Below are 141,936 nucleotides of genomic sequence, written 5' to 3' on the forward strand. Positions count from 1 at the left end.
CTGATAATTACTGCTAAAAAGTGCTTTAATAAAGCATTGTGCGACAAAAATTGAAACTACAAACAATTTTTTCACTAGCTGTAATCTACCAAAAAAACAATAAGCAGGATTTTATAAACATGGCAAAACGAATCATGGACAAAGATGAAAAAAGCTTTATAAGAGCTAGAAGGCGTCTTAATTTATTTGAGATTATATTTGAAGCACTAACGCTCAAAGTTTTTTAAAAACACAGCTGTAGGCTCCACAGAACTTCTATAAATAATGTCAACTAGAAAGCAACGCTTTAATTTTCTTTGAAAATTGAAGTTTTGTACTACCAAAATACTTGCAGGCTACAGAATAGCAAGAACCTAGCTGTGCGTACACCAGACAAATAAAGCAAATTTAAAAATATTAATTCCAAAATTGAAAAACAAAACTGCTCAATTGTTTTTGTTTTTTGCTGAAATTGTCAAAGTTTGTACCAATACCAAGACATTTAAGATATTCTAATTATCATTGGACTTCTTTGAATTGCTAAACATTCATCTAGAATAACATGCTACAAAAATTCAGAGAACATTTGAAATCTTTGAAAAACAGCACTACTTTAAGTTTTTTTTCTTAAAAAAAATCAAAAAGTGACGGTTTCAAGCCACATCTAATCTTAAAAATCAAAAAGTGACGGTTTCAATCCAAATCTAAGATATTGCAGCACATTTACACCCTTCAGTTTTATTAAAAAGTATCGTAGAAACTCTAGTGTATTTTAATACTCCTGGTTTTACCTGGTTATCGTATCTCCAAAGCCTAAACACATATTTTAAAAGGACAACAGTATAAGTTGAATTTCTTGGGCTGTAGGAAGGCTATAATCTAAAGTCTTTGAATTGCGATAAAGTTGACGTTTGAAAATAGTAACTCCGGTAATGTAGTAACTTTGAAATTAGTAACTCCATTTTTCCCCCTGGTAATGTTTTTCAGAAAAAATCTGTTGAATACAAAATTGTTTCACTTCTGCAAAGATCTTTTCGAAAAAATTTAACTTTGGAGGAGAGGTTATACAGATTATTAATTTTTTAAGCGAATGTTGAACGCAAAAATAAAAGCTTTTTCTAATTCTAAATATTCTAATTATTCATTTAAGAAACGTAAAATGAGTTTTTTAATGCTCCTTATGCATATCTTGGAATTTTAAGGAAAATTTTAAGGAAAATTTTTGCCTCAATTTGTTTTTTCAACCAAGGATCTGTCCTGATAAGCGCTTTGTAATGAGGCTGTTAAAAAGCAACATGCAAAGAGTAAAAATTTCTGAAAATTTACTGTGCTCATTTTATTTGAAAGCATGTAAAAAATTGTCAAAAACCTCCATATACTTTAATTTATTTAAATATCAGACTTCATTTATTTAATATCATCATTTAATATCTTGTACTTGATGGATTGAATTGTTTCTGTTCTACTCCGTAATTTACAAAGCCAATTTTAATGTTCACAAACGCTGTTGTGAATGAAGCGGTTTTTGTAGCGTAATTTTTAGCCATTGATTTGTCCGCATGGAAAGGCCTGCTCTTAGCACATACATTGATGAAGTCAACTTGATCAAAATCAATATCTGATTTAAAAAATCTCCATTTCGATGAAACATGCATAGTCGTCAATGATTCCATTTCATGAAAAATATTAATACAGCTCAAATACCATACTGAAAGTGTACTCATATTGTTAGATCTTCTAAAATGTAGCGTTGACAAGTTTTTCAGCTGGTAGGACAGGCTTTTGACCTCTAATTGACAGACCAATGCCTCCTAGATTCAGAATTGGATTGGAAATTTAGAACGATCTTCTAAGAGGTGTAAGTTCCTTTGAAAAATTGGTTTTTTAATTTTTACGAGAATAGAAAATATAGCGTTAAATGTGCTCACGAGAACATAAATCCTTCGATCACTACCCAGGATGAGGTGCGAGGCCCAAGCCAGCCCTGGTCAGACAACGTTCGATCACGCAAAATGGCTACGGTATGGATAGTCTGATGAGGACCCCATCCAGATTCTAACTGGTCAGTAGTAAGATAATAGGGTACTAAGATAAGGGGGGGTTATCCTTCGAATTAATACGTGTGATAATAGGGGGTTATCCTTGGCGGCGCTACATGTAAAACAACGGCCGTGCGTGATACATGTAAACTAGCTTTCTTCCGCTTTTATTCCTTTCCCTTTGCGCCTTTCTCCGGTTTGTTAGATTTGTAAGAAAAGATTGAATTGAAACCAAACTAAACACTCCAAACAAATTAAATATTTACACTGTGTATTACTACACGCAGTTTCACCAAAATTGCATGCAATTAAATTGGCATTAGCGCCGTCTTATTTTGCGTGCTGGTTCTTCTTCGCTGCTGCTTGCTTCTTCAGGTTCAAAGTTCATGAAGGGGTTGTCAGGAGAGGAGCTTTCACTGGAACTGGCGTCAATATCTGCAATATCGTCAGTATCAATATCAGATTCAGTTATCTGCTCAGTTACTACTAATCCTGGGTCGGGAGTTTCCCAAGAGCTGGTGGTGGAGTCTGGCACTGAGAGAGCGGCTGTTGAGGAAGTTTGGGACACTACAAAGTCATTATCCCATTCTGGACTAGAGCTGAGAAGTAAGTTTGAGTAGCTGTCATTATCCCACTGAACATCATCACTACCCCAATCAATTTCATCCCCACCACAATAAACGGTCTCATAATGTCCAAAGGGTAGAGTTTTTGTTCCGCAGGGTAGAATAAACCTTTTGTTGTCGAACGCTGAAAGGCATATTTTGTTGGTAGTAACAGTTTCCAATACATGATGATCGGACATTATTCGTGTGTTTTCAGTGCGAAACACGTTCCCTGTCGTCAGTGTGCTCAAGAAATCATCATGCCGGAGACGTTGTTGAGCGGCCTTTGTTACTCCTTTAGCCGAAAGTTTTCGACAACCTAAAGAGAAAAAAAGCCTTTAATCAAGTCTTTATATGTTTACTAACCCCTATGTATATAATAATAAAACCAATACCATTCAGGAGCCTACTAACAACCTTTGTAATTTAAAGATAGAACTAACATGCATTAGAAAAGACGAAGAATACTTACTTTTTGAGAGTATTGAGTATAGTTTCGGCTTTAAACACACAAACTCCGTAATAAAATCTCCTGCAAATTCGTCCTTAAACTTGAGGACTACCCGTTTATTTTCCGTACTGTATAAATAGTGATCATTCGGATAATTGGAGAAATCGAATTCACTAACAACTGAAGCGGGCTTTCTAGCTAATTCCTCATAAAAGTCTGTACTCCGGATTTTATATAGTAAACTATCCGTGTCACTATATAACAAACGACAATCAAAATGAGCGCGCATTGTGAAGTAATGGAAACTGTACATTTGATAATTGGCCAGATCAAGTATAGTTGCTCCAATTATTGTTGGGGTATTCCAATAAATCTTTCTAGCGCGGAAGGACAATGCGGCAAGGTTATCTCCGAATATCATGAACCGATCAAATAGAAACTTTGAAATGGAACTCAGAACTTGATCAGCATCTCGTGCAATGGTAAGCTTACTTCGTCTGCGTTTCGATTCGCAATTCTTACCATATACTGCATTGTTCATGAGCTTATAAAAGTTCTCTTCGAATTTATTGCTGGCGGCTTGACGTTTATTACTGTTGAGTGTAATATAGGGTGCTAACCAATTCGCTTGTTTGAACTGTAGGACACAGTGTACTTTGGCAACAATTAATCCAAGACTAACGTATAATTTGAGCAGTTTGTAATGCAATACATAGTTCTTTTTGTCGAATAGCGTTTGAAGCAACTTTTTAACATTCGAGCTGGGTAATCTGTGTGGTTCTTTTAGCTCAAGTTGATATTCGCCCAACCAATCATCTTGAACAATTTCTTTGGTAGGGGCAAGGGGAAAGTCTCGGTGGTCATCGTGTAAGTGGACAGGGTAATTTAAGTCTACTTCAAGAAAATAACCAACTGAAGCGTCGTTAGGGGTATTGAGGATTTCGTTAAGGGTAATTTCTACGTTGAAGGCGAATTCCCCCACTGGTAGCATGTCCATTTGCATGACACCTCCATAGAGATTATTTGCGTCTACACAGAGCGCAAAAGTTGACTCCTCAGAGGGCCGGTAATCCGATAAATACTTATTATTTGCAACAAAATGACGCTCCTCATAAACAGATGTTACTCCTCCTCGTATTGCCGGTTCAATCATGTCCAAATGTTCTCGTTCTGTCATCAGCTCAATGTTTGCCCTGCATATCTTTAGTGACGCTTCTTTTGCCATATTGGGGAGAGTGTAGAAATGCATGCAGTCGAGTTTGTATGTTCGAAAGCTAAGTTCACGGTGAAACTCACATACACAAGCTAATAATGCGCAGTCAAGCTTAAGGTATGCGTCATGATAGTCTTGTAAAGTTTTGCACCCCAATAACGTCCACATTTGGTTAGCATGACCTAAATTTTTTTCACTAACAGCCAATTTTCCGCCTTCTAATGTATTGCGCCATTCTGAGAGGGGTGGAAGAGATTGCTCAGAAAACTTTGTACGATCACATACATAAGAATAAGGATAATATCCTTTTTGTTTGAGTAAGTGTGCGTTTGATTCGGAAACCGAGGGGAACATTGCTTTCATGATATCGAAATGTGTGTCAGGTAAAATTTCTACAAGTTTTTCCAGCGAACTGTTCATCATTTTGTACGAATCGATGAATCCTAAATACTCGTAAATTTTTTGTGTTCTTCCTTCTTGAGTTGTAATAGTATCAATCAGAACTCCGAATGTCATTGATATGTATTTCTCATCTGTTGACGAAATGATTTTTATTGTTGTGGTAGACTCACAGTTGTTCAGAGCAAGACAAATATGATGTAAGTCTTAGTTTTGTATGTTATGACCGACCACAGGCGTAAAATTGACATACCGTCTCGCTCGATTACACTTTTCGTGTGCCCAGCCTAAGAATTGGCCACTAAAATGACAATGGTCTAAATCTATGCTCTCTTCGGGGTCAAGCTCGCTGTCAAATGGTTCTTCGCATATCCAACAGTGTGTAGCGCTCTTTTTGTCCAAGCTTCTCCGACTTCCGTTGTAGAAAGGAAACTGTTTTTTGCGTTCATGTATGTCCCTTGCTAACGAATGCAGCATTCGAACAAAGTTGCCCATACAATCTTCTGAGCTGACCACATGATGAAAATAGGGAGCGTTCGAGTGATGATCAACAACTGCCAAAGCAAATCCACATGGCTCGTGCTTTTCAATCACGCGTGTTGATGATTGGTCAGTTGCTGCATCACATCCAGCGACGGGTAGGAGAAAAGATTCAAAGTCAAAATAAATGACCAGAGGAACAAACCACGTAGCTGAAAAATTTGAGAACTTGTATTCATTTTTATCTGGTGATGGCATTTGAATAACTGCAGGGGCATTTAGATAACAATTTTCAGTATGAATATTATAGCTTTCCAGTCCATCACGACACAACCAGAAACAATTACGACAAATGCGATAACCAAATCTGAATTTCAGGTCTCTAACTTTACAAACGACTTTCACAAGGTCAGTAATGAGAACATAGTGATAAATGTCGGCATCATAAAGAAGTAAAAGATCCATAACAAAATCTGATTCAAAAGAGGAGACTCGTAGAGGGTAAAGTTGTCCTTTATCGTAACCAAAGACGTTGATTGCCACATCATTGAGGGTTTCAAAGGCTTTCATTTGCTCAAATCCCATTGGCATTTCAAATTCGCCTACAGGTTGGTGAATGTTCTCTTGCTGATATGTTGCTGGGGATGTTTTGTCAATATGATAGTTCCTGTCATCTCTATCAAGACTGATTCCATGATGCGCATGATACGCTGCCACGAAGCAATAGTTGAAACAATTGGCATCGTCGTGGTTTCGAATGTTGAGTAATCCGCGACAGTTTGCGAGCTTTTGGGTTAAGGCAAGATAGGATGAGCCGCGAATTGGTCGGTAGCGGGCAAATTTGATGTCAAGTTTGATTATTTTTTCAACAACCCAACCACTTCCAGATGAAGCAAACGTAGACAAGATAGCCATCATTTTCTCCACCATGCTCCAGTACAACTCGTTTGTGAGACCCTCTACGTAAATGGGCGTCATGAGGGAGTTAGCATAAATTTCAATGCGCTCCTCCGTTTCGGTTGCGTTTTCATTTTGATGCAGCTTCAATAACTGTACTTTTACCGCAAATTGTACTTTCTGTGGTCCTTGGCTCAGCCTTTGCTCAATTAGCGTTGCAATCGCAGATCTTTGATTGAGCATGAAGCTCTCAAGATCTCTGTCAGCTGTGTTATTGACAATTTCATAAGTTTGTAACACACCGTTGAAGGCTGTCTCTGCTGTAGCTTCTTTCGGTTGGTATTCAGGGTAGCGAGTGAAGGGAGTTCATATGCTGCGCAAACAAGTGCGCATCATTGAATCCCATGAAGCACGATCGGCAGCAGTTTGTAAACTTCGAGTGGCAAGTTCGCATATGCTGTTCCAATTCAGACAGTTTCCGTGAATTGAACACACATAGGGAGCAGTTGTAAACAGGAAGGCCAACATCGTCTGGATGGAATTTATGTTGATGTCTTGAACGGTTCCCACGAGTGCTAAACGTAGCGTAACAGAAGTTGCATGAATAGACCAATTCTAATAGTTTTGATGAATTTCAAATTCTAACAGAACTTTGATAACAAGTAAATAACTCGGAAATGACTAAGCTCACCAAAACTGAAACACGAATGTAATTTCTGTGCGCGAAATTCAAAATTTCAAAATGCTGCAATCTGATTGGTCGGTTTTGGCGGTTACCTTTATTTCGAAATTTTGTTAGTTATGAGAGAAAAAAGATGTGTTTTCAACTCTCCATTGCAATCCTATGCCAAAATATATCACCATAAGGAACCCTACAGAGTATTGCTGGTCAGTTTTTTTTTCAAAAAACGTTTTTGGAGAAGCTGGAAAAACATGATAATTTTTAAAATTGTAATAAAATGCGCTATTTTATGCATTTTCAATTACGGGTGGTTAGAGTTGTCCTACATTCTTAAGTGTGATGAGCAAAAATGCTCCCCGTGCCCAAAAACATAGGACCCATATAAAAAATTGCTCAAAAATAAACAGAAAAAAAGTTTATTTTTCTGTCAATCAAGTCATTAATTAACAATTACATGACAATTACATGACATAAACATGTGTCTTTTTCTGAGGCCTTTTTTGATGACAGCTGTTATGAGATAAATTTGCACTGAGGACCCATCAAGTCCAAAAATGTGAAGAAAGCCGATCTAACATCTTTCCTTAGGGTACTTCATACGCTAATTAATGCCAGATGTTAATGTGACATTGATTGCCAGATGTTTTGAAAATCGGTGAAGGAGCCATTTTTTGATGATGATGCTTATGAGCAATAATGTCACGCATCAAGCAGTGATTACAAAACCGTTGCAAAAATTTCAAATTTTTTTTCTAGTAATTAGTAATTAGGTTAATTAACCCTTAATTAGTCGCTAATTAGGGGTTAATTATCTACATAACGGATGAGTAAAATTTGACAAGTGTGATGAGATGTTTTGTACTTCAGAGTATGCTGAGGCTTACTGAGCAATCAGTTTCATCCCAAGTATTTTTTGGAGCCCTCTTTTTTAGGGTCAGAGGTCAGAGGTCATGTGTCAAAAAAAAATTTTTTCATTGACTTATTTTTTGATTTTTTTTAACAAAGTGCTCTTTTTCTTTCACTTGATCCACAAGTAACAAATGGGAGGTGATTCTAGTGTAAGCTGAAGAGCGCATCTTTTGAGATAAGTGTCAAAAATTGACGTTTGAAAGGTATTTTTTCGAAAATTTTCTTTGATTGTTTTTCTTTTTTTTCAACATTTCTTCAATTTGTGAATTGAATTTGGAATTCAGTCCATGCTACAACTGTGGTATGAAGTTAGCATGTCATTAGCGTCAATACCGCTTACTCTAACCTATGGCTATATCTCTTAAATTTCATTTTTAATATAATGCCAACAAAAATTTCGTAGATTGAGAAAAGTATTTATGGCTATAATTCTCACACCACGTCACAGTAGTTGCAATAATTGAGGGTTTGTTAGGAAACGAATGTTTACGTCATAATTAAAACCCCTTCTGAACATGTTCGAACTTGATCAGTAGAGAAATTATAATTTCTTTGGCTCAGCAGATTTAAATCTACAAAAACAGATATTAAAAGTTAAATTCAAAAAGTTGACATCACACTTTATTGAAACAAAATCAAGTTAGCGTCTCACAATATAAAATGGTGGTGATTCATCAAAATTTTTCAAGTCAATCAAATAAGTCCATTAAAGAATTCTCAGGTAGCCGTTTCTTTGGTGCATTGCAAATCTTTGGAGTGTCTGTAACGCCAAAAACACGTGCTGGTTCTGGTGTTTGAAATTGTGTAGCTGAAAGTAACGCTGTATCAAACTGGTTTTCACTGAACAGAGTCGTAGAATTATTCTTTTGAATTCCAGCAAAGAGAGATGGACTAGATGTCGGTGTGATACTGGGACTCGGATCAACTGCTGGTGTTACTGGCAAGCTGACTGAATCCAATTGCGACTGGTTCTCTGGGGAGCAAGGTGATGACTTTATGCCCCACATGTCAGCTAAGTTTTCGCAAGCTTGATAAGCCCCTAGCTGGTTTTCAAACAGAGGCACACAGTCGCAATCGTAACGAAACAAAACTCGTTTAACGTCGTCTTGTAATGACTCCATCTCAAGATGTTGAAATTTTGGCAACGCTTTTGGAGGTAAATGTCCCCCTGATGTAATAACACTGCATTCTGCTGGTTCTGTCTTCTCTGGTAAAGAAGCAATTGCGTTAATAAAAAGCTAAGGTATCAAACAGTGCTGGTAAGTTTGCCAAACATCACCTTGTCTCTTCTGTTGAATCAGCACAACAAAATTTTCGAACACTGTCTGATAAACCAATGTTCGCTCCAAAGAAATTACAGATTCAGCAAGTATTTGAACGGACATAGTTTTTGTACAAACTTTGAGAAAGAAATAAAAACCAATTTGATAAAAGACGGTCGAAAAATAGTGTTTGTCTAGTAACGAACTCTTGAAAGAAAGCAAAGTGAATTGAACGCAAGGTTTAAAGAAAATGAATAGCTATTTTTAAAGTTGTATTATACAACGTGTAATTCGACAATTTATGTGTGGGGTCAAATTTGGTTTTGTTTTTGCTGGTGTATATGCTCTGTTATATGCTCTAAGTTATTATACATGGGTTGATACAGTCTATAGTGTGTACTAACTCAATTCTTATCTAGAACGCATTTTATTATCAGCATTTCATTGTACCTTGGTACATGTTTAATCTTATCAAAATTTTCCTACTGCTGTAGGTTCACATGTGTTTCCAATTTTAATACACACCTAGGGTCACATGTGTTCTAAGTTATAAACATATGGACAATTCCAATAAACAGTGTACACTGCACTGTTGGTCCAAGTACACACCTAGGGTCACATGTGTTCCAAGTTATAAACATATGGACAATTCCAATAAACAGTGTACACTGCACCGTTGGTCCAAGTAAACACCTAGGGTCACATGTGTTCCAAGTTATAAACATATGGACAATTCCAATAAACAGTGTACACTGCACCGTTGGTCCAAGTACACACCTAGGGTCACATGTGTTCCAAGTTATAAACATATGGACAATTCCAATAAACAGTGTACACTGCACCGTTGGTCCAAGTAAACACCTAGGGTCACATGTGTTCCAAATTATAAACATATGGTCCACATATAATAAACAGTGTACACTGCACTGCTGGTTCAAGTACACACCTAGCGTCACATATGTTTTTTGTCTTATCTAAGGTCACAGCTGAAGTTAATTATACAATACTTGAACAACAGACAGACTCAAGTACGCCATAGGCGTACTTGAGACTGTATTCACAAATCATTTGGATTTAATTAGGCAGTTTGACGACACTTATTTAATCCCAACTTGCCCCTCCCATTGAATTGTACTTTTACACATTATAACACTTGAAAGTAATAAAACAAGTTGCACACTATGCCTTTCACTTCCACTAAAGACACTGAGTTTGGAGACTGTTATTTCGATATTTCCAAAACTGATAAGCGCTTAATCAGGGCAACGCTGAAAACCTATGAAAAGACAGGGACATATATATTTCTGAAATTGTTCAAAAAAGCAACAGACGATTACGAGTTTGAACAGAGAATTTCCTTAACTCTTGGAGAGTTTGAAAATTTGGTCAGTTCAGCTAGCAAAATACAGAACTCAGTGGCTGATCAGCAGTCATCGCCAAAACCACCACCAGCGAAGAAACCAAAAATTCAAAAAGAAGTTGTCAACAACGATGGTTGAAGCGATGTTTGAGCGTTCTCCAAATTACTTTAAACAATTTCAGAAACAGTTCAAATTTCTCATTGTGGAAGAGAAACCTACCTTTTCCATTGGAAATTGTGATGCAGTGTGTGCACATTTTGATTCCGAATTTTGCAATTTAGTAAGTAGCCATTATCACGTTCTGATTGGTACAACTACTTTTGAAAACGAAACATTGAAACGATTTCAAAGCTTTCCTGTGCCTTGTGTTTATACAGCTTTCAAGTTCTTGTTTTGGACTGCACCAAATTTGGAGACTAATGGAGATGTGTTTTCAAAGCTTAAATTAGCAATCGATTTCAACAGTTCTGCAGAAAAAACTGATTCACAGTCAGTGCGCAAACGACTACCAGCTTTTGCTAACAACAACAACAACAACACTCTATCGAAAAGCAGCTCTGCAAAACAAACAAATCTCAAACCCAAAACGAGTGCAAAGATGCCAGTAGTTGCCCAAAAGACTATCTACAATTGTCGGCCTCCATCAAAACAAATTCAAACTGATTTTGTTAATAGTGAAACTTTACGCAGAGTTGAAACAATTTTGTATGGTCCTCATTCTGGTGCTTTTTGTCAAATTATGGATATTTTTTTGAGTGGATATGGAAAATTGATTATTGATTCTGATTTAGTGAGTGTTCGCTTTGTGTATGAAGAAAAAGTAAAGTTTTGAAAAAAAAAATAAATTTTTCAAGTTAGTACGGTTAGAACATCATATGAAAAGCAAAACGAATCAATTCATTATCGCTAATATTTACAAGTTTTTGAGTATTGAAAACAAAATGAGCAATATAAATACCAAACAGTCCACAAAGTTTAGAGTTTGCATTTTGAATTGGTTGATTCCCCAAGAGTTGATAGATATTGTGATTGTCGCCAACAGAAATTATTCTTTGATATAGGTGTTTGTACGATGAAATGGGCCGACAAAGGGGATCGGCAAACAGAAGTTGATTGTTCTTTCTGCATAAAAGTAACCAGTGGGTGCCAATATTTTCAGCAGTTGCTGCATTAACAATAAGGAAGCTGTTTCTGTTCATTTTTTCCGGAAAGTTGTTGGCCGCAAACACGCCATGAAATTTGTATTTAAGAGTTTTGCAGCCTTGGATTAAATCATTAATATCATCTTCATCCATCATTAATTTGTCAGAATGTGATTCTTTGATACTCTTCTTGCACTATCAACAAAAATTGTGCTCGCTTTTTCACCAATAATGAAAATCTCTATATTGTTCGGTAGGGCGGCAGAAAAATTCAACTCAATAGAAATTGACGAATTTGTAAGCTCGGGATGAATAAAATCATGGGATGCTTGTTGGGTGCTGGTCAAATCAAAAACCATTATGAAATGGTTCGGGTATTCTGTCAAACTTAATCCATGACCATTGTCGATGTAAGCTAAATCCGATATTGTATTAAAGTAGAGACGTTTGTCATCACTTGTTGATGTTGGACTGTCTGCCACAGGTAAACCGTTTCGGTAAATATAAATCTGCTCAAGGTCGAATTTGCGGAAATTAAATGGATTTTGTCTGTTGTTTCCAAGAAACGCTTCGTTAGTGTTCAGACAAATTGCTAGTCTACGAATCGGTTCTCTGGCAAAAATATCTTCCTGTTTCCAACTGTGGAGACCCGTTGATGCTAGAAATGTTTTTGTTAGAGTCTCCAAGTATGCATACGAAGCTGGACTTGTTAACAAAGTTTTTTCTATAGCCGATACGACATCATCGTTCAATGTCATCTTGCGCACATACAAATTAGCTTCGACAATTTTTACTTTGTAGTGCTTGGCTGCATCGTCAGACATTATAGCAAAATCATCTATTGACCGTCTAAATGCAATGCGAAGTGTGAAACCACTTAGCAAGTGTTTGTCACTTGTGAAAAAGTCAACTGCAACTTTACCCTAAAATGTGCACTCAGCCGATTGCCTCACTAAGGCTTTCCTTCTGTTCACTTCTCCAGTTGACAGCGCTCCTGGATTTTCTTCTTAGGAATAGCCCTGACATGCCAACCAGGTGTTTTTTGCATCTTTGTTATGTGAAAATTCTGTTTCAATAAAACTTTTATGAGCATAGTTTCCGTTAGCGTTTGAAATTTTTAGTCCATTAGCAGACACTGTACAGTCAGAGAAGAGTGAATGTAAAACATTATTGCAAAAATAGGGAGCATCTGTCTTCTTAACATCTGTTGCTGCTCCTGCGTCATATCTCAAATAAGCTTCTGATAACTGGACAATTTTACTTTTCACTTCCAAGAAAATTTTCTGTAAGTCAATAAAATTATTTCGGTCACCGGCGACTTCAAATTCTAACATGGGTCCATTTGGACTATAGACTGGGCCCAACTTTTGACAAAAACTACCATCGAAAGTTACTAAGAGAGAAGGTTTTTCGAACAAATCCAAAGAACTGTGAGTTGCCTCTGATGGTAACAAATTAGCGATCATCGTTCACTCTGGAAAAAAATCTGACCGACTTCTTTTTGGAGCTCTGTGCGTTGAAATGGTTTTTTTGCGTTTGTTGATTAATTTCTGTGGCTTGACTCGTATTGAATTCCTCCGACGTGAAGTATTTCGGCGAGATCCTCCTGTCTGTTTTTTGACAGTTTTTGAGATTGTATTTTTAAACGCCTGTTTAGGAGATTTTTTGCTTCCAACTACATCCAAAATCTCTGGAACACTTTGTTTCAATAGCTCTTTCCCGATACGCTTTGCTGTAGGCAAAATGAAACGACGTGCTAAAGGTAGCGCAACACGTCCAATGCCTGCAGCTAGAGCTCCAAAACCACTTCCTCTTTGACGATAATATCCAGAGAAGTGAGGCAAAGACGTTGCTTGATTGGCATAATAAGAATCCATTTAAGGGGAAAATTTTTTGAATTGTAGTATTAGAAAAACTTTTCCAGTTCCCGAAAAGGGAACTAATAGTCCTGTTTCCGTTCTCAGTTCAATTGAAATCGATTGAATTGTGTTGGTTAGGAGCTTCTTATAGTCTAAGTTTGTAAAAACTATCCGATGAGTGGGTTCAAGCTCACAAACACTACCGTTTTTCAGACGTTGTTTTGAATCAATGACTCGCAAAAGAGGAGCCTTAGTGTCACCGACGTATTGGTTTTCAATTATGTTGGTGTAGATGAAAATTAGATGTTTTCCAGCACAAAGGTCAGCTGGGAACTCCCCATAATAAGCTTTCGTATCATCACTTTTCATAAACCTGTTCGCATTGGGAATCATTTTGTACCCAATGTGTATTCCATTACCGTCAGGAATACCCTTAAATCCAATAATGCTTGGAATTTCTTCGCTGGGAAACGTAATTCCCTCATACTTGCCAAAAAAATTTCATATTTCCCAGAGCTCTTCAACTCTCTGAATGAAAAATGGCGCAGGCCAATTGTGCGCTTAATTGTAGCAAGAAGTTGAGCCACTGTATCAAAGGTTCCTGGCATAAAACTAAATTGCTGTCCACTATACGGTCTAGAAATAACATTGGCTCCCAAAGAAATCTTTTGGGAATCTTCAAATTCTTTTAAGTTGTACGCAATTAGATTTCCGTTTACTATGTTTTCTATTTTTGTTGGGAATATGATTTCACTTAGCGCCACTCTCCAATCACCTGCAAGTTGAATTTCGTCATTGAAAAAATTCCGAAATGATGCAAGTGTATTTGAATCAAATATTTCCATTGAAGCTGACTATAAGAAGCTCCAACGTGAACTGTAAACTCGTCTTCAAACCGGTTGTTGGACATTTTAAACAAGAGGGAGCCTGACAAGTTGTAATTTTGGTTGGTAAAATTTTCCTTGAATTGGTTCCTTGTCTGCGTCGGCTAAGGTGTATGTTGGTGGGCTTAATGTTGGTATTCCCGTAATTTCAAAGACTTCGTCTGTGAATGATTGCATATAACTTTTCCTGAATGCTTTATCTTTTTTAACTACTCTCACAAAGTCTCCAATGTAAAACTTGGGCTTCTGAGTTGAGCTTGTTTGTGCTGCCAATGACACTAGTCGTGGCACATCCGTTTTTGTAACTTTGTTAGGAGCAGTTTTTGTTATTCGATTGACTCTTGAATTGATATTTTCACAAATTGGTCTAATTGGTCAATGTAGCTATAGGTCCACTTCTCTTCAAGATACCGATGAATTATCTTTTTGAGAGATCTAATGTTCCTCTCTGCAAAAGCTGACTTTTTTTCGCTAAAGGTACTATATAAATGAATTCCACGTTTGGTACACAATTGTTTGAATGCTCCAAGAAACTCTGTACCATCGTCAACCCATACTTTTTCGGGCTGTTTGTTTTTGATCATCTTTTTGAATGCTTGAGCTGCTTCGGTTGCATACTTTGTTTTCATTGGTTCCACTCGTAAATATCTTGACAAACAATCAACCGCTACTAGAAGATACTTTATATTGCGGTTATACTTTGCCAGTTTATCAACGTGTGCCAAATCCAGAGACCAAATTTCGTTGATGTCTTTTACAAAAACTTTAAGCCTGGGAAATTTTAATCGAATTGAACGGTACTTTGCGAAAGACGGCTTTGTCTCCAAATAGGACTGAATTTTACCTAGAGGGAGCTTGCTTTGCGTCTGTAACCGCTTTATGCTTCCATACGATGCTGGTCCTTTTAAAAAAAACTGATCCAATTTTTTTTACTTCAAGAAAAGAAAGACCACATCTTCTGACTGGTCTCTTCTTTGTCTGTCGTTTGGTCCGGTTCTTCTTTATATCTTTTTTGGGTTGGTTTCGAGCCACTGTGTTGTTCTCTACTAGAGAAGAGCTCTTGCCGACTGGGTTGTTCTCTACTTGGGAAAAACTCTTGTTCACTTTCAGACGAGGCTTCCAAGATTTGCTTGGCATGTGTATTTGCAACAAGATGAGGTGAGATATTAAGAGCAATTAAAATTTTGGAGTATTTTTCAATGTCAATTTTTTTGGTTGGTTGCTGCAGATTGTACAGAAATGTTGAAGCTTTAATGCCCAGTCTTTCTTTATTTACGTGAAGAACGTCGTTCGACTCTACAGTTACTGTTTCAGATTGGTTAATCAAGTCAAGTATGATTTTTGATCTTTTGATTTGGTTTTTATTCATAAAATCTAGCTCTAAGAATATGGAGTCGAAATCTTCGCTTTTTCTTTGTTTTTTCACTACTGGTTCAATCTCGCTGTCTTCGCTCATGGGCTCTGTTTTTTCCTCTTCTGCTGTTTCAATCATTTTGTCTGCAGTCTCAACTGGTTCAACTGCTCTCTCTGGTTTTTCCATTGAATTCGACTGGTTTCTTTGCAAAAGAGACAGCTGTGCAGCTTTCTGTTTGTAAAGGGGATTGTCCAAAACTTCTTTTTTTTACCGGTTGATGTGAAGCAAACATTCGTTTTGGAATTAAAATGAATTCTTCGGTGTGCATTACGATTTTGTCAAATAACTATAACAAGCGAAACCAACAGTTTTGACCAAATCTTTTTCTCTAGCAAAAAGTTGCCTCTTTTCTTTCAAACTTGTTTGTCTAGACAATAGTTTTCTGAATGATTTTTCATAGCCTTAGACAAAACTTTTTCGTATTGGAACATTACCATTGACAATGTTGAGCAAACATTCGCAAAGGAATTTAATGAAATGATTTGGAGCTCTCTCTATCTTCTCTTTTAGTTTTGTGTCCGATATGTTTAGCAGCCGCCCCAGCATACAAACTTCTTTCTCTCTCATCGCTTAAACTTGTAATAACGGCTTTAGCTGATGGCAGATAAAAAATTGATGGTCCTGGAGGAACAATATTTGAACAGTAGCGCAAGACGTCTGATGTTTTGGGATCCAAATCAATTAATAAATGACCAAACGGTTCTTTAGTTGCCAGCTCATAGCTTTCTTTTAAAAATTGAGAGTTATTCAACTGTCTACCAATAAAAGTAATCTGTTGTGTGTCACGTGGTGATTTAAACAATATGATATGTGTTGTATTTAGATCAATTTTTCTGGACCATCTGCTTTGCTGGAACAAATTGTGTTTAACATAAATTACACTGATGTTTCTGTGTCACCCTGCGGTTGCTAATTTTGAAAATTCTTTGTCATTAAAAATTTCTTCACATGAGTCATCGAACACAAGGAGGCAGTTGTCTAACTCTGAAATGAGTTCAAAATTAGAGAATTTTTTAAAATGTATGTTCAGTTTCTTCTCTAACGATTGGAATTTGGGCTGATCGTGCTGATAAAAATAATAAATTGTTTGAAATTCTGGGAAAAAAGTGCCAACTAATAACATTTTGAAAATGAGCTCAGTTTTCCCGCAACAAGATGGCCCGCAAACAGCCATGAACAACCGGTCAGAGGTGGAAATAATTTTATTCATAACTGGAAGAGCGTATCCAACTGTACAAGAGAGAAGTGAAAACCAAAATGTGGATTCTTCACAGCCGAGACTGAAAAAAACCAACTTGGCGAGAGACACAGTTATAAGAAAAATTATTATTAAGATTTGTGAAAAGTATACAACCTCTGATCGAGGCAATCTCGAATTGCAAAACCTCCAAGATCGTCTTTCTTGGTGGTCAGCGTCAAAAACCATGTCAGTTATTCTTCCGCCCGAATCTAGTTGATCTTCGGTTTGACTCATTTTGAAACAAAATTATTCAAAAAATGAATTGCTTTTCAAGAATGTTACATAAATATTCAACAATAAAAAATTCATACAAAACATATCCAGAGTCGTTGTCTCCTTGTTTGTAAGTGATTGTATAGTTTGCATTCATCGAATCTTGTTTATCTCTAAAAACAATTGACTCTACATTGTTCTCTTTAATCAGCTGCTTGATTTCATCGGGAAGAGTCCCATCGTCCAGAGACATCAGAATTGGCACTGCACGCTTGGGCGTAGATAAAGGGGTTAGTTTCAACCTTTTCATTTTCTCTTGTAAAGACATGGTACAATTGAAAGTACTCCAGTAGAGAAAGATACTTCTTGAAAGCTTCTATTTCAGCACCAGCACACACGATCTGCTGTTTTCTCAAAACTGTTTGCCCTCTTGTGTCAATTTTTTCTTCCTTGATAAGAGTAACCGTTAACTGATTTTCAGGCGTTATGCAACTGTAAACTGTCAAATTTGGAGACAAATTCACTTGAAGTAGAGACGGAGCTGGTTTCTCCAACCGACGATTCATTCGTCAGCCACTGCTAAAAGAGTTTTGCCTTCTTATTGGCACAATGCTTGCTTCTTTGTCGTTTTGGGCAACTCAATGCATGTAATTTACAAACTGGTGTCTCCCGATATAATTTCAAGTGTTCAATTTTTGGGCAAAACAAAGTTTCCAAGTTGATAACGTTCCTCTGTAACAGCTGCGGTAAAGTTTCCGTTTTTTCTAATCCTTTTGCGTAAAAATCAGAAAAGGGAAATCGAAGAACTATACTTTGAAAAATCTGTTGCAAATAATGATAAGGGTACTCTCCTGTCTCCCACGAGAGACCATGAAGAAATTTAGATACCCACAGGAAAGATCTTTGCTCACTCGAAGAAAGTATGTTAAATGAGTTTGGAGGTAAAAACGAAATTGTATCGTTGTAATTTTTGGTAGATACCGCAAGTTCTTTTATTATAAATCCAGATTTTTTACTTCTAAAGCCTTCAAAATCAAGAACAACTGCTCCAGATTTCAACATTCCAGCAAATTGAATAAACTATTTTTGAAGGATTTTACGTATAAACAAAAAGCAATTCCAGTCACATGACCAAGGTACTCATTTGTGACTGAACAAGGTAATACGTAGAAATAGCCTGAACCCTTTTCACTATATTCATATACAAAACCGGAAGCGTCGTGAAGTATCGCTTGCAGTCTCAAAATTTTGAACGATTTAAAATATTTGTCGAGGGCTGAATTGTCGATGCCAATCAAACCACCATAGGGTCGTAGTTTCAAAGCTATATCTAAATCAATTTCAGGATCCAAATGAAGACAAGTAGCTAAAAAGTATAAAAACCGTTCACCGTATTGTGAATATTCTTTTTCGTTTTCCTTATAAGTTTCGTGAATACTCTTCAAATCAACTGTAGCAATTGTAGCCATATGATTTTATGAACGCTCACTCAAAAATGACTCTAGCCAGGCTTTTCCGCACAACCTACATGCCAATTTACATGTATCACGCACGGCCGTTGTTTTACATGTAGCGCCGCCAAGGATAACCCCCTATTATCACACGTATTAATTCGAAGGATAACCCCCCCTATCTTAGTACCCTATTATCTTACTACTCTGGTCTGATCAGGCCAGTAGATACAGTCTGTCTCTACAGTTCCACCAAGTGTGTGAATAGTCTAATTATAACGTGGTCTCAGGTCTGAATAGTTTTGTGATAAGATCTGAATGGTCTGTACAGAGCCTTTTGCCCTATCCAGAGTCTGTACGGTCTGATCAGAAATTTTTGCAGAGTCTAGAGAGTCTCCCAGGTTGAGGTCCAGACCAAAATGGCTTCTGATCAGACCGTCCCAGACAAACGCGACCTCTGATCAGACCAACCCAGACTGAACCGTCCTCTGATCAGACTATTGTGCGCTCGAAAATCATCCTCTGATCAGACTAGTGTGCGCTCGAATCCACCTCTGATCAGACCGAAGTGCGCTTGAAATAGCCTCTGATCAGACTGAAGTGCGCTCGAAACTTCCTCTGATCAGAATAAAGTGCGCTCGAAATCACCTCTGATCAGTCAAAAGTGCGCTCGAAGTTGCCTCTGTTTAGACTAAAGTGCGCTCAAAATATTCTGAACAGAGAAGGATTTTGAACATGAACAAATCTCTCAATATCGTTATAATATATTCATTTCATGCATGAAAATTGAGGTTATCAAACTTATTTTCAACTAATGAAAAACTAATTCTAAAAGTATTGCTAATAAAACTAAAACAAAGGAAGTGCCGAAAAATTTATTGGGTATGCCATTAATTTATATTTTTAACTGAATAAATGAACTTAGACAGCTTTGCATAAAAACATCTTGATCTACTTTGATTCAAAATATTTTCTTCAGGGGACCAGCAGTTGCTATCAGCTGGACCCCTTGGTTCTGATCGACCCCATCAAATTTTCAGACGGAGTTCTGATCCGAATGCTGCTTTGTTGTTGAGTCTCACCCGAGACAACAATTGTCAGTAAAAAAATATGAACAAAAATTCGCTCAACTAGGCCACTGGTCAGACTAGTGTGCGCTTCAAAGCGACCTCTGAGACCGAAGTGATCTCTGATCGGGCAAGTTCCAGACCACTGTTCAGGCAAAAGTGCGCTTGAATCCTTTTCCAGACCATGTAATTCGAGCGCACCGAGAACATGCGTGCGCTCGAAGATGGTCTGATCAGAGCTCAATTCGGTCTGTCCACCACGAGTTGGGCTGCACAGAACCAAGGCTGGTCCCCCCAATAAAGAAGAGATATCATATCCCCCAGGGGACTGTTTATTGAAAAGCACTTCACAATTTGATTAAAGGAAAAGTTTAAAGTAAAAAACCACGCTAAAGACGAAGTTTTGGTATTTAACCTTGAGCTGACACTTTTTTCTTTTTTGGCATCTAATATTTTTTCATTGAAGAACCCTAAATCGACGTACATGAAGTGACGTCTATTTTTCGGAAAATTATATTAAACCAATGATTACTGCAACTTTAACAGTTAAAATTGTCAGTCGGGGAACCCTAAGTGCGCAATTGAAGTGGGTCTGGTACCCTAGTGTTCGACTCAAGTTGGTCTGTCACCCCCAGTGTGCGACTCAAATCGGCCTGTCACCCCCAGTGCGCGACTCAAGTCTGTCTGATCAGAGACTATTTTAGTCTGGATGGTCTGATCAGAGCTGGTTTCGGTGGCGCACCTAACCTTTGGTACCCTAAGCAGTCATACTAGTTTAAAATCGATAGCAGAAATGTAAGTTTAATTGTGAGAACTATCAAAATTATTATTTGGTACATATTTATGCGTCATTGAAGCTAAAGGATAAATTGCACTGCATCATAAAGAGTTTCAATTTTTGATCGAAAAATTACGCGATAATAAAAATATATCGGCTCTGCCGTCATTTCAACTCAGTTTTTTCAGTTTTGTTCAATCTAGTTATTTCATTCAGGCACTTTTTGAAGAGTTTGAATTTGAGTCAAGGCACTTGAGTAAGGCTCGCAGAATTACCGCCATTATTTGCATTGTTATTGTTTGTTGTTGACGAAATAGATGAAACGCTACTTTGAGGTGAAACTTGTTGCAGATTTGTGGAAGAAGAGTTTTGGGAATCTTTTGAGGAAGTGCTGGAAACGGATCTCAATTTCAAGGCTGCTGCGGCTGCTTTGCTGTGTTTTCTAATTTCGGCCGCATCTTTCTTCTGCTTTCTCCATTTAGCTCGTCTGTTCTTGAACCAAACCTAAAAAAACAAAACAGTTATTAGTAAATCAAGCAGTTTTAAAACTTATTTATTGACTTTCATGGTTTATTTACAAACTCAGTATTTCAATCATTGAATTGCTGTCAAACATGAATATATCTCAGACAAAAATGTACTGTTGCGACATAACATGCGTCTCAAAGCGTGTGTTTTATTGTCAAAATATTTTATAAGCCATTTGTTAAAAATAAATAGATTATTACTTTTGAAAAAAAATGGCTTCACCGTTAGTCATTTAAACTCCGCTCAATTCTTAATAATGGATTTTTTCATTATTTGGCAAATCTTTTAGTACTAAAGTTTAGCTCATTTTTGCGGATTTGAGATAAGAAATTACGTCGTTGGAATAGTAAATTTTGAGTTTTTAACTGCAATTTGAAAGCATGCTGAAGATTATATTATTGAGAATTTTGGAACCATTATGTGTTATTTTCCTGGCCGGCTGTTAAAATCAATCAGATTACAATAATTCAACTGCAAGTAGACAATTGACACAATTAATGGAGTTCCCTTTGATCAATTTGATAGCTGTTTATCCGGAACAGGTGATTTTTACCTGCTGATTAACCCTCCCCCCGCTTTGTTTACTTGTTTACTTTAGGATTTCCGACACTAGACTTTTGATTGCCCAATCACTTTATGCGCCCGTTACTAATAACACAACACGTAGACAATTTGAAACCTGTTCATGTGGTCGGGGGGGGGGGGGGGGGTGAGTTTAAATGGGTAGAATATTTGATTGGGTGAAATTTGAGGTAAGTAATGAGATAATGGGTTTTTGAAGCGTGTCGAATCGTAAAGTAATCGTCTTCCGCCCATTTGGGCAAATGTGATAGAGGGAAATGGGAGCGACTGTTTGTTCACAAGTTGTGATCAGATTATATCTTCAAATTGCTTCCTCTTATGCCCTAGCTACTATCTCTCTTTGTTCACACTTGAACAAGTTTGTTTTCCCACCGCATTGAGTGAGTGAGCGGTAGAGCCGATTTATGTTTGTATTCTCAGTGGAAATTTTTCATTATAGAGGAGTTTATTAGATCTTTACAAAGTTATGTTCAAGGCCAGTAGGAAATTCTGAAATCAAAACGAGCGAATCAGCAACGCCACGAGCGAAAATGTCATTCGTATGTGCTACAAATTATTAAGGAACATCTTTCCTTTACCCTCATCAAGAATCTTTAGATAACAATGTGTGAATAAACTTTTTGGCACTAATAATAGGGATAACTAATATTAAATGGTTCTAAATTTAGTTAGTTAAGGCTACTGCTTTGTGTTTCAAACATATGGATCCTTTATTGCGTAAAAAAGCGACGGATTTGTGTTCAGTGAAAGATTTCATTTTATGTAAAGGCTTTTTTTTATTTTAGAGCATGCTAAGCTTCACCGATCATCTTGCTGTTTACATATATGAACATTGTAAACACTAAGGAACAATTTTGTAGCAATTTGAGTTGTAATGATTAAGAAGACAAAAAAAACATATATGAACTCGGGTTTAGAACTCAACCAAAAAATGGTATGAAAAGACTTTTGCTCGACTTTAGTTATGAAGCTTGATTGTGTAATTTTGTCGATAAAGGCCCTCCTCCATTATACTTTTTGATTCTATTCAGAAGTCGAGGCCTATACATGGGAACATCACTTAACAATGAACCTAGTGTCTTCGTAGTTCTGATTCAACGCTCAATTCAAATCTAAATTTAAAAGGATACCAACCTCAACTCTTTCCTCCTTCAGGGACAATTTGTGTGCAACCGCTTCCCTGGTCACAACATCCGGATAGTGACACTTCAGAAATGCTTGTTCCAATTCCTTCAATTGCTCCTCAGTGAAGATAGTCCGATGTCTTCTTTTCCTCCGGGCTAAACTTGCCCTCATAAGGGCACCCTGCCACAAGGCCACGTTCTGCAAATGTACCGGAGACGTCATCAAATGACCCAATTCCATCATACCAAGACCTCCAGGGCCACCAGCGCCTGGACCAACGATTCCAACTCCAAGTCCGGATCCTGGGACGCCGGAACCCCCGGCCAACATTGCGGCGGTGAGTCCGGCGGGGTGGTTTGGTGCCGGATGTCCAGGTAGTTGTTGGTTTAGCTGAGGGAGAGGGATTTGAGGAGCAGCCCCGTTGGCAGTGTTGATTGATCGGAATAAGTCGGGTCTGCTGTTGACAAGTTGCTGCATGGTCTAAAGAGATTTTTTCAAATCTAGTCACTGAATAACGACTATCCTTGAGGAAATAATGGAGATAAAAAATCGGGGTTAAATTTTAGGGGGTTAAAAGAATAGAGTATGAAAAAAACTCGACACCCGTCATGGCTCATGGTGAACTTTCTTAGAGAGCCTTAAAGCTGCTAACAAAAATTGATCAAAGTTTTCGGCCAAGCAATAATATCAGAGCATATACAAAGAAAAAGATGTGAGGTTTCAAAGTATAATTCGAAGCACGAGACCTCTCCCAATTTTTCCCTTTTTGACCCGTTTACCCAAAAAAGAGTGATTGTTCGTTCTCACCTGTTGGTGTTGATGTTGTTGTTGTTGTGCTTCTGTAAGTGCTGCCTCTTGCATCAACGCAACAGCGGCTGCTTGTTGTTGTTGTTGCTGTTGTTGTTGATGATGATGGTGTTGGTGCTGCTGGTGGTGCAGTGAAAGAGCCGCTGCAGCCGCAGCCGAAGTCTGAAGAAGATTGCTGTTATTATTGTTGTTGTTATTGTTGTTGCTGTTTGCTCCATGCTGAATTGCTGTTTGTTGGTGTTGGCTAGTTGGGGAGGTTGAATAGTGGCTCTGTTGTTGTTGTTTATTAGGAAGCTGACCTGAAATGGTCATTGTTAAGGTATACACTATCAATCTAAAGAGTTCGATATAATTTCAGAATCTTTGTTAATTACACTCCGGCGCGATATTTTTTGATTTTATGAATATTTAGTGGTGAACAAAATTTGTTTTCAATGTAATGTGTGACAAAACTGTTTAATTAAAAGTCAGTCAAATTTCAGACAACACAGCTTGCCTCTATATAAAGATAAATTAGGACACACATTCTGCGCGGTTTCGGGAGAACCAACAAATTTCAGATAAGAAAAAAATCCCCAGGGAAATAAACCACGCGACTGGTGAAACTGTTAAAAAGCTGTGCATTTAGCTCATTTGACCATATGTCCATGCCTCAGCGGCCCACGGGTCTTGACATGAAACTATCGAAACCGAACAAGTTATCACGACCAAAATTGTTCAATGAAAACATGATTTATTTCTGTGGGGGTTCATTTCCGCGGGGGTTTATTTTTTTCCTATCGGAATTGGGGTTTTATTTCCTAGATCCCATTTTGCGAAACAAGCCCTTTAGTGCTGATGTAATAATACTCTGGAAAAGTTTAACTAAAAATATACAGGTTGAGATAGACTCAGAACTTCGTGTAAAAATCTACCTTCGACTAAGCCGTGTTGTTGTTGTTGTTGCTGCTGCTGGTGGTGGTGTTGAGTGAGTGACTGAGCGATCAGCTGGAGTAGTCTGGCTGCGTGGTTCTCCTCCTCTGCCCCGGGGGTGCTGGAGGGGGGTGATCCGTTCGAGGGATGTCTGAGATGGGATGAACTTCTCAATGCCGCCACTGACTGGCTTTCTGTCTCTTCTCGTTTTACTGGAATTTAAAAAATGAAATTCCATAACAAACTTTTCAAATCCATCAAAAAAACGCCATTTAAGATATTGACGGAGTTCTGATATGGTTGGAACTTCGATATCGTTTCAGATACTTGATTTTAACATTCGATGCTGATATGCACTAATGGTAATTTTAGTTTTTGGAGCTTCCCTGTGACGCAAAACTCAAAATACCTTCTCAAGTTGTTGATGAAGTTCTGGGAAACGTTGACATATGTCCAAATTTGTAAGATCTTTGCACGTGTTTCAAGAAATGGGGCAATTTACGACAACCTTATCAAAGTGTCATCATTTATTGTAAATATTCAGCTTAACTATATGTTGTAGAAGCATTTCATTCCAAGTTCTGTTTAGAGAATCAGAGAGTCAACATTTTGAATGTTTAGGCAAAATGCATGGTGATCATATCTTCACTCGAAATTTCCATTATAAATTCCGTATTGACTCAACTTTATTTAGAATAATTTTTAAGCTAATGATATCTGATCAAAATTAAGTCAAACTTTTGATATGAAGATTGGAACCTTACATCAAAGGCAAGATACTCTTCAAAATTGTTTACAGAGTTTAAGCTTATTGGGTACAAGTTTATTTAGTTTGGGTGTTTTGGCACATAGGGTAATTTTTCTGGACACACTACAAGCACAGCATTTCATGTTGCTCAGAAACTAATTCGGTTTCCTAATTTAGGTACTTAATCCCAACACCCATTTCTTCTATTCAGAAGTTTTTCTTTTAATAAATTCATCACAAATCCGGAGAAATTAGAACTTAAACTTACTTAAAGTAGGACTGCTGTTTGGGTGATTTCCCTCAGCCGATTGGCTGGTGTGAATTTTGTGATGATCAAAGTCAACTCTGCTTGAATCGGCCGATTTGATTGGTCGGCTTCTGCTCTGCAACTCAGCCAATAGGAGTTGAGATCGAATGTCGGCCTCGCCCGCCGAGCTCAAAAGCGAAACTGCATTCGCTGAATTTGAATTCAATGCATTAAGACTCGCATTGTTCAACTGTTGGTGAAAATGATGCTGTAACTGACTCGAGTTTATAGGCGAAGTATTTTTCAGACCCGCGGATTCCATCAAAAGTTGTTGCAAATTTGGAGCCCCAGTTCCGAACTTGCCCCCCAAAACGGGGGAAATTTCGGCTTCGCTACTGCTGGTGGGTGAAACTTGAAGAAGGCTCAGAGGTGACGTGTGATCCGGGTTCTCATTTTTGATCACACCAACAGCCCCGAAAAGACCCGACAAGGATTGAGCGACGGCGTGGCTCGGGGGCGATAAAATGTTATCAATTTTAAACGAAGAGGACATTTTAATTCATGCAAAACTGTAATTCGTTTTTGTAAAAAAAGTTATTATAATTTAGTTATAAAAGGAGAAAATACAAAGTTATAAACCGATGCTGGTTTGGTGTGTTAAACGCGCGAAGTTACTTTTCAATTGTTTATAAATCAAAGCGAGGTAAGTTAGAAATTAACAAGTTAATCAAGTTTTTGTTGGTGCGATTTTGGACACTTGTTTTGCAAGTTGTAATTGAGTTAAGTTGAACACGAATCGATGTTAGTTATTACTGATTAATTTTTACACTTTTTTCGCAAATTAACAAACAACTATTGGTTAGTCAACTTTGCTCAATACTGGCTAGTCAGTATTTGTGGTGCGCTGGTTATGACGAATGAAAAATGATTACTAACATAAGACAGACCGGTTTTTAATTGAGAAAAATGGAAAATAAGTGTTTGCTTGGTTAAAATTATTGTGATAAATCTAGTCGCTAGTTTACAAAAGAGCAATGTGTTGAGGCGGGCGAGTGTTGTATTTTACATTAGAGTATTTCCTGCAAAAGGTGATTAAGAATTTTGCTCAAAGGAGGGAATTTCGGGGGAGGGGGCTTCGAAAAAGTTTAAACACCTGTCAACGAGTAAATCGTTTTCTTTGTTTTGAGGCGTCAGGATTAAAGATTATCCTCATCAATAACTATTAATAACGAGTTATAACTAGAAGTAGAGGTATTGGGGCTCATCCCCTAACTGTTATACACGCAATGGTTTAATGCTTGTCAACGCCCTTTGTTTACTACTCAAAATAATCTCACCATCTGAGCACCTTTCGCCCGGCTTAGCTTCCTGACCAATTTACTAATTCAAAAAACCGTAAAAACACTCGTTAGATTAAGCAAAAAGTAATAATTGTAATACCCTAAAACAACAATGCACCCCCAGTTACTATTGCTTAACTCAAAACATAATGGCCCGTGTTATAATCTGTTATTATTAATAACAAAAGGTTGCAGAGTATTTGTTGTTTATTGAGTTGAGGGGGATTGTACTAAGAGCGAAAGATTGATAAAAAGTGAGAGTTTCCCAATTAAGGCATTGTGTGTTATGGATATTTTATGAAAAGGGGCTTAAAAAGGGGGAATAAATCAGCATTATGAATGACACTGTCTTAGGTTTGCAAAATTTGCTCACACTTACTTGCAATGACCGACCACCCACTCTGTTGAAAAGTCTTATTCCAATCTAGAACAACTAATTTCACCGATCAGCTAAAATAAATAAGGGATTTTTATAAGGAAAAAAACAACAACCTTTTGATAATTTAACGATCTGAACAGTAATTTTTTTTAGAACCCAAGCTGAAAAGATTCTCTTCGTTAACTCGCTTGGTTGTTTGTCAACCCCTCAGTCAAAATAGTTTAAAGTTATCATCAAAAGGCTAGGAATAGATAGATCTTTCCACAAGTTGAGGTTTCAATTAGACCGGTGATAACACTGTTACATGCTCCGTATGCAGGCCAAAGAGACCTGTGATCAGACTGAAAAGTCCAGGCCAAAATGATCTACCTTCAGTAATCCGATTATACATTACTAAGCACCATTACAAGCATGTTTTTTATCATGCTTAAGCGGGTAATTTAGTCTCATGGTCGGTTATGATAGTTTCATATCAAGTCCCACGGGCTACTGAGGCGTGGCCATGGCCTGCGAGGCATGGCCAAATGCACTATCGGCTCGAGATTTGAGCGGTTGTAAGCAAAAAATTTTGTAGGAAGTGTACTGAATGTGATGAATTTTTAATTTTAGAATCCCAGATTTAGCATTTTCAGCACATTTCTTACATAATTTCAGCGCTTGCCTTACAAAAGCTCAGAACATTTCAATACATTCTTTGCAAAAACTCGACACTTCAAATTTTTAGCACAGTTTGGGCATGATTTCAGCACACCAGAAAAAGGAATTTAATAGCTTTCAGCAAATTCCATGCTCGAAATTTCATTGCTCACAATTGCTTATAATTTAGTCAGCATGTGCGTTCCTTCATCTTTTGCAATTCTGAAGAGCCGCTAACCAAAATCTGCATTGTTTTTTTTTGAAATACTAACTCACATCTTAGGAAAAGAGAAAAGTGAAAAGCGTCACACTCTCATCATGGCTAACGAGAGGAAGACAATACCACTTCACTTACCTGGTGCCATTCAATCAAATAATCTTGCAATACACTCCAGCTGCGATAATGTTTTATCTTAGGAGTTGACAAAACTAAAAATCGAGATCTTTTGGTAGTTTTCCAAATGTCTTTGAAGTTGGATTGCTCTGGTGCAATGCTGTTTAATCTTACTCCGTTGCTTTGCAAGTCTTTGCAAGTCAGCTTCTGAAAAGATCCTCGCTTGATCCGTGAGAATACCATGCTTGACAGATAATGACAGGTGGCGCTGAAAAAAAATAAACAAAAATTTTTACTGAAGTAACCGGTTGATGTGTTGACAAGTTCTGAAATTCAGTAAGAATTGTTTTGAAAATTCAGTACATTAAGTGGAAAACTAAGTAAGAATTTGTCCGCTGATAATTTTTTTTCAGCGGCTGTCACTGCAGTTCTTAAACCATTTTCATTAGAAATCTTGACCCGTGTAGGTATGTACGCCTAATATTCGTTCTGGTAGTTTGAACATTGAGGTAAAATATTGTGTCACATTGGGTATTCTGACATTAGGTATTTTGCGCTAACACAAAGAAAGCCTAGACAAAACTAACTTGTTAACATGAGAAATTGGCTAATGTACTTACACTGTTCACAGCGTCTGCGTTATGATAAAGTTACAGCCATTGAATACAAAGCAATTTACACATGAAAAACTTGTCAAAATTTAAGCACATGTTAAGTTCATTTTTACTTAAAATTTTTCTCCAAATAAAAATACATTTTGCAGATTAACTGCATTGTCAGCATAATAAATCCAAAAGCAGGAAACGGGTTTATCTTACAGTGTATTTAAGTATTGTAACATTACCAAAAAACCTAATAAAATTCTATGAAATATCTCAAATAAAAGTTTTAGTGAAGAGACATTTCATGACAAAAAAGCATAGCTTTAATTATACCAACAGCATTAATTCGCTGGACTAAAACTCAACGGTCTCAATTATTTTCGATTTCAGCTGTGTCAAGTTTTCAGTGGTAGAATTATGCTAAGGACTCAACGATTCTTATAAAGATCTTTCCTCTCTCTTTGAAAGGATCATCAAGGATATTCGTGTTCCGCAATCTTTCAATAATTTTTTCCTCAGCAATGTTGTTAAAAAATAGCTTTTCCATATTTATTTTTTTCCTATATTTAGGCTTAAAAAATAAACAATTCCCCGTGCAAAAACGAGATAAAACTTTGAGAAAAGTTTTTTGGCATAATTACGTTCTCATAGCCTTCTGCTATCAAACACTTATTCTTCTGTGATACGTTTTATATGTCTGATCCCATCTTTGTGTGATTTTTGTAACAAAATTACTAATATTCATCTACAGCCAGAACTGTGCGTTTGAAGCCTTCTTTATCAGAGACTATTCCTGTCTGCATTCAAATTGATTCTCTGGTTCAGAAAAAAGTTAAGGATAACTGAAAAAGAACGTTGCATATTTTCATATTAATATATAAAGATATTCCATTCTTCATGACATTGACCAACAAACAATCCGAAGTAATTTCATAAAATCAATCAAAATGTTTTGACGCTTTAATGACTAGTTATTTGATTAGTGTGAAGACCTTTTAATGACCATTTATACATGATTTAAGGTGAGCAAAATAGCTCGAACTTCAAAATCAATAAATTGAAGGCTTTCATCATTTTTGAGCGATAGCTTTTTGTTTCCTTCGCTCTGCAATTTTCATGAGATAATTTTTTGATGAACTAATAATTAAAATCCTGAAAACCAACGTTGCCTTGAAGTTATAGGTAATTTTGTTTTATTACAGGTAATTTTGTTAAATTATTACCTCAAATTGATATTATTAAATTTCAATTTGGCAAGACTTCATGAAAAACTCAACAATTTTCAGAAGCTGCGACAATATTTTCAACATTTTTGCGAGAAATTGGTCACAAATTTTGTTCAAGACAGACTTTTATCACGTTTGAAGCAATTAATCTAATTCTTGACGCCACAAAATAATCCTGAATTATTATTATGGAAAGTTGCTGCACAAACAAAAAATATATCAATTTTAGGATCTAAGATCAATCGTTTCTTGGTTAATATTTGCCGAAACTTTACTTTGATAGTTTTAAGCTTCTTTTATTTGTATACTGAATTGAAAAATCTTTTGTGCCATCAGAATTTTTTTGTAAAGAAAATCTATCTCATTTTGCTGGTTATAAATTTTTGCGAAGCAGTTAAAATTATATTATTTCAAGAACAATTAGAAAGTTTGGACTACATACTTATCACATGAATTGAGCATAACGTGAGCTTAGTTATGCGTTACTCTAGTCTTGCTCGGATTTTTCATTCCACGATTTTCATTAGAACTGCAAATTGATACTATATCAGCACGCAAACTTGCGACAAAATTTAGCCGCACTACGAATTTCTCAGGAAGATAAATTCAATTGTCTGCACAGGAAAGGGTATCTTTTGGTCCATATGTGTCTATTGTTTAGCGGTCAGAAACAAAATTGTTTCAGTTTCTTTCAATTTTTTTCAATTAAAGATTCGTTTTAAATTAGAGTCCGATACTTTAGTGTAATTAAAACTCGTACCTTTATTCAATATAATGCACTATTAGGTTAACTGGATGTATTTTCTTGAACTTAACCAACAAAAAAAGTTACACCGAAAAAACAGAAATTGCCCCTCATTTTTGAGGTATAAAAAAGTGATCAAAAACAGTTCAACAAACAAATGAAAGTTGAGCCAATTGATCAAAAACTAATGTCGGCATATTGAGTTTTTTAATTTTTGGAGGAAATTTTTTAGGCGAATAATATCAAATGAGGGAAAAGTAAAACGGAAATATTTCTGAAAAGAGATCTAGATATTGTTTTATTCCACCCAACTACACAGAGAAATACTGCTATAAAACTCTGTATATCATCAATTGATTGTATAATATGCAGAAATAGTTTTTCTGAAGATTTCCTAATGATTCTCTTGAAATGTTTGGTAACCATAAATTTAAATCAGAATAAATTATTCTTATGTGTAAAAACAATAAGCTAATTACGTTAAACAAAAGTGAAAATTTCTTTCTCGTTGTATTTTTGGAAGAAATAATTCCTTTAACGAATGCTTGAAACGTAAATATGATTGAATACAATCCGCATAAGTGAGTTTCACTCTCTATTTGTTTTTACGCAAAAAACAATATTCTGAATTGCCATTTTTTGTCACCTACATTTTGATGCATATACTACTATACAATTTTTTTTCACCCTTATATTGTGGCATAACGTCGTACATTACAAAACTTCAATTGACCTACATTTGAGATAAAACATAGTTTGAGAAAAAAATAAATATCTCAAAGTTGACCTTGTTAGCCACGCGAAAGCTTAAAGGTACGGAGATTTAAGTTTGGGAAAAACTACAAGCAAACTTTTTTTTCTGTTTTGGATTAATATGCCTCTTTGTCACAAATTTTTTCTTTAAACATCACTGATTCCGTTACTGTGAATAAAATTGCATTAGCATTGATATAAATTTTGCGTCCACGTTTTGTTTTATGTTCACTTAAAGCCCAAAAAATAAGTCCTGATTTCAAATATATAAAATTTTACCGGAAGATTTGAGCCAAGAAACTTTGTTAATGATGACCAATATCATCAAAAGATATTAAGCAAAAGAAGAAGCTTGATCTTAAAAAAATTATTTGCCAATGAAAAGATGGCATCTAGTTTTTAAGAATTTCCTAAATACTAAAATCAAAATTAGTCGTCTAAGGCGAGACAATTGATATATTATAATTTTGAAAAACCCTGGTCATCGGTCATACAACTTTCATTGATTTCGTACTAGGTCAAAAATAATTCTTAGTAATTAAACTAGGTCATATGTGACTTTATGAAATTTTAGTAGTCATACAAGGATCATATTTGATTTCCTAAAAATCATACACGGATCATACAAAAACTTCAGAGCCTAAAAACTATTCGTTTCATATTTCCTTGAAGTTGAAAAAAGTTTCTGGAAATCAGACATGGTCATATATGACACATGAAACATTGACTGATGGCACAAATTCTCGCATTATGTAGTCAGGGCTCATATTAAATTATATTGCATTGGCAATCCACATTTGATTTTTTGTGTGCGCTAAAAGAATAATATTGCAATTTAAACATTCAGAAAACGATTTGGAGCTCCAATGCAAAAAAAAAAAACAATTTTTTATTGTTGCTTATAAAGGAGCACTAAACAGGTACAAACAGGCTTCAGAAAAAATTAAAACTTTATTTATCTTTTTTTAGATTGGACTTATTCTTTTATTTAATGCCAAACTTTGCAAATAATATTGTACATTAGGGTCTTTTGTCGAATTTCAAAGTGATGCTTGAGAATCACATAGGTGATACCTTACCGAAAAGGAAAAAAAACCGTAAATGGTAAGAGATTTATGAAAAATAGATTTACGACTCTTGGTAATCATACAAGGATCATATATTATTTCTTGGTAATCATACAAGGATCATATATGATTTCTTTGGTTCCATACAAGGCTCGTACTGAGAAATCAAGTATGGACAGCATGAAATCATTTAAGATTCTTGTATGAAATCAAAGCAACATCAACCCGGGAAAATTACTAAAAAAACCAAAACCAACACTAAAAAGATCCAAACAATATGATCCGTTTTACTGCCATCTCAACAAAAAATTGACAAACATTTTAAATGAACTTGTCAGAGCCGGTAGTTATCTCAACTGCAATCAGCTCTTACATCACAAGTCCTCTAGAATTTTATCTCAGCAAACAAGTACAGAAGAGGGATGGAGGAGGGGCGGAATTGGTAATAAGGCAATTGCTCCATCTACCAAATCATAGGGAAAAACCAATCTACCAAACAGCGCCACACATAACCAGTGTTTACCTTAAAAAGGCTGCAGAATTTTTGTCTCATATTTTTTTACTAATTTTTTTCCATTTACGCTAACTTCTTTTGAAAAAATAGAAAAATAAACAAATTCTAAAATTAACTAATATTTTGGACGCCAAGGACGATCAAAATATTAGTCCGAAATATTACCTAAACTTTTTCTCCTTTTTAGGAGGTTTGCCCGTACTTTTGAACGAGCCAATAGAAATTCAACAAATTTATAAGCCGAATGGACTAAAGAGAGAAGTTATAAGAAGTTCTAACTTGTACAATCTAGCAAGATTTATTATCTCATCACCCGATTAGTATTGTTTTTATCATATTAATTATAAACACGTTTGGTGCTTTGAACTGACTCGCTTGTTTTTATTGTAGCTCCCAACACCTCTTTTAGCTGAGCGCTTAAGAACCGCAAAGTGCAAATCAATATTCGCCATAAGTGTCTTCTACCTTGTCATAATTAGAAGTCGTTTCGTAGATTTAAAGCCGCTACTTATTAACCTTTACTGCACACTCACGAGTACTTATGCCCATAGGGGAATTCGACAATAGTAATTTGGGACCTTTTTGGCCTTGTTTTCACCTTGTTGTTGTGTCGAGTCAATGGTCCTTGTTCGACTAAATCAAGTCTGTTCGTAGGCTAAGCGCGAAAACAATGTGTATTGTGTGTTTTTATCTTTTCATAATCTTGTGGCTTGTAAGTATTGTCGTGTAAGTTTGTTTTTTTGTTTGCCGTCGTGTGTATAAGCGCTGAATAGAATGTTGAAGATGCGGCTACGGCCGCGGTGGTGTTTTGTTTACGGTGTTGTTTGTTCAATAAAAAGTCACTTTAATCCGTGATTACTTTTATCTCGCAATGTCACCTCTCTGACAAGTTTCATTTTTGCCAAAGCCGGCAGAGGATTATTAAGAGAGCTAATAATTTATCTTTATATATTTTCTAACCACCCCCCTCGTTTTCTTTCATTAGAACAAGCGTAGTAATAACTATATAACTAAATTTATCTCGCGCATTTTGATTAGACAGAGAAAGATTATAATTTTCGCTCTGCTGCACTGCAGATCAAGTTAATTTTAATTGTTTTTCGCGACTACTTGGTGTAAATTTTGTTGTATTTTTTGGTGAGGCAAAACAATTAAACATTCTTGAGTAAGCAATTAAGCTGCTTTTGCTTGTTCCTTTCTCTCATTGTGTGTTCACCAAATTGTCAAATAAATCTCGCCACTTAACCATCTTAACAGGTGCTTTGCAGCCCGCAATCAAAGCTCACCCCAATTAAGACTTTTGATTAATCAACGCTCAAGTCCAACTACGCCGCTAGCTATTTCTATCTCTCTTTCTCTCTCTCTTGTGAGATAGTAAATGCCATCACCACTAGTATGACACCACCACCAAAACCATCATCACCACCACAACCATAAGCCGGCGCGCATATTCATAAAATAGCTGAAAAGCGCGTGCAAAGATGGCCCTTCAAAGTGGTTCTAACGACTTCTCACGCTCTAATTTTATGGCATTATATGAGCAATTGAGAACATTTAATGAAACTGTTGAGTGGCTGCGGTAATAATTTATAATTGGATCTGTATGCCTTATTACCCAACACACAGGGGGACCTCGTTGTTTGTATTATTTTCAGTCAATAGGGGAGGGGTGTAGGGGTGGGGCGGAGTGGGGGGGGGGGGGGGGGGTCTGGAGTGCAGGTAATATGAACAAAAAAACGGTAGATTTTTTATTGACAAAATAACCACCTACTAAAATAAACAATTGATTTCGCCTTATTTTTAACTTAAGTAACTCTCTTTATAACATGTCGAGTATGATATCACGAGAATTTGTCTAGACTAGGCACGACTAGTTTTGAAGAAGATACTTTCAGTCAAGTTTAAGAGTTCGCGTTGTCAGTTTCAAAACACTCCCTCTGCTATTAAGAAGAGTCCAAATTATGATAGAAAATGCAAGATTCAATCTAGATCGGTTTAGATTGTGATCAAAGTACAATCTAATTCAATTTTTGGTGAATTACTCTGGTTTACATTTACAGCCTGTTCAATTGACTGAAGTTTGCACTGATCAAATTTTCAGATGTATTTCCAGATCTTCGAAAAAAACGATTTCTGTTCAAAAAAGATGTCGGATCACATTAGAGTAAAAGCGCGGATTGTCAAGAATTTCTTCGCATTTGCATGAAATGATAGCTATTTTTTTGATAAACTATTCACTTTTTGTTCTGGACAGAATTTTAAGTCGAAAAAATAACTATCGAAAAAACTAACAAAAAGGAGACCAAATGGATTATTAAAAATTAAACAAAGCGTTCCTTATTATCTTGTCTTCTCTGACTCTGAGGCATTAGCGTGTTGCTAAAAACCAATTTAAATGCGCTAAAAGTTGAAAATTAACTTTAACGATGTTTCGGTGATGCAGCTATTAATAACAAGCAATTTCTTTCAAAGTATACAGTAAAACTTTGAAGAAAAATGGATTCGAAGGCGCATACTCCATACAAAGGAAGGCAAAACTTTGCGATCAAATTTTAAAGTAGTTGAAAAAACAGTACATGTTTGAAAAGAAGTACTAATTAATACAAATTATTAAATATTTAAATCTAGGAGCAGAACATCGGTTTCAACTGCTGCCGGGTTGCTCATCACACAAAATTCGTAGTAGTCCTACTAGGTCCTATGTGATTTGTTTGAACTCTTGGTAGCCATACAACGATCATATATGATTTCCTAGAAATCATACAGGGAATTTTCAAAGCCTAAAAACTGTATAACTTTCATATTATATCAAAGTTTAAAAAATTTCTTGGAAACCATACAACGTCATATATGACCCATAAAAATCGACTGGTGCCACAAATGCTCGTATAATCTAATCAGAGGACATATCAAATTTTTGTATCGCATTTGCAAACCACAATTGATTTCTGTGTGCGCTAAAAGAATAACAAGCTGAACATATTCACAAAAAAAATTTTAAAGTAAGTTATACGAAAATTTTCAAAAAATGTTTTTTTTTATATAAATGAGCGTTTATAGGTATTAACTGACTTAAGAGAACATCAAAACATTATTTTTATGCCTGGACTTACTCTTTCATTTGGTGCCCATATTTGCAAATAATATTGTACTCTAGGGTCTTTTGGCGGGTCACAAAATGATGCCAGCGTATCACACGGGTGATGCCTTTCCGAATAAAATTATTCAAAAAACATGAATGGCTTGAAGATTTATGAAAAATAGAAGTATGATTCTTGGTAATCATACTATGGTAATCATACTATTCTTGGTAATCATACTATGGTTCTTGGTAATCACTCTTGGATCATATATATATATATATATTATATATATATATATATATATATATATATATATATATATATACATATATAACACAAAAATGTATACAAAATAATTATTAAGACATATATATATATATATATATATATATATATGTAAAATAAATACAAATTAATTATTAAGACATATATATATATATATATATATATATATATATGTATGTATGTATGTATGTATGTATGTATGCATATACATGTATATATATATATATATATATATATATATATATATATATATATGTATATACATATATATATATATACATATATATATATATATATATATATATATATATATATGTATATATATATATATATAATATATATATATATATATATATAGATTTTATATATATATATATATATATATATATATATATATATGTTTCGATGTTGTTTTATTGCATAAAACCGGGGAGTAAACAGAGTGTACTTTGTCTACATTAGTAAATTAGTTTTTATTCGAATGCGGAACAAGTTACCTTAGATCGTTTTCATCTTACATACATATATAACATCTTTTTTACATATATATCACAAAAATGTATACAAAATAATTATTAAGACATATATATATATATATATATATATATATATATATACATATATATATATATATATGTAAAATAAATACAAATTAAATATTAAGACATATATATATATATATATATATAAATATAAATATAAGTATATATATATATATATATATATATATATATATATATATATATATGTATATATATATATATATATATATATATATATATACATATATATATATATATATATATATATATGTATATATATATATATATATATATATATATATATATATATTTATAGATTTTATATATATATATATATATATATATATATATATATATTTGTTTCGATGTTGTTTTATTGCATAAAACCGGGGAGTAAACAGAGTGTACTTTGTCTAAAATAGTAAAATAGTTTTTATTCGAATGCGGAACAAGTTACCTTAGATCGTTTTCATCTTAGTCTCCAAATAAAAGTTGTTGCTTGCATTTTGCTGAAAACATTAACACTTAAAATCAAAAACCAGTTACAAATTTATTTACTAAAATCAAAGGAAGTATGCACATAGTGCTAGATATTAAATTTTAGTTGCATTTAAATTACAAAGCAAATCCGCAGCTCATCAACTGACCGGTTTTTGAGTAATTAACGACCTGGAAAAGCGTGAGTGGACAACATTGACAGTAAGAGAAACTAGTTTTTAGAGATACTAGAGAAAAACGAATTCTCATAACAAGAACTTTAGTTTTCCCCTAAATATGTTAGGTACACGATTCTGAAAAAAAGATTGTTAATCATATCTACAGCTGAGACACACTGGAAGATGATATGATGTATTGAAATTGATTAAAAAAGTTTAAACAAAATAATTAGGTAAATTCACGAATTGTCCCAATAGTGCATAAATGCAATACTTCAAAACCTGGTGATCAACAACATTTTATTAAATAAATGCGAGGAATTAATATACTGTCCGGCATTTTTTGTTGGAAATTATGAACGAATTTCCGGTAATATTGTGTACTAGAAAGATATACTGGATTCCACAATCTTTCGAGATATCTTGAATTATATTGTGAAGAACGATAAGGAGAAAAAATAATCTAATTTAGACGAGGGTTTCAGGGAGACGCAAATATAGTTTAATCATTTGATATTTGTTTTCTCTTGAACGATTCTATGTTTTGAATGGACTTGAGCCTACTCATAAGTGAGGCAAGCATTCGCACATTACTCATGGCCTCGAGTAATGGGTTGTCATTCTCGGCTTTAGCTCTGCCCTGATCAAGCCAATAAACTGAATTGTATGTATTCTCTGAGGTTCCACTGACTAATCATTGTTCTGTTGAGACGAGAATTTCTCCCGAACGCCTCAATTTTGGGATCGTGTCCCCTATCAACACAGATCATTAGATATATTAGTGAAACAAACATAATCATTACCGTGTTAAAAGCCTGGCAAGTCGTCCTTCCAATTAATATTCTTATTTGAACGTCCTTCCAATCGATGTTTCCGTCCGCAATTGGCCAATGAGTGCATTTTTTTAGAACCGAAAAACTACAACGAAGCAACGTTGATATCAATATCTAAATACCAAATTCACTTTGAGCCAAAATTTGATTTACCGTGAAGCAAAAAACGTGCTCAATATTTTGGACTTTAAATTTTTTGCTCATGAGCATTGCTTATGTTGGATGCCTACAGTTGGAGCTGGTTTTTGCAACTCGTGTCCTAAATTTACTGTCTCATTTATTTAAAATTCCGGTTTTAGAAAAGACGGGATAAAAGAGAAAGGAGAATCTCACAAAAGTCCGCAGATAGAGCGCGATTCAATCATTCCTCAGAACAAGAAGTTTAGTTTTCCCCTAGAAATAATAGTTAAACGATTCTGAAAAAGAGATTGTTAATCATATCGACATCTGAGACACCCTGGACGATGATATAATGTATTTAAATTGGATAAAAAAATTAAACAAAGGAGTTAGGTAAATTCACGAAATGTTCCAAAAGTCCATTAATGCAATTCTTCAATACCTGGTGATCATTAACAATTTATTAAATAACGGCGAGGATTGATATATCTGTCCGCATTTGATGTTGGAAATTATTAACAAATTTCCGGTAATATTGTGTACTAGAAGGATATCTCGGATTCCACAACCTTGCGAGATATCTTGAATTATATCGTGAGGAACAATAAGGAGAAAAAATAATTTAATTTAGACGAGGGTTTGAGGGACAAGCAAATATAGTTTAATCATTTGAAATTTGTTTTCTCTTGAACGATTCTTTTTTTTAATGGACTTGTGCCGACTCATAGGTGAGGCAAGTATTCTCATATTACTCATAGCCTCGAGTAATGGGTTGTCATTCTCAGCCTTAGCTCTGCCCTGATCAAACTGATCAACTGAATTGTCAGTATTCGTTGAGGTTCTACTGACTATTCATTGCTCAGTTGAAACAAGAATTTCTCCCGAATGCCTCAAATTTGGGATCGTGCCCCCTATCAGAACAGAAAATTGGATGGTTTAGTGGAGCAAAGATAATCAGCACCGAAAGATTTTTAGGAGTTAAAAGCCTAGCAATTCTTCTATCAAATTAAGATTCTCATTTGATCCTCCTTCCATCCAATCGATGCTTCCGTCCACAATTGGCCAATGAATGCAATTTTTTTAAAACCGAAAAACTACAACAAAGCATTGTTGATATAAATATCTAAATACCAAATTCACTTCGAGCAAAAATTTTGCTTACCGTGGAGCAAAAATTGTGCTCAATAATTTGGACTTTAAGTTTTTGCTCGTGAGCATTGCTTAAGTTGGATGCGTACAATTGGAGTGGATTTTTGTAACTGGTGTCCAAAATTTACTGTCTTATTTATTTACATTTCCGGTTTTAGAAAAGACGGGATAAAAGAGACAAGAGAATTTCACAAAAGTACGCAGATAGAACGCAATTCAATCATTTCTCATAACAAGAACTTTAGTTTTCCCCTAAATATGTTAGATACACGATTCTGAAAAAAGATTGCTAATCACATCTACAGCTGAGACACCCTGGACGATGAAATGATGTATTGAAACTGATTTAAAAAGTTTAAACAAAAGAATTATGTAAATTCATGAATTGTCCCAATAGTCCATTAATGCAATACTTCAATACCTGGTGATCAACAACATTTTATTAAATAACGGCGAGGATTTAATACATATGTCCGGCTTTTTTTGTTGGAAATTAGGAACAAATTTCCGGTAAAATTGTGCACTAGAAAGATATCCTGGATTCCACAACCTTGCGAGATATCTTTATTTATATTGTGATGAACGACAAGGAGAAAAAATAATTTAATTTAGACGAGGATTTGAGGGAGAGGCAAATATAGTTTAATCATTTGATATTTGTTTTCTCTTGAACAACTTTTTTTTTGAATGGACTTGTGCCCACTTGTAGGTGAGGCAAGTATTCTCACATTACTCATAGCCTCGAGTAAAGTGTTGTCATTCTCAGCCTTAGCTCTGCCCCGATCAAACGGATCAACTGAATTGTCAGTTTTCGTGGAAGGTTCCACTGACTATTCATTTCTCCGTTGAAACAAGAATTTCTCCCGAATGTCCTCAATATTGGGATCGTGACCCCTATCAGAACAGAGGTTTGGATAGATTAGTGAAACAAAGATAATCAGCACCGAAAGATTTTTAGGAGTTAAAAGCATAGCAAGTCGTCCATCAAACTATAATTCTTATTTGAACCTCCTTCCATCCAATCGATGCTTCCGCCGCAATTGGCCAATGAGTGCACATTTTTTAAAACTGATAAACTACAACAAAGCATTGTTGATATAAATATCTTAATACGAAATTCACTTCGAGCCAAAATTTGGTTTACCGTGGAGCAAAAATCGTGCTCAGTAATTTGGTCTTTAAATTTTTGCTCGTGATCGTTGCTTAAGTTGGATGCGTACAATTGGAGTGGATTTTTGTAACTCGTGTCCAAAATTTACTGACTCATTCATTTACAATTCCAATTTTAGAAAAGACGGGGATATATGAGACGAGAGAATGTCACGAAAGTCCACAAATAGCAAAAGTTTGAAAACTGTGGCTCAAAAGAAAATTTGAACCTTTTACGTTTCTGTCGCCCTACTACGTTATGTAACACTCTAGTTACAGAACACGTGGCATTACATAGTAAATCATTATATAAAAATGTATTACGTGCGCCTTTAAAATCTATATAAAAATGTATTACGTGGTCAAAGATCCGAAAATATTTTATCTTAGATTAATATAGCTTAGTTTTTGAGTATAACGCAATATTGAAGAATTCAGTATCGTTCCATTGCTTACCAAATCGAAATGGAATTTAGTTGCACACCTGGTCAAAACCGTTATTTATAGAATTAGATATTTTGTAAGATGTTACAGTGTAAAAACTCCTTTGAGAGCCCTGTAATTGTTTTATTAATTTCTAGAACATCTGATTGCTTCCATTAAGTTTCATTACCTGGTGATCAACAACATTTTATTAAATAACGGCGAGGATTTGATATTTCTATCCTGCATTTTCGTTGGAAATTATGAACAAACTTTTGGTAATATTGATTGCTAGAAAGATATCTTGGATGCCACAACCTTGCGAGACATCTTGGATTATATTGTGAAGAACGATTAGGAGAAAAAGTAATTTAATTTAAACGGGGTTTTGAGGGAGAAGCAAATATAGTTTAATCATTTGATGTTTGTTTTCTCTTGAACAATTCTTTTTTTTGAATGGACTTGTGCCCAATCATAGTTGAGGCAAGTATTCTCACATTACTCATAGCCTCGAGAAATGGGTTGTAATTCTCAGCCTTAGCTCTGCCCTGATCAAACAGATCAACTGAATTGTCAGTATTCGTTGAGGTTCTACTGACTATTCATTGCTCCGTTGAAACAAGAATTTCTCCTGAATGCCTCAATTTTTGAATCGTGCCCCCTATCAGAACAGAAGATTGGATAGTTTAGTGGAACAAAGATAATCAGCACCAAAAAATTTTTAGGAGTTGAAAACCTAGCAAGTGGTCCATCAAACTAAAATTCTTATTTGAACCTCCTTCCATCCAATCGATGATTCCGCTGCAATTGGCCAATGAGTGCAATTTTTTTAAAACCGAAAAACTACAACAAAGCATTGTTGATATAAATATCTAAATACCAAATTCACTTCGAGCCAAAATTTGGTTTACCGTGGAGCAAAAATCGTGCTCAATAATTTGGACTTGAGGTTTTTGCTCGTGAGCATTGCCTAAGTTGGATGCTTACAATTGAAATGGATTTTTGTAACTCGTGTCCAAAATTTACTGTCTCATTTATTTAAAATTCCAATTTCAGAAAAGACGGGGCTATGTGAGACGAGAGAATGTCACAAAAGTCCACAAATAGCAATAGTTTGGAAACTGTGACTCAAAAAGAAATTTGAACCTTTTACGTTTGTGTCGCCTTACTACGTTATGTAACACTCTAGTTACAGACCACGTGGCATTACATAGTAAATCATTATATAAAAATGTATTACGTGCGCCTTTAAAATCTATATAAAAACGTATTACGTCGTCAAAGATCCGAAAATATTTTATCATAAATTAGTATAGCTTAGTTTTTGAGTATAACGCAACATTGAAGAATTCAGTATCGTGCCATTGCTTACCAAATCGAAATGGAATCTAGTTGCACACCTGCTCAAAAATGTTATCTATAAAATTAGAAATTTTGTAAGATGTTACAGTGTAAAAACTCCTTTGAGAGCCCTGTTATTGTTTTATTAATTTCTAGAACATCTGATTGCTTCCATTAACTTTCATTACCTGGTGATCAACAGCATTTTATTAAATAACGGCGAGGATTTGATATATCTATCCGGCATTTTTGTTGAAAATTATGAACAAATTATTGGTAATATTGTGTACTAGAAAGATATCTTGGATTCCACAACCTTGCGAGATATCTTGGGTTATATTGTGAAGAACGATTAGGAGAAAAAATAATTTAATTTAAACGAGGTTTTGAGGGAGACGCAAATATAGTTTAATCGTTTGATGTTTTTTTTCTCTTGAAACATTCTGTGTTTTGAATGGACTTGTGCCCAATCATAGGTGAGGCAAGTATTCTCACATTACTCATAGCCTCGAGTAATGGCTTGTCATTCTCGCCCTTAGCTCTGCTCTGATCAAACCGATCAACTGAATTGTCAGTATTCTTTGTGGTTCCACTGACTATTCATTACTCCGTTGAAACGAGAATTTCTCCCGAATGCCTCAATTTTGAGATCGTGTCGTCTATCAAACAGAAGATTTGATAGATTAGTGAAACAAAGATAATCAGCACCGAAAGAATTTTCGGAGTTAAAAGCCTAGCAAGTTGTCCATCCGAATAAAATTCTTATTTGAACGTCCTTCCAATCGATGTTTCCGTCCTCAAATGGCCAAGGAGTGCATTTTTTCTAGAACCGAAAAACTACAACAAAGCAACGTTTATATCAATATCTAAATACCAAATTCTCTTTGAGCCAAAATTTGATTTACCGTGAAGCAAAAACTGTTCTCAATTTTTCGGATTTTAGATTTTTGCTCGTGAGCATTGCTTATGTTGTATGACTACAATTGGAGTGGATTTTTGTAACCCGTGTCCAAAATTTACTGTTCCATTTATTTACAATTCAAGATTTAGAAAAGACGGGGAGATATGAGACGACAGAATGTCACGAAAGTCCGCAAATAGCAAAAATTTGAATACTGTGGCTCAAAAGAAAATTTGAACCTTTTTCGTTTGTGTCGCCCCACTGCGTTATGCACACTCTAGTTACAGAACAAGTGGCATTACAAAGTAAATCAATATATAAAAATGTATTATGTGCGTCTATAAAATGTATATAAAAATGTATTACTTGGGCAAAATCCCAATATACTTTATCATAAATTAATATGGCTTATTTTTTGAGTACAACGGAACATTGTAGAATTCAGGCTCGTGCCATTGCTTACCAAATCGAAATTGAATTTAGTTGCACACCTGGTCAAAACTTTTATCTACAGAATTAGATATTTTGTAAGATGTTACAGGATAAAAATTCTTCTGACAGCCATGTAATTGTCTTGCTAATTTCTAGAACATCTGATTGTTTCCAATAAGTATCTCATTTGTTTGTATCAGGCATTAAAACAACAAGCAAAGTTTGCATTGTCCAAAAACAGTAATTTTGCAATATTTGTCACGATACGTTTTTGAACAATATTGGGGACTGTTCTGGAAAACGCTACTGCAAACTTCAAAGCTTCCGCATTGGGAAAAATGATTTAACGAGCTTTTTTTTCTTATCAGATTTCTCCGATATTGCTACACTTTTCGCAGCAAGGTTTATAGCAGCCCGGATCATAAGTATCAGAGCAACTCAGTACTGAATCATGAACTTTGAATTCTGGATTTTGACTATAGCCATATTCTGATCATGTCGCTTTTAACACTGTCAAGAGAAAAAATCAGAGAAAAAAAAATCGGATTCCTGAATACTCTTTGGTCAGTCACAAATTCAATTCTGAAAACCTTATGCCCAGTCATAAATTTCATCAAGAAAAATTTCTTGGCAGGGACATTCACAGAGATTTTTTTTAAAAAGGATAAATTTAATAATGAATTTTGAAAAATATTGCGAACACAAGACAATGTTGCAATGAATGAATGAACAAAAGGATGAATAAATAATAAATACGAATATCATCTTATATCAAATTTATTAAAATATCAAATTCTATTATAATCTGAAACGGAAACCAAAAAAATCTGCCATTTTGGTTCAATTTTGTCAGTTTCCAGGCTCTCGGCTTGTATGTTGTGGTTTCGGGGTGTATTTAGTGGCTTTGGGTGGTTTTTTGGTAATCTTAATACTTTTCTTGCAGCGTTTTAAGATTGTAAGTCATCGTCATGCTCAAAAGATTTATCATCCAAAATTTCATTTTTTTTTGAAATTTTCACAACTTTGAATGATTTTACTGTGAACATCATGGGAATCAAAACCGAGAATGCTCAGTCTGTTTTCAGAAATAAATTATCTATGCGAATAGACTGCACATAATGAAATTGACCATATACTCTTAGGATACACTGATACAGTGTTTGGCCGACGATATACAATTGGAGTACTGACATACTATGGGACTGGGGTCCGGGAGGACAGTTCTAAAATCGTTTTAAATCGTTTTTTCATGTAAAGAGAAATGATCTTTGAAAGATATCTGTTCTCTGAAGGAATTAAAATTGATTTCAAACGTTGCTACATTTTTGGGCGTGTTGCTCCTTTTTTGTACTCAAAGTACTCAAGGCATGACCGCACTTCTCCGGCGCACTTAATATCACGATAGATTGCAGATGTTTGGTTACGGTAACACCCAACGCTGTTGACGTCTTTGTGATATGACAGATGCGTCGTTTTGGTATTATAGATGATTTTAATAGTAATTTTCTTTGAAATTAAGTGGGAAATCTTAATTGCGCAGTAGTTAGACATTTTTCCCCTATAGATCAGTTAGACCGTGAGAAAAATAATGAGAGGCGCGTCATTGTAACGAAAATTGACATTCATTTATTTTAAATCTTTTTTAAGAAGAAATTTTAAAACATTTTCTGTTATTTTAAATTTATAGAACACAGCTCATCAAAAACGGTCTCGGTTGAAATTTAATTCAGATTATTTGTCAAATTTAATTCTGAAAACCTTATGCCCAGTCATAAATTTCATCAAGAAAAATTTCTTGGCAGGGACATTCACAGAGATTTTTTTTAAAAAGGATAAATTTAATAATGAATTTTGAAAAATATTGCGAACACAAGACAATGTTGCAATGAATGAATGAACAAAAGGATGACTAAATAATAAATACGAATATCATCTTATATCATATTTTTTAAAATATCAAATTTTATTATAATCTGAAACGAAAACCAAAAAAATCTGCAATTTTGGTTCAATTTTGTCAGTTTCCAGGCTCTCGGCTTGTATGTTGTGGTTTCGGGGTGTATTTAGTGGCTTTGGGTGGTTTTTTTGGTAATCTTAATACTTTTCTTGCAGCGTTTTAAGATTGTAAGTCATCGTCATGCTCAAAAGATTTATCATCCAAAATTTCATTTTTTTTGAAATTTTCACAACCTTGAATGATTTTGCTGTGAACATCATGGGAATCAAAACCGAGAATGCTCAGTCTGCTTTCAGAAATAAATTATCTATGCGAATAGACTGCACATAATGAAATTGACCATATACTCTTAGGATACACTGATACAGTGTTTGGCCGACGATATACAATTGGAGTACTGACATACTATGGGACTGGGGTCCGGGAGGACAGTTCTAAAATCGTTTTAAATCGTTTTTTCATGTAAAGAGAAATGATCTTTGAAAGATATCTGTTCTCTGAAGGAATTAAAATTGATTTCAAACGTTGCTACATTTTTGGGCGTGTTGCTCCTTTTTTGTACTCAAAGTACTCAAGGCATGACCGCACTTCTCCGGCGCACTTAATATCACGATAGATTGCAGATGTTTGGTTACGGTAACACCCAACGCTGTTGACGTCTTTGTGATATGACAGATGCGTCGTTTTGGTATTATAGATGATTTTAATAGTAATTTTCTTTGAAATTAAGTGGGAAATCTTAATTGCGCAGTAGTTAGACATTTTTCCCCTATAGATCAGTTAGACCGTGAGAAAAATAATGAGAGGCGCGTCATTGTAACGAAAATTGACATTCATTTATTTTAAATCTTTTTTAAGAAGAAATTTTAAAACATTTTCTGTTATTTTAAATTTATAGAACACAGCTCATCAAAAACGGTCTCGGTTGAAATTTAATTCAGATTATTTGTCATTGCCCAGGTCGAGGTAATAATTTGTCCTCGTTTATGACGCAGACCGTTTTTTAACGCACACAGGGGGTATGGTGCGTTCAAACATACACAGGCGAGGAATTTTTTTGAACGAGCAACATAAACGCACTAAGTACTTACGGTCGAGCCAAAGTCTGCCCCATAGACGAGCCAAAAACTGCCCCATAGACGCACCAACTCTGCAACATAGACGAGCCAAAAACTGTATCATAGACGCACCACTTCTGCAACATAGACGAGCTAGAAACTTTATCATAGGCGAGCTAAAGTCTGCACCATACACTTTTTAAACATCTTTTTATAGCAGTACTGTCGGAAAATTGTCTCAAGTTGATTGAAAAAATCAACTTTTTGATATTTTCCAGTATGTTCTGGGTGTTTTCCCCTCCTCCTTCTCTCAACCGGGCTGGGGACCGGCTACGGCGGAGTTACAAACAAACAACTTTAGGAGAATTGAGCAGAGCACTAGAAAAAAACTAGGCTCGAAAAGCTCTCTCCAAAACAGATTGAAATACTAACTTTTTTCTAGGAAAGTTAGGCGGACCAATCTTTTTGCATTACAACCTAAATAGTATTGGTAGTCTGGGATATCAATTTGGTTCAATTTGAACAATCTATGACCCAATCAAAAAGACCTATTTTTAAAATTAATTGTTCGAATTAATCGGAAAATAACGTACGAAAAACTAACTTTTTTTCCTAGGCAAGCTATAGCAAAAATTGTTTTTGATGTAGACTCTATATACACATAGGATACTGGATACTCCTTACCGAGTTTGGTTCACTTTGGACAACTCTATGACCTAATCAAAAAGACCTGTTTTTAAAATTAGTTATTTGAAATAATAGCAAATTTCCGTATGAAAAACTATTTTTTTTCTAGGCAAGCTATAGCAAAAATTCTTTTTGTTGAAGACTCTATATACACATAGGATACTCCATACTGAGTTAGGTTCACTTTGGACAACTCTATGACCTAATCAAAAAGACCTATTTTAAAAATTATTTATTTGAAATAATAGCAAATTTCCGTATGAAAAACTAACTTTTTTCCTAGGCAAGCTAAGGCAAAAACTCTTTTTGTTGAAGACTCTATATACACATAGAATACTCCATACCGAGTTTGGTTCACTTTGGACAACTCTATGACCTAATCAAAAAGACCTATTTTTAAAATTATTTATTTGAAATAATAGCAAATTTCCGTATGAAAGACTAACTTTTTTCCTAGGCAAGCTAAGGCAAAAACTCTTTTTGTTGAAGACTCTATATACACATAGGATACTCCATACCGAGTTTGGTTCACTTTGGACAACTCTATGACCTAATCAAAAAGACCTATTTTTAAAATTATTTATTTGAAATAATAGAAAATTTCCGTATGAAAAAGTAACTTTTTTCCTAGGCAAGCTATAGCAAAAACTCTTTTTGTTGAAGACTCTATATACTTATAGGATACTCCATACCGGGTTTGGTTCACTTTGGACAACTCTATGACCTAATCAAAAAGACCTATTTTTAAAATTATTTATTTGAAATAATAGAAAATTTCCGTATGAAAAAGTAACTTTTTTCCTAGGCAAGCTATAGCAAAAACTCTTTTTGTTGAAGACTCTATATACTTATAGGATACTCCATACCGAGTTTGGTTCACTTTGGACAACTCTATGACCTATTCAAAAAGACCTATTTTTAAAAATTATTTAAAAATAATTATTCGAATTAATCGGAAATTAACGTACGAAAAACTAACTTTTTTCCTAAGCAAGCTATAGCAAAATCTTTTTGCTGTAGACTCTATATACACAGTGAATAGCCCATACCAAGTTTCGTTCAATTTGAACAACTCTATGACCCAATCAAAAAGACCTATTTTTAGAATTATTTATTTGAAATAATAGCAAATTTCCGTATGAGAAACTAACTTTTTTCCTAGGCAAGCTATAGCAAAAACTCTTTTTGGTTTACACTCTACGTACACATAGGATACTCCATACCGAGTTTGGTTCACTTTGGACAACTCTATGACCTAATCAAAAAGACCTATTTTTAAAAATTATTTAAAAATAATTATTCGAATTAATCGGAAATTAACGTACGAAAAACTAACTTTTTTCCTAGGCAAGCTATAGCAAAATCTTTTTGTTGTAGACTTTATATACACAGGGAATAGCCCATACCAAGTTTTGTTCAATTTGAACAACTCTATGACCCAATCAAAAAGACCTATTTTTAGAATTATTTATTTGAAATAATAGCAAATTTCCGTATGAGAAACTAACTTTTTTCCTAGGCAAGCTATAGCAAAAATTTTTTTTGTTGTAGACTCTATATACACTAGGGATACCCCATACCAAGTCTGGTTCCCTTTGGTCAACTCTAAGACCTGATCAAAAAGACCTATTTTTATAATTACTTGAAATAATAGCAAATTTTCGTATGAAAAACTAACTTTTTTCCTAGGCAAGCTATAGCAAAAACTCTTTTTGTTGAAGACTCTATATACAAATAGGATACTCCATACCGAGTTTGGTTCACTTTGGACAACTCTATGACCTAATCAAAAAGACCTATTTTTAAAATTAGTTATTTGAAATAATAGCAAATTTCCGTAAGAAAAACTAATTTTTTCCTAGGAAAGCTATAGAAGGAATTCTTTTTTTGTAGGCTCTATATACACAGGGGATATCCCATGCCGAGTTTGGTTCACTTTGGACAACTCTATGACCTAATCAAAAAGACCTATTTTTAAAATTGGTTATTTGAAATAATAGCAAATTTCCGTATGAAAAAGTAACCTTTTCCTAAGCAAGCTATAGCAAAAACTCTTTTTGTTGAAGACTCTATATACACATAGGATACTCCATACTGAGTTTGGTTCACTTTGGACAACTCTATGACCTAATCAAAAAGACCTATTTTTTGAAATTATTTATTCGAAATAATAGCAAATTTCCGTATGAAAAACAAACTTTTTTCCTAGGCAAGCTATAGCAAAAACTTTTTTTGTTGAAGACTCTATATACACATAGAAAACTCCATACCGAGTTTGGTTCACTTTGGACAACTCTGTGACCTAATCAAAAAGACCTATTTTTAAAATTGGTTATTTGAAATAATAGCAAATTTCCGTATGAAAAACTAATTTTTTTCCTAGGCAAGCTAAGGCAAAAACTCTTTTTGTTGAAGACTCTATATACACATAGGATACTCCATACCGAGTTTGGTTCACTTTGGACAACTCTATGACCTAATCAAAAAGACCTGTTTTTAAAATTATTCATTTGAAATAATAGCAAATTTCCGTATGAAAAACTAACTTTTTTCCTAGGCAAGCTATAGCAGAAATTCTTTTTCTGTAGGCCCTATATACAAAGAGGATAGCCCATACCGAGTTTGGTTCACTTTGGACAACTCTATAACCTAATCAAAAAGACCTATTTTTAGAATTATTTATTTGAAATAATAGCAAATTTCCGTATGAAAAACTTTTTTTTTCCTAGGCAAGCTAATGCAAAAACTCTTTTTGTTGAAGACTCTATATACACATAGGATACTCCATACCGAGTTTGGTTCACTTTGGACAACTCTATGACCTAATCAAAAAGACCTATTTTTAAAATTATTTATTTGAAATAATAGAAAATTTCCGTATGAAAAACTAACTTTTTTCCTTGGCAAGCTATAATCTCATGGTAAATTACATTTCGTTAAAATTTTCTAACACCAAATATTTTAACGTCAAATTTATCGAGACAAACATTAAATTGCTGAAGAAAAGATGACAATGATAGCCTATTTTTTTCCATAGAAATTAAACTCCACATGTTCAAATTGTCACTAGTTTGTAAAGATCTAAAAATTATGTATCTATGGTACTTGCTTATTGTTCGTCTATGGCAAAAATTGCGATTAGGAGCATGGTTAATTTGATGATATGCGGAATTTCTAGTCCTGTTAAAAGTGTTGAAGGATCCACAAACGCTCTGAGAGAAATCTATTAAGAAAAGAAAGGTAGCAATAATCAAATTAATCTGATGGATGGATACCAGTCTGTTAACAGGTGCCAAAAATTGCAACTGATTGAACTCAGCACCACTGTTAGTATACACAATTGCACCACTACTATCAACCTCAATTACAAACAAATCACAGCTAATTCTGAAGCACCTCTTCTACAATTGACTGTATCTGAGTTTGACATATGATTACAGTGACAACCGAATACGTCAACAGAAGCAGAGCTTGAAATTGTTGGTCACAAAACACATTCAAATAATTGGACCACTTATGGACATTTTGGTCGGTAAAACACGTCCAGTTCGCACATTTCAGAGAACTATCGCTTCCAGAATCAGCAATAACACTCCCATAATTCAGAGACAAAATGAAGTGAGCCACACAACGAGTTGGTAGTTGCTAATCAATCTTATTTCGGAGAGAGATGTATTTTCATTGTTTCGGTCGCTGCCGTTGACATCTATCAGCTTAGTAATTTGTGGAACTGTATAATTGGTTAGAACTGTCTCAGTTGCAAGAACGACTAGAGGCTGCAACCCTCCGTATTTTTGTCTGAAGGCCGTCACAAAACCATCAACCGTATAATGGTAAGTCAATTCATTTTCAACTCTCACCACAAAATTGAGCAAAAAAAACATGATCTCGACTCAAGTGATCCCTCTCCGCGTGACCCACGAACACGTTGATCGGTTCCTCAATGTGGTTTAGCATTAGTCGCAAATTAGAAACAGAAAATTGTAATCAGAGCTTTTCTGTTCTAGGCTAAACCCAACAGACAAATTCAAGCTATAGTCAAGTTCAAATCGACGGATGTAAGTTTGGAAGACCGAGTTAGATTTGGTCGCCCGTAAGACTGCTCTGGAGTGTTTCACACTCAGATTGTCATAATTTCCAGTTCTGACCAAGTGCAGAACCCACATAATCTCAAGAATTAAAAAAGATGCAACTAATTGGCACATCAGACGCAGTTTGCACGAATCCATCTTGAAATATTCAACAATTGAAATCAACAAGGAGAGGATTGAGTGCTTCGAATTGATAAATTTAATTGGATAGGAAAACCGGTTTTGTGTTTGTAGAGTGTTGCTATTTATATATTAGGTTGAAGAGCAAACATTGATCGTTTCCTCACTGTATCTACGTCTTTGTTTAGTGTCTTATTTGCAGTGAATAAACATAAACCAACTAATGTCGGAAGAATTGCTCTCGAACGACAGGTGGGTACAAAAATCTTTGGCCCTCCGGGATCCGAATCACTGACCTCCCAAGCCACAACCAGATTCACTGACCACTCGTCTATCGAACCCGTTCTTTTGCTATGCTGTAACCGACTTATTGTTAGCAAAAAGCTTTACTTCGGAGACAGCAAAAGAAATCACTCAAAAATGACGAAAAAAAGCGTAAAGAAGTCATTTGAAAAGTCAAGGAACGTTCTCCAAGGCATGCGCAAAATGGTCCGGCGAAAAATTTGCATAAAAAACATAGCCGGAAAATTCCGAAAACTACTCGAATATTCGTTTTCGTGAAAAGAGTACATTTTAAGTTGACTGGTTCCTATTGAAATGGCTACTAAAAACAAAAAAAAATCAGTCAAAAATGAAGCCCATAAAACCAATTAACTAAAAAAAACATTACTCCTACATATAAAACAAGCCAAAATTATTGTATGCAATCATAAACATCGTAGTAAGCGAGCAGCCAAAAAAGAAGCCAGGTTAGGCTCTCCAAACTTTATTTTGGCAGAAAAATTTAAATACTGCATGAAATGGCAATACATTGTTACAAAATTTATCATTTTCCTTAAGTTCTCTCAATCGAAACACTATTTTACAATATAAAAACAGTAATGAATTGGTAGCTAAATTAACTTTTTCTCTTTAGCTATACACATAAGCTGTCCCTTTAAATCACAATGAACGCGATAAAACTAAACAATGACCAAAAAATCAATCAAATCGAGATTAACCATGAAAAAGAAAAAGATACAGAACAATATTCAAACGCAAACGCAAAAATTCGAATGTTACCAAAACCAAGCCCTAGGAATGTTCGCAGAAAAAGATTGTTGTTCAAAATGAGTTAAAGCGACGCTAGCAAAACCGCAGTGTCATATGTTGAATAAAGTCAATTGGAATAAAAAAACTTCAAAAATTCGAAGGCGAAAGACAAAAATTATTAGTAAAAATCAGTTCTCAATTCAATAAAGGCAGGGCGAAAAAACCAATAGGTCTTAGGAGAATATTGGAAAGAAACATGCTAGAAATTGTAGAAAACATACATCGTGAAAGGATTTTATAAATCCAATTCGCATTTTCTGAAAAAAAAAATAAAAAAAAACTAAATTGGAATCTCTAATTAAAAACCAAAATGGATTAAAAATGAGGTAAAAAAACATGAATTTTTTTTGTTCCTGAGCAATCGAGGTTTCGGAACATTACACAGCCATTTTACTGTCTCAGTAAGAAGTGAAAACAGCTCAACTGTGAAACAGTGAACAATTTGAAGAAAAAAATGTTCAAAATATGCCAAAATTTTCAAACAAAAAGCACGGAAAAGAGTGACAAAAACCGCCAAGATCGGATTATGTATACAATTTTATGAAAACAAAAACGCCTCACGTCAAAAAGAGGCGTCCAATTCGGGAATTATAAAAAACGTTGATATATTTACTAATTTGGTGTAAAAAATTCCGCTCAAACATCCAGAAATGAAGAAATTAAAGAACAAATCCACAAAATATGCCAAAAAAGAGAAATATGGGCTAATTTTCCACTTCAAACGCATTATTAAGCTCTCAGAAATTCTGGTATGCTTTCAGATTGTTGCATATTCAAGCTGCAACGATCAAAATTTATTTCTACAAAAAACCAGTTTACATTAAAATTAGGGCCCAATGGACGAAAACACGGCTAGAAACTCATTTGCGCCAATCCTGCCAAAGACTCTTTTCAAAGTCAAAAAGTCATTCAATGAACGCATTACATGAAAAAAAATCTCTCGCAGAGATAAAATAACTCATACCGCAATTCTACTCACCTTCACTATTGGTTCAAATCGCCGCCTGAACAAATAGTACTTCCAATAAAAAACCTTTGCAAAACCAATACTCCACTCTTCGAGTCGTAAAAAAGATCAACAATTTTAAAATAATTGCTATGAATTTCGTTAAAGAGCAATAAAACACAAAACATAAACAGAGATACCATGGCAATAAATACAAAGAGCCTTACTAGGATAAATGAATACAATAAAAACAATTATAGCTCTATTATATCCCCATCACACCAATATCATTTGCGTTCTCAGCTCCAATTTGGCACTTTGGACTCAAATTGCACGCAGAAAATAGTGCCAAGAAACCAATTAAAATTTTGGTAGAGGCAAAATAAAACACTAAAATTTAGCTAGGAGTATGCTAACCACACGGAAGAAGTTGTCGAATAATGCCTAGCGAACGACGCAAATCCGCTCAGTTCTTGACTTTTTGTTGTTCACTTGAGTAGACTATTGGATCGGGCAATGCTGAGCAAGCCACAATAAAACAAAGTCGAAATAAAAGCCAACCGTAAACTTCAACAACTATCTTTCTGAGATAATATACTTGTAATTCCAACAGCCTAGATATCAAATAGCAACTGAATTGCAAACCACAAGGAAGTTCCGCAAGAAAATGCAATAAATTAATGAATCTCACGATCAAGAGACCTTGTCATGGGACACTTGTCCATGGCCATGCTTTTTTTCAACCGTCACAAATAGTCGAGACATTTTCCCAGTGTTCAGATTGTAATGTCAACCTCAACAGTCAGTCTTTCATATTTTCAAAGAACAGAGACTGTAATTTTGTCTTGTTTGTCTGACAGATCCCACGGGCACCTGTTGTCCGGCATGTCCCTTATCACTCCTACCACTGATAGATTGAGGAACGGAATATCCAGAGTACTTTGTGCGCCACATGGATACAAGCGGAATGTAAAGCGTCCTGCATATGGGGTGAGACTGCTCTGGGTCCACAATTCCTTTTGCACAAAATGTCTTCCACTTATCCAACACTGACTTCAAGCACACTGACTTCTCTGGTTGGAATCTATTAGTCGGCAAGATAGTCGCATTGGGAGACGGCCGTATAGCAACTTGTCTCTTCAAGGTTGACGTTGTTGAAATGCGAATGAAGAATTGATGTCGCTGATTCGACGGCCTTTTTAAAACGAGCCGGCAACTGTCCTGAAATGAGTAACTATTATTCAAAGTGATAGTATATTCACTGATCTCGGGATCAAATTCAAACATTACATAAGCATTAGCTGGATTTGTGCATTGTCATAATTAATTTGCTAGATTCACAATTTCGAAATCGAAAGAATTAACTAAAACTACTTGAACATAGCCGGCAGATTGCCGGAAGAGCTGCGAAAGAATAGACCTGCGTGCCATATAATAGAGATAGAAACAGATACAGATCTAAATTGAAAAAAAAATCGACGCCTCTCAAAAAACTAGGTAAAAAACATTCAGCGATAAATTTATAAAGCTTGTTAAAATTCATTCCGCAGAAGCCTGTTATTAGGGACCTTTACTGCGGATATGAGTTCCTTTGACCTTGAACAAATTCAAACTTAAGTTTTAAAGTGCAAAAGTCATTTTATTGAGTGAGGTAAGTCACGTATAATCAAAATCTAATCACGCAAATAACCTAAAAATTTTGCTAAAGCGAACGAGAAATGACGTCACTCGCGCAAATGCCGTTAGTGAGAGGAAGAAGTCATTCAGAAAATTTGATTTTTTCAGCTTTGCTGGGTGAACAAATGTAAAACGAAAAAAGAGCGTCAGACGACGAAACAAAAAAACCAAGAGCACCGCAAAATAGCTTCGCTCAGCTTACAGCTTTGCAGCTATAAAAAGAAAATGTTAAATTTTCAACAGTAGGGGCATCTACATTAAAAAAGTACAAGTAAAAAAGTATAACATAGCTGGCAGATTGCCAGAAAATAGCCGCAATAGATTCGTAGATCGGCAGTCTAAAAAAACAGTAAAAAATACAGACCAAAAAATTCGTCTTTTCATTGAAGGCTGATCTGTTATATTTTGACTAAAAATCTGTATAGGTTATTGCTGCCTGCTGATCTCAAATAACCTTCATTTAGAGTGGCACACACCCATTTGACCTTATCTCTTTGAATTAAAATAAATTAAAGTCAATTTCAAATTGAGGAAGTCATTTTTGAGAGTGAGGTAAGTCAAGTGTGACCAAAAATTTAATCACGCGCAAGAACAAAAAAACTCGCTCCATTATGAGCGAAAAATGACGTCACACATGTAATTCAGTTGAAATTGCATGAACGAATGAACAAAAAGTGACTGTGACGTCATATGGTCGTAACAAAAATCATGACGACGAAATAAAAAAACATAGCAGGACAAGTCTTGACGTACAATTCAAAGAATTTCCATTGACTAAACAGAAAAACTAGACCTAGAATGGACTATGAGTGATTTTGAGAACACCATTTTTAAAAAAATCAGAACAAAAAAAAATAAGAAATAAACAAAAAATCAATGTCAAAATGACTCATTTGAACAAAAAACCACTAGCGAGAAATGAAAATTTAATTCAAAAAATTAGGCCTAGAATGAGCTGTGAATTGATTGGAAAAACCATTTAGAAAAAATCCTATCCAAAAAATCAAAAAAAAGAGTAAAAATCAGAGTGAAATTGCCGCATGTGAACAAAACACCACTACCGAGAAACCGAATTTTTGTTCAAACACCGTCTTCTCACTCTACTTTAAAATTAGAGCGAAAAAAATTCACGCCGCAAAACCACTCGCTTTTTCGCTCCATTTCCTGTTTCGGCCTGACCAAAATCACTGCTCCAATTTGACTTCAAAAATCATGAAAATGTGTGAACAGATCTTAAAAAAAAGACAGCGCCCCCAATACAATTAAAATTCTTTGAATTGTAAAAAAACCAAGAGAAGGCCAATATTAGCCCCAGAAATCGCTGTGCGGCTATTAAAAATAGGAAAAAATAAAAAATAAAAGGTTTTAATATGAATTACAGGAATACAAAAAATGCACATTCACTCCTAATTTTAATGTCATGGATGATTAAAAACGGAAATTTGTATTGACCAAAAATAGTACACCGGAAAGTCTACGATTGGACTTTGAAAATAATGTGCAAAAACCGTACCGGAAGAAAAACAAAAACCGGGATAACATGTCAGGTTGCCAAAAGTTTTCTTACTCTACATAGCTTTAGAAAAATAGTGGACGTGGGAAAATAATCCTTTTTTTCGTTTACTTTACTGCATCGGCGTGACTAAATCCATTGGTCAAAGTTGAACTTTAATTGACTTCAAAAATCAAAATTTTCAACATATGGAAAGAAAACAGCTCCAGATACAGTTTAAATCTTTGAATTCATAAACATAGCCGGCAGATTGCCGGCAAAGATCCGCTGTTGACGCAGGTTGCGATTGAAACAGAAAAAGGAGAGAAGTTGACAGAAAGAAAGTTTCAAAAATTGTTCTAATTCTGTGTGCATTTTCAGTTAGATTCTAAAAGTATACTTAATTCAGCTATTAAATTTAATAAAAATATCAGCTAGCAATCGCTCTAATGAACTTTGATAACCTAATGCACTATGACTTAATGAGCGTGCTTGATCGGTTTATCCCGTTTCATTTGATTATGCTCTTTTGATTTTGCCCGTATTCGCTACATTGCGTAATTCAATGCGTGAAAGAATTTCGAATCAATTCAGTTGAAAAAGTGAGCAAAGTAAGTCAAGCGTGAAAATCGTGAATTATGTAAAACATAGCCTGCAGATTGCCGGAATAGCTGCGAAATAATAGGCTTGCGCGCCGTATAATATAGAAAGAACCGCTCAAAACTTATTGGCACCGCTCAAAACGCTATGTACAAACACTTAGCGATAATTTGATAAAAACTTGTTAAAATTCATATCGTAGAAGCCGTGTTATTAGGGACCTTAAATTAATTAAAATTGAACTTAAGTTTAAAGTGTAAAAGTCGTTTTATTTGGAAAGGTAAGTCACGTATGATCAAAAACTAATCACCCAAATGAGTTCAAAAGTTTGCTAGAGAGAATGAGAAATGACGACACGCGCGCAAACGCCGATAGTAGAAAAAGAAGACCCATCTATAAAAAAAACAATCTCTACAGATCTAAATTGAAAAAAAAACGACGCCGCTCAAAAAGCTAGGTAAAAACTCTCAGCGATAACCTAATCAAGCTTGTTGAAATTCTTTACGCAGAAACCTTTTCATTAGGGACCTTTATTACACATATGAGGTCCTTTGAAATTAAAGCTAAAGGGAGTTTTAAAGAGAGTCATTTTATTGACTTAGGTAGGTCACGTATGATCAAAATTTAATCACCCAAATTATCTAAAAACGTTGGCTAAAGAGAGTGAGAAATGACGTCACGTACGCAAATGCCGTCAGTGAGACTTTTTTTTCAGCTTGATTTTTTCAGCTTTACTGTATGAACAAATGCAAAACAAAAAAGCCGACAGACGAAACAAAAAAACATAGCAGGACAAGTCCTGACGTACAATTCAAAGAATTTTCATTGACTAAACAAAAAACTAGACCTAAAAGGACTATGAATGGATTGGGAAAAACATTTAGAAAACAATCCGGTCAAAAAATTGAAAAAACAGAAAAAATCAAAGCGAAATTGCCGCATGTGAACAAAAAACCACTAGCGAGAAAGCGAATTTTTGTTCAAACACCGTTTTCTCACTCTACTTTATATTTAGAGCGAAAAAATTTCACTCCGCAAAACCACTCGCTTTTTCGCTCCACTTCCTGTTTCGGCGTGACCAAAATCACTACTCCAATTTGAATTCAAAAATCATGAAAATGTGTGAACAGATCTTAAAAAAAAAGACAGCGCCCCAATACAATTCAAATTCTTCGAATTGTAAAAAACCAAGAGCACCGCAATATATCTCCACTCAGCTTGCAACTTTAATTAGAAAACGTGATCAAAGGTAAAGCGAATTTAAAAAAAAAAGGAAAAGCGCCTAAATAGTAGCCATTGAGAGGCTGACGACGGCTATTAATTATCTTATCTTTCGAAGCAACCTTTAAAAATCGCGCCGAGATTTCTTTCGGAGTGAGAGCAATTGAGATCACCCAAAAATGAAGACAAGTTACTTAAGAAGTTACTTCACAATAATATCTTCGAACATCGTTCAAGAGCAATTAAACAGCTTACAGAACAAAAAAAAATTAACAAAAATTTAGGTCTCAGCTTTTTACTCAGCGACACAAGAAAACTCATGGCAAGTTGAAACAAAAATTTATGTACCAAAATAATAAGTCTAACAGAAAAGGATATTTTCTCGCTCTTGGTGTAAAAACGAAAGTGTGATGATAAGAGTTCAAGGAAAAAGAAAATACATTGAAACTGAGTAGCAAAAAAAACACTTGTGAAATCCTTGCAGGAAAATAAAAACATTCGAATTTTTCCGTCTGTAATCGAAATTTTTACCAAATACTTAAAACTGGATTATCATTAGTAAAATCAACGGCAAACAGAAACAATCAAATATACACGGAATCAAGCTTGAAATCTTCTTTCAAAAACACATAAATTAACTTCCCGTTTCCGCGTGGAAAGAAGTATTTTAATGATCCAGAAAAAACTTCCAAAAAAACTCTTAAAATGATAAAGCAGCAGAAATCGGATTATTATATTTACAATTTTGGTTTAAAAAGCCGGCAATATGTCAGACACGATCCGCGAAAAAGACTTGCGACAACATCCGAAATTATAAAGCAAGAAAAAGAAGAACAAGCAAGAGGGTAAAGTTAAGACTATTTTTCTGTGATAAGATATTCGATAAAAACTTTCAAGTCCATGAAACAATAAAACCTCAGAAAAGCCGCAGAGATTTTTGAAAAAAGATAAAAGAAATGGTCACAAGAACCATTGATGGAAATGAGGAAATAAAATAAACTAATATGAGCTCAATAATAGCCGCTACCATTTCGCAGCTATTGCAAAATTTTAAAACTAGCCAACTAACGCAGCTAAATTGTTATCAAACAACAGTCGAGCGGTTGGCTTTGTCAGTAGCTAGCTACGTTTCAGTGAAACTAGCTTTAGCTTAATTATTGGTAGCGAGGTGAGCGCCCCGGGGGGGGGGGGGGGGGGTACACCGGGGAGGTTGATTGAGTGGGGGAGAGGGGTCTTTGGCTGGCGAGAGGGGTCTTCGATGTGCAGGCGAGAGGATTGGGGGGTCAAGTCTGGGGAGGGGGCTGATATGGGAGAGGTGTGAAGTGAGATGAAAAGACAACAGTACTAAAATAATTGCTGCAGACTTTGTTTGAGAGCAATTAAAAAGGGTCGCTACCATGTACAGAAGTTACAAAAAGTCGCTTTTGATATTCAGAGATATAAATTATTGAGAAATGCCAAAAAACAACCAAAAAATTGAACCCTGGGCTAATTTTGTCCTCTTATCACATTCTTATTACATATTTACAATTTACATATTACTGCAGTTGAAACCGAAAAAAAAACATTGCCGATAGCCGGCAGATTGCCGGAAAATAGCCCCGATAGACGCTAATGGCCTTCTGTGAATTGAGACAACTTAAGAAACAAGATAGGCAGATTGAGTCCATGAGATAGGCAGATTGAGGAAGATAGTCCTTTCGTAGACCACTAGAAATTTTAGGTTAGATAAGTACTGTCATTTTTATGATACATATACGGTCTATAAGGAAAAAGCCCTAAAAGAGCTTTTTCAAAATTGATTTTCGGAAAAAACTCAAGACCAATACTCAATAATTAGGGCATATAATTTTGGCACTACTTCGATGCACACTATTGATCTTTAACTAAAATGTTTATATAGTTCCATAAGTGAGTTCAGTAGTCATTTTTTTGAGTGAGGTAAGTCACGCAATTGATCTAAAAGCAGAAGTGACTTCACGCACAAAATTTTAACTGCAAAACAATAGAAGTCACTGAAGTCAATTCCAAGAAGTCAGGTCGTAAGAATCATCGATGGAGACGACGAATTAAAAAACATAGCAGGACAAGTCCTGACGTACAATTCCAAGAATTTTCATTGATTAGAAAAATAGACCTAGAACGGACTATGAAAGGATTGGGAAAACCACTAAGAAAAAAATTCAATCCAAAACTCGAAAACATAGCTGGTAGATTGCCAGAAAATAGCCGCAATAGATTCGTAGATCGGTGGTCTAAAAAAAACAGTAAAAAAGACAGACAAAAAAATTTTTTCATTGAAGGCTGATCTGTTATATTTTGATTAAAAATCTGTATAAGTTATTGCTGCCTCTATTAGCTGATCTCAAATAACCTTCATTTAGAGTGATACACACCCATTTGACCTTATCTCTTTGAATTAAAGTAAATAAAAGTCAATTTCAAAGTGAGGAAGTCACTTTTGAGAGTGAGGTAAGTCAAGTGTGACCAAAAATTTAATCACGCGCATGAACAAAAAAACTCGCTCCACTAAGAGCGAAAAATGACGTCACACATGCAATTCAATTGAAATTGCATGAACGAATGATCAAAAAATGGCTGTGACGTCATATGGTCGTAACAAAAATCATGACGACGAAATAAAAAACATAGCCGGAAGAATTCCTGAAGCAACTCGAAGCGTTAGAACTTCACTAACAAAACCGTAATTGCAACGGAAGCCACTACTTTTTGTATTAAATCATTAACTCACTACAACCCAAGGTCTGCTCTAAAAATTGGTGAAACTTTAACAACTGTCAACAAGAGAAACAAAATGCAGCAAACTTTTATATTATTGAAAACGTTCAGTAACGTTGAAAAATCCAAAATATTTAAAGTGGTCAAAAACCTGATAGTCTGAAAAAGCTTACAAGGTTATCAAGAGCCCTCAAATAATTCATGAGTCTAATCTGAAAAAGATCGCGAAAGCAAACGGCAGATAATAATCTTATTTATTAAATTTAAGAATAAGAAAACACCTATAATTACACTTTTAATCACTGCGATGAAGACACAAAACAACACACACCTAATCCTTCTTGTACATAAGTTAGACAACATGATTTCATACTAAATCAAAAATAAAATTGATCATAGAAAAGACATAAGCAGCAGAATATTCAAAGGCAAAAAATCGTTTTAATTAATACCAAGACCGGAAGAAAGCTGTAGTAATTAGTTATAAGTAGAAATTTTGGAAAAAGCTTGCTATCAAACTCTCAGTACTGCCTTGTGTTGAATGAAATCAATTGCAAACCAAAGAAATGACGAAAATCTAAGAAAAAGCTCATCATTCATTTTTTACAACTGAAAAATCAATATACCGAAAATAAATGTAGGTACCAGGACAAAACTAGAATGATACAAACTAGAATGTAAGTATGGGAACAATGTAAGGAGCACCGTAACAAAAAGACATTGTTGATTTTTGAAAGTTGAAAATCAATTTAAAAAATTCAAGAAAAATGAATACCTTTCATTGTTCAGCATTCAAGACATAGAAAAGATAACTAGTCATCCGATACAAAGATCTATCCTCCCGAAGAAAACAAAAAATAGGAAAAAGCAGAATTCATAAATACGAAACATTGAAACATTTTGCAAAAAAAAAATATTCAAAGAACTTTTGGGTTAAGACTGCATTTATGAAAAAGTTTTAACTGTTTTCTCAAAACTTAACGACAACAATGATTGAATTTTTATTGAAACGAAATTAAACTCCCTCATGTTGCACAAAAAACTATTTCTAGCAATTACAACCAAAATACAAACGAAAAACTGACGAAAATCGGAAAAAAAACTACCAGAATCGGATTAGCATATGTACAATTTTATGAAACAAAATTAAATCGAGGTAGCAAAAGGGGTTGAGTATAGGAAATATCAAAGAGAAGTTCCCTTTTAATTGATTTTTGAGAAAAAGACGGTTAAAAGATCCAAAAATGAAGAAATTAATATTAAAAAAGCCAAAAATTAAATAAAAATCAAGAATTATGTGCCAATTTTCAACTTGAAACGCATTTTCAGGCTCTGCAAAACACTGTGGTATCAATTTCCGAGGTTGACGTTTCCATATAGTATCGAATAAATTTTATTTCTACAGGAAACCAAATTAAAAGCAAAAAAATTGGGCCACTTAGACGAAAAAACGGCTAAAAACGGTCATCTATATGTGCAATTCAGTCAAAAACTACTTTTCAAAGTCAAAAAGTCATTCACTAAACGCAGTGCATGATCAAAAAACTTCTCTCGCTTAGCGAAAATCTGTTCACCAAGACAGCTTTTCTCACTTTCGCTTTTAGGTCAAAATGCCGCGTGAACAAATCTACTTCCTGTAAAAAAAAAAACCGAGAGAAAACCAATACTCCTCTTCGAGTCGTAAAAAAAACCAAGAGAAGGCCAATAATAGCCTCAGCTATCGCTGTGCGGCTATTAAAAACGATAAAAACGTTTATCTGTATCTTTGGAACTCAAAATGTCATTCACTAATCGAAGCGCATGATCAATGAAATTTTTCTCGGGAAGAATTAATTCACATGGCATTTTTACTCGTTCGCTTTTAGGTCAAAACAGCGTCTGAACGAATAGTACTTCCAGTTAAAAGAAACCTTAAGAAAACCAAAACTCCCCTTCGAATCGTAAAAAAAGCCACAATGTCCTCAATAATAGCCGCTATTGCTTCGCGACTATCAAAAAAGTACCCTTAAACTCTGATTGTATGAATTGAAGTCTGACATTATCAGGGAGGAAGGGGAACGATGGCATCTGTGTCATTCTCTTCCTACACACAGAAACGCTTTCTTCTCTGCTTCATTCTCCTTGATGCCCCATTTAGACACGAAGTAATTTTGTTCGCACCGCAAGTGGAAGTCTCCATAAATGCCCACACGAGCATGATATCACACAAACTCAGAACCAATTCTGGTCAGTCCCAGAGCTATGTGACTAGTCACAACTACAAATGCGAAAACCATATTCTAATACAATGCTTGTCAGTAGACTTAAAGTGCAGGCCGCTGAGAGAGCAATTAGAGGATACAGAGGGTACAAGAAGCGTTCTTTTTATGAGGCTGAATGAAAAAGACAACAGCGTACCAAATATAAAGTACCGCCATCGGCAGCCATTTGCGCGAATAACTCAGAGCTACTTCTCTATTTCCAGGTAAAATATTCACTATAAGCAATGGAATCAAAAGGAATGATAATGGGAAAGCAACTGGCATCTTTAGGAGACCATTTTTGAAATAGTAACTCAAAGGGTCCACCCCCTAAAGACCAGGCCCATGAAGTGTGAACAGGTTGTAATTGATAATATTCAAGGGAGTAATGGCATGACTAGCCTTGATTAGACCAGAAAACGTGACATTAATCAGCCAAACATAGAGCCAAAAGAAAGCATACCATTGCAGAGTAAATTCAGTCGAATATTCCCAAGTCCAGAACCCTGAACCATATAATATAAAATGAAGTGGTTCCCTGTACGTTTCATTACGATCATTTATATTGGACATCATAGCAGAACAGAATCGGCAAACCATGAAAGGCTTGACAGCTATGGAGTTCAAAGCAGTGTAGGCATGGTCACTATCTGACCCACTCTCAAATGGCTTGACATTTCCAAAGACATAGGAGAACGACAAATTGAAATACTCTCGTAGCTTGGCTGTTTTCGCTGTCTCCCGTTGATCTGCGGTGCCACCTTTTAATGAATTGATTTTGCTGGCGAAGCGTTTATTCCTCGCATCTCTTCTTCTCAAATGTACCATAACTTAGCATCTGAAAAGAGTGAAAGGGTTTGTCAGTCTCATCAACATTTAAAAAGAAGAAATCATGAAAGCCTGAGGGCTCTTGGCCGTTGATCACATTTTCGAAAACCCAGAGATGCAACACAATGGCCACGAACAGTGATCACATGATAACAATGAAATGACCTGTTGTAAAAACAATGGTATCGGGAATGGGTGATTGTCGACGGAAGTTATTGTTCTGATAAACTTATTAAATTGTCTCCATTTTGCACCCGGTAGGCTATTTACAGTGTTTCAGCCCTTGATTGTTTTTATTTACTGAGTGAACCTGACATTGTTTAGGTAGCCCCAATTACTGGAATTTTCAAATTCCGGCGGAAGAATTTGTATCTGGGACAAACATCTTGATTTAAATTTTTCTAGTTTTTGGCGTGAGGTTTCTCCGCATCTGCTTGATTTAATCACTTAGCTTAGCTATTCGAAGATATTATTCCCTGAACGTTCTTTTCTCAGTCATTATTTGGCGCAAAAGTTCTCCGCATTTGTTCGACTGCTTTATTTGTCTTAAAAAAACATTAACAAAAATAATAAAAACACATAGGAATGAAAGTAAAAATCCCTTTTCAGGAATAGAAAGCATTATACCCAGGATTTTCAAAAACCCGGAATAACCATTGAATTGATTTTAGCTTAGTAAGTGTAAATGAATTGTTGTAAATGTGTAAAAGAAACCAATTTGTCAAATTAAAATTACTTCCAATATTTAAAACAAACGTTTTCGAACTTTACGTTCATCGTCAGGTTAAAACTGTTTTACAAATTGTTAAAAGATAAAATGAATATGTATTTACATTTGTCTGAGACGACAATTAAAACAATTCTAGGAACCATTCTAAAAAATCGATCGAAATTTTTTCCTTCTATACAATATTTAGCCTATTTACAACTCACATTTACATCTGTTATCAATTTATTTAAAATCATTCCTATTCCGGATTTTTCAATTTTGGCCATGTTCTTGTATTTTTAGGGTTATTCTGAATTTGCACTAACCATAAGTATCCCTCTTGTGGAGGTTTTGCAAATTTCGTTTTGTCATGCACAAAATGTTTTTTGCCCTATGTAATTTCATCTAGTCAAAATTATGATTTGAACTAATATTTTAGCGTGAGTTCCATCCCCCTATATTAAACGCGTGTGTTTAGTGCCGGCTTCAGCTTGCTGATATATATAGCTTCGATAATCATTAGTTTTTCTACTGTCCGACAGGCGTCCAGAATTTTCCATTCAATGTCATTCGTGGCACCACGACATTCAACTAGATGTTGACCCACCTGTGAATCCTTCTTTTGATGTTCTGTTATCCTTGTGGTAACATGCCGGCTTGTTGGCCCAACATAGATGGATCCGCATCCATTACATTTAATCTCACATACCAAGTGGGATTTCAGGTCTCTATCGAAAGATGATTTCAGGGTGGTGAGGCACGATCTTAACTTCCGCGTTGTAAAAACTACTTGCAATTCGCATAGTTTCTTCAATTTGCTTGCAAAGTTTTGAGTAAGGTTGCCTCTGTATTGTAGAAAAATAGTTGGCTTATCAATAGATTTAGTCTTGGTTTTTTGATGCTCTTTTGGTGTTGTTCTTAATTGCTCTTTACCGCCATTTATTATCTAGAGTCTGACTCACTATTTTTGAAGACCATTCCTCTGGATATTGATTTTTGGTCCAGCAAGTTTCGTTCTTTTCAAGAGCCTGATCGAAGGCCAACCAATTAGAGGTTGCATTAAAAACCCTGTGGACCGTCCCTTGAATCACATTTTTTTTATGTTGAAGCGGTGCACAGCTGCGAAAATTCAGTATTATTCCAGCGTCAGTTGGTTTTTGATACCAATGACTGGCTACTCACAATTACGTTAATGTTAAGAAAAGCCAAATACCCATGCATGTTCGCTTTTTCTAAGGTAAATTGCAGGTTGTTGTGTAATGAATTTGCAAATTTTATATACTCATCCGGGTCACCACGAACCGTGCAGATAACATCTTCCACATAACTTTTAAACGATTTCATCTCCTTATCATGCCCCACTGTCTGTTGGTTGCTGCAATAAGTACAAATCCAAACAAATTCTGCATGTTGGCCTATTCCTCATTCGACATTTCTTGGCATCTTGCACGAAACCAGTTTCTGCATGACTCACATTCTACTCCTTTTCCCCGGTAAGTCACTCTCCGGTTACAGTCTTTGCACTTCCCCTTTTGGTCGGATCTGAGAAATTTTTCACTGAGCTCTGGCTTTTGCAGTGATGCCTCAAACGATTTCATCCACAAGTTTGCTAGTATTACAGCCAGTGATGCACCCATAGCCAGACCATCTGATTGCACATACCAGTCCCCATTAAATTTGAAATGAACATTCGTCACCGCAAGCTTTAGCAAACTTTTCATGGCGGACCTTGGGATATCTGGAGCTAGGTTGCTCGAATAGAGTTCTCTTAGAGCTCCTTCTATAGCCTCTCCAACTGGAACGTTGGTGTACAAATCTTTCTATGTCAAGAGGTACTATCTGCTCGTCATCTTCAAGAGTGAGAGACTCTAAGGCTTTTCTAGCATCTTGCGTGTTGGTTTCAATGTTTGCGCCCGGTAGTTTAAACTTAATTGTAAATAATTTTAACTGTAAATAATTTCTAAATTTCGATGTTTTTTAACTCCTTTGTTAAAATTATAGTCAAAGACAAGTTTATATACTTTGTAAATGATTTCATTTAGTTTTGAAACCTGACGATGAACTCAATGATCAAAAACGCTCGTTGCTATATTTAATCAATTTAAGTTTTAATTGACAATTACTTCTTCTCTACATTTCTTCTCATAGTTTTTTTTATTTAGATTAATTTCTTTTCATACCCAATATCTGTCTAGGACAGTCTTTTCAGACCCTAATTTTGTCGAGGACGGTCTTTTAATAATTCCAGATCTCGACCAGCGTAGGTACCTTATTTTGAAAGATTTTTGTCTGTTCATAGTCGCACAACTTTGCATAGTCACACCTTCGAAGTATAGTCCCCAAATTTTGCTTGGTTCGGCCTAGTCGAGAAATAAACTCGCTCTTTCAAAATATTTCGCATTAATTCGCAGTAATTCGCAAAAATTCGAATCATTGCCAAACTTTTGTCTGGATCGTCTGATCATGGCCAATTTTTGACTGGATCACGCGGTTTATATTTCCACCACCTAACCCCGGAGGCGATGCTTTCTACAAGCAAAACCGATGAAACCGACAAATACCGACGTTTCGTACCCCATTTCTGTCGGTATTTCTTAGCTCGAATCTTTTCATAAATTGAACGAGCCAAAGTCTGGATCATAAACTTTTTGGTCTTTCTGGTTCTTTTCATAAATCGAACGAGCCAAAGTCTGTATCATATTGCATTTCGGTCTGCACGTGTCTTTTCATAAGAATTTTTTAACGAGCACATGAACGCACCGAAATTTTGAACGAGGCAAAGTCTGGATCATAGGCATTTCTGGTCTGCCTGGGTATTTTCATAAGCAAAAATAGTCTGGATGAGTATTTTCATAAAGATTTTTGAACGAGGACCTCAACTAGGGTGAGATCATAACAAAATTTATTAAATATGAAAAGGGTTTGATTAAAATTGACGATAATATGATAATGCTCAGCTCTGGTCCACGCGGCTTTGGATATCTTGGAGTCATTGGCAAGTCTGTTGTGTCGTTTGTTTTCCGTTCGTCATCGTAGTCAATCGATCTATTAGCAAGTAATTGTTACACATCTTCATTAGATATTCAATCTTAACAACTATACAAACAAAATTCACATTTTTTAAAATCCCGTACTTTTACCAAGGATTTAAGTATTCGCAATCAAGTGCGATGGACTCTGAGAGTTTGGTGCGATATGAAATATAGAGTCTAATAAATCAAACATCGTACGCAAAAAAGAGCTAAGACTCTCCCAGGTCGAAGTGTCACCGCCATTCAACGCAAAACTATGTAAGATAAGCGAAGTGAAGATAAGCGAATATGGAAAAATTTGTAATATAAGCGGTGAATGCGGTGAAATTGCATAAATCAGGTGGTGAATGCGGTGAAAAAAACTTTATCGCCTTGTAGCGGTGAAATTACATAATTTCACCGCTGAATTTAGTGTTGAAAATAAGTAAATTCACCGCTTAGAAAAAAAGTATCCAAAATATGTGAGATAAGCGGTGAATGAGGTAAAATTATATAAACTCACCGCTTAGTTATTGGTGAAATTACGCAAATTCACCGCTTAGAAAAAATAGTGGAAATCGTGTGAGATCAACAGTGAATGCGGTGAAACTCATAAATAATCCACGAAAAGTTATAGAACTTTTTAAAACCTTTTAAGCGGCGATCAGGAGTTTTTCATGCAGGAGTTGAGAGGTCCTGAATCCGTGTAAGGACGGTTTGTTGTAGTAAGCGGTGAAATGTGGTGCATTTTGGATGTTCACCGCTTATTCTAGCGGTGAAATTACATGATTTCACCGCATATCACGGCAAAAGTGTGTACAAAAATCGCGATGAGAAAAACAATTTTTCACCGCTTTTCTTACATATTTTTCCAGTTTTTCCTCGACCCCGGGGATTGAGATACTTTAAAGTGAGATTATCATACAGGTGTTTCATCATACTTATGTTTCTTTTATGAGCTGCGCAATTTGATTGGAATGATAATGCAGTTGTGCCAATCATTAGAAAAGGTTCCAATGATTTATAAAATGGTCTGCCAAAATTTAAAAAAAATATTTAAAGTTGCCATCGCCGAGTGAGTAATTGTTTGATGTTAAGCTATTTTCAATTTTCTTTCTTTTATTTTTCGCCAATAACACAAAACTTAAATATTTGATGGTGCAAAGAAAGGATTATTTCAAGAAACCCAACCAAAATTAAAAAAAAAACAAAAAATTAAGAGAAAAACTTACACAACACAGGAGAAACAGCTTTTTTTGTGCAATACTAAAATTGAGAAAAAACATCAGAAGTCAAAAATTGAGAAACACTGGACTTGATTTAAGTTGCGGGAAATATCATATAGACGGAATACAAAATTTGGAAATTGAACAGGACAACAAATAAAATTGATTAGCCAAGTTAACAAAAAACGTCTAGCACAGCTGATTTGAAAGTCATATGGGTCAGACAGAAAATCGCCGAAGCTAAAAATCGCATAAAAGACCACATCACTATTATAATTTCTACAAACTTTTGGGATCTTTTCCGTTTGTGCCCCAACACTAAGTTATGCTCCCCCAGTTACAGAGCACGTTCCATTACACAGTAAGTCATTATGTAAAAATATGACACGTGCATGGGGGGTGCAAATAATATGCGCCCACTAAACTTGTGGGGGGGGGGGGGGGGTGTCAAAAACGGAAAAGATCCACCCGGGCCGAGGATTTTGCCCAAAAATAACGGGGAAAAGAGTGTAAAGAGTGTAAAAATAATATTTTTACACCGTTAGTGCCCCCCTTATTAAGGGTGAAATTTCCTGTTAGAGTGTAATTTTAGCGGTGTAATTTTAAGATTTAACGGTGGAAAAAGAGTGGAATAACTTATTTTTACACTCTTTTGATTACACTGTTGAAACTTATATTTACACTCTTTATTACACCGTTAAAACTTAATTTTACACTCTTTATTACACCGTTAAAACTTATTGTTACACTCTTTGTTATACCGTTAAAACTTATTGTTACACTCTTTTTTACACTCTTTTTCTATAATTTACACCCGTAAATTACACTTTAATATGTAATTCCACCCTTAATAAGTGGGGCACTAACGGTGTAAAAATATTATTTTTACACTCTTTACACTCTTTTCCCCGTTATTAAACCCTTAGTTAGGGGGGCTCTAACGGTGTAAAAATATTATTTTTACACTCTTTACACTCTTTTCCCCCTTATTTTGGGCAAAATCCTGGGCCCTTAAACCGTCTCGAAAGCACGCGGTAGTCTGATCAGATGCACTAAATGAGTCTATAAATTTAGCTACAGTAGTGTCGGAAATATCTCAATTTGATTTTAAAAAATCAACTTATGTGATTTTTCCATTATGATTTGGGTGTGTTTCCCTCCTCCTTATCTCAACCGGGCTGGGGACCGGCTACGGCGGAGTTATGAACATTCAACTATAGGAGATTTTTGAGCAAAGCACTGGCCAAAAAACCAGGTCTAAACTCCAAAAAAAAGCAAACAATAAATAAAACAATTATATAAACAATTATATAAAATTCAATAATTGCAATTTAAACGAAATAATAGCAAATTTCCGTATGAAAAACTAACTTTTTTTCTAGGAAGGTTAGGCGGACCATTCTTTTTGCATTACAACCTAAATATTACTGGTAGTTTGGGATATCAATTTGGTTCACTTTGAACAACTCCTTGACCCGATGAAAAAGACCTATTTTTAAAATTATTTATTTGAAATAATAGCAAATTTCCGTATAAAAAAATAAATTTTTTCTAGGAAGGTTAGGCGGACCATTCTGTTTGCATTACAACCTAAATAGTGCTGGTAGTCTGGGATATCAATTTGGTTCACTTTGAACAACTCCTTGACCCGATGAAAAAGACCTGTTTTTAAAATTATTTATTTGAAATAATAGCAAATTTCCGTATGAAAAACTAATTTTTTTCTAGGAAAGTTAGGCGAACCATTCTTTTTGCATAACAAGCTAAATAGTACTGGTAGTCTGGGATATCAATTTGGTTCGATTTGGACAACTCCTTGACTCGACGAAAAAGACCTATTTTTAAAATTCAATAATCGCAATTTAAACGAAATAATAGCAAATTTCCGTATGAAAAACTAACTTTTTTCTAGGAAGGTTAGGCGGACCAATTATTTTGCATTACAATCTAAATATTACTGGTAGTCTGGGATATCAATTTGGTTCACTTTGAACAACTCCTTGACCCGATGAAAAAGACCTATTTTTAAAATTATTTATTTGAAATAATAGCAAATTTCCGTATGAAAAACTAACTTTTTTCTAGGAAGGTTAGGCGGACTATTCTTTTTGCATTACAAACTAAATAGTACTGGTAGTCTGGGATATCAATTTGGTTCACTTTGAACAACTCCTTGACCCGATGAAAAAGACCTATTTTTAAAATTATTTATTTGAAATAATAGCAATTTTCCGTATGAAAAACTAATTTTTTTCTAGGAAAGTTAGGCGAACCATTCTTTTTGCATAACAACTTAAATAGTAGTGGTAGTCTGGGATATCAATTTGGTTCACTTTGAACAACTCCTTGACCCGATGAAAATTCTATATTTTTGAAAATAGAATAAGCGAATAAGTCAAAATTTCCGTATGAAAAACTAACTTTTTTCCTAGGCAAGCTATAGCAAAACTTCTTTTTGTTTTAGACTCTATATATACAGGGGATACTCCATACCAAAATTGGTTCAATTTGGACAACTCCTTGACCCGACGAAATAGACCTATTTTTAAAATTCAATAGTTGCAATTTAAACGAAATAATAGCAAATTTCCGTATGAACAACTAACTTTTTTTCTAGGAAGGTTAGGCGGACCATTCTTTTTGCATTACAACCTAAATATTACTGGTAGTCTGGGATATCAAATTGGTTCACTTTGAACAACTACTTGACCCGATGAAAAAGACCTATTTTTAAAATTATTTATTTGAAATAATAGCAAATTTCCGTATGAAAAACTAATTTTTTTCTAGGAAAGTTAGGCGAACGATTCTTTTTGCATAACAACTTAAATAGTAGTGGTAGTCTGGGATATCAATTTGGTTCACTTCGAACAACTCCTTGACCCGATGAAAATTCTATATTTTTGAAAATAGAATAAGCGAATAAGTCAAAATTTCCGTATGAAAAACTAATTTTTTTCTAGGAAAGTTAGGCGAACGATTCTTTTTGCATAACAACTTAAATAGTAGTGGTAGTCTGGGATATCAATTTGGTTCACTTCGAACAACTCCTTGACCCGATGAAAATTCTATATTTTTGAAAATAGAATAAGCGAATAAGTCAAAATTTCCGTATGAAAAACTAACTTTTTTCCTAGGCAAGCTATAGCAAAACTTCTTTTTGTTTTAGACTCTATATATACAGGGGATACTCCATACCAAAATTGGTTCAATTTGGACAACTCCTTGACCCGACGAAATAGACCTATTTTTAAAATTCAATAGTTGCAATTTAAACGAAATAATAGCAAATTTCCGTATGAACAACTAACTTTTTTTCTAGGAAGGTTAGGCGGACCATTCTTTTTGCATTACAACCTAAATATTACTGGTAGTCTGGGATATCAAATTGGTTCACTTTGAACAACTACTTGACCCGATGAAAAAGACCTATTTTTAAAATTATTTATTTGAAATAAGAGCAAATTTCCGTATGAAAAACTAATTTTTTTTCTAGGAAAGTTAGGCAAACCATTCTTTTTGCATAACAATCTAAATAGTACTGGTAGTCTGGGATATCAATATCAATTTGGTTCACTTTGAACATCTCCTTGGCCCGATCAAAATTCTATATTTTTGAAAATAGAATAAGCGAATAAGTCAAAATTTCCGTATGAAAAACTAACTTTTTCCTAGGCAAGCTATAGCAAAATTTCTTTTTGTTTTAGACTCTATATATACAGGGGATACTCAATACCAAAATTGGTTCAATTTGGACAACTCCTTGACCCGACGAAATAGACCAATTTTTAAAATTCAATAGTTGCAATTTAAACGAAATAATAGCAAATTTCCGTATGAACAACTAACTTTTTTTCTAGGAAGGTTAGGCGGACCATTCTTTTTGCATTACAACCTAAATATTACTGGTAGTCTGGGATATCAAATTGGTTCACTTTGAACAACTACTTGACCCGATGAAAAAGACCTATTTTTAAAATTATTTATTTGAAATAATAGCAAATTTCCGTATGAAAAACTAATTTTTTTCTAGGAAAGTTAGGCGAACGATTCTTTTTGCATAACAACTTAAATAGTAGTGGTAGTCTGGGATATCAATTTGGTTCACTTCGAACAACTCCTTGACCCGATGAAAATTCTATATTTTTGAAAATAGAATAAGCGAATAAGTCAAAATTTCCGTATGAAAAACTAACTTTTTTCCTAGGCAAGCTATAGCAAAACTTCTTTTTGTTTTAGACTCTATATATACAGGAGATAATCAATTCCAAAATTGGTTCAATTTGGACAACTCCTTGACCCGACGAAATAGACCTATTTTTAAAATTCAATAGTTGCAATTTAAACGAAATAATAGCAAATTTCCGTATGAACAACTAACTTTTTTTCTAGGAAGGTTAGGCGGACCATTCTTTTTGCATTACAACCTAAATATTACTGGTAGTCTGGGATATCAAATTGGTTCACTTTGAACAACTACTTGACCCGATGAAAAAGACCTATTTTTAAAATTATTTATTTGAAATAATAGCAAATTTCCGTATGAAAAACTAATTTTTTTCTAGGAAAGTTAGGCGAACGATTCTTTTTGCATAACAACTTAAATAGTAGTGGTAGTCTGGGATATCAATTTGGTTCACTTCGAACAACTCCTTGACCCGATGAAAATTCTATATTTTTGAAAATAGAATAAGCGAATAAGTCAAAATTTCCGTATGAAAAACTAACTTTTTTCCTAGGCAAGCTATAGCAAAACTTCTTTTTGTTTTAGACTCTATATATACAGGGGATTCTCCATACCAAAATTGGTTCAATTTGGACAACTCCTTGACCCGACGAAATAGACCTATTTTTAAAATTCAATAGTTGCAATTTAAACGAAATAATAGCAAATTTCCGTATGAACAACTAACTTTTTTTCTAGGAAGGTTAGGCGGACCATTCTTTTTGCATTACAACCTAAATATTACTGGTAGTCTGGGATATCAAATTGGTTCACTTTGAACAACTACTTGACCCGATGAAAAAGACCTATTTTTAAAATTATTTATTTGAAATAAGAGCAAATTTCCGTATGAAAAACTAATTTTTTTTCTAGGAAAGTTAGGCAAACCATTCTTTTTGCATAACAATCTAAATAGTACTGGTAGTCTGGGATATCAATATCAATTTGGTTCACTTTGAACATCTCCTTGGCCCGATCAAAATTCTATATTTTTGAAAATAGAATAAGCGAATAAGTCAAAATTTCCGTATGAAAAACTAACTTTTTCCTAGGCAAGCTATAGCAAAATTTCTTTTTGTTTTAGACTCTATATATACAGGGGATACTCAATACCAAAATTGGTTCAATTTGGACAACTCCTTGACCCGACGAAATAGACCTATTTTTAAAATTCAATAGTTGCAATTTAAACGAAATAATAGCAAATTTCCGTATGAACAACTAACTTTTTTTCTAGGGAGGTTAGGCGGACCATTCTTTTTGCATTACAACCTAAATATTACTGGTAGTCTGGGATATCAAATTGGTTCACTTTGAACAACTCCTTGACCCGATGAAATTTCTATAATTTTGAAAATAGAATAAGCGAATAAGTCAAAATTTCCGTATGAAAAACTAACTTTTTTCCTAGGCAAGCTATAGCAAATTTCTTTTTGTTTTAGACTCTATTTATACAGGGGATACTCCATACCAAAATTGGTTCGTTTTGGACAACTCCTTGACCCGACGAAAAAGACCTATTTTTAAAATTCAATAATTGCAATTTAAACGAAATAATTGCAAATTTCCGTATGAAAAACTAACTTTTTTCTAGGAAGGTTAGGCGGACCATTCTTTTTGCATTACAATCTAAATATTACTGGTAGTCTGGGATATCAATTTGGTTCACTTTGAACAACTCCTTGACATGATGAAATTTCTATATTTTTGAAAATAGAATAAGCGAATAAGTCAAAATTTCCGTATGAAAAACTAACTTTTTTCCTAGGCAAGCTATAGTAAAAATTATTTTTGTTTTAGACTTTATATAAACAGGGGATACTCCATACCAAAATTGGTTCGATTTGGACAACTCCTTGACCCGATGAAAAAGACCTATTTTTAAAATTATTTATTTGAAATAATAGCAAATTTCCGTATGAAAAACTAATTTTTTTTCTAGGAAAGTTAGGCAAACCATTCTTTTTGCATAACAACCTAAATAGTACTGGTAGTCTGGGATATCAGTTTGGTTCACTTTGAACAACTCCTTGACCCGATGAAAATTCTATATTTTTGAAAATAGAATAAGCGAATAAGTCAAAATTTCCGTATGAAAAACTAACCTTTTTCCTAGGCAAGCTATAGCAAAATTTCTTTTCGTTTTAGACTCTATGTATACAGGGGATACTCCAGACCAAAATTGGTTCGATTTGGACAACTCCTTGACCCGACGAAAAAGACCTATTTTTAAAATTCAATAATTGCAATTTAAACGAAATAATAGCAAATTTCCGTATGAAAAACTAACCTTTTTCTAGGAAGGTTAGGCGGACCATTCTTTTTGTATTACAACCTAAATATTACTGGTAGTCTGGGATATCAATTTGGTTCACTTTGAACAACTCCTTGACCCAATGAAATTTCTATATTTTTGAAAATAGAATAAGCGAATAAGTCAAAATTTCCGTATGAAAAACTAACTTTTTTCCTAGGCAAGCTATAGCAAAACTTCTTTTTGTTTTAGACTCTAAGTAGCTATGGGATTCTCCATACCGAGTTTGGTTCGATTTGAACAACTCCTTGACCCGATGAAATTTATTTATTTTTGAAAATAGAATAAGCGAATAAGTCAAAATTTCCGTATGAAAAAATAACTTTTTTTCTAGGAAAGTTAGGCGGACCATTCTTTTTGCATAACAACCTAAATAGTACTGGTTGTCTGGGATATCAATTTGGTTCACTTTGAACAACTCCTTGATCCGATGAAATTTTTTTTTTTGAAAATAGAATAAGCGAATAAGTCAAAGTTTCCGTATGAAAAACTAACTTTTTTCCTAGGCAAGCTATAGCGAAAAATCTTTTTGTTTTACTCTCTAGGTACCTATGGGATTCTCCATACCGAGTTTAAATCGATTTGAACAACTCCTTGACCCGATGAAATTTCTATATTTTTGAAAATAGAATAAGCGAATAAGTCAAAATTTCCGTATGAAAAACTAACTTTTTTTCTAGGAAAATTAGGCGGACCATTCTTTTTGCATTACAATCTAAACAGCACTGGTAGTCTGGGATATCAAATTGGTTCACTTTGAACAACTCCTTGACCCTATGAAATTTCTATATTTTTGAAATTAGAATAAGCGAAAAAGTCAAAATTTCCGTATGAAAAACTAACTTTTTTCCTAGGCAAGCTATAGCAAATTTCTTTTTGTTTTGGACTCTAGATACACAAGAGATACTACATGCCAAGTTTGGTTCGATTTGGACAACTCCTTGACCCGACGAAATAGACCTATTTTTAAAATTCAATAATGGCAAATTAACCGAAATAATTGCAACTTTCCGTATGAAAAACTAACTTTTTTCCTAGGCAAGCTATAGCGAAAATTCTTTTTGTTTTACACTCTAGGTACCTATGGGATTCTCCATACCGAGTTTAAAACGATTTGAACAACTCCTTGACCCGATGAAATTTCTATATTTTTGAAAATAGAATAAGCGAATAAGTCAAAATTTCCGTATGAAAAACTAACTTTTTTCCTAGGCAAGCTATAGCAAATTTCTTTTTGTTTTAGACTCTAGGTACACAAGAGATACTACATGCCAAGTTTGGTTCGATTTGGACAACTCCTTGACCCGACGAAATAGACCTATTTTTAAAATTCAATAATTGCAAATTAACCGAAATAATTGCAACTTTCCGTATGAAAAACTAACTTTTTTCCTAGGCAAGCTATAGCGAAAATTCTTTTTGTTTTACACTCTAGGTACCTATGGGATTCTCCATACCGAGTTTAAAACGATTTGAACAACTCCTTGACCCGATGAAATTTCTATATTTTTGAAAATAGAATAAGCGAATATGTCAAAATTTCCGTATGAAAAACTAACTTTTTTCCTAGGCAAGCTATAGCAAATTTCTTTTTGTTTTAGACTCTAGGTACACAAGAGATACTACATGCCAAGTTTGGTTCGATTTGGACAACTCCTTGACCCGACGAAATAGACCTATTTTTAAAATTCAATAATTGCAAATTAACCGAAATAATTGCAACTTTCCGTATGAAAAACTAACTTTTTTCCTAGGCAAGCTATAGCGAAAATTCTTTTTGTTTTACACTCTAGGTACCTATGGGATTCTCCATACCGAGTTTAAAACGATCTGAACAACTCCTTGACCCGATGAAATTTCTATATTTTTGAAAATAGAATAAGCGAATAAGTCAAAATTTCCGTATGAAAAACTAACTTTTTTCCTAGGCAAGCTATAGCAAATTTCTTTTTGTTTTAGACTCTAGGTACACAAGAGATACTACATGCCAAGTTTGGTTCGATTTGGACAACTCCTTGACCCGACGAAATAGACCTATTTTTAAAATTCAATAATTGCAAATTAACCGAAATAATTGCAACTTTCCGTATGAAAAACTAACTTTTTTCCTAGGCAAGCTATAGCGAAAATTCTTTTTGTTTTACACTCTAGGTACCTATGGGATTCTCCATACCGAGTTTAAATCGATTTGAACAACTCCTTGACCCGATGAAATTTCTATATTTTTGAAAATAGAATAAGCGAATAAGTCAAAATTTCCGTATGAAAAACTAACTTTTTTCTTAGGCAAGCTATAGCAGAAATTCTTTTTGTTTTACACTCTAGATACCTATGGGATTCTCCATACCGAGTTTGGTTCGATTTGGACAACTCCTCGACCCCACGAAATAGACCTATTTTTAAAATAATAATCGCAAAATTATTCGAAATAATAGCAAATTTCCGTAAGAAAACCCAACTTTTTTCCTAGGCAAGCTATAGCAGAAATTCTTTTTGTTTTACACTCTAGATACCTATGGGATTCTCCATACCGAGTTTGGTTTGATTTGGACAACTCCTCGACCCGACAAAATTGACCTATTTTTAAAATTATTTATTTGAAATAATAGCAAATTTCCATATGAAAACCCAACTTTTTTCCTAGGCAAGCTATAGCAGAAATTCTTTTTGTTTTAAACTCTAGATACCTATGGGATTCTCCATACCGAGTTTAGTTCGATTTGGACAACTCCTCGACCCCACGAAATAGACCTATTTTTAAAATTATTTATTTGAAATAATAGCAAATTTCCGTATGAAAACCCAACCTTTTTCCTAGGCAAGCTATAGCAGAAATTCTTTTTGTTTTACACTCTAGATACCTATGGGATTCTCCATACCGAGTTTGGTTTGATTTGGACAACTCCTCGACCCGACCAAGCTGACCTGTTTTTAAAATTATTTATTTGAAATAACAGCAAATTTCCGTATGAAAAACTAACTTTTTTCTAGGAAAGTTAGGCGGACCGTTCTTTTTGCATAACAACCTAAATAGTACTGGTAGTCTGGGATATCAATATGGTTCACTTTGAACAACTCCTTGACCCGATGAAATTTCTTTATTTTTGAAAATAGAATAAGCGAATAAGTCAAAATTTCCGTATGAAAAACTAACTTTTTTCCTAGGCAAGCTATAGCAAAATCTTTTTGTTTCAGACTCTATATTGACAGGAGATACTCCATACCAAGTTTGGTTCGATTTGGACAACTCCTTGACCCGATAAAAATGACCTATTTTTAAAAATTATTTAAAATTAATTATTCGAATTAATCGGAAATTTACGTATGAAGCAATATATATCAAGCAATATGAACATATTTGATTTATGAAAATAAGTTTGAAGCAATATTATATTGAATCAATATAAAAATTGTCGGAAAAAGTCTCTATAGTTGAATTTATAATCAACTTTTCGAATTCTTTCCAGTATGCTCTGTTCATGTTACCCTCCTCCTTTTTCATTCCGGACTTGGGACCGGCAGTGGTGGAGTTACAAAAAGATATAGGAGAATTGAGCACAGCACCAGGTACACAACCAGGCTCAAGGAACTCTCTCCAAATGTAAACAAACAAACAGATATTTCTTTTGATTGAAGGTTATAGGAGAGATAAGCATAGCACTAGATACAAAACCAAGCTCCAAAACTCTCCAAATCTAAACAAATAGATACTATTTTTTTGTTTAGAGGTTACAGGAGAAATGAGGAGAGCACTAGATACAAATCAGGGCTCAAAGAGCACTCTCCAAACTTAACATAAAATTATCTATTATCTAATTAAACTTCGAAGCGTGCAGAAACACCCGCTAAAGTCCCGGAGTTTCAAATTTAAAGACTTAAATCCGCGGTCGAAGCGGGCAGAAACACCCGCTAACGTTTATTGCGTACTTCAACATTATTAAAATTTTAAAGTAATATTAAAATTAACTTAAACAAGTAACAAAGTTAAAAGCAGAACTAGTAATAAAATTTCGAAGCGGACAGAAACACCCGCTAACGTCCCGGAATTTCAAATTTAAAGTTTTAAATAAGCGGTCGAAGCGGGCAGAAACACCCGCTAACGTTTATTGCGTACTTCAACATTATTAAAGTTTTTAAGTAATTTTAAAATTAACTTAAACAAGTAACAAAGTTAAAAGCAGCACTAGTAATAAAAATTTGAAGCGGACAGAAACACCCGCTTAAGTCCCGGAATTTCAAATTTAAAGTTTTAAATCCGCGGTCGAAGCGGGCAGAAACACCCGCTAACGTTTATTGCGTATTTAAACATTATTAAAGTTTTTAAGTAATATTAAAATTTGTATGTATGTATGTGTAATGAATGTATATATGTACTCTTGAGAAAATAAATTTAAGAAACCAGTAAATTCACTCAGAAGCTCCACTTAAACAAAGTATTGATTTAGTTCCCTTGCTATCAGAAACCTACGCAAGTAAGCAAATCTCGACTAAACTTTCAGAACAAGTAAAAATTAAATTTTAAGAACTAAACGGTCGTTCAAATCTAATCGTGCTCGAAATGTTTTAGCACGTTGATAAAGTAAAGATCGCCCAGGAAGAAAAACTTGATAAGCTTATTTTGAACTGAATCCACTCTCGGAAGCTGAATGTCAGGCAATTCTGTAACACGATATGCAAGAGGCTCAAGGACACCTGATTCCTTTTCAAATTCTGTCGACCTGAGATCAATAACGACTGTTTCAATTATCTCGTACAGCTGTACTAAACAGAAGATCGCTGAACTTCGATCTACGAACAGTAGAATCTGACCCACCTTAAACTCACCATCCTCACGAATTGCGACAAAACTGTTAGCGTTTGATCTCGTATAACTCTGGCTGTCAAGATGGAACAGCCCTCGAAATCTGCCGAATAAACGAGCTTCTGGAAACTTAGCTTGGGTCTTATTGAAAACGTCATTCCTTTCTACGCGCAAGTCCTCTTTGAAATCGCTAGGTTTGTTTTTCAGTTTTTTAATAAAACATGTCAGATTGTCTTCTTTCGTTTCAAAGCTGCCAAGTTGTCGATTACGAATATAGCGACTGACAATCAGACTGCAAGTATTTACCGTTCCAGTCAGAGTTCTTATAAAGTGGTTGTTTGCGTTCTCAAACATCGTAGCCGAAGTAGTCCACAATGGCCCAAAGGTAGTGCACTGCCATGCTAGATGTCTTAATAAATGATAATTGATAGAATCAAATTTTTTCAGCGGATAGCGAAACGACATATTATAGCAAAAGGCTTCTAAAATATGTCCGCATAGGCTTGCTTGTGATACACTCTCGTACATGGATCGTAGTGAAAATGCTAGGTAATCAAGATTTTGAATGTTAGTCTCATGGGCGACAGAACTTTCGAAAAACTTACAAAAAACTATGGGTGAAAAATAAAGAAGAAAAGTTTTCAATTCATTTGCTTTGAAATGATCAAGTGAGCGCAGTGATCTGATCGACCGCTTGAACTCGCTTGGTAAACGTACTTTTTCAGTTGCATTGTCAATTTCGGCTATTTCAATCGAGCTGAGTTGTTCAGCGAAAAATTTGATGACATCGTGAGCAACACCCTTAAGGCATTGGTGCATGGTGTCTATAGGGCAGGTCAATGGCAGGTTCGGAACAATGTCGAAAATTTTCGAGCGTCCTTTGACACCCAAGGTGTCAACTTCTGGATCCTTCTCTTTTCTTCCCTTTCTTTCGTCAACGACTCCGCTCTCAAATAGTCTAACCAAGTGCTCATGCTATGCAGGATTCCTCATTGTGAAGGTGCGATCATTCGGGTACCAATGACTACCTGGAAATCTCTGAATTCCCCTCATTGTACACAGTCTACAGCCATAATAACCGTTGAATTTTTTCATTTTCAGAACATCATGTTTGCAGACGAGGTCGACAATCAAGAAAATTGTAGTGAAGCGGATTTGGTACGAACGTTCATTGTATTTAATATTCTCTACTTCTGAAATCTCAGAAGCATAGTGATCAAAAATGGGATCCCACGAAATTTCTCCTTTGCCGTACCACAAAGAACAGAGAAAAATATTATCGAATGATGATCTGAGTTTTGGTGGCAGGTCAGCCAAAGCAACCCAGAGAGGGTAAGCGGAGCAATCACTAGATTCTCGAACCTGAACTCCGTCAACGTTAATTATAAGTTTCAAATGGATTGTACCTTCCTCAAAAAGACTCGAGAGTTTTAGATCTGTTTTTGTTTCTGGGTCTGCGTATTTCACTATTTCATTAATGTACTTTTGAACATTCTGCACCAGTTTGTCGAAAAAATTGAGATAGATAACTTCCCCATTGCCATTGTTCTCTCTGTGCTTTATGTATTGCTCTGTCAGTTTCTTTGTCTCTTGTTTCAAAAAATTTGGAGCAGGTAGACGGTCATTTGGATGAATAATCTTTTGAAATTTTAAAAGGTCATACAGCGCTTCGTCGGGTAAACAATAACGGGCAGAAATTGCAAATAAACCAAGTGCAGCATTATGGACAGTGACGTTTGAATTACACAATAGAGGCTGAGAAGAAAATTGAAAGCCATCTTTGCTATGGTCGTAACAGTCTTTTTCCGTGTCGACTACGTCTTCACTGTCGTGGTCTGAGATGATATCTAGCCGATTCGATGAAGATTCACCTATAGAAGCAACTTCACAAGATGGATCGGACATTATGTCATCAGCAGAAACAGGCATACTCCCATGGGTACTATTCTCCTCAGTTTCAACATCTGAGGAACGCACAGAATCAACTTGGTGTATGTACGTTTGAATGTGTCTACTTGAACTGTCCACCAACCTTCTTTTCACGCGCCTCTTCCGTTGATTCTGGAATTTTCTTTTTATGGCACTTCCAAAATTGGTAGGCGTACCAACACTCGATTGACTTGCTCCATAATTTGAACCGAAACTTTCTCCGGAATGAAAAATTTCACTTGAATTTCCTGAAGCATGTAAAGATTGGGTCGAAATGTCACCCAGGCGTTGTTCTCGGGGTGTCGTGGGTGGCAAGATTTCATTATATGATTCATGCTTCTCTTTGTGCGGACATCTACATTTCAATCGGCCATCTTTAAAATAGTTGTTACCGTAGCTCACTGTGATTTCTTCTCCAACTTCTATAGACTTGATAACTTGGAGAAAAATGCATCTATTGTGGGGGAGGAAAGAGCTTGTGTATCCCATAAAAAATTTGGTGTTCGGGGAGCAGGAGTGGTTGGCAAAACGAATTGGACCCAATAGCACTAGTTCATCCCTGTCCAACTCACCGCGCATGACTGACAAATCAGACATTTCGTTTTGTAATTCCTGAGGAACACTTTCAATAGGCCCAACAAGAAAAGGTCTTAGGGGTTCCAGCGAAGGCTTCAAGGTCTTTTCTGTATGATTGAAGAGGCCAAAGCCCCCGAAACTGTCTGGCAAGATTTTGAAACCCCTCTCAATAGAGGCCTCACAGAGTTCTTTTAAAGACGAGTATGCTTTAAAAAGTCTGTCTGCTTTCAAACGATTCTCATTCTCTTCAAAACTGATCAACGGAAGCATTGTTTGAGGAACTACATCGAATTTGCTTAAGATTTGACGCACTACTTGTCCGTCCACAATTACCAATTCTTCGCAAGTTATCATCATATGACTTGAAAAACCTAATTAGAATTTAATCAAGGTGAATGAATGAATAAACGAATGAATGCATGAAGGGATTAACGTATGTATGCAAAAGAGCACTCTCCAAACCTAACATAAAATTATCTATTATCTAATTAAGCTTCGAAGCGTGCAGAAACACCCGCTAAAGTCCCGGAATTTCAAATTTAAAGATTTAAATCCGCGGTCGAAGCGGGCAGAAACACCCGCTAACGTTTATTGCGTACTTCAACATTATAAAAGTTTTTAAGTAATATTAAAATTAACTTAAACAAGTAACAAAGTTAAAAGCAGAACTAGTAATAAAAATTCGAAGCGGACAGAAACACCCGCTTAAGTCCCGGAATTTCAAATTTAAAGATTTAAATCCGCGGTCGAAGCCTGCAGAAACACCCGCTAACGTTTATTGCGTACTTTAACATTATTAAAATTTTTAAGTAATATTAAAATTAACTTAAACAAGTAACAAAGTTGAAAGCAGAACAAGTAATAAAACTTCGAAGCGTGCAGAAACACCCGCTAAAGTCCCGGAATTTCAAATTTAAAGTTTTAAATCCGCGGTCGAAGCGGGCAGAAACACCCGCTAACGTGTATTGCGTACTTCAACATTATTAAAGTTTTTAAGTATTATTAAAATTAACTTAAACAAGTAACAAAGTTAAAAGCAGAACAAGTAATAAAACTTCGAAGCGTGCAGAAACACCCGCTAAAGTCTCGGAATTTCAAATTTAAAGTTTTAAATCCGCGGTCGAAGCGGGCAGAAACACCCGCTAACGTTTATTGCGTATTTCAACATTATTAAAGTTTTGAAGTTATGTATGTATTTATGTAAGTACGAAATTAAATTTGTATGTATGAAAAACTGTCAAGTAAACTTTGAATTTATGATCACAACACGAAAACAAAGCTTCAGAAAACGGCAAACTAATCAACTAAACAATATAATATCAAATGATTTAAACAGGGAATTAGGTTAAACACTCCAGTAGAAGTAAAGGCAGAAAGGCGAGTATTTTCTAAGGAACTGTATTTCTACAAATAGGAAGCAACGTATCAGTACAACAAACAAGATCAAGGAGATGGCCTTCACATTACAAAAAATGATCTTCTAAACAACTACTCATTCGCTTCTAAACTAGAATGTCGTTTCCGACAATCCTTGCCGTATTGGTTGGCAGCTTTTCTTGCAGTCTCGAAAGCCAGTTTTGGTGTATCTGGGTACTTTTGCTCTACAACTTCTAAAACAGGCAGAAAAACCTGGTCATTTTTTGCTCATCAATTAACTTAGGTTTTTGGGTTTTCAGGCCAAGGAAAGATCGATCTCTTAATTCATGCTATTTAAGGCTGTTATGCAATGATGACTCCTACGGTGAAGCTGACGAATAAGTTTTACTAAAAAAACCTACTCCTGAACTTTTCGAGAATTTCACTTGGCGCTTCTTTGCGGCCGTCAGCTTCACGTCTTCTCGGCTCAAGGATAACACCTGCACGCTCGTTTTCTGGCAACAATTTCTCAAAGAGGGCCCGCGCAAATTTCCCGACTTCAGATCCGGCATGCATTGTCATCAGATCTTCATCGTTGTGTATAACAGCAACTATAGATGTGCCGCGGGAAGGATGATCGTCTATGCTCTGGTAGCCATGATGGTCAACAAAGCGAATTTCTTTCAACTCTGCAGTCTGAAACAAGTTTTCATGTAACCAACTGCGCCTATTTCTTGCAGAAACTCATTTGTCTACTACCACTTGTCACTACCAGTTGTCATGGGTAAGGCCAAAAAGGTCTAGCAATTAAGGCTGAGTGATACCAAATTGTTAAGCAAACAATAATCTAACTCTCTCGTCAATTCTTGCACACAGGTTTGCGCGCTTCTTGTCGTCGATCTTTCGTTTCTCTTCAAAGCTTTTCATCAACTCGTTCATCTCCAGAACGTGATTATCGAGATACTCTTTTGAAAAAGAGCAATTGGGGCCGCAATCGTCTTTGTTGGTTTCACTGTTTGAAACCATGTTGGCGCTGATCTCAGGTAAAGAACTGGAGCAAGGTTGTGAGAAACTCAGATTATCAGAGGGCTGCTAAAAACGCAAAGAGCAAATTTTCCAATCACACCAAAATTCGAAACTCGAAGCGAGCAGAAACACCCACTGACGTCTGCGATGATTAAAATTATTATATATGTATGTTTGTATGTATGTATTTATGTATGGAAGTATGTATGTGTGCATAAATGTTTATTTAATTTGGCGACTGATTTTGATTTAGAAACAACTGGAACCATATGATCTGGTTTGTGATTAAAATTATTGACAACCTTTAATTTTTACCATGTTCTTCTTCTGGCTGCCCTGGAGAACGGCTGGCTGCGTTAACTTTTCGACTTCAGCCTTTTTTGATTTCTTCCGCTCAGTTGATTGTCCTAGGCAGACTTCTCTGCTGCTCATAACGGGAGCGCGGGAACGACTCAAAAAGTTGACATCATCAACTACAGGAGCCTTCGGCGCAGCTAGAACTTTTTGCGCAATTCTGAAGGACTTTTGCCACCGTCTAGTTCTGCTTGAAAACTCTTCATCGCTTCCTCTACTTTTTTATGATTGCCTTTAGACAACAAACGACAAGAAACAGATTGGTCTTTAAAATGCAGGTTGTAACTCTCTCCTTCAATTAAACTCAACATTTCTGAGGGTTTTATTTTCTTAGGCCACTTGGTGCTGCTGTAAGTAATAAGAATCAACTTGTCTTTCACAAAAAGCCATGCTAAGTTGTCCTTCAAAATGCTATCCTTTATACTATCCTCTCTTTCAGCCTCAGAGTCGAATAGGTTATGGCTTTTCGCTGGTTCAGATCTCAAGTTGTCTTTTTTCATTTTCAACGATCTAAAAATTTGCAGACAAAGTAGAGCGAAACTATTTCTATGTTGTGTGCGAATCTGCAATTAGAATTTCTTACATTAAATTGTTCTTGTGTTAAATTATTTGAAAAAAAAGACTTGATTTTCAACAACCTAAATGAGTTGATTTCATCCAAAATTTCCAATACAAAAAATAGCACCTTTAAGAAGACAAACTGAAACTAACTAGCATAAATTCTCATCTGTAACACTTAGGCGTACTTCTGCAAAAGACAACACTTACGTATAGGATATAGGAACCCAAATCAACCTCGTGTTAAACGTCTGACTCAATTACAATTTATTTCAAAACAGAACTAAAGAAAAACAGCCGATTCTAAAATCACTACAAACGGTTCCTAATCTTGATTACAATTCAATTTTCTTCATTCTTAACTATCTTAAAACTTTCAAACTAGCTAGAGAGAAATTACTTCTATGTTTTTTCTGCGAATCTGCAATTAGTATTTCTTGCATAAATTTGTTCTTGTGTTAAATCATTTGAAAAAAAAGTGATTTGATTTTCAACAACTTAAATGAGTTGATTTCATCCAAAACTTCCAATTCGAGAAATAGCACGTTTAAGAAGACAAATTAAAACTAAAGTAGCACAAATTCTCATCTGTAACACTTTTGCGTGCTTCCGCAAAAGACAACACTTACATATAGGAACTCAAATTTACCGTGTTTAACGTCTGATTCAATTACAATTTTTCAAATTTCAAAAATCACTCGCAACAATTGCTACTCCTGATTATTGGATGGAAACTCATTGCTTTCGGTCTCAGATTCGCTCAAATTGACACAACTTTGAGAAGTCTCGGGGAGTTTCTTTCCCTGTCGCTTTTTCTTGGCCTCTGCCTTTTCCCTCATTTGATTCACCCAAAAAGGGTCAGATTTTCGTTTCTTGTATCGAAGTGAATCCATGCCAGCTCTGTTGGCAGCCAAACGAGCTTCATTGTACGCATCTGGCCAAAGACGAGGTGGAAACTGTCTCTGTACAAGGCCTTAAGCAGAGGAAAACACACCTAAGCTAAGCTTTTTAGGAAAATCAATCATAAAAAATGGTTACAAAAAACTTCAAAAACGAAAACAGAAAAAAATCATTTGAGAAAATCAGTTTGAACTTCCGACAACTTATTCTTGAAACCCAGTTTTTGACATTTTAGTTTTTGATCATTATACCTTTAAAGATTTTTGTTCTCTTGGGAGATGCAGTCTTCCGCACTTCGCTTTCTCGGGTTGGGGATATGATATCCCTCTGTAGACCCTTCTCGCCCCATAATGCTGTTCGCAGATTTCTTCCCAGTTCTTCCGGATTTGAAGTTGTTGGGAAATTATCCAAATCAACTTCCTCATAAAAACTTGGTATAGCTATACCTGCCTCTTTTGTGTCATTGTCTGCATCAATTTTCTTGAGATCTTTCTAAATACAGATAGTTTGGAATCTATCCAAAACTTGGCAAAAAAAAACATTTCTTGAAAGAAAAGTCTGAGCGCAAAAACTGAGCAAACTTTATAAAAACTTGCTAGAAACCACTTCTACCAAAAAATTGGTCAAAACTTTTGTATCACTGAGGCAAGATCCTACAATGGTTTTCAATTTCTGGAGCTCGCTCTCCAGCTTTCTGTTGCCGGACAAAACCGTCTTCTCATATGCTTGTATAACCTCTGCGATGAGTTTTTTGTCCTCATTAAGAACTTCCAGCAATCTTTCATGATTAGCGCATTTCTAAACAAGAATGTTTTTAACTGACAAAACCAAAGAACTGATAACGAATCAACCAAAGTTTCGGATCGTAGCTTAACGATTGCAGTAGTCACTCGCTATGATATTTTATCTGCTTAAATTTCTCGCAAAAAATTACAATGATTACCTTTTATTGACTTCTTAGACAGCAAATGTTTTATATTTATTGCGATAACTCTTTCACAGAGAGAAAAAAGAGGAGCTGTAACCAAAACCCTTGGACTTTCAGTTGCTAGCCTTGTAGTCGGTGTCCCACCTTGGCTGAGGGTCCACTTTGCACCTGTAGGTGGGGTACCACTTACTGGATTTTCAAACTGTTGTGCGAAAGCCCCATAAATTTCTTGGTATCGCTCGAATTCAACTTGCATTGCCGCAGGAGGCCCGTGTTTTAACAACACGCATTCAATTTCAACACCATCGATCAACAGATTAGTTTTTCCATCAATCTCTAATTTCAATCGATCATTTATTTGAAAGCTCTTGAGCCAACGCCCATCAAATAACCCAATTTTTAACATCTGACAACCTGCTGTCAGGAAAACAAACTCGATTTTCATTGGCATTTCTGAAATCGTTAGGTCAGTAAAAACAGATCAATCCAGAAATTTAAAAAATAACGGAGAAAATTGTCAAAAACGTTCGAGTCAACATTCATTTAATTGAGAGTCAATTGCAATCCAACGAAGAAAGCGAAAAGACAAAAAAACATCAACTTCATGCACAATTACTAACAATTTCAATCAAACTCTACAGCCAAAAGAATTGCTTTGCGACTATCGTTATCAAAAAGATCAAGCTCTGAGAATAAGAAAAACAAAGTCAAACAAAGTAACACTACGAAAGTTTCACACTGCACCTTTGAGGAAACAAAAATTAATAAAATCCATTCATCGGCTCCATATTTTCAGCACTTGATATGGAAGCAGTTGTCGTGTAGCTGGACTCCTCATTGCTTTCCGAGAACTCAATAAACTCAACTTCTAGGTCTTCTACTCGTTGCCTTAAGCCATCTATTTTTTCACGTAGCTGTTTTATTTCTTGCCACAGTTGCTCAATTTCAGACAAAGGACTTTCAAGAAACCTGGTTTCAATCGCAGTACCACTTTCCAAACCCAGAAAATTCTGTCTGAAAACAATTTTTGTTTGTTGCAGCATATCAGCCGTTCAACTGAAAACATTTTTGATTTCCAAAAAAGTTTATATCGAAAAGAAAAAAAATTATAAAAATTTCTAAAAGGTTTCTTAAAAAGCACAACATGTAATAAAAGATGACAGCTCAAAAAAACTTTCACCTCGTGTCCTACCGCAGCACATTCACGCCTAAATCCACCATCGCCATCAATCTTCAAGAATTTATGGGTATTCCGATTTCAACTAATTATAACTGCTAATTTCTACTTCATCTTAAGTTTTAGGTCTAAAAATTGGAAGCGGACAGAAACACCCGCTAACTTTCGTCAATTTTAATTTTATTGAAATTTTACAATAACGGTCGAAGCGGAAAAGATCCGCTTAGTGGAAATTCGAAGCGGGCAGAAACACCCGCTAACGTTCGTCAATTTTAATTTTATTGAAATTTTACAATAACGGTCGAAGCGGAAAAGATCCGCTTAGTGGAAATTCGAAGCGGGCAGAAACACCCGCTAACGTTCGTCAATTTTAATTTTGAAATTTTACAATAACGGTCGAAGCGGAAAAGATCCGCTCAGTGGAAATTCGAAGCGGGCAGAAACACCCGCTAACGTTTGTCAATTTCAACTTTATTGAAATTTTACAATAACGGTCGAAGCGGAAAAGATCCGCTTAGTCGAAATTCGAAGCGGGTAGAAACACCCGCTAACGTTCGTCAATTTTAATTTTATTGAAACTTTACAATAACGGTCGAAGCGGAAGATCCGCCTAGCGGAAATTCGAAGCGGGCAGAAACACCCGCTAACGTTCGTAAATTTTAATTTTATTGAAATTTTACAATAACGGTCGAAGCGGAAAAAATCCGCTTAGTGGAAATTCGAAGCGGGCAGAAACACCCGCTAACGTTCGTCAATTTTAATTTTATTGAAAATTTACAATAACGGCCAAAGCGGAAAAGATCCGCTTAGTGGAAATTCGAAGCGAGCAGAAACACCCGCTAACGTTCGTCAATTTTAATTTTATTGAAATTTTACAATACCGGTCGAAGCGGAAAAGATCCGCTTAGTGAAAATTCGAAGCGGGCAGAAACACCCGCTAACGTTCGTCAATTTTAATTTTCTACTACTACTATTACTACTACCGTGGCCGGTCAATTGGCCAACATACAAATTAGACGACACACCTTTTAGCCGACACTTGAGCAAATATAACAACTCGAACACCGCAATTCACGATAATTACCCGCGCATTAAGCGGTAAATGTAGCACTCTTTAGTTGTGAAACAAACATTAATCGGCTATTACTGCTAGCTAACATAGCCATGCCTCCGTGGCCCGTGGGACATGATATGAATCTATCACAACCGAACAAATTATGACGGCCGAACGTAATTAAGTCGACGCTTCTAATAACACAACTTTAATTATACAGTTCCGATTTTGGTCATTTTCACGTCGTCTTGATGAAAGCTGCCAGCTAATTGGCGTGTCTTCTAACTTGTGTGTCGCCTAATACACCTAGCACCTACTACTACTAATGTAATCAATTTTTTTGTCAAAATCGATCAAATGTAAATTGAATCAAATTGCAATAGTGCAAGTACAAATAGTCAAAGAAAGCAATCAAATTGCAATAGTACAAATAAATCAAAGTAATAAAAAAACAAAGGTACAAGTAGTCAAAGAAAGCAATCAAATTTAAGCTAATTCAATTGATTTTCTCGCATGGCTTTGTTGATTGCGCAAGCAAGCTCCTTTCTACCCTTCTCGTTTAGATGGACGCCGTCAGGTAAAAAAGACCTCGCTTTGTGCACTTCTTTGTGCAGCTTGAAAAAAGGCAAGTTTGACTGGCTTAGTTGCGCGTTGAAACGTTGGATGTTAAAGTGAGTGCAGTTTCGCTTCAGTACAGTGCACACGATCACTCTTGGACGGTTCGCCAAATTTCTGATGGCACTGTATAAGGCCCGTATTTTCTCCAATACATCAGTTGGATCTTCGCCCGGTCCATTGCGCGCAGCCAGATTGTTACCACCTACAGCCAGGATAACATTTCTGTAGACGGCCAAGGTATCCAGCAACACAAAAAACTGATTAACTTCCCCCCCCCCCCCCCCGATAAGTAATAGGCAACACAGTTCTGAACACAAATGCTGTCGAAGATAGAATCGCCGACTATCGCGGTATGGACCTCTTCTTCATCAACAAAATTATTATAAATAAATTCAGTTGTGGTGCCGTCGATGTTGTCCTTCACAAGCCGTCCGTGCTGTTGATGGTTAGCAAACAGCGGTTTTAGCCTTTTCTTAGGCGGGGCTGAGTTGTTGTTCCCATGGAGGTTACCCAGTCGACTGCGATCCATTTCAACTGAAAGCGAAACAAATATTTAAAAAGCTCAATAACACAGCAGCAGCAAACCACCAATAGTATAATAGTACAGATATAGTATTAAGCGCGTATTGGGTACTGGCATATAGCCTATCGAATTCGCCTTGACGAGAGCTTTCCAACGATATAACTTTTGTATGGGTCCCATCGAAACGGAGCGATGGGCCGCGCCAGGCCCCTGTGCCGCCATCGGGACCCTGTGCCGCCATCGCAACACATCCGTCCCCTGTGTATCGCAACACGCCATCGCGACCCTGTGTCGATCCTGTGTCCGAACGATCCGTCTTTGCAGTGAAATCGTACAACGACCTATTGGAACTAATGAAATTAATTCCGGCTTACTGTCTGAGCTTTTGGAACTTTCGTATACATTGCGCAATTTCAAATGCTCTATTCATGGCAGTTCAGTGAGCGGATGCAGGTGATGCCGTCTCCACCAGTGTTGACTCACAATTAGCATGTCACGTTACCTGTGAGGCAACACACCAAACGAAATTTTCATACCATGCTTTATGGTGAACAACTATGAAGTGAGCATTTCAAAACTTGAAATTTAAAAAGTATATCATTGGAAAGCTGGATTCATATAGAATCTAACTAAGTAAACGGGATCTCAAAAATCGAACGGGAACACATTTAAAAAAAGGTTTGCAGTTGGGGGGGGGGGCTGGAGGTTATGGGACCCATGGGCCTGGTATGCGTCCGAAAAAGGCTTATATCTCGAAAACTACTGAACCAAATTTAAAAAATGAATATGTTTTGGAATCAGCATGAACTGGGGCATCAACCTGGCGTTAAAAAAGTTAAAAAAGTAAAGGAATAAAAACTCAATTTTTGACAATTTGGTTGATTTTGCCTTTTTTCAGCAAAGTTTGGAAAATTGGAAAATAGGGCAATGAAATTAAACCGAAGCTTTTCAACCAATATACATTCGTAAAGAGAATTAAATGGGCAAGAAAATGATATAATATACTTTCAAATACGTCGGGTAACAAACAAGTTATTAAACTAAACAACTTTGAAAATTCGAAAATTTTGCGAAAATCGACCCTGATTTCGGTCTCTACATTGCTCTCGCATTCTCTTGTTTGGCAATACTTTAAAAAGATAATAACATGGTTGTTGGAAGCGTGAAATCTAGTTTACCATGATACCAAAAACTTGTATGTTTTGTCTTGATAAAGTGGGAAATTTAGTCAAAGTAACTCAAAATTGTCAAATTTTTGGCCCCTAAATCGCTAATTATTGAAAATTTTGAAATCAAATAAACAAAGTGGAAAAAAGATCTATATATATTCTGAAAGTACACTAACAGGGCAACAAAAGTAGCTATTATAGACTTTCTAAATCGTCTTCTTCAAAAAGTTATTAACAGACGTTTTTCATGAAGTTCGACTTTTTCTTCACCTAATTCGACGGTTCTTTAAAATTTTGTGAACAAATCAAAATATTGGCATTTAGTTCTACACAAACTCATAAAGTATGTTAACACGGCACTAAAATGAGCTATTATAGACTTTCTAAATCGTCTTCCTCAGAAAGTTATTAACAGACGTTTTTCATGAAGTTCGACTTTTTCACCTAATTCGACGGTTCTTTAAAATTTTGTGAACAAATCAAAATATTGGCATTTACTTCTACAGAAACTCAAAGAGTACGTTAACACGGCAACAAAATGAGCTATTATAGACTTTCTAAATCGTCCTCTTCAAAAGTTATTAACAGACGTTTTTCATGAAGTTCGAATTCTTCTTCACCTTATTCGACGGTTCTTTAAAATTTTGTGAACAAATCAAAATATAGGCATTTAGTTCTACACAAACTCATAAAGTACGTTAACACGGCAACAAAATGAGCTATTATAGACTTTCTAAATCGTCTTCCTCAAAAAGTTATTAACAGACGTTTTTCATGAAGTTCGACATTTTCTTCACCGAATTCGACGGTTCATTAAAATTTTTTGAACAAATCAAAATATGAGCATTTACTTCTACATAAATTCATTGGGTACGTTATCACGGGAACAAAACGGGCTAACAACTGACAGAGACGTTCTAACTCGTCTTCTTCAAAAAGTTATTAACAGACGTTTTTCATGAAGTTCGACTATTTCTTCACCTAATTAGACGGTTCATTCAAGTTTTGTGAACAAATCAAAATATGGGCAATTACTTCTACACAAACTCATAAAGTACGTTATCACGGCAATAAAAAAGTCTAACATAGACCTTCTAACTCGTTTTCCTAAACAAGTTTTTAACAGACGTTTTTCATGAAGTTCGACTATTTCTTCACCTAATTAGACGGTTCATTCAAATTTTGCGTACAAATCAAAATATGGGCAATTACTTCTACACAAACTCATAAAGTACGTTATCACGGCAACAAAAAAAGTCTAACATAGACCTTCTAACTCGTTTTCCTAAACAAGTTCTTAACAGACGTTTTTCATGAAGTTCGACTATTTCTTCAGTTAATTGTACGGTTCATTAAAATTTTGTGAACAAATCAAAATTTAAGCATTTGCTTGTACAAAAACTCATGAAGTACGTTACCAGTGCAACAAAATGGGCTAACATAGATCTTCTAATTCGTCTTTTTCAAAACGTTATTTGAAGACGTTTTTCATGAAGTTCGACATTTTCTCCAACTAATTCGATGATTAATTAATATTTTGTGAACAAATCAACATGTGGGCATTTAATTCTACACAAATTGATTTTGTACCTTATCACGGCAACAAAATGGGCTAAAAGCTAACATAGACTTTCAAACTCATCTTCTTCAAAAAGTTATTAACACACGTTTTTCATGAATTTCGACTTTTTCTTCATCTAACTCGACGGTTCATTAAAAATTTTTGAACAAATCAAAATATTGGCATTTACTTCTACACAAACTCATAGAGTATGTTAACACGGCAACAGAATGAGCTATTATAGACTTTCTAAATCGTCTTCCTCAAAAAGTTATTAACAGACGTTTTTCATGAAGTTCGACATTTTCTTCACCGAATTCGACGGTTCATTAAAATTTTGTGAACAAATCAAAATATGAGCATTTACTTCTACATAAATTCATTGGGTACGTTATCACGGGAACAAAACGGGCTAACAACTGACAGAGACGTTCTAACTCGTCTTCTTCAAAAAGTTATTAACAGACGTTTTTCATGAAGTTCGACTATTTCTTCACCTAATTAGACGGTTCATTCAAGTTTTGTGAACAAATCAAAATATGGGCAATTACTTCTACACAAACTCATAAAGTACGTTATCACGGCAATAAAAAAGTCTAACATAGACCTTCTAACTCGTTTTCCTAAACAAGTTTTTAACAGACGTTTTTCATGAAGTTCGACTATTTCTTCACCTAATTAGACGGTTCATTCAAATTTTGCGAACAAATCAAAATATGGGCAATTACTTCTACACAAACTCATAAAGTACGTTATCACGGCAACAAAAAAGTCTAACATAGACCTTCTAACTCGTTTTCCTAAACAAGTTTTTAACAGACGTTTTTCATGAAGTTCGACTATTTCTTCAGTTAATTGTACGGTTCATTAAAATTTTGTGAACAAATCAAAATTTAAGCATTTGCTTGTACAAAAACTCATGAAGTACGTTACCAGTGCAACAAAATGGGCTAACATAGATCTTCTAATTCGTCTTTTTCAAAACGTTATTTGAAGACGTTTTTCATGAAGTTCGACATTTTCTCCAACTAATTCGATGATTAATTAATATTTTGTGAACAAATCAACATGTGGGCATTTAATTCTACACAAATTGATTTTGTACCTTATCACGGCAACAAAATGGGCTAAAAGCTAACATAGACTTTCAAACTCATCTTCTTCAAAAAGTTATTAACACACGTTTTTCATGAATTTCGACTTTTTCTTCATCTAACTCGACGGTTCATTAAAAATTTTTGAACAAATCAAAATATTGGCATTTACTTCTACACAAACTCATAGAGTATGTTAACACGGCAACAGAATGAGCTATTATAGACTTTCTAAATCGTCTTCCTCAAAAAGTTATTAACAGACGTTTTTCATGAAGTTCGACATTTTCTTCACCGAATTCGACGGTTCATTAAAATTTTGTGAACAAATCAAAATATGAGCATTTACTTCTACATAAATTCATTGGGTACGTTATCACGGGAACAAAACGGGCTAACAACTGACAGAGACGTTCTAACTCGTCTTCTTCAAAAAGTTATTAACAGACGTTTTTCATGAAGTTCGACTATTTCTTCACCTAATTAGACGGTTCATTCAAGTTTTGTGAACAAATCAAAATATGGGCAATTACTTCTACACAAACTCATAAAGTACGTTATCACGGCAATAAAAAAGTCTAACATAGACCTTCTAACTCGTTTTCCTAAACAAGTTTTTAACAGACGTTTTTCATGAAGTTCGACTATTTCTTCACCTAATTAGACGGTTCATTCAAATTTTGCGAACAAATCAAAATATGGGCAATTACTTCTACACAAACTCATAAAGTACGTTATCACGGCAACAAAAAAAGTCTAACATAGACCTTCTAACTCGTTTTCCTAAACAAGTTTTTAACAGACGTTTTTCATGAAGTTCGACTATTTCTTCAGTTAATTGTACGGTTCATTAAAATTTTGTGAACAAATCAAAATTTAAGCATTTGCTTGTACAAAAACTCATGAAGTACGTTACCAGTGCAACAAAATGGGCTAACATAGATCTTCTAATTCGTCTTTTTCAAAACGTTATTTGAAGACGTTTTTCATGAAGTTCGACATTTTCTCCAACTAATTCGATGATTAATTAATATTTTGTGAACAAATCAACATGTGGGCATTTAATTCTACACAAATTGATTTTGTACCTTATCACGGCAACAAAATGGGCTAAAAGCTAACATAGACTTTCAAACTCATCTTCTTCAAAAAGTTATTAACACACGTTTTTCATGAATTTCGACTTTTTCTTCATCTAACTCGACGGTTCATTAAAAATTTTTGAACAAATCAAAATATTGGCATTTACTTCTACACAAACTCATAGAGTATGTTAACACGGCAACAGAATGAGCTATTATAGACTTTCTAAATCGTCTTCCTCAAAAAGTTATTAACAGACGTTTTTCATGAAGTTCGACTTTTTCTTCACCTAATTCGACGGTTCTTTAAAATTTTGTGAACAAATCAAATTATGAGCATTTACTTCTACACAAATTCCTTGGGTACGTTATCACGGGAACAAAATGGGCTAACAACTGACAGAGACGTTCTAACTACATGCCATTAACCTGCAAAAGTCTCTTCTACTGCAGAAAGAAGAACAAAAATAAGCCAAACCAAAAAAACTAACAAAAAAAGGCTTCATTGTCATCGGTATCCTCCTCCTCTTCATTCTGGGTTGAAGACGTAGATCAAATTTTTATTTTTGCAGCACAAATTTCTGTAATTTTTTTCCGTGCGGAGCCTGGATAAGATTTACACCCGTTGAAAAGAAGGAAATAAGTGGACAAAACAGTGTAATTGTAGTGTATTTCTAAGAGTGTAATTTATTAAAAATAGCGGTGTATTTCTAAGAGTGTAATCACTTCAAAATTACACTTTTCACTCTTTTCCCCACTAAAAATTGAACAAAAGAGTGTAATTTTTAAGAGTGTAAAAAGAGTGGAATGAAGAGTGTAAAGAGTGTAAAAAGAGTGTAATTTTCTAAAAATTACACTCTTACACTCTTTTCCCTGCTATTTAAGAGTGGAAAACGCTTTACACCCTAATCTCGCTTAATAACGGTGTATTAGGGGTGGACACCTCGGCCCGGGAAACTTTGTTCACGAGCAATTAAAAAGTATCAGTCTTTTGAATGAAAAATGAATGGAAATTATTCGTTTTGTTGTCTCCCGAATGCTAATAGAAGAAAGTGTGATATTGGGGTACGCATTGCTACTGTTGGTTGTGCTTCCTATGAATCCAGTTGCAGTGCTCTTTGCCACATCTGATATTGTACTTGTTTCAGTTACAGCAGGTGCAGTTGAAGAGGGTTGAGTTACAGCGGATGTTGTCGGAGCATCACTTGGGACACACAGACTTGGGCTTTTTATTGTGGAATCCTCGAATCTGTCAGCAATGTTTGCGCTGTTTGGTACGTCAGTAGGCAACGGGTCGAAGTCTTTCCAATAACACCGCTTCATTTTGGGTGGTGGTTGCTTTGAGCCCGCACACATATCTGGTACGCCATCTTTGGTTCTACCAATCACAAATTGCGACTTTGACCACTCTATGATCATTGATTTATTCAAATAAATTATTGTAATAAAATTATGAAATCGAAAAATAAGTCTAAAAAAGTAAAATGGTAAAAAAATATACCTAAAAGTGTAATTTTTAATGGTTACAAAAGGATCTCACTAAACCACATAAACATTACAGAGAGAAGATTTAAGCCAATGGCAGTGAAGGTCAACACGGCCCTTTATACTTTTGCAGAGTTTCGGCAATTACTTAAAGCGAAACTGTGTTCAACTTCCCGACTTCAGAATAAGAGATCTAAAAATTTGTAACAAAAAGCCGTTATATATGCCAGACTAAAATCACAAGAGGTTGCTGCACAAGAGATTGTTGCGAATGCTGCGGTCGAAAACCCCCAAAACGCAAAAGTCAGCCAAAAAAAATCAGTAGAAATGAAAGGCCCAAATTCAGCAATTGCAAAGTTCTCCTTTTATAAATTTTGATTTACTCCGTCTGGCCAAAATTTGCTAAGTTGTGCCACTCGTGAAGTGTTTCAGTAAACGTTTTGATCAAACAATTGCATTTCATTTTTTGTTGTAATCCATGACCCTGGCAGCATAGTAAATTAGTACTGATGCCTCATATTCGAAGTGTAAAACATGAAGCCAGTACTGATACACATTATTTTACCAAAATTGTTTGCACAGACTGGAAGCAGAATTGGAAATGTTTTTTTATGAAATTGGTCTGAACAAATGTTTCTGGTTTTAGCTGATATCTTTAAGAAAAAACGACACTTTTCGAAAGTTCGGATTTTTTTAAAAAATGTGGTTGATGCGGTGAAATTGCACAAGATAACTGAGCTTCTAGGGCACTTCCAGGGCAAGTAGCACAAAAACGGCAAAAAACTAGTAAGAAATATTAGTAAGAGAAACAAACAGACAGTGTTCTTATAATAAAAGGCTGAATTAGCTTGAAAATGACTGCCGTTTTATTTAAAAATGTATAATGTTTTTTTTTTGTAAAATCACAGCCAATAAGTTCTAACCATAGCGATTGATAATTTAGGCGTAATATAATTTTTGAAGTTAACTGAAAATTGACAATCTAATTTGAAACATCACACTAGCAGGGAGCATATGAAAACCTTCGCTCGCAAATGAAACTATAGACAGGAAATCAAGCAATCAAGCTGGTTAAACTCAGTAATACGTTTAGAATTCAGGAAACACAGTTTTAACCCCAACCTTTTAGAAGTAGAAAATGTTCTAAAAACGGTTGAACATTTTAGAATGCAATAATTGAAGGTTGTTAAAACCCTGGCACTGTTATCATGTGTATTGTTATCATAAAGTCACGATTCATAAAAATTGTCATCATTGAACTGTTGTCGAGAAAAAAAGGTTATCAGCAAAATTGCCATCGAGGGATCAAGCGGCCTCATTCCAACAATTGTACTATTCAAAGGGAAGTAGCCTAGCACTGGTGAGTACTCTAGCTCAACACGATTGACGAAAAAAGTATTTTTTATGCGACTGGTGTTTAAAACAGATCTTAGCGAATTACGGATCTCAATGACTTCTACACTGACATATAAATCATTGCATTCTGTTTTAAAAGTAAGTTGCTACAGCTTGCGAACAGTTTTTTGGAAGGTGTTGATATTTACTAACATCTATTCTAATAAAAACAAAACGAAGTTCACTGGTCATTTTTGAAAATTTTTACATTTTGGGACTGAATTACATTTTGAGAACATTTTGTACACCCTTGATTTTGCAGAGCCAACATATCAGAACCAAACTGGTTGCTAAGCTAAAATCTTAAAACGGTTGCTAAGTTTTTTGCATATAAGAATCGCAAGTAACAACTTTACCGGGTGGGAAGCCGCTTACTCCTATAGAAGGGTAAGGCTTTAATTTTTGGGGTAAAATCCGACATGGCTGAGTTTTCAGTTTCACAAATGCCACCTAGTAGAGGGTGCAATTTTACCCAAAGCCTACGTCTAGTTAGGATGACGCGAACTTTACCCCCTTACCGCCTTTAGTGAACAGAAGAAGCGGAAACCCTTTATCGGCATAGAACTAATGATACCGGTTGTCGGCCACTAATTTGGAATTACGGAAGTCCACTCTGTAGGCCTGTAGTGGATATTTTGTCCACGAGCATCACCTCAGGACATCCCTTATGTAAAGAGAATGTCCTTAATGCTTATAAAATCAGGAAATTGCATGTAGGTTGAATTGGCCGATATTTTGGTTGACATTTAGGATGTACATGACGGCATTTAACAGGCCATGGTGTAGCTACCTTGACCTGACGGAATGAAAAAAGTCAATAGCAGCACAGAAGGCTGAGAGCCTTGTGCCAGAATGCTGGTTGTTTTTTTGGGTAAACAATTTGTTTGCTCGGATAAGCTTTAAGGTGGCCCACACTATAAGCACAGGCCGAAGTGCTAAATATGGAAAAGTTTAAAATTGATTGTTAGGCATAGTTTGCAGCTATTGTTGAGGGAGGGTTATGCTAGTCATTATTGGGCGTCGTTGAGTTACTGGGCATATTTTGTCGGAGCCTTTGCGCGCGAGGATCTGATTAGTTGCTGTTGTAGAGTTAGAGTTATTAAGCAGAGTTGGTCTGATTCATTGAGCAAAAGCTAGCAGTTATTGTTGTTGCTTAGCTGTGGCTGATCAGTCGGTTATTAGGTGAGAGATAGATGCAGTTGTTTAAGTTGCGCTTAAATTGTAGCGCAAGAATCTGATTAGTTGCTATTGTAGAGTCAAAGTTATTGGGTAGAAATTGTTTGATTGATCAAGCAAAAGCTGGCTGTTATTATTGTTGTTTGAATGGTACTCACCAGTCGGTTATTAGCTGAGATAAAAATCCAGATGAATCAGTTGCGCTTAAGTAGTAGCAGCAATTGTTACAATTAGGGAGCTAAGTTGAGATTAACCTAGATAGTTTTTTTGTTCCAACTTGCGGATAATCGAGTTAGATTCAGTAAAAGGCAACATTTGTTTGCTTAATGTTAGAGCATGTTACCTGATGCGTATTGAATTGATGTGTTTTACTATTAGACATCAATTTAAATGTTTTACCATCAACACTTGTTAACAAACAAGAGCAAAGTACGGAAATCATACTGTTAGGAAGCAGAAGATTCACCTAACTAAACCTTTTAGAATTGTGAGGTCTGTGCGCTATTGTTTTCCCGTTATACGTTGCTTATGCGAAATTTGGAATCCTACATTTTAGGGAGACACTGGCAAATGCTCTTTAGAAGTTAATCCAATACTATTTCCTCTCTTCACCACAAAACACAATCCAACTCCTAACTACTACTCACTCTAATTTTTAAACCACACTATGAACTCTTGTCTGGACCCCTGTCAAGCTAGAAATCAGAGTTAAACTGGTGTTGAAATTTCACCCTCAAAAAGATGTATGATTAGGGGTTAACCGGGGAATTTTTTCGGCCAAATCCCCAAAAAGATCAGCATTTTGAGCGGTGACGGGAGTAATTTGACGCAAGAGTGGTCAGTAGGGGTTTTTTTTTGGGGGGGGGGGAGGGGGGTTAGAACTCTGCGCGAATAGGGGTTTTTCGAGGGATAAAATGATGAATGAGGACGGGTTAATTACCCCACTCGGAAACCCTAATCGTTCATTGGTTTCGAGTACTGATTTCGAGGCCCTCATATTCGAAGACTGACGGTCTTGAACTCGCAACCTCATTTACCTCAGCCGGCTCTCTTTAGCCTCTAAACCGTCACTGCTTCCCCAATTCTTGACAGCTCATCAATTTGAGTCTTTTCCCAATTACCCCCATTACCCCCATATCTGACATCGGTTTACCCCCTAAATTTAACCCATAATCTTAATTTTTTGGGGGGTCAAATCTAAAAACCCCCCATTTACCCTTTTATGCATTTTACCCCCCCCCCCCCCCCTGAAATTACCCCCCTAACATTACATCTTTTTGGAGAGTAATTTCTGGGGGGGGGGGGGGTAAAATATAAAAAATCACACCATTATCCCGATTGCCCCCTAATCTTACATCGTTTTACCTCCGTAGACATTTATCGGATCTATTATGTTTTGCCTACAGCTCAGTGGGCCTATATCTTTTACGCCCCTCAGGCCTACGAGCTATTTCTTTACATACTAACGTGCTATATAGCAACATATAATTTTTAACACGGGGGGGCAAAACAGAATAGATCCTATTATCCCTCTATTCTTACATCAGTATGCGGGTAATCACCAGCGTTTAGGACAACGACAACAAAAACGACAATCTTTTTGTAAAAAATTGTCCTTTTCGTCGTTTTATCGTCGTTTTTTTCATATTCGTTAGTTTCCGTCGTTTAAGTTGTCTTTTACTTGTAAGAAATAAATCGTTCCTTCGTTGTTTTTTTTCGTTTCCTACGCCGTTTTGTTCATAAGAAATTGTCGTTTTGGTGATAGTTATTTTTCGTCGTTTTTTTGTTGCTTCTTTTCAATGCACAAAAAAGCGCTGAGTTTGAAGGAGATGATGAAGTTTTAGAACCCTACTAAAACCGAAATTCAGTTTAACATTGTTTAATTCTGTGAGCAACTCTGATTTTGATATAAGCAAAAAAAATCCTCCAACTAGCAGAAAGACAGGTAGTATTTGCACCTTGCAAGAGCTATGAAATTTAAAAAAAATTTTTAAACCCGAGGAGGTCTTCAAGTTTTTAATTAATTTATTCCTAGAAATTCTTTCTGCATTGGGTAATATTGACACGGGAAATCATCCGTTCTAATTTTGAATGAAAAAACCACAATTTTAGCTGGTCACTACAGGTAATTACAGTGCGTCCTGCACTTAAGGCGGATATGGCACGTGTTTTCAGGTCAGGTGTGAAATGTCACGGACACGTTATCATGGGATTTGACGTGGTAACATGACGTATCCCAAGGAATCGATTAGATGGTATCAAAGCGCTTGCAGAGGTGGCATTAGGTTCTTTTTTTGGGGTACAAGGGGATCTAGGAAAAAAGATGAGACAGGAGGTGTTTATTGTAATTTTTTTTGTGATACATATGAATACTTATGTAGTACGCTTCAACGTCGATTCAACCATTTTTAAATTCAGATCTTGGTTGCTTTAAAATCATCTACACTCGTGTTGAGAATTGAGTTGGATTTAAACATAAGAAATCATCAGGTTTCGTTGGTTTTGTCAACAAAAAGCGTTTGATCAAAGCATTTTTTCTCGCCGTTTGATTGGTTTCCGTCGGTATTTAAACGTATGAATCGTCAGTTTTTGCCGTTCTAAAAATCTTACAAAAAGGACAGTCCTTGTTGGGATTTAAATCTACAACCTCGAGATTACTAGCCACCTCCTGCTCCAATGCACCACCTCTCACTTAGCATCCCTCTATTTCTTTTGTATATAAATCAAATTGAGCCTAATGATACCAACAAAAAACAACAATAATCGACACTTCTTATATCAAATACCAATAATACCGACAAAAAAAGACGATATTCGGCAGTTCTTACATAAAAACCAGCAAAATCCAACCAAATTGACAAAAATGACACTTTTTGCGTCGATTTCGTCGCATTTTCTCAACACGGGCAAAGATTTACCGTAAAAATGTCCACATAAACTCTAGCTCAAGTTGAAGGTTCTCCTCAAATTAAATTGCATTTCAATGGACATCAGTAGTGGGTAATATGTGCTATCTAGGCACCAAAAAAATTTAAAAAACCGCCTCAACATTTTGTGTCGACTGCATAGCACACATTACCCACTACTACTCCTTAAAAACGTTTTTAAAAACAAAAAAATTCATGTCTGAAAGTGTCACAACATAAACAACACAATTGTAATAGGAACGTTCAAAAATAACTTTACTCGAAGTTGAAGTTATATGTGTTAACTACATTATTTATAACAATTCACCAAATAATATTTTCATTTTGATACAAAAATTGTTGGTAACTTCAGTTAAACAAGTCTTTGATACATTTTACAAATTGCCAATGTGTGGATTACAAACAGAATGCATCAACGGAGTTGCCACCACATGGATCAGTGAAACTGCTTCGCAGATCAACTATTACTCTTGTTTTCGTTTCAAGTTTCGCACGATGTGTATTATCAAAAAAGTTGCCAACTTCTTTTGGTGAAAGGTTATATCTTAAATTGAAACCTTTTCATTGTGACGTTCAGTTTGAATGAAGTTTACTTCAATGTGATTGTGAATGGTTATATAAAATATGATGTTCCGGGTGATGGTGAAAGGTTAAGTTTTTAAAAATTTTTGCTTTGAAAGAAAACTTTTGGTTAAGCATTGAAAGAAAAATTTAGTAACAGTGTCTCAACAAACACTAGTCCAATAATTTTTGGTGAAGGATAAGATTCATTTATACTGGAAACAAGAACGGGACAAGATAGATTATTCGATTAGATTTTAAGAATATTTTATCAAATATTATCATCAAATATTATTACTCAAGCACAACTAGATAGTTTTTTAAATTATGGTAATTGAAACAACAAAAATTAGCTGAGTATTTTTTTAGCCCCAAAAGTAGCAAAGTTATAGAAGACAAAGAATTACACCACTTTACCAAGATGAAAATTCTTCAGTTGATTTAAATGATAGACCATCTTTAGGTAATTCCAATAATAATAATAGTATTGTTTTAAAAGCTATAGAAATGTTTCCCAATTATAATTGGGTTATATCTTTATTGAATAAAAAACGTATATCGATAACTAACTCTTTTAGAACAAATACACCTAAACAAAAAACATGAAAAACATTAATACTCATAAGTAATAAACCAATGTGTTGGATAAACATACCAAATGATGCAATTGTAACGTACAACATGAACATTCCAAGTTCCATAAAAATGAGAGCTGTTGATGCATCAAACAATCCTGAAATATTTAGATACAGTGTTACTTCTTATAAAGATAAACCTAAGCTAATAATTGATGATTTTGTAAGTTATGCTTTTAAATGCAATGTCTTTTCCAAAGGATATACATCTAATTGGAATAGAGAATTTAAAATATCAATGAAGTTCTAAGAACAAAAATACCAACTTATCTTAAATTAATAACTTAGAGTTGTTAAAATCTCTGTTTAAATTTGAATCTAATAAACATAGCACTATCATCAATAGCAACAACGGCAACAACAACAAAAGTTGCTATAACAGTATATGTTTATCTTAGTCATTACCAACAGAATTTTCAACAGCTAAAATTGTGTTTTTCTGTCAAAAATAATCAATACTAAAATAAGAAAAAATTATAAAGCACTAGTACTTTAAAGTATTAGTATAAATTTTCAACTAAGGCCACATTTGTTGTGCTTTCATCTGTTCCTCTAATTTCATTTGATATTACATACCTTGTTCATTTCGGCTACAGTCCAACTTTGATCAGCTGGTGTTTTTAAATTCTTCAACGTTCGTTATGTTTTTACAGTAATCGATTATCATTCCTTCAAACTCCACTCTTTTGGTATTTTGAGCTTATAAGCACGGAGTTTAGTTTGGAATCGTTTTAAAAATTTTTTTTGGAGCAAAAAGAGGTAAATACTCATGTGTTAGCTGTGCTGTGCGCTTGAAAAGGGAACAGAAATTTTCATACAGGTCAATATTTTTCTTAGAATTTTGTCCATTTTTCTGTCACTGATTATATGTACGTTGGTTGAAAAAGCAGAAAATGAAACATTCCACCTCTTAAATATAAGAGCAAATAGAAATTACCTTTGAAGTCCGTATTGGTGGATAAAACACGCCTCACACAGTTTCCGATTTTTCCCGCGCTCCGTCTCAATTTCCCTACATTTTCCCGCTTTCCACAGATCAAACAGACTGGCTTCTATTTCATCGTTGGATCCTACCCATAGGTTCTCGGCTCTAAATTGAACGTCATTTGATAACGATCCATATTCATATGACTCCAGGTTGCCAGAAATATGCAGCTCGAAGATATATCCGGTATAAGCGGTGTGCTCTTTGCTCAAACTCAGGTTTGGATCTATGTCATTCATGAAGTGTATTGAGAATAAGGATTCGATTTGATTTATTCCGGATGAGCCAAAGATCTTTGGATAAAATCGTTTTCCTTTATCCAATCTGGAGACCTCCCATACGACCATAGATGCATCTTTAAGTAATCTTATCAAGAATCCGCTTATAGTTCGACTGTGGGCTAATTAGTAATTTTCGTAAAAATTTGTAATAGTGAATGCATGTAAGCTCGAAGCTAAATGTAAGCTTGTCATTGTATGTAAGCTCGAAGCTAAATTATGCCAGATCATCGCTAACAAAAGCGTTTTCTTCTTTAATCGATATGCAACATTTTACATGCCAATGTTGCATATTATTGCGGTTATTAGCGTTTGCACCTCGGTTCAAGATTAAACCCGTCAATTTTTTTGGAAACATTGTCGAGGGCGTGAACTTCAGTTAAGGAAGAAAAAATAAGAGGAAAACTATAATGAAAAAAATCTTCTAGTAATTTTGAAAATGAAGATTCTCGTTCGTCAATTCTAGCGTAATGAAGAGTTATCGCGAAAACTAACAATCCTAACAGCCAATTGAAAAACATCGATGAAACACATAAAAGACTAGAATCAAAGTTTTCTATGAAACAGCGATCGATCGAAATGTAGAAATTACTAAAAAGCATACCTGGCTTATTGCCAGAAAATAGCGGTGATACCTCTGTTAACGTGTTTTCACGAAAATTCATTGCAAATAATGGAACCTAAGAATAACCTGAGAGTAATAAAACTGATTTTGTTTTTCTTTGTTGATTTTGACCTATGTAATAAAAAACTGAACTCATGAAACCACCACACAAATTGAGATCTAACGATTTGTCTTTATATCCTCTTATCTAATATAGTAAACATATATCAATTATAGAGAGACAAAATAGTTTTTTGCAAAATTTGCAGCAGAACCAAAAAAGAGAAAAAAAATCAATTAAAAAAATTGTATAATAGACTCCTTTAGAGTCAAAGTAATGGAAATCTACAGAAAAGTGGTAGAATACATAGCCCGAAAACAGCTTCCCATGTGCTCCTTGACGCACATCGGAATTGAACTAGAAAACAATTTGGAATACTTGGAAATTGACAAAAATTTTCGAGTAGTAATTTGGCGTGCTGTTATAGTAAGACTCTAAAGTGTCACTTTCTAAACTTCTAAACTGGAAATTATTAGACTCAATACCAACGCCAGCCAAAAATTGCTCCAATAAATTTCATAGCTTAATGCATCGTGACTAAATGACACGGATTTATCGGCTTATCCCACTTTTTTAATTTGATTTTGTTGAGTTTGATTCTTTTTGGTACATTGCAACTCAATGGTGGTAAAATTTTAAGAATTCGATCATTTCAAACATTGTGCGAGGTAGGTCAGAAGTCGGACCTAAAATTCTTGAGTTATGTAAAACAAAACGATGATCCAAATTTAAAACAAATTGAAAAAACAGCACGACAAGTCCTGGTCTACTATTCGAAGAACTTTCAATGACTAAAAAAAAATCGGACTAAGAATGAACTATGGATGTATTCAGAAAACTTCAGATAAAAATGAAATAACATTAAAAACAGAAGAAAATTTGCCGCGCATGAACTAAAAATCCAAATGAGAAAGCTAATTTTTTAACATCAGTTTTTTACTCTATTTTGAATTTCAGGTGAAAAAATAAAACTATTACACAATTGCTACAACTATTACACAAAAAATAAAACTATTAAAATTAGACAGCAAACAACAACTTTGCAATAAATCACCGCTGGCGAGGTATAGAGACAATACAAATGACATATGACAAAGTTATTAACGGAAATTATTGAAAATTGGCGACATGATAGTCTATAAAACACGCAAATAAAATTCGAAGTATTCAAAATTTTTTGAACCATAGAAAACATATCAATAGAAAGCATATCCACTTTGATGGAAACAATTAAGTCACTGCGCAGCTACTTTAGCAAAAAATGCAAGCAAGAATCAAGCGTTCAAAAATTGTCAAAAACAAAAATGGTTTCAAAGGCAATTAAATCTTTTACATAACAATTAAACGATTACAGATATTCAAAATTACCCAATAGGAGTGTAAATGAGACTCATGCATAATGTGACCAACCAACAGAACAACCAAAACAATTACAAAAAGATCAAAATCCAAGTATGAAGTATGTTGTGAGTTTTTTCAGACAAGTCGTGCCAGAGTCGTGAAAACGGTTAGGTAAGAAAAAATTCTATAACTCCATTTGGGACCCGTTTGGTAGCATAGATATCAGTCATTATTGCAATTAGGTGACAAAAAGAACAAAAACTACAGAAAAGAGGTAAAATTCAAAAAAATTCTGTTGAAAGCATGCAGTGTCAAAGTAGTGGAAAGTTTTCAATTTAGATAAAAACTATTTGCGTTAATAAAATTTGAACTCACAAAACAGCCAATCCGGTTCGTCAAAAATTAAACTAATTGAAAGAATGAAGAAAACAACTACAAAAGATTCCTAAAATCACTAACAGTTTTCTAAATCAGTTAGGGTCAAGGTAGTTAAATCCGTTAATCTCAAATCAAATCAGCGAATACAAATCAGTATGTCTCAATAGAGAGGCCTTGTGACATATCATTGATGAGACCTGATAACAGAATAGCAAAAAATATTTAGTACAATTATAACAAGTATAAAATAGCAAAAATAATACGTAAAATGAAAAGATCCACTTTTTCATAAATTTAAATAGCGCAAAAGTCTTCGAAAATTATTAGTTTTCCGGCTCCATTCCGTTTCAATCACCCCCAGTATTTTTTTCGTCTCCTGTTACAAATAATCTGTTTTATAAAGCACCTTACCATGTAAAAAATAGCACGTGCGCCTGGGGGTCGTGAAAAATATACGACCACTAAGCTGGGCCAAAACAGAAAAGATCCCGTTTTCCTTTGAGGTTTTAAAAAGAATGCAGTTATGAGTTATTAGAGCAAATGTAATGCGTATTAAAATAGAGAGCAAATGTAATGCGTATTGAAATTATTTTTTACAAGGAAAAAACCAGCAGAAACAAGTCAAATTGTCTCATTTGAAAAAGAAAACTCACTTTCGAAAACGGAAAATCTGTTCGTTCAACTTTTTCTACTTCCATTTTAAAGAGCGTATTGAAAAATATATCACGCCTTAAAATTATTCATTTATCGCTCTTGTTACTATTCTAGTGTTTCTAAAATCACTACTGAACAATGCTAATTTGACTTCTGATTGAAAAAAAAAGTCAAAGATAGTGTGAACAGATCTTTGAAAAAAAGACAGTACACCAAAACTATTTGAATTCTGCACTTGAATGTCAGAGCATATCAGTGTTGAACCAGCATACTTAAATATAAAAAAACTTAATTCAGTTCCAAAACTTTGCATCTCCGGAATATTTTAAGTTTCATTATGTGCAGTTTTTCTTCATTGTGATTATATTGAGCTCAGAGAGTTAGCCCAGGGTAAATCTATCCTCTAAAGTCTGAAAATTACTCATACCCAAAACTAAGTCTCAGCAGAATACTGGAATACTGTCCTCTTTTTGTAGCTGATAACTGCTAATTACTATACGAGCATAGACACTTCTTTTATATACGCTACTTTAAAGGCAATTACCACAAAGCCCTTATAGTTTAGTCGTTTCCATTCGCTACCCGAAATAAATATCACTCGCGGAAGTTCGAATCGTATATAAAGCAAACCTCGTTGGCGGGAGTTAAGCTGAACAGTTTATTTTTCACGAAGTGAACTTTACTCAAAAATAAAGACGGGCCAGTGTGAATTGTGACATGAACAGAGTACTGGTCATCCTGACAAAACGGATTGTCCTAGACTGATTCAGCGCTGATTTTCTCCGCCACCAAACCCCCCGGGGGGCAAAACGGAAAACATCTCGGAAGAGTTTTGATTTGTTGAATATACTACCAAAATCCTGGCTAGAGGTTCACTGCACGTTGATTTGCATATGTTTAAAGCACTGAATTGAGATTTAATTCGATGGACGAAAATTTTTTTCATCTTACAGCAAAATTCTTCAATAAAAAACAGAGTTAATAGTTGTGTTTCATTGGTACCAAAAACTTGAGGGTACTCTACCACTTAAGCAAACAATTTGCGAAAAATGAAAGTGAAATAGCTTTAAATGTGTTAAGCTCTGCCTTGATTGTATTACTCTACAGCCAACAAGGCCAAAAATTTACAAAAAATTTAAGAAAGTTTATAGCCGGAAAATTGTCGGAGAACAGCCATCGGTGACGCGCTTGACGACCATCGGGATTGAAATAGAAGAAGAGAAAAGCAGAAATGAAAATCGTCAGAATTTGCATCTGAGTGTCGAAACGTGTTCATTAGATTCTAAAACTGTACTTAATTAGACTTTTAAACTGAATGCTACTCAGCTCATGCCGTATGACATAGTGACGGAGCTTCATCTGTTAATTCCATTTCTCTTGAACTTCCTTTTTGCAAGTGATCGTATTCACTACATTGCGTAACTAAATGAAAAAAAAATTAAAATACAATCTGTGGAGACATTGAGTAAGTTAACTCAGAAGTCAAAAATAAAAGTCTAACTTGAAGACAAAACAAAAAAATTAATTCAAAGGTAAAGTCAATCAAAAATTTTGATTCAAAGATTAAACCGCGGGTTGATTTAAAGAACCACAGCAGCCTTAAAATGCAATCCAAAAATTTGATTGAAAGAACATAAATTACTTTACATGACCTTGAACAAGGCGAGCCAAGCAGAGCCTCACATATTGTGATAAAACTAAAAATTTTGACATTATTAAAATTCTTGAAGCTAGAGAGCCAGAAAGACATAAATTAACAGTTTAAATGTATCTAGTAACCGGAGCACTAGTATCCCGTATTGATTAGTTTTTTTGGCCTGTAATAAATTCAGTAAGGTATTTTCTTTCCTAAAAAAATCAAATCCTTGAAAGAAAATTTGATAAATCACACTGAAAACTTTTTCAAAAATGGCGGACTGTTGTGATGCTTATGTTTCAAACTCAAATCGTTGTCTCTATAAAAATCTAGGATAAAAATTTACAAGCCATAAGAACTATCTTCCCCCCTTGGTATAAAAACATACAAAAACTGACAAAAAGATAAAAAAATAAAAAAAGAGCAATTTTTGGTAAAAGTCGATAATCTTCTCGATACTAATATCTTCGTAGCCCATTAGATGTCTCTAAAGACTAACGGGTCACCCATCTTATCGCATTAAAATTTCAATTGAGCCCTAAAGATAAAAAACTCAGAAATTTTTTGATAACGACAAATTTTAATGACATTTTAAATTAGCCTCAAAATCATTTCAGTTCAAAAAATAATATTTAAAAGAAAAATCAAGAAAAATGAAAACATCCGCATTAAATTGGGAGTTTAATTTGCAATACCAGAGATATGGCATAACAAACGAACATTAAATAGACTCGTAACTTGTAATAGTCATTTTCGAGCTTTGAAAAGCGTCACATCTGTACCCTGCTAGAAAAAATCAGCAAAAACGCAACTTGGGAGCAAATACTACATAATGAGTTTTTCACCTTGAACTTTGGTCCCATTCATACAGATTCAGCAGTCTACGCACTTCAAGGGCAACTAAAATCAGCTAAAGTTTTCAAACGAATCTCAATGACCACTGAGCGTCACTTATTCATCACGTTTTGAAAACACAAAGTCTCTAAAAATGTGTGAAGAGTTCCTACAAAAAAGACAGAGAAAGACTTAGTGTTGTGAAAAAAGTGCCTATATAATTACCATGGAGGAGTTGCTAATTTTAAACTGATAATGTCACAGGTCAGTAAAAAGTTGTTTGACATATATGAAACAAGTTGAGGCAAAAAAGACCAAAAAATGATCTATCTTTTATTGTCTTGTCTTCAAAAAAGATCAAGATGCTCAACTTATGAAACAGCCCAGCATTGAAATCAAATTTAAATACGTTGAAAAGCAAATAAGAATAGACAATTAAGTTAAACTCAAAGTAGCAAAAAATTTTAAAAAATATTCAAAGAAAGTGAAGAAAGTTTTTTCTTGTTTTTTGAATACTTATGTCGTTACAGCAGATTATTCCTTGCCAAAATGTGCAAACTACATCCAAATGGAAACAATAGGGTTTTAAAAACTGTTTTGGATAATTCTGTGGACAAATTGAAGAAAAAATGACAAAATATCGAAATAAGTTCAAATATTGATTAGTTTCCGTATTTTAAGGACCTAAAGAAAGCCCATATTTTTTTGTTAAACAACGGGAAAAATGTAGAATTAGTGTATTTTGTATTTTCACAGCGTTAGGGCTTTTCTTAAAAAGGGTGAATAAAACGTCAGTTAAGGGCGAAAAATTACGAATAAGATAGTCAAACAGTGAAATAAACGAAGTCGTAATGGTGTAACCAAAACAGTTTAAAAAGTGTGTCAATTGAAGTGTAAAAAAGTTAATGATCTAATTAAAATTTTAAATATATCTTACAAAGTTGTAAACATATCCGGCAGATTGCCGAGAAATAGCTTCGATAGACACTTGTGTCCTGAATTGAAACAACTGAAGAAATCATTTAATTATGGAATCATTAGATTCCGACTGTCATTTTCATGGTAGTTTTTCAAATAGAGCTTTTCAAAATTAAAATTCGGAATCAAAAACTGAAGACTGTAATACTCAAGAATTAGGACATACACGTTCGGCACTACTTAGGTTCACACTATTCATACTTACTTAGTAAATGACCTAAAACAAAATAAAAGACGTCACGCACACAAATTATAACAGCAAAGCAGTAGATTTCATTGAAATTCAAAAAGTCAATTTCAAGAAGTCTTGACGTTTAATTCAAAAGAAAAATCTTTGGCTAAACAAAAATTAGACACAGAACGGAATATGAGTGAATTGAAAAAATCAAATCCAAAAAAAATCAGATCAAAAAATAATAAAATAACCAACTAAACGTCGGAAAAATTGCTCTCGATTGACTAGTGGGAGCTAATCAATTGCAGCCTGCTTCAGTCGGGGTGAGGGGTGTGGAGCCTAAATTAAGAAGTTCAATAGTAGGCTTCAAATAACCACATTGGAGGTTAACATATAACACCATTTAAATTTAATGTGAAAAAAAGCACCAGTTTTGGCGCACTTTTCATTTGAATTTTGGTATTAAGTTGCGGCCAATTCAGTTCAGATGCTTGAAATTGTGATTGAGAGAGAATTTTAGATCACGCGAAACGCAAAAAGTCAAGGGCGTAAAAGTCACTCCAAAAGTCAAAACGGTCAACAGAAAATTTTGCATAGCAAAGGCACACACGTTTACAATAATTGCTTCTCTACGAGAGCAATTGAAAACTAAAAATCAAGGTTTCCACAAAATTGAAAAAAACAGTAAAAATCAAAGTGAAATTGCCACATGTGAACAGAAAATGACTGGCGAAAAAGCAAATATTTGTTCAAACAACGTTTTCTCACTCTTCTTTAAAATAAGAGTTAAGATATTTCACGCCGCAAAACCACTCTCTGTTTTTTCGCTCCACTTCCTTTTTCGGCATGACCAAAATCACTACTCCAATTTGACTTGGAAGTATAAAAATCATGAAAATGTTAAAAAAAAGACAGCTCCCCAGTACAATTCAAATTTTTTGAATTGTAAAAACCACTATGTCCGCGATAATAGCCGCTGTCGCTTTGCGGCTATTAATTAAAGGAGTGTATGAGCAAATTAGTCGTCAGCCTTATTCCATCTGTAAATCCAAAAATTGCTCTTTTAAATAACAATTTATCCACCCTTAATAAGCAGGGCACTTACGGTGTAGTTTTTTTAACTCTCTTTACACTCTTTTTTTCCCGTTAATATTTGAGAAAATCCCTTGGCTCGGGGAGGGGGTAGTGGATGAGGAAATTGGGTGGCTGGGTAACTGAGAAAAAGTTAAGACAGAGTGGGAGCAGGGTTTACATCGGTCAAAGCATTTTGAAACTAAAATTATCATCTAGAATGAGACCGCCTTTGGGAAGCTAATAAAAGTTTGATATGACATTGAAAACATTTAGAATACCGACACACCCCTTCTAGTTGTAGACAAGCATCAAAGCACCCCCTTCTAGTTACAGACAAGCATCAAAGCGTTCTTCAAAACGGTCGTTTATTACGTCACCAACGCAAACTTCTCTATTGAAGATTAGTCCCTATCTTTAAACGTATCTTTGAATGTTTAACAAGCTTTAAGCAACCCTTTCCTACATCTGAAAACGAACGATACTATAACACTTAAAAAGTTATGGCTCTTCTTGACGAAAAAGCTTTCCTGAGCTTAAATAAACAAGATATGTACAAAATATATATTGATATTTCCAAAAATTACAAGAAAAGGACACGTTTATCGAAAAAGTTATCACTTAGCTGGCAGAAAAATTACTGGACAACAAAGTGGAAAGTGGTCAAGACAATAGGGAGCATGCTATGGTTGAAGTAGCTATCCAAACAGACAACAGTGAACAAGTAAGAGATTTCCAAAAAATTTCATTTAAGGATGTTAACGAAAATTTAGTTATTGGGAGCAGCATTATTGGAAAACTAGAGCGGGATACAACAATACCTGCTGATATTGGGTTGCATGCTTATCGAGGGTCAAAACAAATGAAAAATTGAGAGTACTGAAGGATTACGAGGCAAAAAAATTGAAACCTTTGGTCTTACAAGACGGAAACAATAACGTGCTGAAACATACGTCTGAATCTGCTGAAGTAAACTTTGAAGAATTCAAACAACTGGTTAATCTTTGCGTTGAATAATTCACACCAGAAACATTTGTACTCTGTAAAATACCACCGTTAAAGGATCTTGAACATAACACTCAGAAGAACAATATTATAGATAAATTTAATTCATTACTTCATGACAACTATGACAACGTTGATCGGTTTAAAATTTTGCCCCTAAACGATTATGTTAAAAGTGCTGCAATAAAAACTGGTGACTCAACGAGCTATAATTATTTGTTCTATGACAATGTTCATTTCAATTATCAGCATGGCGTTCCATTATTGAAAAACTGGCTACTTTCTCACTTGTTGCTATCATCCAATGGTCGAATTGCTCAGTCCTATGGGGCTCCTCAATCAGGAGCCACTGATAACACGCAAGCGAGGCAACCATTGAAACTTTTAAGAGCTCAATTTACCAGACAAAACAGGTACCAACCTTTCCAAAGAGCAGTAAATTACTCTCATAATAATCCTTACAATAATCAGTTGCCTTATCGCGCTAACTCTTATGCTTATAAATTCGATGGTTCTAACAGCAGTTATGGCTTTTAGTGTAAAGTATCTGATCGGTTTCTGATGTAGGTAACCGCACAATATTGTATTTTTAAATGCTTTCTTTCTTTGTCTTAGCTCGACCAAAAATTTTTATTTTCCTTTGTTTCTTATTGTTGTCCTCAAGATTTGCCGCGACAGCAATAAGAACAGAGGAACACGGGTACAATTCAAAAGCGCTAAGCTTAAAAAACGTATTGGCATTGAAAAAAAAGATTTCCAATAGAAGTGCTTACTCTTTTAGTAATAAACTGCAACATGCTGTACGCATTCTTCATCCCAATCTTACTGATCAGCTGTGGCGACATAGAGTTGATTCCCGGCCAAACTGTGTCGTTTGCAGAAGCTAAAACAAAATGCAATGCGGACAAAAAAACCTTAATTTTTTCCAGGTTAACTGTCGAAATATTGTAAATAAAAGACGGGCATTAAATGAAATTGTCCGAGAACTGCCAGAGAACACTATTTTTTGTTTTACAAAGATATGGCTCACAAGCGACAATCATGATGACTTTTATAACCCTAAGAAAGACCAGTGTGTGTGTGTTTTAGATTTGACCGAGCGTAAGAGGGCATTTCAAAAAAGGGGGGAGGTGTAAAGCTGCTTATACCAAAAATCTTTTCCACAAAATTGAGAAAGGATCTAAATAAGTTCTCAGTTGACTTTGAAAGTATATGGGCAGAAATAAAAGTAAACAAGCGGAAATCTCAAAACACAATCTTACTTAATGTCACTTATTCACCCAACAAAAACAAAACGGACATCTTTCTGGAACAATTGGCTACAAACATTGGTAATGCAATAGTCAAGGGTCATAATATAATACACATGGTTGATTACAACATTAATTATCTGAACTCAAGGGAAAAGGAGATTTAGACTCAATTTTATAACCATACCATCTAGAAATACAAAACAAAACTGAGGCAACTCGTATTTACAAGGCGGGCAAGACTGCAACGTTAATCGATTACTTTATTTCCGATATTTACGTCAAAAAAAACCATTGTGTGCGACACTCCAATTCTATCTGATCATTTTGCCCAGTGTACTATACTGAAAGAAGAAACAAACCCATTAAAACTGGAAGAGAAGAAAAAAATCTATGACCAAAATAAATATAACAAAGAGAAATTCCTTGATGATTTGAAAAAAGCAAACTGGTCTGTCATATACCAACAAAATAATGCAAATGAAATGCTTAAATCTTTCACCAAAATTTAGAGTACTAGAGTACTGCAAAAACACGCGCCACTAAAAAATGTGTTCATCAGAAACGACAAATCATGCTTTGCTCGTTCACAAACTTGGTTGAAAGAGAAAAACAAAGATTTACAAAAAGAGTGTGACTCTAGTTTAAAAGCGAAAAATTTCAAAACCTTCTCCGAATTGAAACAGAAATTGTTCTGCTCATCTAACACTGATTTCAATAAATTCTATCAGTCATTAGTTATGTCATCTAATAATAGCGGAAAACGTTGGAACCTTATGAATGAAATAAGAAACTCAACTAGAAGAAGAAGCCATATCTACTGTTTAAAAAATGTCTTCAATGATTATGTCACCGAGCCCAAAAATTTTGCAAACCTTCTTAATTACAGTTTTTCACAGCTAGGAAAGTTCATATTACAAGATGAAACTTGCGAAAATATCGAAGACTGCGGGTAGATCAGCCAAAACTTTTCGATTAGATGTATTACAGAATTTGAATGCTTACAGTGCATTGAGAAGCTCAATCGAAACAAACCACAGGGACCCTCAGCGCTACCCCCTGGGCCTTAAATGATGGAGTTTCTGTAGTCAATAAACATCTATGTTTCATTATAAATGAATGCATAAACAACTCTACCTTCCCTGAGATTCTAAAAACCGCTGATGTAACACCAATTTTTAAAAAGAACGACCCCGAGGAGCCAGACAATTACAGAACTGTATCAATAACACCCTGCATTTCAAAAGTTATTGTAATCTTAATCATAGAGCAACTGACAGAGTACTTACAAAAAAATAAACTACTAAGTCGCTCTCAATACGGATTTAGGAAGAAACCGTCTACAACTGACGCTCTCGTTTACACTACTGAATTGATAAGACATAAAACAGATCAAAACAAAATTGTAGCTGCTGCCTTTCTAGACCTTTCAAAAGCATTTGACTCAATAAACCATGTTATCCTTTTAAAAAAGCTAGGAAGATTAGGTGTTGACTCTAAAACAATAAAACTAATAGAAAGTTTCATCTCGGAGAGAAAACAAAGAGTTCTGATTAATAACGTAAATTCAGATGAGATTACTCTAGAACGTGGTGTGCTTCAGGGGACAGTGCTTGGTCCTCAATTGTTTAATATTTGTATTAACGATCTGCGAGATCAAATTGATAAAAACTGCGAGGTGGTACAGTATGCAGATGATACATTACTCCTTGCTTCCGCTCTTATACAACGAGAGTGCAAAACAATTATAGAAAAAATGTAGTTTTGCTGACCAAGTATTTCGCAAGTCTAAAACTGCAAGTGAATCCATCAAAAACTGAATTCATACTATTCAGCCGCAACAGAAATTTCAGCGAAAATGAATCAATAAAAATCGGGAGCGAAATTATTACAGAGTCCAAAAGCGTCAAGTATCTTGGGGTACATATTGACAAAAATCTCAGTTTCCAAGACGAAGTGAAGCATATTTTAGAGAAATTGGCGGGTGGAATTAAAACAATTTATAAACTCCGTAATCGGATACCAACGTTTCTAATGAAAACGGTTCTGAACGCATTTGTTATCAGCCATCTACTCTATTCATTACTTTTAATTCAATCAATAGACAAAAATTTGCTTATATCACTTGAAAAGCAACTAAATTGGGCCATTCGTGCTTGTTACTCTAGAAATAGAGTGGCCTCAACAAAAGATCTCAAGATAAAGCATTCTATTCTCCCTGTTGAATATTTAACCAAATTGAAAAGAACAACTTATATGTGGAAACTGAGAAACTGTCTTTTACCCGCGTTTCATCCTTTAGATGTCGCAACCTTGCCCACTTGGTGCATCAGACAAAACTTTAAAAGCTGTGACATATTTTTTGACTCTATATGTCTCACTCAAAAATTAGAACGTTCAATTATAAAAATTGCATCAAAGGATTGGAATTCACTTCCGAAAGAATTAAGGGGTTTGGAAAAGAAAAAAACTTTCCCAAAAGAAATGAAAAAATTTTATATTAAATCTTTTTTTGATAATAAACAATATACAACTTATGGGTCGGTTAGTTGGAAATCTATCAGATTTAAAAAAGTTTACTAAACCATGACTCAAGAATCAACACTAACTGGTCGAGCTAAGAATTAATTAAATTTAATTTAATTACACTTATGTACTAAAATAAATAACCACATTCCAGGCAGTATTATAACAATTGTTAAACCCTCTGTTACTTGTTATGACTGTTATGGTTAATAAAGTTGTAAAGCCTAAAAAATCCAATATTCGCGGACTATTAATGAACTTCTACATTCCCGGGTTGACCCTTCTTTGAAACCATAAATAAGACCATAAATGGTTCTTGAAAACAATACGCAAGACCATAAATGGTTCATTCCAAGAAGCGCCAAAATTTCTTGTATGTTCTTGCTATGGTTTCTAAGAACCGTAAATGGTTTTGATTATGGTTTTAAAGATTCCATACAAGATTGATGGGAAACGAGTGGCAAACAGGTAGAACCATTACTTTCATTTATGGTCTGGACAACGGTCTTGCCGATGGTCTGGTCAACGGTCTGGCCTAAGGTCTGTTCGGTCTGCGCAATGGTCTGGACAATGTCTGGTCAGTCTGGCCAATGGTGTCCAAAGTCTGTTCAGTCTGGCCAATGGTGGCCAAAGTCTGCTCGGTCTGGCCAATACCTATCTTTGGGTATTGTCGGTCTGGCCAATGCCTGTTTTGGGTATGGTCGGTCTGGCCAATACCTGTATTGGGTCGCGGACTTCATCCTGTGTAACGTATGGTTTCCAAGAACCGGTGCGAGCACAAAATACACCTCAGCATTTACCCATAATGAGACAACATGACCAAGTTGAAATGTTACTCGGAATTAGTAGTCGATAAGCAGATTCCTGATTAAGAGGGCTGTGTTCGTTAATGACTGATTCACAAAACCGAAATGTCGGACGTTGAGCCATTTTGGGAAGGTGAGAGTCATATTCACCAAGGTGCTTGCAAATGTGACATCGGGAATGTTTCCCAGGTTAAAATAATTTTTGTGACTTTCTGCCAGGGAGAAGTCGAAGTGAGTCTACGTTCCTTACTCTCCCCTCACTTGACTGATTTTTTTTAAGGAGAACACGGTACCACCGTAAAACTGTTTATGAATGGGAGAAAGAGCAATGTAGCGCGAATGAGGAATTCCGAATAAAAGAGGCCCCTATTTGAGAGTCCAATGATACTAAGACAAGAATATAGGGGGGGGGGGGGGGGGGTAATTCTGCCGTACTTGCATGGTCGAATGCGCTACTAAAGTCGATCCAGTCCAGGTTGAGGTGCCATCCGGAAGTGACTCTTTGTCTAGACTTTTTTAATGGGCCGACCAAATTAAAAACGGTGTTGTGAAAAGAAACAATTTTTGATAGATTTTTAAACTGATAGCTACAAGTAAGGTGCGTGTCGAAGACGGGGAACATCCTTATAACCAACGTAATCAAGACCATATTCAAATTATAGCCAACCAAACTTTTTTGGTGATAACAAAAAAAACTTGAAAAACTTACTACATGGTTTAAGAACGTTCTGAAAGCGATTGAAATGTGTCTTGTCTGATTTCGATGGTTTTCTTCCCAAGTTGAGATCCCAGACCGAAACAAGTAAGTCCAGACCGAAGATGAACGCACGAGGGGGAGGGGGGTGGGTCATGCATTCAGAATTACATAGTCTGCAAACACCAAAAAACGCACGAAAGTCTGAACACGAATGCACGAAAGTCTGACATTGAACGCACAAAAGTCTGGTGAAAGCATGAAAGTCTCGACACGAATGCACGAAAGTCCGATGAACGCACGAAAGTCTGGACATGAACGCACGAAAGTCGGAACCTGAACGCACGAAATTCTGGACATGAACGCACGAAAATCTGGACATGAACGCACGAAAGTCTGAACATGGACGCACGAAAGTCTGTTTGACGCACGAAAGTCTGAACATGAACGCACGAAAGTCTGAACATAAACAATCGAAAGTCGGGACATGAATGCACAAAGTCTGAACGTGAACGCACAAAAATCTGGACGTGAACGCATAGAAGTCTAAACCAAATGACGAACGCAGGAGAAGGAGGGGACGTCATGCATTCAGGATTACATAGTCTGGAAACATCGAAAAACGCACGAAAATCTGAAAAAGAACGCGCGAAAATCTGGTGATGAAATCACGAAAGTCTAGACTTGAACGCACTAAGGTCATGAACGCTCGAAAATCTGCATATAAAAATATGTAAGACTGGACGTGAACACACGAAAGTCTGACGAGAGAAAGAAAGTCTGGACAAGAACAAATGAAAATCTGGTAAACGCACGCTAGTCTGATCATGAACGCAGAAATATTTTTGTGCGTTCATCAAACTTTTCGTGCGTTCATGTCCAGACGAAAAAAACTTACTTTTTGTGCTTGTAGATATTCGTTGAAGATAAAAAGGCCAGAGGACTCCATGAGCCCACTGAACTATGTCTTTTTTCGCGTGAGGTATATGGAAATCTTTATACCAATAGCTGGGCAATATTCAAGGTCTCTGTCTACCTAGCGCACAAGTTCTATCAAAATTTTGCTCTTTTAGACTCTATGCACACCGGAGGTCTGTCACGCCAATTGTGGTTTGATTTGAATAAATTTTGTGAATGTGAAATTGAAGAGACAAAATTGGATAAACGCAACATAGTTTGATGAACGCAAAAGATCTGGACTTGAACACACGAAAGTCTAAACATGAACCCACAAAAGTCTGTTGAACGCAAGAAAGTCTGGAGAAGAACGCACGAAGATCTGAAAATCAACCCATGAAAGTCTGATGAGCGCTCGAACGTCTGGACAAGAAAGCATCAAATGTGACAAACGGACGAGAGTCTAATCATAAACGCTCAAATTTTATCGTGCGTTCATGTCCAGACTAAAAATTTACCTTTTGCCTTTATATGGACATCGCTATAATTATAAGGAGACAGCCTTTCTTTGCTATCCTGTGTGAAGTTCAAGGTCTCTGTCTACCTACCGCACAAACTCCACCGATATCTTGCTCTTTTAGACTCTATGGACACCGGAGATCTCTCACGCGAAGTTTTATTTGAATTGAAAACAATTTTTATGTCTAGACTTGAAGGGACAAAAACTTGATCATCGCATCCCAGTTAGATAAACGTACAAAAATTTGGCAAGAACCTGCAAAAACATAGTAAACGTACAAAATTCTGGTGAGGGCACAAAAGTCTGGACTTTTACGCCCCGAAATCTGTTTGAAAGAACGAAAGTCTGGACACGAGCGCACAAAAGTCTGGTGAAAACCAGAAAGTCTGGAAATGAACGCACGATTATCTGCTGAATGAACGAAAGTCTGAAAATGAACGCACAAAGTCTGGAAGTAGGCAGTTTCCTTCTGGGACAGTCTGCACATAGTCACTTTCTGCCTGTGACGGTCTGGACCTTTTTCATTCTTTCTGGGACCTCAGCCTTCGTTAGAACTATTTTGATGAATCTTTCTTCTGCTACAAAAAAATGTTTTGGTTGATGAATTTCTGCCTTATTTCAATAAATTTTAATTTTTCAAAAGTAACTATCAACGTATGCAGCGTAATGATTTTTTAAAACTTAAATGACAATAATTTTTCAATATGAAAGATAAACCAAGAGATCAAACATCTATTGGTATAAAAATTTGTGAAAACATTGTTTTTTTTTCTAATTTTAATCTTCACTGACAAAGATATGGGGTACACAATACGGCTGTGCTTTTTTAAAAAAAGTTCATCGGAGCTAATCGTTCAACAAAAGGAGCTGAACAAGAGCCATACAAGAGCTATGGACACTATTATGGTACTCTTTGTGATGCATCCAGTTTGTTTTTTACGTTTATTTCAACTCTTTGTTGAAATCTCTAAAACGGGGTAAAAATTAGTATAAAATCTCAACAAACATGGAGACGGCGATGCAAAGAAAGTTCAGCATGAACCGGGTAATCTGAAAAGTGATATCCAAAGACCTTTGAAAAAATTTCTCTAAACACCGTTCTGCAGCCTGTTTGAAATAATAAAAAGGACAAAAATTGCCTACTCGAAAGGTTTTTCGTCTCTATTTTTTGGTCTTAAAAAGGTCTTAATACAACACATATGAGACGTTCCTATCATTAAACCATTAATAGCAGCTTTTATACATTTCTCTTATGTTAATTGTTGTCGACGTTTAAGAAAATTATGTCAGCATATGTCAAAATACATTGAGACTTCATTTGTCTATAAAACTGTTTCGATGATAACCAATCCAAAACTGAAAATCTAAACGAAAATTGGTGAAAGCACGAAAGTCTGGACATCAACGCATCAAAGTCAGTTAGACGCATAAAAGTCTGGATATGAACGCACGAAAGTCTGAACATGAACAATCGAATGTCTCGACATGAACGCACAAAGTCTTGACCTGAACGCACAAAAGTCGGGACGTGAACGCACGATATCTTGGACCAAATGATAAACGCAGGTGGAGGGGACGTCATGCGTTCAGGTTTACATAGTCTGGAAAAGTCAAAAAACGCTTGAAAGTCTGAACATGAATGCACGAAAATCTGCTGAATGAATAAAAGTCTGGATTTGTACGCACGAAACTGTGCTGAGCGCACGAAAGTCTGAGCATGAACGCACGAAAGTCTGGGCATGGGCATTTTCCGTCTCACACTGTCAAGGCATAGAATTTTTCTGCTTGTGGCAAACTGCACCAAGAAAACAAACTTCTATTGATACAAAAATTTGTGAAAGCATTGTTTTTGTTCTAATTTTAATCGTCACTGGCACTGATTTTGGGGTACACGATGCGGCTATTAGTTTTTAAATAAAATTTTCTTCAGCTAATTTTTCAACAATAGGCGCTATACAAGAGCCATACAAGAGAATTGTTTGTGATGTATCCTGTTTGTTTTATACGCTGGTGTTTGTTTTGTACGTACAATCATGGAAAGGTTATGCCAAGAAAATTTAGCATGAAGCGAGTAGAATATAAAAAGTGATATCCAAGCACCCGAAAAACCTCTCAACACCGTTCTGCAGCCTATTTGAAATAAGGAGAAAAGACAAAAATTGCCTAATCGAAAGATTTTTTGTCGTTATTTTTTGGTCTTAAATAGGTCACAGTAAAGGACATATGAAACATTCCTATCATTAAGCTACTCTTATGTTAACTTTTGACGGAAATTGCGAAAACTATGCCAACATATGTCAAAATTTACCGAGATTTCATTTATCGATAGATCGGTTACAATCATAACAACTCGAAAATTAAAACCTAAACGAAATTCTGGTAAACGTACCAAAAGTCTGGACATGATTGCACAACACTCTGTTGAACCAACGAATATCTGTTCATGAACGAACAAAAATTGGGAAAACGCACAAAAATCTTGACTTCATTGCAAAAAAATCTTTTGAAAGGTACGAAGGTCTGGACACGAACACACAAAAATCTGTCGAGGGAACAAAAGTCTGGACTTGAACGCACAAAAGTCTGCTGAACGCACGAATTCTAGATATGAACGCTGGAAAGGCTGGTTATAGGCACTTTCTTAGGTTAGAACTATTTTGCTGAGCCTTTCTTCTGTTACAAAAAATGTTTGGTTGATAAACTATTTTCTTATTTCAACCAATTTTAATTTTTTAAAAGTGAGTCTCAGTGTGTATGCAGCGTAAACTTTTTTTAAAATTTCAATTAAAATTAAGTTTCATTATGAAAGATAAACCAAGAAAACCAACATCTATTGGATAAAATTTTGTGAAGGCATTATTTTTAATCTTTACTGGTAACGATTTTGGGTACAAAATGCGGCTGTGTGTTTTAAAACAAAGTTTTTCACAGCTAACGCGAAACTCACATGATTGCGCGAAACTCTGTTGATAGAACAAAAATCTTGAAATGAACGAACAAAAAACGGGTGAACGCACGATAATCTGGATATGAGCACACAAAAATCTTGTGAAAGGTACGAAAGTCTGGACACGAACGCACGAAAAACTGTTGAGGGCACAAAAGTCTGGATATGACGGCACGAAAGTCTGCTGAACGCACAAAATTCTAGGTACGGAAGCACGAAAGTCTGGACATATTCACTTTCCGTATGAGACGGTCTGCACATAGGAACTTTCTGTCTGTGGCGGTCTGAACTTTTTTGCTTCCGTTTGAGACGTCAGCTTTGGTTAGAACCGTTTGGGTGAATTTTTTTCTGTTATAAATACGTTTTGATTGATGAAATAATTCCTTATTTCAACAAATTTTAAATTCTTAAAAGTAAGTATCAGCGTATGCAGCGTTATGTTTTTTAAACTTCAATTGCAAAAAAATTTTTTCAACTTGAAAGATAAACAAAGAAAACAAACATCTACTGGTAAAAAAAATTGTGAAAGCGTTGTTTTTTAATCTTTACTGGCAACGATTTGGGGTACACAATGCGGCTGCGTGTTTCTAAAACAAAATTCTTCACAGCTTATCGTTGAACAACAGGATCTATACAAGAGCCATAAAAGAGCCATAGAGACTAACAGGGTACTATTTGTGATGTATCCTGTTTGTTTTGTACGATTATTGCAACTCCTTACTGGAATCTCTGAAACGCGAAAAAGTGGTCCTCAATCTCGACAATCTTGGAAAAGCGATGCAAAAAAAGTTTAGCATGAAACGAGCAGTCTATAAAAAATGATATCCAAAAACCTATAAAAATTTCTCTAAAAACCCTTCTGCAGCCTATTTGAAACAGTAAAAAACTCCGAAATTGCCTACTCGAAAGATTTTTTTGTCTTTTGTTAGGGTCTCAAAAAATCTCTTAATACAGCATATATGGAATATTCCTATCATGAAGCCCTTATAGAGCACTTTTAATACACTTCTCATATATCAACTTTGTCATCATTTTTACGAAAATTATGTCAACATTTGTCGAAAAACACTGAGACTTCATTCAGCTGTAAACGTATTTCGAAGATAACCAATCTAAAACTAAAAATTTAAACGAACATCTGATGAACGCAAAATAGTCTGGACATGATTGCACAAAACTCTGTTGAACGAACAAAAGTCTGGACAAGAACGAACAAAAATCGAGTGAACGCACGAAAATCTGGACATGAACGCAAGAATACTTGCTGAATGAATAAAAGTCTGGACTTGCACGCACGAAAGTCTGAACATGAACGCACAAAAGTCTGAACATAAACAATCGAAAATTGGGACATGAATGCACAAAGTCTGAACGTGAACGCACGAAAATCAGGACGTGAACGCATGAAAATCTAAACCAACTGATGAACGCAGGAATTGGAGGTGACGTCATGCATTCAAGATTACCCAGTCTGGAAATATCGAAAAACGCACGAAAGTCTGGAGAAGAACGCACGAAAATCTGCTAATTAACTCACGAAGGTCAGAACATGAACGCACTAAAGTCTGAATATAGGCACTTTTCGTCTGGTACGGTCTAGACATAGGCACTTTCTGTCTATGACGGTCCGCACTAAGAAAAAAATAACGGTCTGTGGTAAAAAAAATTGTGAAAGCAAATTTTTTCTAATTGTAATCTTCAGTGGCAAAGATTTTGGTTGCACAATGTGGCTGTGAGTTTTTAAAATAAAATTCTTCAGAGCTAATCGTTGAACAACAGGATCTATACAAGAGCCATTACAGGGCTCTAGACACTAACATGGTACTGTTTGTGATGTATCCTGTCTATTTTGCAGGTTTATTTCAACTCCTTACTGGAATCTCTAAAACGCGAAAAAAAATAGTATGAAATATTGACATTCATGGAAAGTTGATGGAAGGAAAATTTAGCCTGAAGCGAGTACTCTATAAGAAGTGATATCCAAATACCTGTGAAAAACTTTCTCAGCCTGTTTAAAATAATAAAAATGATAGAAACTGACTACTCGAACGATTTTTCGAAGATTCTTTTTCCTCCTAAAAAAGGTCTAAAACAGCACATATGAAACGTTCCTACCATTAAACCATTATACAGCAGTTTTTTATTCATTACTCTGATGTCAATTTTTGTTGACATTTACAAAAATTATGTCGAAATACACTGAGATTTAACTTATCAGTAGAACTGTTTCGATGATAACCAATCTAAAACTAAAAACTAAAGGAAAATCAGATGAACGCACAGAAGTCTGGATTTGATTGCACGAAACTATGTTGAACGAAGAAACTCTGGACATGAGCGTGAGCGCACAAAAATTTTGTGAAAGGTACAAAGGTCTGGACACGAACACACAAAAATCTGTCGAGAGAACGAAAGTCTGGACTTGAACGCACAAAATTCTGCTGAACGCACGAATTCTAGATATGAACGCTGGAAAGGCTGGACATAGGCACTTTCTTAGGTTAGAATTATTTTGCTGAGCCTTTCTTCTGTTATAAAAAATGTTTGGTTGATGAACTATTTTCTTATTTCAACCAAATTTAATTTTTTAAAAGTGAGTTTCAGTGTATGCAGCGTAAAATTTTTTTTAAAACTTCAATTACAATAAAGTTTCATTATGAAAGATAAACCAAGAAAACAAACATCTATTTGTATAAAATTTTGTGAAGGTATTATTTTTAATCTTTACTGGCAACGATTTTGAGAAATTCTAGGTATGGAAGCACGAAAGTCTGGACATATTCACTTTCCGTCTGAGACGGTCTGCACATAGGAACTTTCTGTCTGTGGCGGTCTGAACTTTTTTGCTTCCGTTTGAGACGTCAGCTTTGGTTAGAACCGTTTGGGTGAATTTTTTTTCTGTTATAAATACGTTTTGATTGATGAATTAATTCCTTATTTCAACAAATTTTAAATTCTTAAAAGTAAGTATCAGCGTATGCAGCGTTATGTTTTTTAAACTTCAATTGCAAAAAAATTTTTTCAACTTGAAAGATAAACAAAGAAAACAAACATCTACTGGTAAAAAAAATTGTGAAAGCGTTGTTTTTTAATCTTTACTGGCAACGATTTGGGGTACACAATGCGGCTGCGTGTTTCTAAAACAAAATTCTTCACAGCTTATCGTTGAACAACAGGATCTATACAAGAGCCATAAAAGAGCCATTGACACTAACAGGGTACTATTTGTGATGTATCCTGTTTGTTTTGTACGATTATTGCAACTCCTTACTGGAATCTCTAAAACGCGAAAAAGTGGTCCTCAATCTCGACAATCTTGGAAAAGCGATGCAAAAAAAAATTAGCATGAAACGAGCAGTCTATAAAAAATGATATCCAAAAACTTATAAAAATTTCTCTAGAAACCCTTCTGCAGCCTATTTGAAACAATAAAAAACACCGAATCTGCCTATTCAAAAGATTTTTTTGTCTTTTGTTATGGTATCAAAAAATCTCTTAATACAGCATATATGGAATATATCTATCATGAAGCCATTATACAGCTTTTTTAATACACTTCTCTTATATCAAATTTGTCATCATTTACAAAAATTATGTCAACATTTGTCGAAAAACACAGAGACTTCACTCAGCTGTAAATGTGTTTCGAAGATAACCAATCTAAAACAAAAAATTTAAACGAAAATCTGATGAACGCAAAATAGTCTTGACATGATTGTACAAAACTCTGTTGAACGAGCAAAAGTCTGGACAATAACCAACAAAAATCGAGTGTACGCACGAAAATCTGGACATGAACGCAAGAAAACATGCTGAATGAATAAAAGTCTGGACATGCACGCACGAAAGTCTGAACATGAACTCACAAAAGTCTGAACATAAACAATCGAAAATTGGGACATGAATGCACAAAGTCTGAACGTGAACACAAGAAAATCTGGACGTGAACGCATGAAAAACTAAACCAACTGATGAACGCAGGAATTGGAGGTGAGGCCATGCATTCACGATTACATAGTCTGGAAATATCGAAAAACGCACGAAAGTCTGGAGAAGAACGCACGAAAATCTGCTGATTAACAAACGAAGGTCAGAACATGAACGCACGAAAGTCTGAATATAGGCACTTTTCGTCTGGTACGGTCTAGACATAGGCACTTTCAGTCTGCGACGGTCCGCACTAAGAAAAAAAATGACAGTCTGTGGTACAAAAAATTGTGAAAGCGTTTTTTTCTAATTGTAATCTTCAGTGGCAAAGATTTGGGTTACACAATGTGGCTGTGAGTTTTTAAAATAAAATTCTTCACAGCTAATCGTTGAACAACAGGATCTATACAAGAGCCATTACAGGGCTCTAGACACTAACTTGGTACTGTTTGTGATGTATCTTGTCTATTTTGCAGGTTTATTTCAACTCCTTACTGGAATCTCTAAAACGCGAAAAAAATTAGTATGAAATATTGACATTCATGGAAAGTTGATGGAAGGAAAATTTAGCCTGAAGCGAGTACTCTATAAAAAGTGATATCCAAATACCTGTTAAAAACTTTCTCAGCCTGTTTAAAATAATAAAAATGTTAGAAACTGACTACTCGAACGATTTTTCGAAGATTCTTTTTCCTCCTAAAAAAGGTCTAAAACAGCACATATGAAACGTTCCTACCGCTAAACCATTATATAGCAGTTTTTTTATTCATTACTCTGATGTCAATTTTTGTCGACAATTACAAAATTTATGTCGAAATACACTGAGATATAATTTATCAGTAGAACTGTTTCGATGATAACCAATCTAAAACTAAAAGCGAAAGGAAAATCGGATGAACGCACAAAACTCTGGATATGATTGCACGAAACTATGTTAAACGAACGAACAAAAATCTGGTTAACGCACGAAAATCTGGACATGAGCGCACAAAAATTTTGTGAAAAGTACGAAGGTCTGGACACGAACACACAAAAATCTGTCGCGAGAACGAAAGTCTGGACTTGAACGCACAAAAGTCTGCTGAACGCACGAATTCTTGATATGAACGCTGGAAACTCTGGACACGGGCTCTTTCCACCTGGGACGGTCTGCACAAAGGCACTTTCTACCTGCGACGGTATGGACATTTTTGCTTCCGTCTGGGACCTCAGCCTTGGTTAGAACTATTTTTGATGAGCCCTTCGCCTGCTATAAAAAATGTTTTGGCCGAGATATTAATTTCTTTTTTCTACAAATTTTAATTATTTTAAAGTAACCTTCAGCGTATGCAGCGTTATGTTTTTTTTAAACTTCTTTTACAATAAATTTTCAACATGAAAGATAAACCAGGAAAACAAACGTCTATTGGTATAAAGTTTTTTGAAAGAATTGTTTTTTTTCTAATTTTAATCTTCTCCGGTAACGATTTGGGAAAACAGTACAGCTCTGAGTTTTTAATATAAATTTCTTCACAGCTAACCGTTCATCAAGCGGAGCTATACATGAGCCATACAAGAGCTATAGACGCTAACATGTTACTGTTTGTTATGTGTCTTGTTTGTTTTGTACGTTTATACAATTATTTCAATTCCTTACTCATTACGGAAGTCATGGAAAGGCGATGCAAAGAAAGTTCAGCATTAAGCGAGTAGATTATAAAAAAAAGATATCCAAACACCTATAAAAATTTTCTCTAAACACCCTTCTGCACACTATTTGAAAGAAAAAAAAAGGACAAAAATTACTTACTCGGAAGAGTTTTCGTCGTTATTTTGCCATTTTCGTCGTTATTTCGTCGTTATCATTTAGCCATAATATAGCACTGTTTCATACACTACTTTTATGTCAGTTTGAGGGCAATTACGAAAATTATGTCAGCATATGCGCAAATTACATTTATTTAACTGTAAAGCGATTTTAATGATAGCCAATCTAAAACTAAAAACTAAACGAAAATCAGGTGAACGCACAAAAGTCTGAAGATGATTGCACGAAACTGCTGAAAGAACGAAAGTCTCAACATGATTGAACACAAATCGGGTGAACGCAGGAACAACTGGACATGAGCGCACAAAAATCTGGTGAAAGGTACGAATATCTGGACACGAACGCACGAAAATTTGCTGAGGGCAAAAAACTCTGGACATGAAGGCACGAAAGTCTGGACATATTCACTTTCCGTTTGAGACGGTCTGCACATAGGCACTCACTGTCTGTGACTGTGTGGACATTTTTGCTTCCGTCTGGGACCTCAGCCCTGCTTAGAACTATTTTGGTGAGCGTTTCTTCTGTTTAGAAAATGTTTTGGTTGAAGAATTAATTTCCTATTTCAACAAATTTTACTTTTTTAAAAGTAAGTTTTTGCGTATGCAGCATTATGATTTTTCAAAACTTCAAATACAAAATAGTTTCAACATGAAAGATAAACCAAGAAATAAACCATCTTTTGATATAAAAATTTGTGAAAGCATTGTTTTTCAATCTTCACTGGCAATGATTTGGGGTACCCAATGAGGCTGTGTGTTTTTGAAAACAAAGTTTTTAACAGCTAACCGTTCAACAAAGAAGCTATACAAGAGCCATAAAAGAGCTATAGCCACTAACATGGTACTATTTAAGATGTATCCTGTTTGTTTTTTTACGTTTATTTCAACTCCTACTTGAATTTCTTAAACGCGAAAAAATTAGTGTGAAATATTGACAGTCAAAAACGGTGATTCAATGAAAATTTAGTATGAACGAGTAGTGCATAAAAAATGATATCCAATCACTTATCCAGAAATTTCTCAAAGCAGATTTTTCGTCTATTTTGGTCTCAAAAAGACCTTAATTGAACACATATGAAAATTTCCTATCATTAAACCATTATATAGCACTTCTATAGCACCTTATACGCTACCCTTATATCACCCTTTGTCGACCTTTACAAAAAATATGTCAACATATGTTGCAAAAGTTCCTTTATCCGTAAAACGGTTTCCGTGATAACCAGTCTATAATTAAAACCTTTTGTCTTGCTTGTTCGTAGCAACAAAATTAAAATTGAACCAATGCTCTAAGTATATTATCGTATACTAACGTAGTAGGAGTATTCTAGAAGAAGTCCATTTGGCTGGACTTTGCTTCTGTCACCATTATTATTTAAAAAAATTTACGAATTTTCGATAATAAATCGGCAAATATATTTTATTCATGGGTCTTATGGCGTCATAAGTGAATAACAAGGAACTAATATTACAGTTTCCTTAAAAGTTAATTATTTGTTATCAGTGAAAGTGCTTCGTAGATAAGTGATGTTGTGATACAATCTAGCTGAGGTGTTTCTCTGTCTAATAAAACAAAGTGCATTTATAAAATAATAGTTATCAAAGATTTATTAATGATATGTGTGATGAAAAAGGAAATCATATTTTAATTTTTCTCAAACATAAGAAGAACAGAGAATCCTGACCAAAATTAAACTAGAAACACTAATAAAACTGAACAATCGACAAAAAGAAAACAAAAGAAATGGAATGGAAGTTAATTTAAAACAACAAAAAGTATTATGATAACAGAGTGAAAATATTTGATCAACTAACAAAAAAATTAAATTTACAAAATCAGAAACCAGACGAGCAATCAACTCAATTGATTGCAGGTATATCTGATCAAAAACAAACACTACAAACATTAGAAAGTTCAGAAAACACACTGCTCTTTACAAAAGTGACACATTTACGTTTGGCAATGAGGTGGTTTAAATTCCAGTTGAAACAAATTGATGCATCTCCAAAAAAAAATTAAAATGAATGATGTAGATATACCTCTAGAACCCTATTGTTTGAAAGAAAAAAGTCAAATCTATACTTTTACTTAAGGTTTCACAATGTTTATTACTAATAAAGATGTAACCGAAGAAGAAATAACGGAAGAAACAATTAAAAGTTTTCGAACAATATTAATTATAGAGCAAAAGATAATTGGAGCAGAAGAACGAAAGTTGTTAGAGGTTTATTGCAAAAGGCCTTAACAAGGGATTCTAGTAGTGAAGACACTGTATCGTGGAGGTCGCTTCGTTGATACGAATGTAATGAAGAAGCAATTAGAGCTAGTGGATTAGTTAAAGCTATTGGTTGTTTAATAACATGATAAACTCTTTTGACATGTAACATAAATGATTTAAAAGAAGGATTAGAATTAATTATACTTGAAACAAAATGAGGACATAGCGGATTATAAAACTAGACGTCGAAAAAAATTAAACAATTATTATCAACAAATGTTATTGCTCACGAACACTTAGATAATTATATTTTTAATTATAGTAGTTAATATAAAAAGTCAAAAATTTGTTCTAGTTTCTTTTGTTATGAAAAATAAACTAGTTATTATGATTACTTAAAAAAAATCGATATTAGTTTTACTATTATAGTAAATGAAACAGCAACAACAACAACAATTAGAAAAACAACAAAAACAACAACAACAGCAACAACAACAACAATTAGAAAAACAACAAAAACAACAACAACAACAGCAACAACAACAACAACAACATTAACAACAACAATACAAAGAACAACAACAACAACAACAACAACAAAAATGAGCTCAAGAAAAGTTTTCCCCAAAAATAACAAAATATTAAAAAGAAAAATTAATACCATTATACAAAGATGAAATATGTTCAGCGATGGTCAGTGATTTATCTATTAAAGGATTTTTAGATAAACACAATAAAAGTTATAAGTTACAATAACAGGCATAGATATATTTACAAGAAATGCTTGGGCTTTAAATTTAATGAATAAATATAGTAAATCTACAACCAATGTTTTCAAAACAGTTCTAATGGATAGAATGCAAGAAAAATTAGTAGATTGTTTTATAATAAAACATTCAAATCTTTACTTAAAAAAACAACATTTTTTTTTCAAAAATCAGTATTCATAGAGAGATTTAATAGAACATTACTACAAATAGTTATTAAACCAATTTTTTTGACTGGTTGTATTTTTTGGACAAACATACTGAATTGTGCGATTGCAATAGATAATAATAAAGTTTATAGTACAATAATAATGAAACGTGTTGATGCATCAAACAATCTTGAACAAATAAAATACCGCCATACCTCTAATAATACAAAACCAAGAGCTGGAGTTGTTGATTATGTAAGAAATGCTGGTTAGGTTAATTTTTTTTCGAAGGGATATAAATCTAAATGAAACATTGAAACAATAGAGACTTATTAAAAATAATGAAGTTCTAAGAACATCAGCAACAATTTATAGAGTCGAAGACACTAACGGTGATACAATACCAAATAAATGTTGGTAACAAAACAAGAGTTAATATAGTCTACTATTAACTTTAAATCTAATAACAAAGTTTTAGAAGCAATAAATATATTTGATAAAAGATTTTGAATAATAAATAAAAAAAACGGATACAATCAACGTGATCAAGTGATATCAACATTGAAAACTCTAACTTTATATAAAGTCCATTAAATTTTCATAGAAGATAATGATAGTGTTGGTATGAATAATAAAGATATTGCTAAGAATTAATCTAAACCTACCTACAATAAAGATGTTGTGAACAAACTTTTTGTAATTATAACTTAGTAAAATCTACTATGAAGAGATATTTTAATAATTACATATAACAAGTTTTCAGACATAATACAGACAAAATACAATCACAACTTAATGATACTACAAGTATGAGATAAATTAAGTGGGTGTTCAGAACACAAAAAAACCAATACTTATCTCAGAAGCAATCTAACACCAAAAACAAATATTGTAATAGAGTCGTCGGTGAAACCAGCTCTAAATATAACCATCTAAAACACAAAAATTGATAAGATTAACATAAACTATACAAGAGCCATAAAAGAGCTATAGCCACTAACATGGTACTATTTAAGATGTATCCTGTTTGTTTTTTTACGTTTATTTCAACTCCTACTTGAATTTCTTAAACGCGAAAAAATTAGTGTGAAATATTGACAGTCAAAAACGGTGATTCAATGAAAATTTAGTATGAACGAGTAGTGCATAAAAAATGATATCCAATCACTTATCCAGAAATTTCTCAAAGCAGATTTTTCGTCTATTTTGGTCTCAAAAAGACCTTAATTGAACACATATGAAAATTTCCTATCATTAAACCATTATATAGCACTTCTATAGCACCTTATACGCTACCCTTATATCACCCTTTGTCGACCTTTACAAAAAATATGTCAACATATGTTGCAAAAGTTCCTTTATCCGTAAAACGGTTTCCGTGATAACCAGTCTATAATTAAAACCTTTTGTCTTGCTTGTTCGTAGCAACAAAATTAAAATTGAACCAATGCTCTAAGTATATTATCGTATACTAACGTAGTAGGAGTATTCTAGAAGAAGTCCATTTGGCTGGACTTTGCTTCTGTCACCATTATTATTTAAAAAAATTTACGAATTTTCGATAATAAATCGGCAAATATATTTTATTCATGGGTCTTATGGCGTCATAAGTGAATAACAAGGAACTAATATTACAGTTTCCTTAAAAGTTAATTATTTGTTATCAGTGAAAGTGCTTCGTAGATAGGTGATGTTGTGATACAATCTAGCTGAGGTGTTTCTCTGTCTAATAAAACAAAGTGCATTTATAAAATAATAGTTATCAAAGATTTATTAATGATATGTGTGATGAAAAAGGAAATCATATTTTAATTTTTCTCAAACATAAGAAGAACAGAGAATCCTGACCAAAATTAAACTAGAAACACTAATAAAACTGAACAATCGACAAAAAGAAAACAAAAGAAATGGAATGGAAGTTAATTTAAAACAACAAAAAGTATTATGATAACAGAGTGAAAATATTTGATCAACTAACAAAAAAATTAAATTTACAAAATCAGAAACCAGACGAGCAATCAACTCAATTGATTGCAGGTATATCTGATCAAAAACAAACACTACAAACATTAGAAAGTTCAGAAAACACACTGCTCTTTACAAAAGTGACACATTTACTTTTGGCAATGAGGTGGTTTAAATTCCAGTTGAAACAAATTGATGCATCTCCAAAAAAAAAAAATTAAAATGAATGATGTAGATATATCTCTAGAACCCTATTGTTTGAAAGAAAAAAGTCAAATCTATACTTTTACTTAAGGTTTCACAATATTTATTACTAATAAAGATGTAACCGAAGAAGAAATAACGGAAGAAAAAATTAAAAGTTTTCGAACAATATTAATTATAGAGCAAAAATAATTGGAGCAGAAGAACGAAAGTTGTTAGACGTTTATTGCAAAAGGCCTTAACAAAGGATTCTAGTAGTGAAGACACTGTATCGTGGAGGTCGCTTCGTTGATACGAATGTAATGAAGAAGCAATTAGAGCTAGTGGATTAGTTAAAGCTATTGGTTGTTTAATAACATGATAAACTCTTTTGACATGTAACATAAATGATTTAAAAGAAGGATTAGAATTAATTATACTTGAAACAAAATGAGGACATAGCGGATTATAAAACTAGACGTCGAAAAAAATTAAACAATTATTATCAACGAATGTTATTACTCACGAACACTTAGATAATTATATTTTTAATTATAGTAGTTAATATAAAAAGTCAAAAATTAGTTCTAGTTTCTTTTGTTTTGAAAAATAAACTAGTTATTATGATTACTTAAAAAAATCGATATTAGTTTTACTATTATAGTAAATGAAACAGCAACAACAACAACAATTAGAAAAACAACAAAAACAACAACAACAGCAACAACAACAACAATTAGAAAAACAACAAAAACAACAACAACAACAGCAACAACAACAACAACAACATTAACAACAACAATACAAAGAACAACAACAACAACAACAACAACAAAAAAGAGCTCAAGAAAAGTTTTCCCCAAAAATAACAAAATATTAAAAAGAAAAATCAATACCATTATACAAAGATGAAATATGTGCAGCGATGGTCAGTGATTTATCTATTAAAGGGTTTTCAGATAAACACAATAAAAGTTATAAGTTACAATAACAGGCATAGATATATTTACAAGAAATGCTTGGGCTTTAAGTTTAATGAATAAATATAGTATATCTACAACCATTGTTTTCAAAACAGTTCTAATGGACAGAATGCAAGAAAAATTAGTAGATTGTTTTATAATAAAACATTCAAATCTTTACTTAAAGAAAACAACATTTTTTTTTTCAAAAATCAGTATTCATAGAGAGATTTAATAGAACATTACTACAAATAGTTATTAAACCAATTTTTTGACTGCTTGTATTTTTTGGACAAACATACTGAATTGTGCGATTGCAATAGATAATAATAAAGTTTATAGTACAATAATAATGAAACGTGTTGATGCATCAAACAATCTTGAACAAATAAAATACCGCCATACCTCTAATAATATAAAACCAAGAGCTGGAGTTGTTGATTATGTAAGAAATGCTGGTTAGGTTAATTTTTTTTCGAAGGGATATAAATCTAAATGAAACATTGAAACAATTGAGACTTATTAAAAATAATGAAGTTCTAAGAACATCAGCAACAATTTATAGAGTCGAAGACACTAACGGTGAAACAATACCAAATAAATGTTGGTAACAAAACAAGAGTTAATATAGTCTACTATTAACTTTAAATCTGATAACAAAGTTTTAGAAGCAATAAATATATTTGATAAAAGATTTTGAATAATAAATAAAAAAAACGGATACAATCAACGTGATCAAGTGATATCAACATTGAAAACTCTAACTTTATATAAAGTCCATTAAATTTTCATAGAAGATAATGATAGTGTTGGTATGAATAATAAAGATATTGCTAAGAATTAATCTAAACCTACCTACAATAAAGATGTTGTGAACAAATTTTTTTTTTGTAATTATAACTTAGTAAAATCTACTATGAAGAGATATTTTAATAATTACATATAACAAGTTTTTAGACATAATACAGACAAAATACAATCACAACTTAATGATACTACAAGTATGAGATAAATTAAGTGGGTGTTCAGAACACAAAAAAACCAATACTTATCTCAGAAGCAATCTAACACCAAAAACAAATATTGTAATAGAGTCGTCGGTGAAACCAGCTCTAAATGTAACCATCTAAAACACAAAAATTGATAAGATTAAATTTAATGAAAAATAAACAAAATTCATTTAGATGACATGCCTACTCATGGTTTAGTAAAATGAAAAGATAATAATAGATGGATCAGACAATACCTTGTGTTTAGCACGGACACAGTCCGTTCTCTGATTAGAAAGTAATACCACTTTATAAAATAGCTATATTATTAGAAAGAAAAATTTTAGTAATACCAACAATCGATTTAATTTTGTAGAAACTAAGGTTAATGTTAATGTAAATTAGTAAATTGTTGAAGTTACGTTAATACTAAAGGCAAAATATAAAAAAATCTATTGTAGTTACATAGTTGACGTTAAAGTTAATGTTATTGATAATATAGAGTTAAGGTTAAAATTTAAATTGCAGTTAATGCTAATGTCAATTTTGATGTTAAGGTTAATGTTAAGGTTAATGTTAATATGTAGCCAATGTTAATAAATCTATTGTTTTTTCTTTGTAACTAGTTGTAAACCCTCCTGTTCGACAATTCTTATACCTTCCCCAATTTTTTGAAATCAGGATTTGTTGATGACACTCTACTAGGATTTCTACTTGCAATAGATGTACTAATATTAATAGTTATCTCGAATTACTTAACACTATTATTAGCTGCTGTTTCTCCAATTATTTTTGCTGCTTTATCAACATTTTCAAAGAACACATTTAAACCGTTTTCTTGAAAAACAGCATCAATTACTGCCATTGATTTACTTCTTTTACATTTATTACAGGTACCGTTTAAAATTTTAGTACTTTTTGGCTGAAACAAAACAATCAAAAATTTCATCAAAAGCAGAATAATATTAGCACCACAAACACAATATCATTTTTTTAAAATCGATTGGATTCCGTGACTTTTTGATTTACTTAGTTTTGACTTTTTTGAATAACAAAAATAAATATTACAAAGTACTCAATAAAGTGTCTAGGCCTAATACTAAACCTATAGGAGCTTCGCTCTAGGTTCCTTAAGCTACTACTAAGCGTACTGGTACTGCTAGTAAATCAACAAATTTGCCACTATTTGCAACTATTAGAAGTAAATTAGATGCAAAAAGTTTTGTAACTTTCTATAAAACCTATTCATATCTATCATACCAAATCTCATAATCAAAACATTATTGATTATTTTTTTTCAACGGGTATATTAAATCCTGGATCCATTAACATATCTAATAAATCTGTTCTAATTAATTAATAGGTTTCATCATGAATAGAATACGTATGTAATGAGGAACTAGCGTAGTGTAACGGAAGAAGACCAAACTCTTTCAAATTTTTCTTAACATATCTATTAAATTCTATTAAAACAGTAACTCAATACATCTAAGTCGTTCTCTAAATACTATCTCGTTAAGTCAACGCCAGTCTTATGTTTTTTCTCATTATTGACCATATATATACATCTTGTTGTGATTGTAAACTTCTTGATAGTGTTGATCTAAAGTTTTCTCTTGTTAGGTTACCTATAATTATAGCAGACACATAAACCAAAGTAGTCATCAGCAGTCTTTAGAAGCCTAGCCCTAATTTTAATACATTTTTCTCCTAATATACTTTTGTTAATTTTATCATCACCTCGGATCTGCGAGGCGGTATCACTGATAAGTGAGACAGCTTTGCTAATCTTTTTGTTACCATACCAGTCTTTTATTTTAACATCATCTGTGAAAATTCTCCACAGATTAAGAAGGGCTCTGCCCTTGGTCCTCCAAGTGGCAGTTTTGATGATTGTTTACCTTATTGTTAATATCAGTTTTAAAATCACTGTTAATGTTTTCATCGTCAGCATCGTAGCCTCTGTACGGTTTTTGGTTAGCAATCATGTCAGCTGTATGTATACCACTTGCTGAAGTAGCTACAGAACCAACAGTTTATTTGATCAGGTGATATATTTCTTTATATATTGTTACAAACCCATCAATATTACTAAGGACACCTAACATAAAAGAATTCTTTTGTAATATTGTTCTCAGGTAGAACATCATTTTTTTAATTTTAATATCCTTGTATGTTAAAAATTTACTAAAATAGAACGTATAATGATCTGTGTTTCTGTTCTTTTTCATCGAAAAAAGAGATCATTCTTAGTTTTAGACATAATTCTAGCTGATTTATTCCATCCTTTGCTGACGAGTCTTTTAGAACATAAGCTGTTGAATCACAATACAGTTGAATCATATACAATATTTCTAATTTAACGGGAACAATGAAATTTGTACTCTTTGGACTATATTTAAAACAAAAGATTTTAAAAATCACTATCATATCCACTAGCAAAATTATGGAAATCCTGTTTAAATTAAAAAGTATTTTTTATTTCATCAAAGAATGAGTTAGTTCTACGTAAACTATCTTCGGGAGTTGCTTTGTGACCCAATTTTATCACTTGTATATCATAGTGTGTACCACTTGTATAATATAATCCTAAAGCTTCTTTCTTTAACTCTTCAGTAATATCAAGTACTATTACACATACTATAAAGTGTTTTATTTTTTCCTTGTCGTTTTCACCTTTGGAGTTTACTACTTAGGTATACAAATATACCTTTTTTGATACTGTTAGTGTTAAGTTGTGTGTGTTACTATTGTTGTTAAAGTCAATGATAGTGTTGATGTTAATGCCAATGTTAATGTCAGTGTCAATGTTAGTGTCAGTGTTAGTGTTCTATTGTTGCAAATGTCAGCGTTAGACTTTGTGTTACTATTAATCACAGTACCAGTGTCAATACCAATGTCAGTGTCAGTGTTAGTGTTAGCGTCAGTGTGCGTGTTGAGTTAGTGTTGGTGTCAGTTGTTATGTTACTGTTACTTCTACTGTTACAGCTACTATCAGTTTTATATAAGTTTAGATAATTTTTACTAAAAAAATGTTTACCCTGTTTCACTTTCAACATAATTAATTATATACGATCGAAATTTTTTTCTGTTTAGAATTAGAGATAATTTTCTCTCAATCCCTTGAATACTCCCTCTAATTTAGCGAAATCGCCTGGTGCTTCAGTATATAAGATAATTCAGCTGCGATTAAAATAATAGTTGCTATGAAACATGAACACTTTTTTAAACTTATAAAAGTTTGTTTTAACAATTGAAGAGACTCTTAATTCCTTTGATATTATATAGAGTGAGACAATGAGTAATATTGATATAGAAAGAAAAGGCGGGGATGTAAGTTTAATACCATTTGAAATAATAATGAGAGATGAGATAACAAAAAATCTTAATGAAGATAGAGTTAATACTATTGCAAATCCAGCTCCACACTGATTGTACTCATTGAATTCTAGTTATGCGAAGGAGTGGCGGTAGTGGTTTATACTCTGATAGTTTTGGAATACAAACCTCATCAAAGTTTCTATAGATTTATATTGATCTAGCTTCCGATGAAAAAATACATTTAGATATAGAGTCTTCTTGCCATGCGTATTGTTTATAAACGATCTTTCTTGTTGATATTGAATTTAACACTGGGTATAATTTCAAAAGTTTGGCTAAAACACTGTATTGAAGTATAGACCGTGTTATTGTTTGTGTTCAAATTAAAGTGATGATGATATTAAAACTGACAACGTTAAGGATAATGATAAAGATAATGATAAGGATAGTAATATTGTTAACGATAATATATTGATAATGCTTTTGATAATGATAACGATAAGGGAATCATCTTTGCTATTGACATTGATAAAGATAAGGACATCATATCTTTCCCCGAAATCTTCAGATGTGTACTGTTTGGCGCTAGGGATTGTGCTTAGACATATCTATTAAGGAGTCTATTCATAAAATATAAATACTTAGAAATATTGTATATCAATGGTCCTTTTGGTGATCAATACAACGATGTTAGTAGTGCTAACAATAACGCTAGAGCTATATTTATTAAAGATATAAAAGGCCTACATTCAGCCGAAAGATTATCTGAACAAAAAATAAACTATTGAAAATTGCTGATGTAAGAGCCGAAGAACTTGTTACTAAAATACTTCTGTACGGATGATGTACTTCTGTAGCATTTCTTTAGGGTTACACCATATAATTGCTATATTTTTTTCTTAATCGTAACTTTTCATCACATATACAAAGTGTTAGAAAAAATTGTAAATTGTTTATAATATTTGAACAAAGAACTAAGATTATGAATATGATATATAATGATTTATTGAATTATGGTATGATAACATATAATGATGTCGCTGATTTATGTAAGGAAGTTTGGAAAAAAACCGTACAATCTTGTTATTGTAGATATGTCTAAGAAT

The 141,936-nt window shown here is 34.6% G+C and overlaps 3 protein-coding genes across 5 annotated transcripts; all 3 read right to left on the reverse strand.

The window, feature by feature from the left end:
• Positions 1-20,334: 20,334 nt before the first annotated feature.
• Positions 20,335-26,294, reverse strand: LOC142339808 (uncharacterized). Its single transcript, XM_075390091.1, has 5 exons — positions 25,296-26,294; positions 24,282-24,491; positions 23,368-23,666; positions 22,570-23,040; positions 20,335-20,829 (listed from the first exon to the last, which is right to left on the reverse strand). Exons 1-5 carry the CDS (start codon positions 25,825-25,827, stop codon positions 20,569-20,571), a joined length of 1,773 nt encoding a protein of 590 aa, XP_075246206.1. The 5' UTR covers positions 25,828-26,294; the 3' UTR covers positions 20,335-20,568.
• Positions 26,295-50,722: 24,428 nt separating this feature from the next.
• Positions 50,723-63,697, reverse strand: LOC142339145 (uncharacterized). Of its 3 annotated transcripts, none has more exons than XM_075388909.1 (3): positions 63,502-63,697; positions 54,153-54,956; positions 50,723-51,425 (listed from the first exon to the last, which is right to left on the reverse strand). In XM_075388909.1, the coding sequence occupies exons 1-2, from the start codon at positions 63,538-63,540 to the stop codon at positions 54,546-54,548; spliced, it is 450 nt and encodes a 149-aa protein (XP_075245024.1). In that variant the 5' UTR covers positions 63,541-63,697; the 3' UTR covers positions 50,723-51,425; positions 54,153-54,545. The 3 variants fall into 3 exon arrangements, with proteins under 3 accessions (XP_075245024.1, XP_075245023.1, XP_075245022.1); XM_075388908.1 differs by having other exon boundaries at positions 50,723-51,888; XM_075388907.1 differs by having other exon boundaries at positions 50,723-52,053.
• A 4,423-nt stretch (positions 63,698-68,120) lies between these two features.
• On the reverse strand, positions 68,121-106,249 carry LOC142340276 (uncharacterized). The gene is made up of 3 exons (XM_075390850.1): positions 105,840-106,249; positions 97,793-98,101; positions 68,121-68,286 (listed from the first exon to the last, which is right to left on the reverse strand). Exons 1-3 carry the CDS (start codon positions 106,232-106,234, stop codon positions 68,121-68,123), a joined length of 870 nt encoding a protein of 289 aa, XP_075246965.1. The 5' UTR covers positions 106,235-106,249.
• Positions 106,250-141,936: the final 35,687 nt, after the last annotated feature.

This window comes from Convolutriloba macropyga, chromosome 5, assembly GCF_964194025.1.
Source record: "Convolutriloba macropyga chromosome 5, txConMacr16.3, whole genome shotgun sequence".
NCBI classification, from domain to species: Eukaryota; Metazoa; Xenacoelomorpha; order Acoela; family Convolutidae; genus Convolutriloba; species Convolutriloba macropyga.

Coding starts and splice junctions, on each gene's coding strand:
- LOC142339145 (XM_075388909.1), bottom strand. CDS start 63,540: ATGACACAGATGCCATCGTTCCCCTTCCTCCCTGATAAT. Junction 54,957..63,501: donor TCCCCTTCCTCCCTGATAAT/GTCAGACTTCAA, acceptor TACTCATTTCAG/GACAGTTGCCGGCTCGTTTT.
- LOC142340276 (XM_075390850.1), bottom strand. CDS start 106,234: ATGGTCGTATGGGAGGTCTCCAGATTGGATAAAGGAAAACGATTTTAT. Junction 98,102..105,839: donor CACCAATACGGACTTCAAAG/GTAATTTCTATT, acceptor TGTGATTGGTAG/AACCAAAGATGGCGTACCAG. Junction 68,287..97,792: donor ACAACCAACAGTAGCAATGC/GTACCCCAATAT, acceptor ACTTGCTAATAG/ATCGATTGACTACGATGACG.
- LOC142339808 (XM_075390091.1), bottom strand. CDS start 25,827: ATGTCCTCTTCGTTTAAAATTGATAACATTTTATCGCCCCCGAGCCAC. Junction 24,492..25,295: donor AAACAGCAGTCCTACTTTAA/GTAAGTTTAAGT, acceptor TTTAAATTCCAG/TAAAACGAGAAGAGACAGAA. Junction 23,041..23,367: donor AACAACATCAACACCAACAG/GTGAGAACGAAC, acceptor AAATCTCTTTAG/ACCATGCAGCAACTTGTCAA.